The sequence below is a fragment of the Aptenodytes forsteri genome, unplaced genomic scaffold, assembly GCF_000699145.1.
Source record: "Aptenodytes forsteri isolate BGI_AS27 unplaced genomic scaffold, ASM69914v1 Scaffold66, whole genome shotgun sequence".
Classification (NCBI taxonomy): Eukaryota; Metazoa; Chordata; class Aves; order Sphenisciformes; family Spheniscidae; genus Aptenodytes; species Aptenodytes forsteri.
The window spans coordinates 1667196-1789526 of NW_008795131.1; the positions used below are offsets into that span (position 1 = coordinate 1667196).

A 122331-nucleotide genomic window follows, 5' to 3' on the forward strand; every position below is an offset into this window, starting at 1 on the left:
GTATCTTTTCCATTTTTTATAAAACTATTTTTATAACTTTTTCACTGAAGGAATTGTTCTGTATTTTTAGTATTATATTTCAAATGGAAATATATTTCTATATATAATTTCTTATTTATAGAACAATGAAGTTAATAAGATATTATGTTATTCTTTCAGAGTGATTCTAAGGAAACAAAGAACTTGAAAGGTGAGCTCAGAGGACATAGCGAGTTAAACTGCAGTCATTAGTATTTCGTCTATACTGTAAACCTAAATATGCAAGTTTGCAAATTGATGTTTTCTTTCCATATATATTGTACAAAATTATAGAAAATGCAAATTCCTGACAAAAGTTTCTTTCCTATCCTACTCGCACAGGAAAATGTAAGTGACCCTTAATATAAATATTAACTAGTCCCACAGAACTGAAAATCTAGCTTTAATGTACAATGTAGGTTTGCAGACAACCCCTCAGAATTTTGTGAAGAGAAACAACCTTGAAGCGTATTTATGACGTTGTTTTCACACTGAATGTACAGAGAAGATTGCTGACCACTGTAATTTGTTTTATAATTGAAGGCTTTTTAAAGATTTTGTAACATTCCTGTGCTCAGAGCTGTAGTATTTCCAAGCAATCTAGGATTTCAGAGTATGTTTCTAAGGCTGATCAGCTCTCTCTAAAAGCCAGCTATGCAGCAGTTCAAATATGATGCATTCCTGTCTCCACTGCTGGAGTTCCAGAATATTTTGCATTCAATGGCAGAAGACCAACATTTGTCTGATTAAAACAGTTTGATAAGAAAGAAAAAAAAAAAACCCAAAAAACAAAAAACCAAAAAGCCTGCTCTACTTTCAGTATAGTATATTTGATAACCCATGTCGAACTCTTTGTGGTTGTAAATCAGACAAGATCAGATGTGTGGTCTTACAGTCATCTCTTATCTGTGGTAACCTTTCCCTTTCTGTTTCCGTGTCTCATGTTTGAGGTGACACTCATCTCCCAAGAATCGCACGCCCCAGTTTTCATCTAGCACTGCCGTAACTCTGGTAAAGCCATTAAGTGATAATTTTCCTATGTGCAGGAAGCTCTCTGTGCTCAGCATCACTGAGATACAGTTATGGCACAAGCAAGCTTTTTTCACATGCCTGATACAATCCTGAGAATATATTGTGGCACAAAACAGTTAGCAAGTGGAGAAAAAAAGCAGAGATTTTTTTCAGGTTTGAGATTGTTCAGGCTTTAACCATGATTGGAGGAGGAGGAGGCACTAGTTTTAAGCAGAAGTAGTCAGTTCTGCAGTGAGGTGGCTGGGGCAAGCCGTGGGACACTCTGGCTTGCTTTCTCCATTCTGAAATGGGTAAGAGCCATGGGGACAGTAACAAACAGCATGGAGGTAATGGCCTACTAAACTGTTCCAATTCTGGGCATAGTGAATATGTGTCCATCTGTCTCACTTTTGGGATGAAAGCAACCAATCCATTCCCTGCTGTTTCTGGAGAGTAGTCCTAGGCAAAAGGGGACTCATGGCCCCATAAAGTGCTGACTTGTGGTGTTTGTGTCGTTCGTCACAGACTGCCTGCTCATCATGTCTTCCATTCTTGGGAAGATGAAGAAATTTGGCAGTTCTGACATGGAGGAATCTGAAGTGACAGATGAACACATGGATGGGGAGGACTCCATGCTGGAAACGCCTGACAGCCTCCAGGGTACACTCAGCACCAAGGTGCAGCCACCCAAAAGCAACATCTTTGCAAGACGTGGGCGGTTTGTGATGGGGGATAGTGACAAGGATATGGCTCCCATGGACTCCTTTTACCAGATGGATCACCTGATGGCACCTTCTGTCATCAAATTTCATGCCAATTTGGAGAGGAAGAAACTTCACAAGTAAGTTTGCCTTGTAAGATTTGGTTGTAATGAACAGTTTGACAGCTGCAGACTCTGTTTCTTAGAGCAGCATTTATTCTCTCCACATGAGTGTGCCCATTTTTTCAGTTTCACTATTTTCTATGCCAAAATAAGGAGTGTTGCATCTGAAAGTGACAATAGCTGTTGTCTCTTGGCATCTCTGAAAATTCAGTCCATGGATAATTTGCCCAAAATTAGCAGTAAGCCTTAATTCACTTGCTTGAGACTGTTCAGTGAAAGGACATCACTTAGAATGAGAACATGGGATTGCCTGGGTCCCAGGCCTGCAGTTAGACTGCCATACTTCAATGCCTCTTTTAAGTCTTGCTCTCAACTTTTCAGCAACAGATACATAATTTTATCAGGACAGTTGCTTGTGGACTTTGTTGATCTTGTAGACTTTGCAGATCCATAGTGCTTACTAGTTCACACAAACAAATGAAAAACAGTATTCTGGTAGTTTATAAAAAGTCTGCTAAATATCTGATTTTAAATAACTGAAATTTACCCCTGTTAGGCTCCTATCTACAGATTCCATCACAGGCTGCTCAGAAAAAGCTTTCAAATTTTATGACCGCAGAAGGATCTTTGATGCTGTAGCCCAAGGCAACACAAGGGACCTGGATGATCTGCTACTCTATCTTAATAGAACCTTGAAGCATCTCACAGATGATGAGTTCAAAGGTATTCTTTAGTGTCACATACCTTAAGTTGCCCTCTTCTTCTTCCAGTAGTGCTCCTGAGATGAAAACAAAAAAACATAATTGTGTTAAGTGTCTGCAGGAGGTCCTCTAATAGCCAGTACTTCCCTATTGATTGGGCAACCCATTGATTGTAAGGTTACAGGAGAATTCAGAAAAGTTGAAATTTGCTGTGAAACCCTGAATGAGCTTTCTTGTCTTTTGAAAAGAAGCTCATTAATTCCTGCATGCCTGGGAGGTTTTTAATCACTTCTATATAGCTGTGTTTTTTTGTGTTATAGAGCCAGAAACTGGGAAAACCTGCTTACTGAAAGCCATGCTGAATCTACATGATGGGAAAAATGATACCATTCCCTTGCTGCTGGATATTGCAAGGAAAACTGGAACTCTGAAAGAGTTTGTTAATGCAGAGTACACTGACAACTACTATAAGGGTAAGAGAAACAGCTGATACAATGAATACTCTTGGTGATAAGACTGAAGATAGGGTTAGGCAGGGCTCTCAAACAGTCTTCTGCATGAGGCCTTATGCCTGAGGATGCAGCATCCCAAAGTTCCAGTGTGTAACTAACAGTCAGTGCATTTGTGCTAGGGCAGTGTTTTGTTACGTGCAATATTCTGCCATTTTTTATATACAGTGACTTAATAGCAAGTTCAGGGGACTTGCATTTGCTGTCTGTGCCATCTTTTTTTGTTCAATTCTAGAGCTTTTTAGTCTGCAAAGCTCTCAGTTCCACCATCGTACATGGAGCTGAATGAATTGTGGTGCCTGAAAGCTCTCAGTCTGTATTAAATGTTGAAGATTTCTGTCTAATGAGTGTCTCTGTAGGCCAGACTGCACTTCACATCGCCATTGAGAGAAGGAACATGTACCTGGTGAAGCTTTTGGTCCAGAACGGAGCAGATGTTCATGCAAGAGCCTGTGGGGAGTTCTTCAGGAAAATCAAAGGGAAACCTGGCTTTTATTTTGGTAGGGGTGAGCACAGTATGGGCTTTATTGATTGAGTTATCCTAGCATTATCCCAAGTGCAAGCTGTTAAATAATCCTGTTTATGTGGGACTGGAGGCTCAGAAGTACCAGATGGGCTGTTCCACCACTCAGTCCAAATATTTACTCCCAAAGGCTGAGATTTTAAAGAAACACAGTTGGTAGTTGATGGTGTTCAGCGTGAGCTTGGTGTCTGCATCCCTTTGTTTTCTGGGCACTGTATCCTTTGAAAGGTTGTAACCTTCTGCTAGCTCTCCTTTCAGTGCTTTTTTAAGCAGCCATGATTCTGTGATGCAGTTAAACCAAAGAAAATGTGATTCTAATAGCTATCACAAGAATTGGTGCTATATGAGACAGAGAAATACACCTCCTCTTCTCATGATGAAAGATGAAAACAACGTGATCTTTTCTGTTTATGCACATGTAATAATGGGCTTTCTGACCACTCATTCCCATTGCTTGCCTGTAGGGGAGCTGCCTTTGTCCCTGGCTGCCTGCACCAACCAGCTCTGCATTGTGAAATTCCTCCTTGAGAACCCCTACCAGGCAGCCAACATCGCCGCTGAGGACTCCATGGGCAATATGGTCCTGCACACACTGGTGGAGATTGCAGATAATACTAAGGATAATACCAAGTTTGTTACCAAGATGTACAATAACATATTGATCCTTGGTGCCAAAATTAATCCAATCCTGAAGCTAGAAGAACTCACCAACAAGAAAGGGCTGACTCCATTAACTCTGGCAGCCAAAACAGGGAAGATAGGGGTAGGTGAGCAAATATGTTTAACTGTCCCATTACTGTATCAAGTTATACAGAGTACATGCAAAACATTTATGCAGGACAGATTTTATCACTGCTTATTGTTGGGGCCTTTTAGTTAAAAGGAACCGATACTGCAGTTTAACATGCAAAACTGCATAGTCCTTAAAGGCTATGAAGTGTGTGTGTGTGTGTCTGCCCAGCTGGCATTATTCATATACCATTGGTATGCAAGGCAGCCCAAGTGGAAACAGCAAGTGGGTCTCTGCTATCATCTGAACCACTAGAGGCCTTGTACTTTTGACTGGCTGATGTAACTCATCTTCTGGCAGTCCCCATTCAAAATGACTGTATGCTCAGAGATGTGTAACATACATCTTTGCTTTTCTTTTGCAGTTTTGAAACAGATAATGGCAAGTTGTAAGCGGTATTTGTATTTCTCATCTCCCAGCATCCAGTGAGAAAATTATTTGTGTTTACTTCAGACTTTGATCTCTGCAATGCTCCACTGGTTTGACTTCAGCACAGTTAAACTAGGGGGAAATTAGCCATCCTGTCTTGTGGAGATACTGAGGAACTAGAAGTCCATTAGCACTGAAATGTTGGTTGTATTGTTCTTTTGCAATTAGATTTTCGCTTACATCCTCAGACGAGAGATCAAAGATCCTGAGTGCAGACACTTGTCTAGGAAGTTCACTGAATGGGCTTATGGACCTGTCCACTCATCTCTTTATGACCTGTCCTGTATAGACACATGTGAGAAAAATTCAGTGCTTGAGATTATTGCCTACAGTAGTGAAACGCCAGTGAGTATGCACCTCCTTGGCATTTTATTCACAGGCTGGGGGACTGTTGGGGAAGAGATCCATGTTCCACAGTGCATCTTTTGCCTCATTTCCATAAAACAGCAATCTCCCCTCCTGAGTTTAAGTGTACTAGAGGGAATATTTGCTGAAGATTAATATAATTTGCTGTTTTCAAAGCCCAGTACATATTGGTCCCGTCAAGATTCTCCTCTTTCTCCTTCCACTCAGAACCGTCATGAGATGCTGCTGGTGGAACCCCTTAACAGGCTGCTGCAAGACAAGTGGGACCGGTTTGTCAAACACTTATTTTACTTCAACTTCTTTGTCTATACCATGCATATCATCATCCTCACTGCAGCTGCTTACTACAGACCTGTAGAGAAGAAGGAAAAGGTATGTTACTCCTGTCATGTATCACAGGAACGACCCAGTGCATCATATCCCAGATCTGCCTCCCATTTGAATGTGTGCTCCTAACATCAGACTTTTCCTCTTTCCTGAAGGTAGGAGAGAGATTTGGACCCTGCTTGCTTCCCAGTCTTGCTCCCTTGCTGCAACACATTCCGAAACGTAACCTGTTCCCCCAGAAATGTGGTTGCTTTCAGCTGCTGTCAAGGCCAGGTCTTTTCTATCTCCAGTTCTGCTGAACATATCTACCTTCCTGTCTTATACAGCCTCCCTTCACGTTTGGTCACAGCACTGGGGAATATTTTCGAGTGACTGGAGAGATCCTGAGTGTCCTGGGAGGTCTCTATTTCTTTTTCAGAGGGGTAAGATATTTGAAAATTTTCCTTTTTGCTGTTTGGGTAGGTGTAGGAGAGAATCAAACATGCCTTTCCTATTCATTAGCATTGGCCACTAAGATAATCCATGTTTTAGTCAAGAGCTACAAAATCTTTTTCCTTGGCCTGATTAGGAGTTCTCAGGTTACTAATAAGCCCACAGGTGAAGATAATGTTTTATCTGTTGTATAAAAAAAGACTATCCGTAGAAGTCAATGAGCATCTCAGCAGTTAGCCTGGCCAAAGCTTAAGAATGGGCTATCGCAAATAGCCAGGCCTCTATGAAAGATTACCTGTCTTAGCTTAAAGTCCCCCTGCTTCCTCTTGGCAGCCAATGGAGAGTGTACAGTGAATCACAGGTCCTCAAACCAGTGACTGAATAGATTGTTGTCTTCAAAAGAGACACCAGATGTAAGAGAAATCAAGTGTTACTGGAAGAGTCCTCCCTAGATCTTGTGCCACTGTTGGTTTTGAGCTATTCTTGTGAGATGCTTTATAGGTACCAGCTCCCTGGTATAGGTATCAGTGCTTAGTTGATGCATTCACATGGGATACTTAATCCCTCCTTGGTTCCAAACCTGGTCTTCATTCCCATTTTTTTTCAGATACAGTATTTCATGCAGAGGCGCCCGTCATTCAAGACGCTGATAGTTGACAGCTACAGTGAGGTTCTTTTGTAAGCTCCAATATTTTTGATTGCATTTCAGCATGAAACAGATGAGTGTGTGACATCTGTAGCTTTGGTTGAAGCCACTTGTAATAGGTAGATGCTTTGCTATAATTTCCTGGGTCCTTACAAAATACTTGCCAGTCGTTATCATAGCACTTGAACAAGGGGGTCTGGATCAGTAACCTCCTTTGGAGGTAAAGCAAATGAATTGTCTAGAAGATCAGTGATTGTGTCATGCAGCAGAGTTAGGAATAGATCTCCAAGTTGGACTTGCAATTGAGTGTATGCGTTGGATGTGCAAAAATCCTCCCATTCCTAAAGGGAGCTTTGCCTCTCAATAATTTGGGCCCTTTCTCCTCCCAGCTGGAGTGCAGCTCAACAGGGAAATTTCATGGGTCTGTGGAAAGAGAGGGAGTGATGAAGAAATAAGTGTTTTCAAGGACTTTTCTTCCCTCCAGTCACAAGGAAGAGCAGTGATGAGACTACAGAAGTTTGTATGTGGGGAAACTGAGGAGTTTGCAAGAGGTACTGTAGGATTTGAGAAGGGAAAGAATGAAGGGAAGAGAGGAAGTGTCTGCCAGAGCTCCTTTGTGTTTTGGAGAATCCCTCATTCTGCTGTATACCTCATGGGGCTCCCCTGTTCCCACCACCTGTGGTCAACTCAGCACTCTGCATTCAGACCATGCTTGTCTTTCAGCTTTGTTCACTCCTTGCTCCTCCTGAGCTCTGTGGTGCTGTACTTCTGTGGCCAGGAACTGTACGTGGCTTCCATGGTCTTCTCCTTGGCGCTGGGCTGGGCTAACATGCTGTACTACACCCGTGGCTTCCAGCAGATGGGCATTTATTCTGTCATGATTGCCAAGGTCAGTCCAGTGAGTGGGTGATGAGGGCAGCAGAGTGCTCAGATCAGGTCACTGCTGCCAACAGCCCCATTTCCAGGAGAGAAGTCGCCATATCTACCTCCATGATGCCACTGGGAAATCTCATATCACTCTAGTTGGCTGTAATTTTCTGAGTGAAGCGATACAATTTAAGTTATGTAGAAAAACCTCCTGCTCCTTATCCATACATTTTATAGCAGTCTTAATATTATTATTATTACCTACCATGCTTCAAAATAACTACAGTTGGATAGGCATGGATGAAAGTAGACTGAGAACAGTGCAGACTGGTGTGGTCTGAAATGGCACAGCTTTCTACCAGCTGGAAATTTGTTTAGGAATTAGCTAAGAGGCAGTAGCTGGCTAATAAACCTCTATATATGATGTACACAGCTAGCCCAAGAGAGGAAGAAAGATGCAACTGTCTTAATGTGGTTTATACTCACAAAGATGAAACTATTTGGCATGCATATGTCTTGCATATGTGTATAAACTGTTGCATGAATAACAGAGAAAAATGTTTTCTGTGTTAAAGTTTATTACCTCAGCAGGATAAAGAACGGTTTAATGCATGAACAGCCAGTTCACAGCAAATACCTTCTTGAGCTGAAGCAGTATTTTCTACAAGTTTTTGTTGCAGTTTATATTCAAGTTTTAGCAATATAAAAATATTCTGTTTCCATGTTACAGATGATCCTTAGAGATTTATGTCGCTTCATGTTTGTCTATCTAGTATTCCTCTTGGGATTTTCTACAGGTAATATCATACTTGGAGTTACTTTTTGTTACCTTAAAGAATCTCAGAAAATTTTGTTTTTCAAGTGGCTTAGACTTTTTGTTTCCAACTAAAACCTAACAAATTAACCTAATTACAAAAAAAATCTCTTCAGAATAACAATTATGTATAGTAATTTCATACAGCTTTTCATCCCTAGGTCTCAAACTGCTTTGCAAAGCTGAATGGAAAAACAGTCATCCTGTTCTATATAGATAAAACTGAGACAACACCTTCTGAGAGGGTGTCAGTTATGGGGAATATTTTATAGAGCAATTTCACTGGGGACAATGCACCATGAAGATAACATGTCTTACCTTTATGCTCATTTTCATTGCTTGCAATGGAATTATGATCTCAAATGGTATTTTCATCCTGCATATGTGATTCCTCTTTTGCAACAGCTGTGGTGACTTTAATTGAAGATGACAATGAGGGGCAAGACACAAATAGCTCTGAATATGCCCGATGCTGCCATATGAAACGAGGCCGCACATCCTACAATAGTCTGTATTATACATGCTTGGAGCTTTTCAAGTTCACTATTGGGATGGGGGACCTGGAGTTCACAGAGAACTACAGGTTCAAGTCTGTGTTTGTCATCCTTTTGGTTCTCTATGTCATCCTTACATACATCCTCCTGCTCAACATGCTTATTGCACTGATGGGGGAAACTGTGAGCAAAATTGCACAGGAGAGCAAGAGCATCTGGAAACTGCAGGTACATTGGTTCTGTGAGGCTGCTATCCAAGAAAGAGGGTGTGGGGAATCATAAGAGATTTCAGAAAGAATCTTTAGGAGCTGACATGTTTCTAAATAACAGGTCACTGCTTCTTTCTGATTCCCCTGAACAGTTCTGAAAAAAAGTATATTAATTCCTTTTCCATGCATATTTGATGTTTTGCCTAAGCAGATGTTTCCAGTGTTCCACAGATGTTCAGAATTTAAGAAAAGAAGTACTTTTGTAATTAGACAGAATTAGTTGGGCTTTTGATGATGGAAAATCCTGATCAGACTATGAAGACAGGGATTATGCAAGGGGGGAAAAGCAATCTTTACCAGAATCTCAAAGGCACATCAGTTTTTGTTTGAGGTAAGAAAGGAAACTTCATAGTTCTAATCACAGGGCAGTAATTCAGCATTTTTAATGACATATTAACAGAGGGTGATGTTTCAGAGATGGTTACGATGCCTGCTCTAAGATGGTGACAGTGATAAAAGCTCAAGGTTTTTAAAACAAGGGCGGAATTCAGGATTTGTATGACTTTGAAACAGCAGCCTCTCAGTGGTCTGTTTTCTTTTACCTGGTAGAGAGCCATCACAATCTTGGATATTGAAAACAGCTACTTGAACTGTGTGAGGCGCTCGTTCCGGTCTGGGAAGCAAGTCTTGGTGGGGGTCACACCTGATGGCCAAGATGATTACAGATGGTGCTTTAGGTAACCTGTTTGTATGTCAAATGAACAATCTTTTCTAGACAAACAACATTAGGGTATCTGGTAATGGGAAGCAGAACTTTCTCCCTGGCACACCCTGAAAAATAGTGCACTAACACTGTCTACAGTAGTCAGTTTAATCTGTTTTCTGGGTCAGATCTGAGGCTTGAGAGGTGGCAGTTTGTGATACAAACTCATCCTGGAGTTGTCTGGTGATCCTTAGAATAAATATCGGTTTTGTTGTTCTCTCCCCAGGGTTGATGAAGTGAACTGGTCCATGTGGAATACTAATCTTGGCATAATCAACGAAGACCCTGGGTACTCTGGAGACCTCAAACGAAATCCCAGTTACTCTATTAAGCCTGGCAGAGGTGCGGGTTTCAGTGACCTAAATCCTTGTATGGGCTACACACTGGTGATAGAAGCAGCATTGATTAATTGTTAGAGGGCAGTCAGTTTATGCACTTAATGATAATGGCAGTAGCTACGTTAATGGCATTTTCAGTCAGCACAAAATGTAAAGGATTAAGTGGGCTTATTATTCACATAGCAGTTTTATTCTCTGGAATAGAAGCCTCATAGATTCATCATTCTGATTGTAGATTTTTACAAGGCAGATAATATGTGTAAATCCTGAGGAGATGGGATAGTGTATGATGGTAGCCAAGAAGGTGTTTTGGGGGCCCCAAACTCTATAGTTTGGGAGCTCAGCATCCAGCACAGAAGTATTTAACTGTACGATCACTCTGCTGTGCTTGCCAGCAGAAATATGGAAAACTCATGGAACCGTATGGGGAAGAAAACCACAAAGCCCTTTCTTCCTGCTTCTTTCATCAGCTTCCTATTTAAAACACTTGTATATTTTCTTCTGTTTCTGTGGAGGGGAAAAAATTAACCATTCCTTTCCTTTTTAGTTTCAGGGAAAAACTGGAAAACATTGGTTCCGCTTTTAAGAGATGGAAGCAGGAGAGAAGAGACTCAAAAACTACCAGAAGAAGTCAAATTAAAACCTATTTTGGAACCTTATTATGACCCAGAAGATTCTGAGACTTTGAAGGAGTCACTTCCAAAGTCAGTCTAATCTTATTTTATTTTTAAGAAGAAAGTTAATTCTAGTTGCCTATGTTGGTCCTCAGAAGCAGGGCAATTAGAGCACTTCATTCATAAGAACAGGGATTTATGGAAAAAGGTCAGAGGACTCAGGAAATTACTGTGTGCAGGGATTTATTAAGTATGCTAAATAAACTACTTGTTGTTTAAGCTCATGTCTTCATGGTTATTTTTAATATAAATCTGCAAGAAACTGTCTATACTACTTGGTTTATATTTACTTAGTTAAATATTTGCATCTAGGCTGCTCATGAAGTGTTAGAAAAAGTTCCCATAGGAGTTTTTTTGTTTGTTTTGTTTTATAAATACACTGAGAATTTCCCACATTTCAGAGCTGTCTGTAAGGTAGCTAGCCCTTTTTTAGTGCAGATTTTTTTCCAGTTTTCATCCATTTCTTTTACTCTTTGAAAGTGCTGTCATGCATTTCTGAGATCTGAGCTGACATTTGCATTGTTAGCTAACAGGAGCTTCACTAAGTTTTGCAGGTTGGTGCAAGTGGCCAGTGATGGTGGATATTCTGTTGATAATATGAAAATAACAAAAGCGCCTATAGAAAAATTGTTATCACTCGACACCCTGAACACAGTGGATTTCATACTTTCTGTCTGCTTTTAGATTCTCTTTCTTTTAAAAAGTATTTTTGTGAGCAGCTACAGGCCCTGATTTTGTGGCTTCACAGCCTCAAAAACTAACCAAACCATTATGAAACAGAGGAGGACTCATAAAAGAGCAGTAAAAATCACCAAGAGACCAGAGATACGTTCCTGTGAGGAAAGTTTCTTGGAAAGGAGATAAATAAATGGGGACACAGTGAAAGAATACAAAATAATGAATGATCTAGAGATGTTGTTATTCTTTTCCCATAACACAAGAACAAATATGCTCTGTGAAATTTTAAAGGTTGAATAGTCAAAATCAATGAAATAAATGTTTCTCTTACACTGTCTGAGTCAACTCCAGACTTCACAGTTATTGTTACTGAGGCTAAAGGCTTAACAAGATCCCAAATTTGACATTTATTTAGATAACAGATGAACTTTGCACAAAGTAAGAGATAGTGGTTATAGAGAATATATGTTTCAAAGGTCAGATGTATAATAATGTATAACAATAATAATCTTGAAATCAGAAAGTTTTTGTTCTTGACTTTGACAGCAACAACAGGAGGAAAGAAATCTGGTGCTGCAAATCCATCTGGCTGGATTTACAAAGAGAATCAGGAAAAGTATCTGAGAGAGAAAATAGGCAGATGTTCCTAAACTACAGATAGGAGCCCTGGAAAGAGAGGAAAGAATAGGAGGAACTTGGGCATCCTCTTGAAAAGTGGCTGGACAGAAAGGAACTAAGGATAAGAAAGTTTGTCTTATAGACAGCTGGCCCAATATTTCAAGTGCTGGACCTGTGCAGCTGTGTTGGGCAAGAAAAGGTAAATTGTTTTATCTTCTTTCCTTGTTATGTATCACTAAAGCACTTAGACTTAACAGCCTTTAATGCGCAAGTACAACGTGCATATACAAGTATCCTTAAGCCGACAGGGTTTTCAACCATGGGTTTCCATTTGAGCATGTGCACTGCTGCTGTGGTTGCGTTTGAAGTACAGTTGTGTTAAAGTGCTTCTGTGAAATTGGGCCAGAGTGCACAGCCTTTGCCAGGGAAAGTCTGTCATGCTTGGCCTGTGATGCATCCAAAGACTGTGGTCAGAGAACATTCATGAGTCATTGAAGTTGAAAAGTGGTACGCTGGAGGGGTTGGTTGCAAATTATTAGGAAAATTGGAAATCAAAGACATAGAAAATTGAGCCAGCCTTTGAAAGATAATTTTCATCAATACCTATAATTTTTCTGCGTTTAGTAAGATACTGAAACATTCACTATTCTTAAAGAGAAGCAATTAGTATATTTACATACAGACTGCCCTTCGCTGCTAACACTGTTAGATGAAGTTTTGGGTTGTTTGACGTCAGTTCTTTTACTGGGGTCAGGATTTCTCACAGTGCTCCTTTCTCATAGGGTACTACAGCAGTATATTTCAACAAAATCTTCAAGCATCCAGCTGCTTTATTTGAAATAGTAGCACCATCTAGAGGGCTAGTAATTCTTGTTTCTTTTGTTAACATCATTCAGGACAAATGTAGTTTTATTTTCATAGAGTTTGTAGGGTATAACCAGAGAAACTTGCCAAAGGATTTGAAAGAATTGCTTGAAAAAAATCGGAATTTAAACCCAACAAGCTTTGTCTCTGGTGGACTAGGAAAGCACAAAAGATGTTTAAAGTAGGCATGTTTGATTTCATACCATTACAAAGGTGTATCTCTAAACACTTGGTAGCAGTCTCTATAGGTTGCACTCAAGACTTCATTATGCTCCACGCTGGACATGGCAAGAGACAGTCCACATGTAAAACAAGTACAGCTAAGTAAACAAGACAGGCTGAGACAGTGAAAAACTATTAAGAATAAATGTAGAAAGCAGCTGACCAGAAAAACATAGTTGATTGTCTCCATGCCTTTGTGGGCCAGGGCAAATTTATGCTTGAAAGCACACCAGGATCACGATGTAACTGGAAAACATTCATGAAATTTCTGTATTCCCCACGAGGGATCCATTTCTTATAATTATCAGCCTGGGTAGAGACCTAATCCATTGCTTAAATTCCACCTTGATTTACATCAAGTGCTTGTTCAGAAGGGTTGATCAGCTGCCCTGGGTAACCTGAACAGAATATAGACGTCTGCCTTCCTGTCCCTTTCAGCTCCAACAAGATTACAAAGACTGCAAGGGACTTCTTAATAAAAAACTGAAATGCTAGAATTCAGAGTGAAAAGATACATCAGTATAATTGCTGTGGTTGAAAATGTAAATGCCCTGTATTTGTGGGATAGGGTGGTGCTGGTGGGTTTTTCGGTTGCATTTTTTAAATCCCTTAGTCTTCTCTGAGAAGCAAACAAAATTATCGCACTTTTCTAGAGTGAGTTATGACTAACCTCTCAGAATTTCCAGCTGTATCATCACTGAGTTACTGCAATGGGCAGAAATTTGTTTCCCACAGATGGGGAGGTATAGCTTGGCAGTGACTCTAACCAGGTGTCACAAACATTTATTCAGACTTAGCTGGCCAGGGCTCTGTTTGACACAGTTTACTTCCTTCACCTTCATTCCACCTAGGTGCATAGAATTGTTTTTGGAAATCAGGGTGTGTCTCTGTTCAGGCAGAGTGGGTGGGATGCCTACAGGGGACATACTTGTTCTGAATGGACAGAGAGCACAAAGACTCACTCTCACAGTGGAGGGCTGCAACTAACCCCCAGGGAAGAGAGATGGCTTGTCAGGAAGTATTTGTGCTTTAAGAATAGCTTTGCTAGGACCAGCACCTTTCTTTTCCTACTGCTAGACACCTCCACTGGCTGAGGAGGAGCATGGCTTTGCAATAAATTACCTTTACTTGGGTTGTTTTGTGGAGGTTCTGCTCACCTTAGCAGACATATTTTGCATGGTCTTGCAGAATCCATGTCTTGAGCACTTGGGGAGTTTTTTATTTGAAGTTCGCGTAATTATTTCACACTGAACATGGTTAGAAACAGCACATGGTTCCCATGCTATTCCTTGAGGCTTGCAGGTGGTAAAAATCTGTTCTCTCTCAGTTATTAGTCACGTTAATTTGTGTCCACACTAAGTGCTTAATATGAGATGATCAGGTTCAACAACTGTATATATCCACCAGCTCCCAATAACCTCACTGGCTCAAAAGCAAAAGAAATGAAGGGTGTTGATGTGCTCACCTCCTGGCTGTGGGTGACAACTGTAATTAGCAATGACTGCAAATGTGTGTGGGATGGGAGATAGCAAGAAGAGGTGAGCTGGACAAAGGTGAGTTGGGCTACACTTCACTGGGAGTTGAAAATGGGCTTATGAATGTGTGGAAAAGCAAAAACGCGATCTCAGTATTTTACAGCACTGCCATACCTGAGATGCAACTTGTCTAGTCAGCCATGTAAACTGAACTATTATGTCTTTCAAACTCCAATAATTTCTGAATTAGTTGAGAAAAATAGACATCCTACCTGAAAAACTTGGAGCCACACAGCCTGTTGTTTGTGTGCGGTCATTGTGCCCTCTGCAACAGCTGGCATTGGAGTCTGAATAGCCCTTGTCCTAATTACGCATCAGTGTTAATCCCTTCTCAGGCAGCACATCGGTAGTTTTTAGTGGGGTCCACGGAAGACACCAGGGCCCGCAAGAGGGCCTCCAAGCCATGTACAGTGATGCTGCCTAGTCCTTCTGGGGTACCCCGTAACTGACTTGCCCCAGGAAAGCCCCTCTCCCTCTGACGCCACTGTCTTGCTTTGCTGCCTCTGATCAAATTCATTCTGCAGAATCATATTTACCTTTGCCAAATGCCAGCTAATCCTGTCAATCTTCTGTGGCATCTATATCACATTAGCACATTACTCAGCCATTCATCTTTGCTGGAGTCCTCAGTACTCAGAAATCCACAAGGTGTGTGCCCAGCAAGTGCTGCAGTGCTACAAAACACAGGGGGTCCTGCCAACCCCATAGCCTGAAGGGATAAAGCCAGTGGACTCAGGTTCTGATGCTTGAAGTTTTCAGAACCCCATCAATAGGAATTTTGTACAGTGTTTTTGAACAAACTGTTGTCGTAAACCTTCCAAACTCAAAAAAATCTATGTATGTTAAAAATCCCGGATAACCTGACGTTCAGAGCAACCCATTGTCAGCCAGTGTCTTGGATATTTAACACCAGCCTGCATGTTTTGGTGCATTAGAGAGAATCCTCTTGCAGTGAAGGATACTTCTTATAAGTCTTTCTTGCTCCTTTAGGCAACAGGCATGGATTTACTAGGGCCTGGGAGGAGGGGGTCTTAATTGACGCTGCCAGATGCAGCATAGACATCCTGGGTCTTCTTGATGTGGTTATAGGGCTCTGAAGTGCTTTCCATCACCCACACCATGTAGACTGGGATTACTTCTGACTCTGGAATAGTTTCCACAGGGAAAATATGGACCAAATTTCTCCTACATCAGATGTTAAACTGTACAAAGCACTTCAAAATACATGGTGGAGAGTACCCTATTTCTCTGGGAAGGAGGGGAAATCAGCCAAATGACCTCATTGGACTTCTCTCTTTCTGGTGTGTTTGTGATACTGTGGCAGAGCTACATCACTATTAGTAACGCTTCCTGTTTCAATATGCAGGCAATGAGTGGACATGAGGAGACGTGAACATTTACAGAATCACCGAGGTTTTCAGACTTCATCATCATCCAGAACAGTACTTCTCGGTCATTGTTATAATCAGCCTTTACAATCAACATTTTAGTCACCCAAATGTTGATATGAAAACTCATGTCACCGGGAATTGCCATGTCAGCTGGCTGCTCCACAGCCAGCGAGAGCAACTCCCAATTACAGGAACTGGAAGGAAGCGTCCTACTCACTCGGCCAGTAAGAGCAGTTTTAAGTCATGTCACTAAGTCAAAGTCATTTGTTTCCAAGCTGACATAGTAGGTTTAGCCCAGACAGTTCCTCTTATTCCAAAGGAGAATGCGGATAATGAACCACCTAGAGAAAAGGGATTGTGTCCTCAGTTCCTGTTAGTCAGAGAGGGAAAGCCAAGAGTGTTTAATTGGCATAGAGGAAGACACAAGGAAGACAATGTCCCTCATTACCAGAAAGATGAAAAGTGGAGTTTAGGGCTGGAAATAGGTAGAGGGTTCTCAAGAGACTGATTTGCAAGAACAAATGGAAACAGTTAGCTGTATCTTAGCTAAGCACTGAGTTAACAGAAAATTGAAGCGTTGACAAAGAGAGGAGATGATTTGCATAATAAAAGGGGTTTTAATCAGAATAATGGGTTGAAATTGAGACAGGGAAAATGTATCCTGAAAAGATGATCTTTCTGTGGGGCACATACAACGTGCCCAAAGAGCTGCCTTTGGAAACACTGGAAGATTCATTTGGCCGACATAAGCAAATATATCCAGTGCCATCCTGACTGCAGCAATATGGGACCTGCAGGATTTAGCTCTCTTATTTTGGGGAACCAAAGTATCTGAGGGTTTATTTCAGCTGGTGGATGTTCACCTTCAATTCTGCTTCACTTATTTCCCAGAAAGAGCTTGACAAAATGTGGAAGGGGCCTGCAGGGACTTTATTTTGTTATAGTTAGTGAGTGTCTCATATGCTGCTACAGTTGATGCAAAGTTTAGCTCTCAGTTTAAGACCTGACAGTGAGTGAATTTTTGTTCCCCTCATATTTTTTACAGGTCTAACCAGATCTTTGGAGGGGGAAGGGGAAAGAACTATTCCCCGGATTTAGGTGGATGAGACAGATAAAAATCTTTTCCTTTGAAAAAGGGAGGTTTGATGTTCATAAAATCAAATGACTGGACTATTAGTTCAACCTGAAATTATTATAACATTAAGGTTCCTCGCCAGTTTTGGTGATCACCCTCCAAATACTACTTGAGTCAAACAGTGGCAGTATAGACTTGAGCAAAAAAATGTAGCATGTAGGTGGGGCATGCTTTATTCATGGTGTATTCCTTGAGGCATTTTCATATTGCTTAATTCCTCTGTACTGCTAAGCGTTACCAGAAACTATGCACCACAACTGATGATTTACCGAGGGTACAAACTCATGCTGAAATAGTTGGAGAATAACCCTGACCTAGTTGGGACTGTCAGGCTCAAAACAGCCAAGCGAAGTTTGTGCTTTGAAAGACCTCACTGAAGTGTTACACGTTGTTTCACGCAGGAGACATGGCACCCTCCTGGGTGACTGCGCAGTGAGACCCAATAAAAGTAAAAAGTGCCTAGCTCATGGTCTTAAAACTGGTTTTATTTTTTCCTCAAATAGAAGCCTCAAAAGGCTGCATACCCATGTGAGCCTCCCCCACTGACCGTGCATAGCCTGTGACTTACAGCACCAGCAGAAGGCACATGCACACAGGACAGGGACAAGAAGAAGTGCCCAACACCCCACACATTGATGGAGTGATGACTGGCAAAGGTCTTTGTAGGTTTGCACTGTTACTTTTTGCCTTGAGACTGGCAGGGGCCACTAACAGCACAGATACAGGAAAAGAGTGACAGAGTCATTCTTCCCACCTCTTATTATTATCTTGTGCTTATGTAGTCCCCTGTAACTTTGCCAAGAGAAGAGAGAACTATGACCTGAAGTCAAATACTCATGCCGCTTCGATGAAGTTGATTTTTACTGCACTGATTTCAACTCATTCATGACTGAGCCCACCCCTGCGTAGGGAAGTGGCCACAGGTGCAGGAATTAGATTCAGGTGGAAGTGAGCACACTATCGGGCGGAGAAAGTATAAAAAGGGAGGAAGGGAGGTTGCTTTGTTTCTGTGGCAAGGGGGGAGTGGGCTGAAGCTGAGGCATAGGATCAGGCTCAGGCTCATCTCTGTTCTTTTGTTCTCTTAGTGTGTATGTTAGAGTAGCCTTTGTGAGCTCTAGCTGTGGTTCAGCAGGGCACTGCTATGCTAGGTGCTACTCAAATGCAGAGTGTAAATGTTCATGTTCCCAAGCTTAGGTATGGCAAGGAAGACAACAGCAGAGACAGACTGAGGAGTGTCATGAGCAGTGTTACTCATTGTGATAGGCAGGAGTCTCAGGGCATCAATGCTGCAGCTGGAGAAAGCTGCTTGAATTGGGTCCAGAAAATGTAGTTTGGGGGAATAGGAAATAATTAGGGTGCCTGGCTGTTGGGTAATTTTGACAGTCCCAACAATAATGCTGTTCCTTCACACACCAGGCTCATCTCCCTTTGGTTTTTTTGCCTGAGCAAAAGAATAAGCTGCCTGGCGACATAGTTGCAGGGAATATACTTGTGATGGAGGCTTCAGTAACTCTCCTCTATCCTTTTGTGAATGGGACTGTTCTTTTATGGCAGGAATCTCTGGGGAACAAAATCTCCAGGCATGTATGTTACGCAAATGTGCATAACTATTGGTAAAGAGGCTGACCTGTCCCTGCAGTCTGGCCTGTACCAACTGGTAAGTGATATCCCAGTATTTTCCTGGAATCGTTTTCCACAAGGCTGTCTCCTGTTAGATTATAGTCAAACACTTACAGGCTATTTCATTTCTCTGTTCCTCAGCTGCACAAAACAATCTCTTATCTCAGAGTTTATCAGCATAATATTTAAATATTTGCAAGTGCTATTCAGTTGTTTGGAGCAGTGTGAAAAGCTCTTCATACATGTGTAGCAGCACACAGATATGATCCTAGAACAAGTTTAACTTCGGAGGAATGAGGAGAGCATTGTATCAGATAATGTTGCTGAAGCTATATACTTAAAGAGCGGTCAGGAGTATGCTATTTTAATTTTGCAAGCTGCAGTCTCTGAATCTGAAAATGTTTTGTTACTAGTTACTTGGGATATAGCACAGTGTGCGTGTCCAAAAGTGTTAACACAGTTAAAACAAACTCAGTAAAGACTGTTGCTGATTTTCAAAGTCCCTTATTTTTTACCTCTCAGAGTAAGTATAGCTATATAAATAGTGAGAAATAGAAAATGTTGTTTCAGCATAATCTGTAAAACAAGGAACGATTTGGTGAAAAGTCAAGTATAATTATTAAAATGCCTAAATAATTTACAGAACTAACTATACCCATATCTCTAAAATGGGGAAATGCTGACATGCATATTAAAGGAAGATTTTTTATCTGGGATGATACTTGTATTGAAATATTGTGAAAACAGAAAAACAACCTTTAAAAAGCAATGTGCATCTCTTTGAATTCAGATAGAATTCTATGTGATTAGACTTCCATTTTTTTGTAGGGGAGAATGAGAGACAGTAACACTGATCTATTAAGCAATAGTTGTTGCATTATTTTTCCTTTATAAAGTTTGTGTAAAATGCCCTGTGAAGGCAAGTGCTAAGGATTACGGTCAATCTGTTGATTTAAGATGGGATGACATATATCTCTTTTCTGATACAGTATTTTCTGGGAACATAAAGACCTGTTGCAAGGGAAGACAACTGACTGCTTATTGTAACTGACTGAAGAGAAATCAATACCATGAAACCTCTCAATGCTGGGGACTGAATATGTACCAAGAAAATCTGACTCCTAAAATCAAGAGTTCGATATTATTAGCAAGCAAGCCAGTAAGATCAGGAGAGCTTTGCCTTGCTACAGCATCACCCCCTGTGGAATGGCTGCAGCATTTACACTCTCTTAAAACACAAGATTGGCAGCAAAGCAGCCTTTCTGAGCTCTAGTTGGGGTAGCGCTGTGACTATACTGTTGTGACTTTCCCATTCTCTCTGACTTCCTTCCCTCTAGCTGGCTAAAAGTTAGCTGGAAAAACTATAGGAAAATGATAATATCTTATCCATCATACCTTACATAAGTACATCTTCATGTGGTTTTTCAACATAAACTATACTACCAGCATTAAATGCATACACATTCTTTTAAAACCGTAGTCTCTATTGGATATCTTGTGGATTCTTCCCACAACAGATCAACAACTCTGAATCCTTTTCCACAGAAACAGAGAGAATTTAAATGTACTTTTTCCACAGTGAAAAATCATGAAAGACTCTTGTGAATCAATTAAACACTGTGCTCAGGGGAATTGGGCTGCTACTGGTAGTTGGCATGCACAGTGTTTTAATACTTCAGCTGTGGATTATTTTTAAGGAGCTTGGGGAATGGAACGCTGACAAGAAGTAATTTACAATTATCCTCGCTGTTACCTGTTAATGTTAAAAATGCTTTTTAGACAATGGCTTTTCCCCTTAGTGACTCCCTATTGGGGTACTGAAAATCATAGAGTTAAATATAAAATCTGAATAACTTTTAATGGAAGTTTGACTGGGATCATGTCACGTATCAGCAGAACAAAAAATGCAGCTCTGACTTGCTGATGTCAGATGGCAGATCTCCAAATGCTCAATCCCTCCCATCTGGGGTTTCCTTCATCTTGTTCATTTTAGTTTATAGTGAGTCTAGCACTTGCTAGAAAAACAAAATAATGAATGCCAAATAGGGCTTTTGCTGCTTATTCGTACTGTGCAGACTATGCAAAGCTAATGTTTTCAAGTAATTTTTCATAGGAGATGCATGCCTAGTTATTAATGTTCTTGACCTTTGTGGCATCTCTGTTAGTAACTGAAGAAGCTGGTAACTGTTGTAAAACTCTATAAAATGGTCTGCACAGCCATAATACAGCCTATTGCAAAACCCTCCATGGGTTCTGAAAAATGCTAGCCTTGTCAGAAATCTCAAGGTGGAGCAGATCTGGGAACATAAAGGTTAAGCAGGTTAATGATTAAAACTATAAGAAAATGTTTGCACAGATGTGACTTACTGTAGCCTCTCATTTCCTGACTCTTAAGTCTGCCCTTAAAAATAGCTCAGTTCAGGCTGACAACATCTATGCGTAGCACGTGGTAGCATGTTCTTACCTGTTTTCAGGAAGATTAGCTAGAAACAGTCTGGGCTCATGTTTCCTAAATCTGACAATTGCACAGAAAAGGCCACACTTCGGTTTAGCGAGTCAAGGCTGTCCTCATAATGGAACAAGAAGCTGTTAACACAGAACAGGCGGGATTAGAATCATAGAATCATTAAGGTTGGAAAAGACCTCTAAGATCGTAAGTGTAATTCTCATGCATGTGAACTGTTACAGCTCGTACAAGCTTCTACACCTTTTCATAGGCAGGTTTGAAACAAAGCCTCTGGCTCTCTTGCTGTAGCTTGTCCCAGTTTTTCTTTTTGGATAACTGCCACTACATTATAAATAGACCATGCTGCTAGGTCCTATATTCTGCTAAACCACACAGATCTGAGTGCTTTCAGATATGTCTACTTTCTGAGTTCAAAGTACTGCTTGCTGCCAAATTCATTTTCTTTCCTTAGAAAAACATCTTCCTAAGCAGTCTTTTACTGTGGTTTATGAGAGAGTTAAAGCAAGAGTCCTCAAACGCACCTTCACCCAGATTTAATCTAACTTTGCCTATCTTCACATTTCCATGCTCAGAGTGACTTCAATTAAACAGTCTCTCATGGTTTACGTTGAGAACTAAGCTGATGTTCTCTCAGGCAAGAGTAAATGCCAGTGCTCAGTCCTTCTTCCAGGTAATTAGACCAGCACCTAAGAGACCATCAAAGCAGCTGACTCTAGATTGTAGCACATTAGCTTAGGCACAGTCATCTGACAAGGTGTGAACAACCCTTCCTGGTTCAGGGTTTGGAATATCATCATAAATTTGTGTCAGGCGAAGCTGGATGTGTGCTCAGCACATCCAACCAAAGGTCTCCTAATGCCAAATCGAACTGGCTTGCCATGGCCCATTTACCACACTGCTCGTGGGAAGCTGGTTCATTACCCAAAACAGTGTAGTGCTCCTGGTATTTCACACAGTAGATTTAAGGCAAATGTAATACCCAGCAGTCCGGTTTTTAAAGATATCTACTTGATGAACAGGAGGCGTTTACCTGCAGTTTGTAGATATATTTTAAAGCCATATTCTTCAGATTAAAATGTCTCGTTCTAGGTCTTAGTATCCTAAGATATTTTATGTTTTTATGTCCACATTTTCTATCTACCTCCTATCAAAAAACCCCCAAACTTGACTCTTTCTTCCCTTGTCTACAGCTGGAGAAAGACTCCTGTTTTGCTGGCCTGCGTAGTTCCCCTTAAACTCCCATCTGTTAATCAAGTAAAGGAAAGACCAGCAGCTGTAAGTACATCTCTTAGGCCTCACTGCAAAGACATAAAAGTTTTAAACATACTATTTCTGGTGATAATGGAAGGACTCTATAAGGGGAGCAGAAGAACTTATGGGTCACTCTTCTGGCATGTCCCAAAACAGAAGTCTGTATTAACTATTGCTCAACAGCTCAAAACTAGCAAAGCTGAAAAATGTAGCTGTAGCTGGCACAGCAAGAAGTAACATGAGTACTGTTTATGCAAAACGTGTCTGTATTCTCGCAGACCCTAAGGGTACGCATTCATCAAAAACTATTATAGATAGGGAAAGATCTGAACACGCCCACCATGTTTTCACTGACATTATCACTGTGAAAGCGTAAGATTTTCTAAGGCCATTTCTACTTTTTCAAAGTAATAGCAAAAACTTTTGCTTTCTGGAGCACTTAGCATGATTTTTTTTCTCATTTTTGCTTTGTGCTTTCTGAATAATTCCCAAATATATAATAAACTAAGCATGACATAAAGGGATGTCATTTACAATCCAAATGCATGTGCATAACCATTTTCTTTTGAAAACAGTATGTAAACTGCAGAGCAGTGATCGTTTTAGATATTCTAGTGCTGCCATTAAGTCATCCGTGAGCGACTCGGCTTTAGTAATATTTCCGTATATAATTATTGCGTGTGTGTGTGTCATCCCACTTTGGCAGCTATGAAGTAAAGAGTTTGTTGTCTAGCGAGTTTCTCTCTGCTCCCTAATTTCAGATGTAGCAAACCCTGTAAGGCTGCAGTACTCCGGCACTGTACTTATCTGTGCTTTCCAACAGCTGAGCAAACCGGATGACTGAAGAAGGGTGGATTTGCGTTTTTAGGGTAGTTTTGAGCCTGAATATAGTTTTACTCATTTGGCAGATTAGCTTCTTTGGATGTTGTCGCAGCATCAGCGGGCCCCTACTTCGAACTTCATTCGTACAATTCTGAGGCGCCTTGTCTATACCAAAATGCAGGTTTCGTAAGCAGGGTAAGTTCTCTGGGAGCTTCTGTCGGTGTTCGGTGTAGGTGTGGTGCTTTTGTAGAGAGTGAAATCTTCAAGAGACAAAGATTAAACCTATCTTTCAATTGGAGAATCCTTTTCTGTTGTGCTTGTTTCTGTTTTTCTGATTTATAAATTTGTCCTTCTCCGGAGCCATGCCACGCTGACTTACTGGGCATTCAGAAGTGAAGAAAGATAGATCTAATTTTGTTTGTGTTTCAGTCTGATGCACTGTTACACTTCCTAATTTCTGTGCCAAGGGGATCCAAAATATACTATCATACAAACTAAACTTAAATAATATATTAATCTTCCACTGAAAGCTTCAGTTACTGTAGTGACTATTGAAAGTAATACCTAGCTTAGTAGAATAGTTTTTATTTCAACTCCGTAAAATTTCTTCTTTTTATTTAATTCAGAGACAGGCAGGTAAATAATCTTAAAGATTTTCCTCAGGGAAAAATATTGCTTTTCAGAGTCTTTTAAAATTTCTGTTAGGAAAAACCTTCATAGGAAGAACAAATTTCTCACCAAGAAGAAAATGACTTTCTGATAGCACCTGATGTCAACTAATGCCCTTCAAAAGTTTAAAAGTCTTACAGAAAGATGAAACTCTTTCTATCAAGTGTAACTTTCTGCTGATAGGATTCATATACCATAAATAATGCACAAAAGTAAAAATGAAATTTTACCATCTTTCCCCTCGGGGAGGGGACTTTTTTTTATGAGCTAGTAAGAATGAGGTCGTAGGTGCTGGAAAGCGTCGTGGTCTGTGCTGTGGATGTTCGAAAGATCCTGTGAATGAAACGGCTATTGGTAGTCACTTCCACTCCTCTGCCCCTAAGGAAGAAGAGAAGACACTTGACCCGTGATATCACAGCTGAGTGTTTCTTTTGATTTGTAGGATTCTCTCTTTAGCCACTTTGTTTATAATGTTATTGAGCTATAGAAATATAGATATGTATGATTTGTCTTGTTCTCAGATAAGCATGAGGTGAGTCTGTGATAGTGTGTAAAGTGACACTTACTGTAGGAGTGGCAGAGTCCCATTCACCATTACAGATAAACGCCCTTTTCTTATCCCCAGTGCACTGGAGGTGAGATAATAACTCCTCAATGTCCTCAGAATCCCCTTCAAAGTAATTCCTAATACTATAAATCAACGCAGTATTTTTGTCTCACTGCCCACTTCAAATAAGCCACTTCTCTGGTGGCCTGTAAGTAACAATTAACTAGATAATGGGAGTAGAAAATAGTTACAACAAAAGAAGACACTCCATATCAGGTTACGTAAGCGACACTACTTATGATTTGACGTTCTTGAGACTGTTGCACTATTTTTCTCTGTCATAGATTACAGAAAATGATAGTGCACAGGAAGATGATGATGATCATCTAAAGCAGTTAGTCATTAAACTAACAAGACAGAGGAAGGAAAGAAGCTGATAAGCATAAAAAAGCTCCATTACCTCCCATGAGATTTGCGTGGATATAGTTAAAACAAGAAGTGAGCTCCCGTAGGCCATATTGTCAAATGCCCTAGCTTAGTTTTCATCTAAGCACGCAATTAATCGTGATTAAAAATGAGAAACAGACACTACCTCAGCACTGTAGCAAGGTATTTCTACCATTGTGCCTGCAGTTATTTACTTGTGCAGACTGAGATCTCATTTAAAATAGTCTTTGTAGCTGAGACTACACAGTCAAATCTCCCATGTGCTTTTGAAAGTATACAAAAGTATACACGTATACAAAAGTGAATATTTCCTCTTTTTCCTTACCAAATTGTTTCCTTAAATCACAGATGGTTCAGTAGTCCTTCATCATCCAATACAACTTCAATGCTATCTTTCACTATTTTCACCCCTCCTAAACAATGTAGCCTGCTCTCAAGTCATTGCTAAAATCTCTGTGGTGAAAACTGGCTGCAGATGGGGCTTTCGGTTGCTCCCCCCGTAGATGGCCCACGCAGAAACATGCTGCCATATCTGAGCAGCTCCAGCATCGCTCACAAATGAGAGGCTCTTCCCTGCGTCCATTGTGTGCTTTAGATTTTTAACCTTGGTCTTTATTTTTGCCAGCTCTTCCTACCACTCTCTCTGACCCCTCCAACTTCACACACCTACCAGCTGTGCCCCTCTCAACTTGGCAACTCCTTTTGCTGACACACTTTTTGACCTATTAGTCTGTTTCCAACTATTCTCTTCCTTTAAAGTCACCTCTTTTGTGAAGCTATTTAATTCCCATTTCCATCTTGTTCTAATCCCCTTATATTTGATTTATGTCAAATATCACATTTGCCTCTTCCTCTGGATGAGAAATGTCTTTGCTCGTAAACTGCTGTGTATTCTTAAAGTATTTGGTAAGAAGTAAATAGCAGAATTATTTATAAACTAAGCAAGACAAGAGTCATTTGTTTTAGCTGTGTTAAGATTAAATGTTTACCAGTGTATTCACTGATACAACATGTGTCTGAAGACTACATGAATTGCATTTTCAAAGGCATAGACAAAGCCCTTTTTCCTACCTCGAATATGTAATATCCAAGTTCAGTTCTTTTGTGCACTTAACTGCAGCGAAAGCTATGGTGTACTTTGTATGCAAGTGTACAAAGTAAATCATATTTGCCCTTTAAATTATTTCTATGAAAGTTGCGATATGAATTCTTAGGAAACGCATCCAAACTAGGCATATTTCTGAGTTGCACTAGTGTGAACATGTCTACCAATGCTAGAAAACACAATAAAAATTTATTTTCATGCCTGCTTTTTAAGCCAACCTTTTCAAGGTAAGGAGTACTTTCCAATATTTCAGATTTCTTCCCTATTTCGTTCCGTGACAAGAAATTACAGCTGCACTTACGTGTGTTTGGGCCTTGTAAATTCTCAGTTGTCTGTACTTGGGATTGAAAATTTCCCATACTTAAACATTTGCCGTTTATGCATTAATAGATTTTCATTCAAATATCAATGTATTTGATATGCCTGTCTCCTCTCTCATACCAGGTGTCATGTCTTTTCAAACACGCTTCACAATCTGCTTTCTATATCTTGATATTCCCATAATGAAGAAATTCTAGTGCTAAGGCACATTGACAGCACTGTGACAGGAGTAGAAAGTTTGTGTGTACATTTGTCACATTAAGGAAAGTGGAGGTAGGAGAGGAAAAATGTGTAGTTCATTTTGTTCAAACTTGCAGGCAAGGGATTTTTATCATTTGTCCTTGGGTATGGAGGGCACTCCCCTGATTTCCTTGGGAATGGGTCCGTCCTCTCGTAAAACTTACTATTTTTACATTCAGTCAATTTTAAAGTATCCTGAAGTCACCTTCTTGCCTTCAAATTATCCTTGGTGATTTAAAATGATGCCCTTGAGTATTATATTGAGAAATAGGAAGATAGTTATTCATTATTACTTACAGAATTCATGTTGTGGGTGTTTATAAGCAGATAACATGCATTAAGATCCCTTTGTGTCATGTGGTGCTGACCGTTCCCATCCAGTAGAGGCATGATTTTTTCTTTTTTCCCTGAAGAAATGTTGAGAAGTGTCACCAGGACACAAAAGTCCTTGATGTTATCCATGTGATTGTTTGTTTAGCTGAGCTCAGCCTGGGCATCGTATTCAGAGTCTGTCTGTTGCTTCTGCTATTCTAATGCAGTGGAAAGTTTCGGGGCTTTTTATGTGTTCACTACCCTTCATGTCTGAAATGTTCCTTCACACGTTGTATCTGTTGCACAGGTCTTCCTGGAATTTACCACTTTTCTGAAGTTATCTTGGATAAGAGCAGGCTACTTAGATTAACTGTAAATATGCACAAATTTTAGGGCTACTTATAAAAGTCATTGTGCTCTTTTTGTTCCTCTAAATAACATATACTGTCATTGTGATTGACAGACTCCCTTCAGTTTAATTTAGGCACATGCTTGAATTTATGGTTCTCCTAGATTTATGGTATCACTTTTAATGGCACTTTTCTTAGAATGTAATTTAATCAATCATGAATATAACCCTCCAGCCTTGACGCATAAAATGGCGTGTATGTGCTTAATAACTGAAAAATGAAAAACTTTGAAAAAATATCAAGATTTGTGCGCTTGCATGTGAAAAGACTGTAAATAGGCAATTTGGTCACTATACTTTCTTCAAATGAACAGGAGTTAAGTAACTGTGAATCTATCTACTGCAGAAACATGATTAAAGATAACAACGAAATTATTCCACTAATGGGCAAGAAAACAAATCCGTCTGGTATTCCCCCTTCAAACCAGCAAGAGAAAAAGCCAACTGAAAGCACCCCCACAAAGAAAAGGTAGGATTTTAGCTCAGTCTAAAACACTAAAACTCCCTGTTTTATCTCATTTAGTAGATATTTGCACTGAAATATCACTAACATCTTTATTCACGCTGCATATATGAATGACAGAGACCTGGTGAGCACAAGGTGCCTTCAAAAATATATGCTTATGCTGTTTAGAAGTGGAAGAGTATCCTGGTTAGGTAAACGTATGATGTGTTTACCCTAATGGGACAAATATTTAACCTCTATCCTAGAGACACCAGACTCATGCACCAGTCTTAGGTTTGTGTCTCACATCAGCTGGGCTTTCTGCATCTACTATATAACTGTATAAGTTTACACGATTGTGGTCTAATGATGGTTAGTGTTTCAGTAGGGGAAGGTAGAGTGATCTTTTTAAAAAGATCATGTGGCAGGGTACACCAGGTTTTATATAAGAGATGCTGGCCTGAAAAAAGGAGCATTTCAAACTTAGCCTCACATGGGAATGTGACAGATTATAGAGGCGCAGAAGTGAATTAAAAAACAAAGGCTGGGAGAGCAGGAGGTTTGAAAAATCTCATCACAAACAGAAACCTGAATTCACTCTATTTTTCATTATTCTGATTAACAAGACTTTCATTATTTTATAAAATATCATTCATAATTTATGCTAGAGAATTAATACAAGGATTAAGGGTTTGTATTTTGTATGTTCATTATTTTATAAAATATTCACTTTCATTCATAATTTATGCTAGAGAATTAATACAAGGATTAAGGGTTTGTATATAATATGAATGGGGAAATATAAGCAGTAATTAATCCCTGATACTATGCTGTTGAAGTCAACTAAGTTACTGTAGAGTGAGGATGAATTTTCATTCATAAACTTTTCACTCTGTGGCTAGTTACTAGCTATTACAGCAATTTTTGAAACTCTGAAGGCCTAGGCAATTGCGGCTGTTCTGACACTTATAATTCTTATTAATCAGAGGAATCACTTTCCACAGAAACGGTGTCATTAGTTATTTGAGACCCACTGCCTGGGTGGCCCAATTTGTTCTTCTGTCATTAAATTCAAAAAGAGAAGCTCTTTGGTTGTATAAGGGGAGATGGGATGTCTGAACAGCTCACAGTACACCTAGTACTTCAAAAAGGGGCAATTCCATGGAAGATTGAATAGTTACAACAAACACTGGCAAACACTACCCCTCAATTACTTAAGCTCGTATCTCACATTCAGTTTTGTGGCATCAGTAACCTTAGGGGTTTTCCCACCTCTCAACCAAGAGCTCAGGGTGTGGCCAACAACATTCCTGTAATATAAGGAATGAAGATCATATGAGTTTTAATGCAGAGGTTTAACGTGTTCTATTAATTATATGTTTCTATGCTGCTTGTACTTCTGCTGCTTCAAAATGCTTCCTTCTTCTGTGCCACTGAGCAGCTAGTGCACCTCCACGGGTGGCATTTCTCACTTGACAAAACATATTGGCAGTATGCACTTTCTGAAAAGACAATGACTTCCCCTTCTTGAAGGTCCTGGTATTTGGGTGGACTAACAGTATATAATTAAGTACAGGAAAACCGACAGGCAGGCTGGGAGGAGTGCTGCCAACGTTGTCAGAGACTGATTATGCTTGTGGGCAGTGTTCCTGAGAGTGTGCACCATAGCCACGTAAGCACTTGGATATTCGTTGCCAGTTGTCAACCTGCCTTGCATGGTGGCTTTTGGCTTTTTTTCTTCCCCTGTGGTATCCCCAGATAACCCACGTGCCAGGATAGGTTAGGTATGTCAGCCTCCAAAACAAGGCCCACTTCATAGCTGCTGTACATCTATTGGATGCCAAAATCTTCAGCATGAACACACTGTTGTTGGGCCAAGGGCAGGTGATATGGTCCAGCAAAGCCTAGAGTGTGGCACTTCTGGCTTTCTGGAGGTTCAACTGTGATCTCCAACAGCTGTATGCCTGTTGGGACAGCACCTGCACATCATGGTCAGGAAATGCAAAAAAGCAGGATAAACCCATGTTTTTCGCACTCCTCCTTAGTCGCTCTGCCAGTCCAGGCCCCAGTGAAACAACAGTGATTTGCAGCAGCTATGAATCTGGCGAGCCTGGTAGAAGTGATGGCAACGGTCCTGTTTCTGTCCAGGTTTTTCCTGTACTCTGAAAAGCACCCCTTGCTGAAGTAATTTCAGGGACGCTGTCCTGCTAACCAGAAGTGGCATTATACTTGCTGCCTGCTTAGAATATGTTCACAGGCACATCTCAAATGTTAAAAGGTCATATATGTTTAAACAACCACATACAGGGAATTGACACTTGGATCACCAAGCCATGGAAAATGAGATGAACTAGGGCCATTAGATCATCCTATTTTTAGCAGATATCAACAGGTGGTTCAGTAGTGTCCTAATAATATACTGCATTTTAGCATCAGTATGTGTACTTTAATTCAACCGGATTCTTTGGGGAGATGCTGTCCAAAGAAAGAATAAACATCCTATGGACTAAACCATAAATATTAGGTGAATTGGAAACATTTTCCAGGCGACTACTGGATCATTTCAGAAATGTAAGACAGTTTCTGAACAATAGGCCATGTGGGAGTCGCTATAGCCACCACTGAAACTCCTCTCTCTTTGGTGAAATGTAGCAATCTTAATGAGATCTAGTAATACCAAGCCATTGATTTTGCCTCTCAACTCTGCAGGATTTTAAAGGGTGAAATCTTCCTATTCTTCTCATGTTCCCTTTTCTGTGTTGTTTCAAATTTCATTTATTTTCCCTATAAATAGGGAAAAGAAATAGTTAAATGTCATGCACTGACTGGCAAGATTACACGTTCAGTCCTGGATGGTGGAAATGCCTGATGTCATTTAACATGTGACCTTTCAAACTTTCTGACTTAATGATTATCACTGCTGATGGGTTTGAAATGATCCATCCAGATGGCTCCTGGCTGGAGAAATAGGGCCTAGAATGCAGTAGATTAAAAAACATATGCATGTGTGTGTGTATGCATACGTGTATGGCTGTTCAATAAATGTCTGCTGTTGCATTTAGCTATTTGCACAGAAGTTGGATGCAAGGCTGGTTTTAGGCTGCTGGGGTAGCTGCTTAGACATGTCAGGATCTGATGCCATGTATCCTAAAAATATCTTGGGATCTTTTGCCCATCTGCCAGCATGAAGGTGCTGGGCACAGTGTTGGAGGTTGGGATCCCCCCAGGGGAAAGCAGATAAGCCTCTGTTCCAGTGTCCTATTAGGTATAATGCCAAAAAATATAAATTGTCAACCTTGTCCTAGGTATGTACGTGTAGCGCTTTGCTTATTTTATGGTTGAGCTTGCTTTTTTTACTAATATTTTTTTAAATGCACTGTGTTCAACAGTTCACACTTTTTTCTGGAGATTGATGGTTTTGAAAGCAATGCAACTCCAAATAATACGTCTCCCCCTGTGTTTTCAAAACCAATGGATTCAAATATTCGTCCATGGTAAGTTATAGATGCATATGCAATAGTCATACTGCAAATATATCTATTTTCTTTTCAGCAGCTACTCCTTATTTCTCCTTAGACTTCAGAGCTAAAATTTCATATGGCTTTTCTTAGCTTTTGGTCACTTCAAAGACAGAACTCCATTGGAGGTCAGTTGTTGCTAGATGACTTATCTTTGAGTTTATCTACTGCTGTCATTTACACTGAATAAATGAGGCCTCAGATTTGAATAAATTTAAAATCAGTACTGTCTTTTTTTTTCCTTAGCTTCTTATTTATGATACGTTAGGACAAACTCCATGCACCCATTTGTGTATTATCTGCTGCGTGAGGACCACAGCTTAATTTAGCACACCCTATTCCCAGCTGTGTGCTGACATCCTCCCCTTATTGCTCATTAACAATCAAACAACATGAAAATGATGAGTCTGAAATATTTAAAGGCAGCAGTTTATGCTGAATGAATAGAGAAAAATTGAGTGGGAAGAATGCACTTAATTTTTAAAAATGTGTGGGGTACTAACAGCCAATAATTATGACTAAGGAAAAATATGCATCAAATCTAGAATAAGCCCAGAATGGCCAAATGTTTTTGTGTCTGATGGATGTCTGGTCAGCTTTTTGGAATTAGCTGACAGTCTTATTTTGGTTTCAGAGGAGAGGTATCCAAATCTCTCCCTCTCATTCAGGGACAGACCTGCACAAGACACACATATGCTTTGTCACCAGATTCCTCACGGTTTTCTGCAGAGAAGTGATGGACTGAATAAGAATGGACTCTGAGCTACCAGCTTTAGTTCAAAGGGAAGAGAATATCTGCAGAGCAATGCTGAATCCTTGCATTACTGTCCATACATCCGTTTTGTCAACAACTAATAGTTCAGGCTTTCTAAGTTATTAACCTGAGGTAGTTCATCAAATCTGAACCTTATAGAAAACAAAAATACAAGTAAGAAAAATCATAATAAATTAATTTTTAAGTCAGATCTGCTTTTAGGAATGTTTGGAAATGATGTACAGCAGTTACAAAATACCAATGCCATTTAAATCCTTAAATTGATTACCTAAATATGTATTTAGGGCCCAGTCCTCAATTTCTTTTAGCTGAAGCTTCCATTCAAGTCAGCTGCAAAATGCCCTTGAGTTGCCTACAGTGTACTGTGTAGTAAATCTTTAGGTAAATCACTTTCATTGTGTGCTTGCAACCCATGTACTGTTACTGATTTAGCACTTGTTTTGTGGCAGATGACAAATTAAGCATGTGAAAAGGAAGAATGTAAGCTTCAAGCATTCAGGATGATGCATAAAAAGCAGTGAACGTTAAAAAAAATGAAAAAAACGTCCCACAGTTTCAGGATCTGTAATGAAATAACATAGTAAAACACAAAACAGGTTGCTTTGCTAATGATTTTTTAAATATAATAAAATCCTGTGCGTCTCTTCATTTTTACCACTCACTTTAAAATTCATGGGGGAGATAAAATGATAGAATTAAAAAGCACAATGTCAAATTAGACTAATTTCAGCTCTACTGCTTCCTAGTATTGACGGATTCTTCATGCAATTTGCTAAAATGTCTTCCAGTATCTTCCTGACCTAGCACTTATGCTTTTCTGTTTTCTGTAGTGCATCTGGAAATGGGGAAGATATGGATTCCCCACAGTCTCTTCAGGATGATGCGACTGAATATAGCCCTAATGTAGACAGTTGTTGGTGAGTGGAGACACAAAGTATTTCTTAGTACATTTTCAATGGATTAAGTCTATGGTAGGGTAGATATTACCTATTTTGCCTGCCATGTTTTAGAAATAAGTTCATATGTGTGCATGCATTTTTGATTCTTCAGTAATTAAATTTTGAAATAAAAAACTCTAACCTCTGCTTTTCTCAAATCTCATATTTAGTGTGAGGATTCTTCATGTATAATGTCTGTTTCCTAGATGACAACACAGGACCTAAACACCATGCACGACTAGGCATGAGCTAGGAGCATTTGATTGGGGGAAAAATATTAAATCATTCTTATTCCAGAATAATATATGATCAGAGGTTAAAAATTATCTTCTGCTCTGAGTGGGATGGGTGCAGCTGGAGTGCAGCATCAGGGAACTTCAGGCACTGAAGTCAGCGAGTTGTGGACAGATCAGAGAAGTATTTCTTAACCTTTGTTTCAGAAGAATGGATAAACTGGGAAAAAATGCAAAACAAAAATCAGTTGGAAAATGTACATTTTTATTATAAAAACCCTATCACTAGCCACTTATCTGCAAATAAGCAATCTGCAGAAATATTTTGAGATCCATGCCAAGATATATATGGAAGCAGGGCAAGCATATGTAGTCTGGGGCAAGTAATTGTATTTTTTTCCTTTTACATAGAAAATAAAACAAAACACAGTACATTGAATCAATGATTTCATTAATTTTTCTTATAATTCAGTGCCAACCTATCACAAGGACCTGAGCAGACCAGTGCTCGGAAGAAGTTGAAAAGATACATATTTCGGGCAGTATCTGAGGGGAATGTGGAAGAACTGCAATGTCTGCTCGCAGAGCTGAAGGAACGATCAAACGCATGTACAAACATGACTGTGCCAGGTAAGCTGTGCAGTTACCTGGAAGATTGTTAGTTCTTCTGGCAGCATATGTGTAGTCTAAAACTGGGAAATATCTCTATGCAACAGCTACTTGCCTATGAATTTGCAGTCACTTGTTTGCAAAGTAATGTATGTCTTATTTCCTATTTCTAAATGAAAGCTTAAGGTATTCAATCAGCCACCTCCTTGCTGCCTCCGAGACAACACTGGAGAGTATTTGTCTCCTACTTACGATACATGGAGGGTCTATCTGCACTGTGGTCCCATAGCCATACCTAAGCTAGCCTTCTGCAGCACAAGACTCAAAGCTGATGTCTCTCTTCAAACTGCAGTCAAATTGCTGTATAGACAGGGCTTGTGATTTGTGCAGCATGGTAGAACGGGCAGAGAAGTTAGGAAAAGAGTTCTGGGTCCGTCTGGAGTTATCATAGCAGTGGGATGTCCGAAAAAGAAACCCAGTGCATTGGCTACCTGATTAATTAGTACCACATCTCTGAATGCATCATCTCACCAAGTATACGTAGCTCAAATACAAAGTGAATAGGATGAAGTAGTTGTTTGGCAAATAATTTATGTTCATATATATCCCTCAGGTTCCACCCCTAATAAACAAAAGATTAGAATTATTTTCCATCCACTTTAATAAATAATGATGATCTAATCTCAAAATTCACTCTTGTAGATTATCTGATGAAAAATCTGATGTTCTGATTCACTCTTGTAGATTATCTGATGAAAAAATTCACAGCTTCAGATACTGGCAAAACTTGCCTGATGAAAGCTCTGCTGAACATCAACCAAAACACAAATGAGATAGTGAATATGCTACTATCCTTTGCAGAAGAAAATGGCATTTTGGAGAGATTTATCAATGCAGCATACACAGAAGAGGCATATAAAGGTATTGCCATCTGATACCAATTTCAGGTATATGGTTAAATATACCATTCATAAAAGTAATGTCTTCTTCAAACATTCTGATGATGGTTTAAACTCCTAAAACAACTTTCATTCATTATCACTGGTGCTATCCATTGTGAAACATCATTGATGTTTCATAATGTGCTTAAGAGATTCAATGCTAAATACCTGTGTCTGTTGTTTTAGGCCAGACAGCTCTAAATATTGCCATTGAAAGAAGACAATATGAAGTAACTCAGAGCCTTATAGAAAAAGGAGCTGATGTCAATGCTCATGCCCAGGGTATTTTCTTTAATCCCAAACATAAGCATGAAGGCTTTTATTTTGGTAAGTGGAAATGCGATCTCTCTGGAAAAGTTAGGAAGGAATACCCAATGCTGTAAGACAGTACGGAAGACAGGCAAGTGTGAATCATTACTGTACCTAAACCTAGATTAGGAAACTTACATCACAAGATATAAAAATGGCATAGTACCTTCTGTAAAAGTAACTTGCTAGAGTGCAATGTATTATAAACACTCAGAAATAACTGTAAAACATTTACAAAAAAATGGTAAATGCTGAATGGCAAATAAAATGTAACAAATTTGATTTTGAAGATTTTCTCCAAATAACGTTTTCATGCAAATTAAGCTTTTGTAAAGCAAGAGCTAAATTCAATACAATCAATATGTAAATGTCCTTTCATATATTAAGATGCTTAACACAGTCACTCTTTCATAATATGATTTGAATGCTTGTAATAAAACATGAACGCGTTACATTTTATAATTTTGTAGGTGAAACTGCACTGGCGTTAGCTGCATGTACCAATCAACCAGACATAATTCAACTGTTAATGGACAATACCAGGACTAATATTACTTTTCAGGATTCCAGAGGAAACAATATCCTCCATGCATTAGTTACTGTGGCAGAGGACTTTAAAACCCAGAATGACTTTGTAATCAGAATGTATGATATGATTTTGTTGAAAAGTAAAGACAGAAATTTGGAAACAACAAAGAACAAGGAAGGTTTGACACCACTACAACTAGCTGCAAAAACTGGGAAATTAGAGGTGGGTATTATTTCAGTAGCACCTAAGAGAAATTAAGTATGGAGAGAGTCAAGGCCAACTATGTACTCAGACGTTAGTGCTCTGACATGTAGTTTTCCATGCTGGTTATGCTGTACTATGTATCAGTAGTATTTGGTGAGCTAATTTTGTTCAAAATACAAGCAAATATTTCTATTGCAATGTTGTTTCTACCCTTCAAGGTTTCCCTCTAACAACCCCTTCTCTGTACAAAATACACACGCTGTTTAAAAACAGCCTTGCAAACCCTTCTGCTGTACAGAAACTCAGAAATTCTGCATTTACTACAATACTACACTTATACAATACACAGTCTTTGAATGTTTTCAGAAAAACCACTAGAACTGCTCTGTTATGCTGCTGTAGAATTTGGCTCTCATAAATCAACTGTATTGTGGTAAAGAATTGACAATGGGATAATTTAGAAAGTAATTGATTAAGTTAAAGGAAGATATAAAAGAGATATAAAGACATTAGAAAAATGTCTCTGACAGAAAATCTGGAGGCATTAAAAATACTGTATTTATTTCCTAGAGGTCTGTCATCTCTAACACCGCTTACTGAATAACAGAATTACAAATGCATTGAATTGCACTACTGTAGAAACTATGATAGTGAAAAGGTAGGGGTTTTGGCAAGTATGTATGTGTGCTTTCTCCTTTCCCAGGAAGAACGTATCTGCTTACAAATTATTCTGTTAATGTTTTAGATTCTGAAATATATCCTGAGCAGAGAGATAAGAGATAAGCCTAACAGGAGCCTGTCAAGAAAATTCACAGACTGGGCTTATGGTCCTGTTCAATCTTCTCTTTACGATCTGACAGAACTAGATACCACCGCAGACAATTCAGTATTGGAAATTATTGTCTATAATACAAATATTGGTGTAAGTTACCTATTTCTAAAATATATACATATATTCTAGCAGTACACTAATTTCAGATGTGTTAGCCTGTACGTTTGACTGAATGACTTGTAAAACAGTAAACAGTTAATTTTTGGTTCTCAGTTTTGTATCAGGAGCAAGATGAATTTTATACCCCTGTAGATTGTCAACTGTCAGTGAATATGCATTCAGCTCCTGAAACACTGGCTAGGCATTTGGGGGCTGTTTTTTCTAATTTGAAGTGTTAATTTGCCTTGCGTAGGAACATAATTATGGCCCAGCTGGTCAGACCAAAGCTAGAGTCTTGTCTCCGTGGAGCGGCCACTAGCAGCTCCTAAATAGTGCATGAGAACAGGGCAAGCAAACAGAAATACTTTACAAGAATACTCTGCCTAAAGTTCTAAACTTTACTAACAGGTATGTATTTTTGACATTTAGGAAGGACCTTATCACAGAATGTTAGCTTTTCAAAGCCAGAATTTTACACTTGCTAAATTAAAATACTGCCATAAAACTTCTGTAGGAAGCAAGACCAGAAGTTCACAGTACAGTTTTAGCTCAGTCATAATTTACCAGAGTATGGCAGGTTACCCCAGCATGAGTGGGAGTTGTCCCATTGCATCTTGTCAGGTTAGGGTCTGACATATATGATGTGTTAGGGTCTGAGCATAGATGTGTTTCTAGATCAGCAAGGACAGATTCTGAATGAAATACAGAAAATACATGCCTGAAATGATCTCAGTTTCCTTACAGATGGCAAGTTCAAATCTTAATTTTTTTTTTTTCCCTACAGAATCGTCATGAAATGCTGACTTTGGAGCCTCTGAATTCACTCCTGCGAATGAAATGGAAGAAGTTTGCACGACACATGTTTTTTATGTCATGTTGTTTTTATTTCGTATACAACGTAACACTAACGTTAGTTTCCTACCACAGGCCTAATGAAAATGAAGTGAGTACAGCAACTTAATCTCAGCAAATTTTACTGCTTTAAAATGCAATATTATTTCCTGAATTGTATTAAAATGCTAAACCAAAAACAGATATCAGAATATCTGGCTGTAGCGAGACCAGGTTATCTCACATCAGGTCTTTGTATCTGGAAGGAAGAGCAGCAGTAATAGAGGAGATTTGCATTTTGTGAAAGTGACCCAAAATACAAATACATAATACAAAGACAGGTAGTTAAATTTCTAAAAGTGTGGGGAGGGGTTTTTGTTTTTCTTTTAAGGAAGAAACTTCTGGCTTTTCAAATGTACATGTTAGGGGGCAGATTCTGTAAATCCACCGTGAAGAAAACTTTCGGTGAAAGGGAAGAAACTGGGTACCCAGAGAGCTCCATAGGTGAGGCTTCCTGTTACTTTGCCTTTTACCTTCAGGTATGGAACTCAACCTTTCCTTTTGGACCTGTCTTACAGGCTCCACCTTATCCACTCGCTCTAACACATGGTGTGGGATGGCTGCAGTTATCAGGACAGGTGATGGTTATGTTAGGAGCAATATTTTTAGCCATAAAAGAGGTAAGACTTTTTAATAACAAATACGTAACAAAATAGGTAAAGAAATTCTCTAGATTTATGAATACACTGATGATGATCTTGGAAATATGTCTGGAATATCTTTATACGTGTAATGTCTAAAAGTCTTTGGCACAATACATCACTTATTCAGAATGACTGGGAATATATATTTGAATATAACTGTATTGCTCTGTGAAGCAAATATGAGGGTTTTTTCCTTTCAAATTCTCAAGGTAGAGATTTTATATTTGTATAACATGTATAATTTTTTTACCATATACTATAAGTAATTAAAAACAGTAACTAACTTTCAGTTATGCCAGAGATGACAGAAATTTAAACTTTGAAGTTGCAGCCCTACAAAAAGATTTTTAATTTTAGAAGTTATGTTTTACCAGTAGACAGACTTTTTTTAGAAGACCAACTTCAAATAAATTATTTTGAAAAATCAATTTTGAGGCCTGTTTTCTCTTACTACCATTTCTGTATTTTATATATCTGTCTACATAGAGTGTAGCTATCTTTCTGCTTAGGCCCTCAGACCTGCAGTCAATTCTCTCTGATGCGTGGTTCCACTTTGCATTGTAAGTCTGTCATGCGTATATTTTATACTATATATCAAATGCTTATCTATTTCATGGTCACAGAGAATGTAGTCCCATAGCAGATGCTCACTTTTTTTCTAGATTATCAGTTTTTAGAGGGATGGATGTAATCTTACATGCAGCTTTTCTGTAACACACGCTAATGGTTGCACGGGTCGGTAACAATACTGGGGGTTGATGTGTACGGACTGGACTTTTTCCAAAGTACACTACTGTCTTTAGCTTCGTCCTGATGCTGTATCTCTTTAGAGGTGTATATAGAGAAATGTGTTTGAGAAACCTGGTTAATAAACCAGATATCGTTTCACAGTCCTCCTGACTCCCTCAGGAAGGAAAAATAGCAGGAATCTGGTTCAGCTGGCTGATGGGAGTATCCCATCAGCTGGCCTAGATAAAGCACAGATGGTTCTCTCTCACTTCTAGCATATGATTGTAGGATCAATAAAAGAGAGGTGGCTTAACTCTACCTTCTTTCTTCTCCTGCAACCACACTGATATCAGTCTTGTGCTGCTGAGAATCTGGTCTACATACTATCACAGCACATCATACCTTCTACTAGTGTCTTCCTTGTTGATGGAAAATCTGTAATGATTCTAACAATTCATTAAGCTAAAGCTTGAATTAAATGGCTTCGAAGATACTGTTAAGAATTCTTAATGTCTTTGTCAGCAAAATCTGCACTGACCAGCTATTTTGGGGAGAGCAGTTCACTTAAAGTAAGCTTTAATACATATAATCCTAAGTTGTTAATATACTTATACTACCTGTACTCATCTATTTTATTGTTAAACTATAATGGTAATGTTCATAGGGGAGAATAGAATGCAGTATGAAATTAGAATTAAAGCATAAGCAGCAAAGAAGTCTTGTTTTTGTATTTTTCCATTATGTTGTTGGTTTTGTGCTAGTAATTTCCCTTTTACATACATGTGTTTGTTTTTTTAACAGTTTTATACAAGCTTTGCTTGTGATCTTCTCTGTCTTTTTGTACTTGTTTTCCTACAAAGAACACCTTGTGTGTCTTGTTTTGGCAATGGCCCTAGGGTGGGCTAATATGCTCTATTTCACCAGAGGTTTCCAGTCCATGGGCATTTACAGTGTTATGATTCAAAAGGCAAGTTTGTTTTGTTTTGTTTTACCTGCCTTGTTATGATGCTTGCTTATTATGATACAATCCCAATCAAGCATATTCAGCAATTTAGATGTACATTGTAGTTCATACTGAAATTTCTTATTTTCAGTTTATAAGTATTATTTCAGCAGAATACACTATATAACTTCAATGGCAGAAACTAGTTTATATCTTAAGATTTTATTATATTAAATATGTAATTAACTTGTGTTTTTTCAGCTAATGTAGTTCTGCTATTTAATTGCCTCATGCTGTAATGCCTATATTGTACAGAGTTAGTCATCCTTGGAAGTACACAACACACCAGGCTGTCAGTCATGAGATTAAAAAGTCAGACCTAATTCTTCTCTGGGTTTCTGAGACTACAAGCAGTTTGCTTAATGAAAGCAATCTGACACTTTAGTGTGTACCACATCTGTATCCCTGCAGAATTCATAAGCATAAAACTAGTTCTCAATTTGCATTTCTGATAAGTATTTAATTTAATTTTTAGGTCATCCTGCAAGATGTGATAAAATTTTTAGTTGTCTATATCGTGTTTTTGCTGGGATTTGGCGTAGGTAAATATTACTGGAGAAAAGCACTGATGCTCTGTGTGAGTAAAAATTTTAGCATTATTATGAATAAGAACCCTATTGTCATGATGAGAGTTCATGTTGGGGTTTCTTCTGGATATTAAAAAGCCAAGTTTAGAGATTTAAACTGTCTAGAGACTATCTGAACAGATAAGTAATTTGGCTCTTGCTCAATTGCCTGCAATTTCATTTGGACATGGGCTCTTTCTGCTTCCTGGTAATCTGTCATCTAACTGCTGCTGTGCATGTTGCTGGGCAGCTCTAGCTCTTAATATTAAGCAGCGCATTTTGAATTCTTTAGGATAAAATGCCGTGTATACATAAAGCATTATTGTGATTAAAATTTTCTCACGCTTTCTTCTCAGCTCTTGCTGCATTGATTGAGACTTGCCAAGATGGCGGTGAATGCCATTCCAACAGCAGTCTGGGACCTGTTCTGATGGATCTTTTTAAGCTCACCCTAGGACTGGGTGATCTGGAGATCCAGCAAAATTCAAAGTATCCTGTGCTATTTCTCCTGCTCCTCATAACTTATGTTGTGTTGACTTTTGTTCTTCTCTTGAACATGCTGATTGCATTAATGGGAGAAACAGTGGAAGATATTTCTAAAGAGAGCGAGCACATTTGGAAACTCCAGGTTTGTTTGTGAGTTAGTTTGCTTAGTGAAGTATAGACGCATTGGCTAAAATCTTTTGAGCTATGATACCTAAGGTACCTATGGTACCTTATCATGCTGACAGAAGGGGTTAGGTATGAACAATGATAATCCCCATTTGTATACATGTACAAATAATGGAAATAAGTAATTTTAGTATTAGGGTATTGTAATAACTTCAGAATTAACAACTATCCTAAAGGTAATCTTATGGCTCAGATTTTCAACCTCGTGCACTGTCACATACCTTTATGACTTTCATTCCCCTTGGTATGTCAGAAGGAAGGTGCGTTTCATTATCTGCCCAGAAATCTGTAACGCAGCATGCTCGGCTATTCCATCCCTTGAGTTTGAGCAATGCGTGAGTTCATTCCAATTCCTCATACCTTATCCAAGCCTGGTCTTTTACCAAGGCTAGACAGCTCGAAGTCCCAAGCTGTCATTGAGAACACAGTCATAATTAGGATTGGAGTTGCTTTCTGTGGTGGGCAGCATCCCACTACAGGTTATACATATATCCCTGTGGCAGGGTGTTGCGTGAAGGTGTGTTAGCATTAAACCCTAAACACCGAGTCTAGAGTGAGATTTCTTGATTCTTCTCTGAGGACGCCTTCTGCAGTGGGGCTAATTAGAGAAAGCTGTGGACTCCCTCTTTGCACATGCCAAATAATAAGTGCCATACTATTTACTGTTGTTGGAATCGGTGTTGGTTATGGATGATGGATGGAGGCATGACATGTTTTAATGGAACATGGAGCCTGCAAACTGTATATGCTAAGAAAACAGATAATTGTGAATATGGTTAACCATACTCGTGTTACTATTTATTGTTAATAGAGAGCGAGAACTATTTTGGAATTTGAAAAATTCTTACCAAAATGTTTGAGGAAAAAATTCCAACTGGGAGAACGGTGTAAAGTGGCTGAAAATGACACCAGGGTGTGTTTAAGGTAAAGCAAAGCTAGAATACTGTGCTATCAATTCTGCTCTGTATGTTTCTCCTCAAAAGTCTCTTTAAAATATTTCTACATCTCTGCAAATTATATTACGTGTACAAAAACCCAATTTGTTTTTTTCAATTGTAACCAATTGTTTAAAAAAAGGGAAAAATGTATAGGTTTTTTATGTAGACAATTTATTGGTAACAAAACAGATTTTCAACTTCATATGTTTTTAATGTACAAGTATCAAGCCTGCTTGCAGTAAATGTACTTTGTCATAATCTCCTTTGGATGTTCGCTTAAAAGTAATCATATTTAAATTGATCGCCAATTGATGATTACCATATGAAAGAAAATATTACTATGCTGTATGAAAAATACTTAGATATTTAAGGTGGGTTTCAAGACTGCACTCATAATGTGTGAACTTATAAAGTAGTCTTAGTATTATTCTCATCTTCATATAGTAGGTAATGCTGCAAAAGACGTTCAGCCTTTTAGTACTAGCAAAGCAGGTGCTGATGGTCAAGTATGACAATCCCGAGAAGGAATAAAGAAATAAAAGGGGAAGTGCAGCTATGTAGCTGGGAGATAACGCATGCTAATAACACAACTTATATACAATATAAACAGGATTAATGAAGTGAAATGGACCGAGTGGAAAACACATGTTTCATTTATTAACGAAGATCCAGGGCCAACAGGTACTACAGAATTTTACAACACCCTATTTGTGAAATGATTTTTTTCTTAGAAATGCTTTGATACAGTTTTATACCTCTTAAAAATATAAACTGTCATAATCTAGATATTCAACCACACTTTACTGCTAGGGGAACTCATGGCTAATATGGTAGGGGTGTTAAATTCTTTTTAAAGATTTGGAGAGAGTGTTGTTTACAAACTCTCATTATTTACACTTTGGCACCAAAACATGGTGGTTTTACCTTTTCTTTATTTTTCTCTAAGCAGTTGTGCTTGATATAAGTTCTACATTCTCTTATGGCATTTGAATGGTATAAGGCCGGAGAACTTTTTAATAGACAGAAAAAGTTGTCATAAAGTACATTTAGTGCTTAAATAGTTACATACAGGATTGCAAAATTTGGCAAGAAATCGGACTGATTCTACCTGACAATACTGTAGTCCGCTGTTTTTAACCCTGGAACATTCTGTTTATGTTTTGCGATATATATTGGATGACAAACTTGTGAATGTTGACCAGGAAATTCAAGATAACCCATCTGCTGACAGTGTTGGAAGTGTAATAGAGAAATGACCTAACTCTGAGGTGTCAGATGTCCTTCTGGCAGCAGGCGTCAGAGTTTACCATAGGGGCATATGAGGATCTGGGAGACTTGTTCTGAAGTTTGTTCTTGAGACAATTAGCGTTTATATTGCTTAGTAGAATGATCTCAGTAATAATTAAAAGAGGCAGACAGAAAAATTTCTGTGTAAGATATGGTACTAAACTGACACCTTGCTGTTTAAATAAATGCATGGGTTTTTAACAGAAAATAGACGTGCAAAAATTTGATCTTGCACATACAGTTTCTACCATATCCTGTTTTGTTTATAATGCATTTTTTTTCAGATCCAAGCAAAGTTCAAGATAATTCAAGAACTAATAGCAAAAACACCCTGAATACGTTTGAAGAAATGGATGATTTGCCTGAAACTTCTGTTTAGTTGTGCTGTATTTGATATGTGGTCGTTCTGAAGGTTAAAAGCATCAGCAGTGGATGCTGAAAGCTTTGTTGGTATTTTGGACAGCTGTAACCAGCTGGAACACAAACTTTCAGTGACATGGTCTGATGACTTTAACCCATTTAATCAGGGCAGCTAAGCTAAAATAAAATGGACTCTTTCAGTTTTGAGCCTCTTGAAAACCGTTGCTGTCCAAGTTTGTGTGACGCTACTCAAACTTGGCTCCAGGCTTTTTACTGGATAAAAAAGGTCAAATGTGAGATATTTCTATCTTTTGTGGAAAATTAAGATCATTGTGATCCCAGTCCGCTGTCTTTTGGAATCTCTAAGTCATGAGAAACATTTTGTACGCTGAAAAAAGTTAAGTTCTTGTCGTGGAGAAAAGAAAGGCATTTCAGTTCTGAAGACTACTACATGAAGTATGTTATTTTGAAATAACAATGTTCTGGATATATTTGAAGCTTTTGTATTGACTGTCAGTGTTACTGGAGGCTTGATCCCAGAATTTGGAGAAAGCCTCTTCAGGTCTCATTAGCTTTGCCTGATCGGTTTTCCTGTATGTAATCCCTAGGGTATAATGTGGTGTTTACTGCTTTTTATTTATTACTATGTATATATGCTTCCCATAAAATAATAGGGCAGAAACATAATTCATGATGGAGAATATTTCCAAGTTTGTTCCAGTCACAAGGTCTTCTCTCTTCCTACTCAGCTTTTCCATGCTGTTGCGTCTTGCTGCACAAAAAGGAAGTTACCACATCAGAAGTTCTTTGAGTTTAGAAGTAAATTAATTTCTATATTCAACCACTTCAGGAAAATAAGTCGTCAGTATTTCTTCCCAAAATTAACAGAATAAGTTAAATGCAGTGCAATTGCAGACTTTTAAAGCTTTTTTTTTATTCAGAGGACTAAGTAATGCATTTCTGTAGCACTTTTTATTTCACTACCTGTGATGACCTAGTACTATGAATTATATTTTTATTTTTCTATTTTGTGTGTATGTATAAAAAGAAATATTTGTTCTATGTACTTTTAAATTTCAACTAATACATTATGTGTCTTCAGTGTCATGGATTTTCATCATATATATTCATTTGGTGCCTGTTTTAAAGGTGCTATTTAGGAAAGACTCAGGTGAATTCTGTTGTGTGTTTGGATGATGATATGAATTGCACTGGATTCTTACAGCTAAGCTTGCTGTGGGCAAAATGATCCAAAAGACTTTCTTAACACAGAAGAGAGCATGAGGGAACTCTCCAGCGGAAAGGATAGTGCAAAACTATTGGCAGGGATGGTGAACATGGTTCTCGCTACCCAGCCGGTCTTCTATAGATGCCGTATCCTGTGTTTCCTACCATGTATGGCCTGGATGGATGGGGTCAGATTGAAATCTTCAATTCAGTTATGTTTTTACAGGGCACAGGAATTTGAGGGGAAGGACATTTATGTGTATCAATAGATCAATGTAATCTCTGAGCGTTGTTTGGCTGCCATAGGATATGTGAGTATGAGAAAAAAAATTCCTGTGGTCTTGGAATCTTTCATCTTTGCTAGGTAATTTTGCATTGAAACTGCCCACAAAGAATATTGCCTTAGGACTATGCAGTTCCGTCTGGATTCTTCCGAGCACCAGTCTTTGTACCAAAAAAAAATACCTCTTCACATATGCTCAGGAACCAGAATAAACTAGCCTGCGCTGTACTCCGTGTTGCTATGGGTAGACTTGTCACTGACTTGTCACAAGTTCAGGTATCTCTGCGCTGTACTGAGGTCACTCTGTAGGTGTAGCCATAAAACAGGGAAGGCACAAAAAACCGTAAGGAATGTGCTGTGCCAATGTCCAGGTACAAAACTGTATGATAAAACTGAAGGAGAAGCTGGGGGGGTGTTTCTAAAAGTTCTTCGCTGAGAAAACACCCTCCTTTGGTGGCCACAGAGCCCTGCCAGATCACACGTACTGTCTCCTATCTCAAGGCTCTTATCAAGAACACTATGAATAATGACTAGAGCAGATAATTCTGTACTTTTTATACAATGTTTGTTTAAATTAAAGAAATAAAACTTGTAATTCAATAAACATTCTGTCCTGTGTGTTTATTTTATTGCCATAGGAGTTACACAAAGCAAGGAAAAAAGGATTTTGGCTTAGTAGTAAATGAGGAAGACGTCACTTTTCAAAAGATATAATTTGGGGGTTATCTAGACAATGAATCTTTCAGTAAACAGCTAATTATTGTATCCTTATGCAAAGTTCTTAATGTTTTCTCTATCCCCAATTATTGTCCAATATGTGCAAAAACAACTTCAGAAAATTCATTAAATCCCCATTTTCTTCTCTTTTTCAGCTACTATGACAGGCTTTCTCTCTACAAATACAGAACAAGTGTCTCAAAATTGTGAGAAGTCTCCCCATATGGAATTCTTCTTAATTTCCATTCTGAAATACTCAGGTATGGTTTGTGCATTGCTCTTCATCAAAACCTGAGTAATTACCCAATCTTGCCTTCATCGAAAACTTTGGGGGTACAACAGTTGATTTAAATTTTATTTGGAAAATGTTATAAGCAGTAGGTGGATACACCTAAAAAGTTATAAAGCTATAAACTTCTCTTGTCTCCATTGCAATAGAAACTTTCTTCAGAAGTTTCCATGGGATAAGCACATCTTTTTCCTGAATTTGAATATTGCTCCAGCATGTTTCCAACTACTAGATACTTTCTAAATTCAAACTTCGTCTTTAAATTACTGTTAAATCAGAAACAGCTTAAATTAATCTTATAATACTTTAAATTTAAAAAAGCTTTACATTTCACTTTAGTGTATTTTTCTCAGAAATCGTATGTTTTTAGCTTATTTTATATCTTCATAAGTATAAAACCAAAACAAACCCTAAGGCTTCCACTTCAGCGCAGTAGGGGTTAGTCACAAATGCAGATAATACAAAAGAATTCTAACATACCCTCCGTTTCTCTCTCCCTAGCTTTTCCTTTGTCTCCTATTTTGTATGTTTATCTGAGGAACTAGTTTCAAGGACCACCTCACTTAAACAAGTGTTGGTTATTGGAGGTTTGGGGTTAGAAAGTAGAAGTGCTGTAATTTTTTTATATACTGTAGTTTTGTGGATGAACATCTTTCTATATGATGCTGGTTATAAGCTTTATAGCCACTAACCCGTATGTGGTACATTGTTTAATCGTTTTATATAGTGTGAACTAACAAACTTCATAAAAATAGTATTTATTCTTTGCATCTATAGTAATGTATTAGAACAAGTAAACAATCATAATTAGCACGATGATAGTATGTTTCCTCTTAAAAGTGCTCAGCAATGTTAATTAAATTAAAATTTAAAATTAGATTCTGCATTTATTTATTCCATGAATTACTACTGAATGACACTGGATTTCAGAGAAGAAATCCACTTTTTGTATTGAAGATCTGTAATAAGCTTTTAAGAAGTGTTCTGGTCTAAGACTGAGGCTCTGATGTGTTTTGCAGTGAGTTTCATTTTTACTGTTTTTACAAAAGCTTGTTTCTTTTCATAATATGCAGCTTCGTTAATAAATGTTGGGTAGACTGTACAGGCCCCTTTATATACAATTACTTCTCCATCAAGAGTCAAAAATAGAGGATCACCATTGTTCAGTGGCTGCCAGTCTTGATCCTTAGAGAGAAAAAATAAATAGAATATATTTACTTTCAAGTTTTTGTATATGTCATGTGATTTCTGAGTTTATGCTCAAAAATTATATTCTCTCCAGTTTTTGGCAAAAGCTTTTAAAAGAATTCCTTTTAATTTTCAGTATGTAATTTCAGGTTTCTGGCCCTCATTTTCAGGCTTGTATAGAATTCACTGGTAAAGGTGAACTAGAAGGAAACTGCGTATGCTCACAATTGATTAAAAACAGACCCTCATTTTAGAATTCAAAATTAAATTTGTATTTTAGAATATAAGGTATCCTATTGCCTTTTTTCCAGTTTTAGGTTCAAAAGTGATGTTAGATTCAGTGATTCTCAAGTCAGTTACTGAAATACTGTATGACCTTAGTGACAGAACTTACTATAGGGAAGGCCGAAAGTATTCAATAAACCCATTGGCAATATTGTAATTTTAAATATTTACTATTAAAATATACCACAATGTAGCAGAAGCAACACAGGAGTACTTATAAAATGTCACAAATGGAAACTATTTTAGAATTTACCTGCAGTTTAGGGTGAATAATAGCAATAACTTCATCATTCTTATTCCTGGGATAATCTACTTTCTCCATTATTTTAAAAACCTCAATTGTACATGGTGGAAATTCCTTTCCTAGAAAGAATAAATGTAATTTAATGTCAGAATGAACAACTGCCTGTTAGAAAGAACAATGCATTATTTATTCTCTTTAGAATGGCTTAAATCATTAGGCTGTACCTGATCAAAGTTTACACACTAGTGATTAGCTCATATATCGTAAAGATGTCTAGCTCCAGATTTTTTCTCCCCTCAAAGCCAAGCTGCAGAAAGATTGTCCAGTCATGTACTGTAGTGTAGGAAGCCCAGATCTAAATTTGGTGCTGAAATGTGACTTTTCACTGTATACTTAAAAAGATGTATTTTGTAGATGAAGAAATCAATGAAAGGCCTGTGTTTGAAAGTGCTGCACAACACAGAATGGTATCAGTGCTGTTTAATCTTTACCATTCCAGCACAATAATGGAGATTCTGACACGCACAACTATATTCTTTTCCTTCTACTTCCAAAAAAAGCCCACTGACAAAATGTACTCTAAAAGAATTTGAAACACCTATTTTTGTCAGTATGTATTTTAGATGGTACACAGGTATAACAAAATCTTACAAAACTTATTGACTTAAATTTTAGATAACAATGCATAGAAGGTATGTAAATTAAACACTTCTTTCGTGGTATTAATTTATGTATGTTCTCCATGTACATACTACTATACAAATATTGTTAGCTAGTATTTCAGATTCTCAAAGCAACTGTAAGATTAAGATCAAGTATACTTATTGAATCTTCAGAAAGAGGAAATATCCTTAAAGCTACCCAAAGGAGCTATACAGGAATTCTGACTTTCTGATGCCACAACTTGGGTGGTCTAGACAACAATCCTCCCCGCCCCACCTTTTCCCTGTTTAACTGTAAAATGTTGTAGCCCAACCTATTTTTTTAAAAAAATATTCTCCTGAAATAGTCCACTGATATGACACAGGATGCTGTATTCTCTCATTACTTACTCTACCTTCATTAAAAAGTTGTACAAAATCAAGGCCATGTTTGACAATCTTCCTCATTTTGTCCAAAGTATCAGCTCTAACAACGCCTTGTGGCTGGGGACCCACCTCCACACCTGTTTGCAGATGAGGGAGATTATTAATATAGACATAAATAGCCATAATGTATCACATGCTTAGATTACACAGCAAAAACAGATGTCTGATTGGGTCTGTGTTTTATGTTTAAGAGGAATTGTAAAGTAGAGAGTTACGTGATTTTTAAGGCAAGCAGAAAATTTAGCTCACCAGTCAGGATCAGTTTAAAGAACCACATATACATTTTTGAGTGTGCTACCAGGGTAAGAGAAAGGGTCACTATATATATTGGTTTCTCTTATTCTTTTCCTCATCCTATCTTTCCATGCTGCATTTTAGAGAACTCATTGTCTAATATGAAAAGCAAACTATTGATTTTATTTTTCTACGGTTATGGTTTTGATTCCATAAATGAAAGTTAACCACTTCCATGCAGAGCATCATTTCCCCCTTTCCTTTATCACATCTTCTCTTTTCCTCTTCTTGGCTAACAACCAGCGTTTCAGCCAAGGCTTATTTAGAAGACATAAACATTTCTTTTCTGAAGCTGTTTACTTCTTCCTTATCCTCATATATTACACATTTTCTGCAAACAGTGAGTTAACTGAGTTTAAGAATTTCCATCTGGCTTCTGTATTTTGTAAGCCAAGTATAAATCAGAACTCTTCAGCAGAAGAGATAATCATATACATTCGATTCGGTAAATATATTGTCAAACAAATAGCTACTGGTGATCAGAGCACTCTACAAAGTAATGAAATGAACAGATCTGGAAACAGGCATATTTTAAAATAATTCATGGTGGGTTAAAATAGCCTTTATATTTCATATTTACCAACAGGATGTTTTGCTACAGATCGAGTTGTTGCATATTTCAAGCTAGGATGTTCAATCAGCAAAACAGGACAGCGTTCTGGAGCCAAAGCGTTCTGTGGAGATTGTTTTAAAAATTTCTTTGTTATGCAAATATTTTAAAATGTTGTTCCACAAAAGATTACTGATGCAGAAGTGATTTACACAATGTCTTCAATATGTTGCCTTTATTTCATGGCCCTCAAAGAAGTAGGACATCTTTAGAAAACGTACAAAGCTGTATTTGTTGGTCTCCTTTCCAGTAACTCATGCCAGGCATGCTCCACTGAACTTTGCTGTCTCCTAATATAACTGAACACAGTTCTAGTCTTAAATTGCTAACAGGAAGAAAAATCTACTCATCAGTGTTCCAAAACTTGGAATCAAAATACTATAAAGCAGATTTCAAGTATTTTTTGTGTTAGACTTGGATTCTTTTATGGGGACATAGATTGTGAATTAAGCCTTATTTTAACCTTTTTTTTGACATAGAAACCTATTTCAGGCCTCTTTCCTGATGTCTGCCTACCATTGCTCTTCATATAATTTTAGTCATAAGCTTTCTAGGTCTTCAAATATTTTATAAATATTTAAATGGGATGCATGTAATAAGAAAAAAATCAAATGTTAAAATATACCTTGTTTCTAAGGAAAAAAAAAAATTAAAATTCCACACCGTTGGCCTAACCTCGATTTCATCAGTCATTGTCTAGGTCGCTAGTACTTCAGCCAGATTGCACAAAAGCCAGCGCTTTTGCAAACCTCACTCTACCAATACTTATCAGCTTCAGGAACAGCAGAATCAAACAGCTTCTAAAGACATACCACTATTCCTATAAATACTGCTGAAGGGAACATTTGTCATTACCTAGTTCCATTATTTTCTCCATGTCTTTATTTCATAAATTTGATGTTTAACTATTTAGCACGTGTGACCCAAATTTATCCAAGTTCCTGACAGATCAGTGTGAAAGCAGATTAAATTACATTCATTTTCATAGATGTTATTCTAAGCATTCCTCTTTGCCCATCAGTCTGACTAACACTCATTTTAATACATGAAGATTATGATGAGTTCAAATCTGAATTACCTGATATTATAATCAAATTATTAATTAGCTCTGATTAAAAAAAACCATCCTACGAGTGATTAAATATTTTAAAGTTTTGCAGAATAAAAAATAGTATATTTAAAGAAACTACAAAATAATATATAGTAATACAACATTACAACTAATAATCTATTTTAATAGTTCATTTAAATTAGTTTTACCTTGATATAATGAAACATTTGAATTGTAAAGTCATCCCTGGAGTTTTCAAGAATAAGGGTACCACCCATGTTAGAAGTGGTGTTGTGAAGGTCAAAAATAAGGTCATACGCATCATCACTACCTTTTGGACCAAATATATGATTGATTTCCTGAGCCCTTCTCACTTCATATGGAATATCTTCCACCACTGGCCTGCTGTTAATATCAGTACAAAGAAATTAGTAAACTCATTCCATGGCTTTACAGTCAACAAAATACGTATACCCTTTTCTTTTTACTTTAATTCCATAATTGCTGGAGTTGAAATCACCTATTTAATTACCAAACTGGTAAAACTTAATGAATTTGTGCTTGAAAAAAGCAAGTATGATTGTTAAACATGTCTTACTATTATGTATCTTGTGCAGAAGGGTAGTAAGAATTTTTCAATCTGATTTTAGCTGAAGACTATTTACTTCTCTCTTATTTCTTTACATCCCAAAATTTCCCCCTATGCAGAAAACTAACTCAAAATTTATCAACTTAAACCACTTCCAAGACTGGATCCACCTCCTACTGAAGATGGTATTCAGACATCGGTCCATGCCCTTTTACCTTGGACATCAGTCACAAAGTCTTTTGTAACTTGCTTTACTTCTTGTCTTCTCATATTCTGATCAGACTTCTACAGTCTGTTGTTTTGAGCCCTCCTGACCCTCAAAGCTCACAGAAGATTTTGCTACCTCAAATCTATTCCTCCAAAGTTTTAATACTTGTAATCTCAGGTGACTATGTCTGTACTACACTTTTAAAAAATGGTCTTAGCCTAAGGAAAGGTCTGAGATCTGCTTCCTTTCTGTATAAGGGCTCTATAGGAAACTGATGTATGACACAAAGACATCTGTCTTGCATATTAACAGTGTACAAAGCTGCTGTAGGTTCAGGCTTGTTCCACATAGACAGCAAATCTGGTTTTGATGACAGGCTTGGGATACTACCCAAGTACAATATAGACACACCTAATATCTTCTGTGCTAAATTCAGTTTTCTTTCTCAATACAGCTCAAGCTTTGTAATATTTTAAATTTGTAAGAAATGCTGGTATTAAGTTGCATAAAGAAAGTTTTGTTAAATACTAACAAAACACCTTACTAACTGCATGGATATTTAAGCATCAGAAGAGGTTGCTGAGGAAAATTATGGGATCACCATTGCTGGAGTATTAGAAATGGCAAGACATAATCTATTAGGAATGTCTACATGCAGTTGATCTTCTGGTGGGATGTGAGGTGGATTAGAATTTTTACGTAAGCCCCTCAAGCTCCTTTTTCTATTTTTATGATTCTGTATATCACATAATCTACCTTTGTATTCTTTAGTTCTGTCTTTGAAATTCAAGGTTTCTTCACATAAGACTTAAATTAATACTTCTTATCGAAGCCAATGGGACTTCCACCATTACTTTCAGCAGTATCAGGATTTCACTCTCCTTTTTCTTATTTTGTAAAATCATTTGTAATCCTGAAGGGTCTACGCTCAAAGGGATCAGGTGAAGGTATTCCAAACAGTCAGTAGTGTTGTAATAGGACTGGGCAACTTAATAGGATCTACTGAGGAGTATTAGTTAAAAAATGAAGACAACCTGCAGGTGTCTTAACCTGCTATTTTTTCAAGTGTTCTATGTTCAAAGCAGCTGAAAACAAACAAAACCACTTTTTTTTTTTCATATGTTTGTCCTAAGTAAGCAATTAAAAGAATAGCCTCAACACTTACGTGTTAAAATGTCTGTTTATCTTATATATAATAATCAACAACAAAATTCTAACATGAAAAGCCAGATGAAAAGACGTGCAGGGTAAGAATAACCATGCTTACAAAATATGAGATACGTATTTCTTTCAGTGATATTCACCCTTACCATTAAGACCTTTCTGAAACATAATTACCTGTTTAGCATGTAACTATACTGAGCATAAGAATGTTTATACAGCAAAGTACACCTCTGGAATAGATGTCTCAGAAGCAGAGAAACATAAAATCCCATTAAAAATGTAAAATCAATTACTGTTTTACAGTAATTATAGTTTGTATTTCTTCTAAAATAATGAGTCAGTTAAATTATTGAGACTTTTTGGCTATCATTTTGCCACAGAATACATTATTTCTAACTTAGCTAATTTCAAGTTTTCATCTCTTACTGTATATAACTGAAATTAAATACACTTCCATCATTTGTATGCCATTCTTTCAGATACTCAGATGTCTACCTTTAAATTGCTTTTATCTGCTATCTTCCTGCAAATATAATTGTATTCAGAAGAGCTCCAAAGCTGAATGCACAAGAAGACATGTGAGAAATAATGACTTTGCAACTCAGAAGAGCAATACTTAAGTTTACACAAATACAGCTAATCTAATACTAATTTAAAATGCAGTGTTTAAGATTATGTGTTGGTTTGAGACTCATCCTACTAGCAATAGTTTTAAAATGAATCTGTTAACACTCATGCAATTTGTTCTTTTTGGGTTAAAGGTCAGTAATTTCAGTTATGTGACTGCACGGTTAAAATAGTAGTGGAACTTGTGTTAACATTTTAATCTGGAAAGGAAGCTCCTTACAATTCTAAAAACCAGAAAAGTAAAACAACAGAAAGTACAACTATTCTTACCCAAGATTATCAGGGTCAAAAACACGGTTCAGATCACAGTCAATGTATCTAGTACACTTCTTCACAGCTCTTGGGTTGGTAAGAAATGGTTTCACTTCCATTCCTGTTCTTTGAATCTCAGCTCCATTCTCTTGCCAGTGCTTGACCAAAAATACCCCTGATAACTCATTGCCATGAGTTCCCCCGAAGATAGCAACCCGTCTTACCGGAGGTTTATCAACAACAGAGGAGGAAGTCATGCTTTTCAGCAGCTCTAAGAATTGCTGAAAGCAAAACAGAAAATAATGATAAAGTAAAACTTTTGTCTCAGAAAAAAAATAATCTTTTTACTCTTTTAAATAGGAAATTCTTTAAGCCTGTTTAGGTCAGATGTGAATGAAAGTGAATTAACATTTGTCTAACAGTTTTAGACTCCTGTTGCGAGGCGGGGAGTTGCTAACCTGACACTCCTCCCTCCCGAGGAGCCCTCCCCTTCATTTACCATATTTAGTAATATCTCCAAGTCTGTTAATGGTACTGTTACACAGTTCAAAAGTTAACTTCTCCAGGCAATCTCTATTAATATATGATATATAGGTAAATCTTGTACTAATGACAGTATGAAAAGCCTTTTAAATGTAAACTTTAATAATGCACTTAAATATCTCTGACATTTTTGCATTGCAAACTAGGTGTAACAAGTATACTCATGTATGTTTGAAGTTACATAAAGATTACAGTATACAAGGGCAGAATGATTTAAAGTGAGCAAAAACAGTAAAATATGAATCATATCTTGGCTCTAGATCAACACAATGCTGAAACATCAAGTACTTTCATCTAAAAAAACAAGAACAGCTGAGTTCCTCAAAGCACGTTGTTGCTTGTATGACCTTTTTTGTTTTATAATATCTGAAGAACAGTGATTAGAAGGACCACTAGCTGAAATTAAAGTGCAATTTATCCACGACTGACTTGCCTAGTATTCCTGGCTCTAGTTCTATCTCGGGATCTGCTAACACAGACCTCTAACACATTGAAACAACTTTGCCAGTGACGACCCTTCTAACTTCTGCAATCTCTTATTAAAAAGGAAACAGATATAGACCACAATGGGACAATAGTTGTGTTCTCCCCCAGAAAAAACCTTAGTCAACAACTTGACTGCTTCCATTTCCAAAAGCATTCAGACAGGCTTCTGAAACTTAAGTCAAAGAGCAGCCATAACTTCCATCATGAGGATCAAAATATTTAGAATAAAAGGTCTTAATAACAGAAAATAAGTTTTACTGCTGTAAATGACAGAAGTATTTGCAATTAGTATCCGACACATGATGGAAATGTAAAAAATGTTACATTGCAAGGGAATAAAGAATGTTTATTGAACAATCCCTTTTTATTAAGATTATACTCTAGTGACTGAGAGAGTATTTGGCTTCTGCCTGGGAGAGGCTTTATAACCCAGGCTGATAGACTGTAGGTATACGAAAAGAAAGCTAAACATAGGACTTATCTAGACAAGTTTGCCAGGAATATATTTCCTGCAAAAGTTGCTCCCTATGTTTCAGCTTATGCATACAGATTTGCTGAAACTCACAGCAAGTTAATACAGAGAGACTGTTTACTTAAACACTCAACTGTATTACTCCTATACTTAGAAGCTGTCAGCTATTTAATCATAGTAAGTAATTTATTAAACAAAGCAGTAAAGTTGTATTTTACAGCACTGGACAGTCTGTACTGTCCTTTGACCCCAGTCTCTTCAGCGGTGGTGCCAAAACAGCTATTTACACGCTGCCTGAAAAAATGACTCATACTCTGAATCTTGGTTTGCTGAATTTAACCACCACAGAAGTTTCAAGAGTAAATGGCAAAATGCAAACATGCACTGCTAGTACGTATAGTTTATCCTCTATTGCTGGTGGTACTGTAATGGTTGTAATTCCTTGCAAAACGCTGAATGAAATACAGAGATCGTTTGTGCACTTACCTCATTTAACATGCAAGAAGTTTGTCTCCTAAGAAGAGCTTTCTTAGGACAGTTACAGTGCATTTCCAAACATGAGTTTAGGAACTAAAGCCATGGAGGCTTCTTTTATACCCTTAGAGCACGTTAACTTCCAAGCAGCTTTTAACTCCTGGTCTCCCGGGAGGTTACAAGCACCCGCGAATTTGTGGCATAAATGCAGACCCTTGAAAAGCTTTCACTCTTCTGAACTAAACACCGGGACCAATCCCTTATTCCTGTGCTTTGCCAATACTTACACTTAGAAAAAATATGGAGAATCGTATTTAGTTTATTAAGAATTCAGATTGTTTTTATGTACTACATACAAACACCTGGTAGTGCATCTGAAAGCTTAGAATGTGTGCCACGAGCTGAAAAACATACGCAGTAATAAAACGTAAATAAAATGAAGTCTAGCTGTCAAAGCCACGAAGGTATATATGTAAGAAGTGTAACGTGGCTCTCCAGAGCCTTCCAAGGCACGGGCTGAAGCAAAAATTGGGGTTACAAAAAAAGGACAGGCTCCAACCCTGCTGAGCGCTAAGATTTTACACAGGAACCAGTCAGAAGTTACACGGTTGAGAACAACCACGTGTAACACCCAGAATAGTGGCTGAAGAGAAAAACAGCGTGCAGAACGCGGAGAGTGTTATTTATATCCATGTTTGTGTTCACACATTGGTGGGTATTCAGCTCCTGCGCCAGGTTCTCCAAGTGCTGAACATGGCACCACGTGGGCCAGTTCCAGGGGTACGGAGATAATTAATTAAATCCTACAGAAGACCAATTTAATCGTTCCCGCGAGCTGCCCTCCCCGCCGCGCTCTCCCCAGCTTGGGACAGACAGCTTCCAACCACGCCGGGGCCGGGGCAGGGACCGGGGCCCCGCGGCGCCAGGCGCCCCCTCACTGAGGGCCTCCCGCGGCCAACGGCGCCTGCGCCAGCGGCGCTGCTCTGCCGCCTTTGAAAGGAGAGCGCGGTCGGCCCCTTCCCGCCCTTTTCTCAGTCAGGCGCGAGAGCGTGGCCGTTTCGTCCGTTATTTTTGGCGGGCTTCACCTCAGCCCTTTTCTTCCGACTCCGGAAGGACTTCAGACTCCTTTTTTTAGCCTGTGACTGGTACTGCTCTTGTGTGAAGTACTGCGGAGGCTTACCCTGGTATCTCCTGTTCTCCATCCTTAGCTTACTTTTTTCTACAGCTTTAGCGCTGGGTTTTGGTTGCTTATCTTCAAGAGAGGACAGAAAGCAAGACAATACAGTCTAAAATGCTGTGCAACACCAAAATGGGCTTCATAAACAGAAGTGTTGAGTTTATGGGGTTTCATTTTACAAGTATGTCACTTACTGGTGGCCATTAGGCTTCTTAGTGCTAGCAATACAGTTTAAATTGTGTAACAGCAATGAACTAGAAGCTGCTTTAATGTCACACATGTAATGATGTACCTCACAGAAATAAAGAGTGAATTGATCTGTTAGTCTAGCTGTGGTAGATACTTGTGCTTCATTCCTATCAACATCTTTAAGAGCTGCATATGGTTAACTGCCAGATCAAAATAAATGTAATGTCTTATTTGTACACACAAGTATGCAGTATTTTCATATGCCACTAAAGGCAATATGCACTAGTAACTAACTTTGACAGAATAGCAATTAATGCTACACAACAGTCTGTGTAGTATCCTCAATGCATACAGTAATACATAGACATTTACTATAGAAGTAGATTAATCAGAAAACAAATATGGCAAACTACGTATACCTAATATGCTAATATATACTTTTTCTGTTCATAATATTTGGCTGATAATAATGGTTTTTTTGGCTTGTGAAGTATTTTATATGTGAGGAAATAGGCTAAAGGTTTTAGGTCTGTACCATAAAGTACAGAAAAGAAGTTTATTCTTTGGAGCGTGATGCTATTTTTCCCAGAATAGTTAAATCTTTTTTTTTACTTAAAGCCATGTACCTTGCCATCACACTTTGCAGCAAAGTATAGGTATGCATTTTCTATTTGTATTCTATTTTCAGGAGTTAAAAAATATTCCTTGTATTTGAATGTATATGTACTTTTAAATTCAGAAATGAATTCAGAATTTTTACAGCATTTTAAAAGAGAATACAACTTTTACTTCAAAAATATAATCGTTTGGGCCCTTAATCTGCAAAGAGCAATTGCATGTTACTTGTGTACCCGTGGATCTTCTAAATTCAGTACAACTGCTCGCACGTTTTAGGCTTGTGTCTGAAGTGATGCATGTCACCCGGTGTACAGGGAGTTAAGAGAAACTGCCATAAAATCACATAAAATTTGGATGTGTTTACAACATGAATTACTTTACTTTGTCTGCTTATCTAACTTCCATACAGCAAATTTGGAGTAATCAATACATTGTTGCCTATTAAGATACAGCAAAGAAATGAAAAGGAGTCTAGCTGACACTTCAACTCGCAGCACAGCAGGTACCATCCATTCTTTTGTGCTTTATCATTCATACCTCATTATGCATATATACACACACACACAGACACACATGCAGTATTCATACAGGATATACACTGTTCAGTCCTAGACCCCCATTTCCTGAGTGCACTTGCATGGGTTATCTGTTTTATTGCAGCACAGGGCAAGATTTTGAGTGGAGTGAGGGGACTGGTCACTAAGGAAAATGTTTCATTCACAGGATTATGTGCAGAACAGAGGGCTGGGAATATAAATTATGGCTGGTCTGTTATGTGTTTATGAAATGTAATTCCTATGAATGATGTAAAATAATTGTTAAGTAATTTTATTTACATATTTTAAGTGTTGATTGTGTATCCTTTTGTTATTGTATAGTATTATTACTTGAATTTTAATTTTAGGTTGTCTGCCTGTACCTCTGTTCAATCAGAAAAAAAGAAATAGACAGCCCCTCACTTCAAATCCACTTAAAAATGAGCCAGGTACCAGTTCTGGGACTCGTACTTACGACTTTTCTCCCACATCATTCGGTAAATAAGATATGTTTTATTTTTTTAATGGCTCTAAATCCAAATAAACGTTAACTTTATGATTGTATTTTATTAAATTAGACATTGTATTTATGAAGATTTATCAAGAACTATATGCATCCTTTATGTTTATTTCTGAAAAGTTCATTATGTAAAAAATGTCCTCCAGGAAATTTCTTTCTCCTCTATACAATTGAGCTTTTTATACTTTGTGCCTAGAGGGAGTTTGACTCTTTGTGTGTTAGAGAATGAAGTAGCACTGGCATTTAAATAGAGTCTCTTGAAACTCTGACCTTTTGTTTTCAGTTGATTTCAATCAACATTCAAGTCCTGTGTTACAAGAAGAAACATTTATAAGATGTCTTTCTTGTAATTCAGAAGAGAATTTCTGTTCTTCAAATTCTGCTTGGAAAGAATGATGCAGAATTCTGCCTTTAGTACTTTCTTTATGTTTTACTTAAAGTGAAAAAGTTTATTTATAATAAAGTCTCTGTGCTAATAAGTCTAATGTCTGTAACTTAACCATTGTCTAGAGAAGCAACCTACTTGTTAGCAGTTGCCTTATAATTACAGATATCAAAGGATCACGTTCCCTTCCCCCCCCTTCTCCTTCCTGTGTGAGACTATTTGTGGAACATTAAGCAGATAAAGAGTAGGAGCCCTAAGTAGACCTATTACCTTTCAATCTTTTCAGTTTGTATCCATGTTCAATGCTTTGTCTTTTGAGAATTAGGCTGGGGAACTGCAAACCCAGAAGTGGCTGAACTACAGAAAGCAGCAAACAATGGGTATGTAAAAGTAGATTATTTGTTGCTTATTGATTTTTATTTGGGTACTCATTGTTTCACAAACTATGATCCATATGTCTGTCTTACAATAAAGCTGCTACTACTGTCACTGATACTTTAAACTTACCTTTGAAAGCCAAACAGAACATCAGATGGCTCCTTCCCTTATGAAACCACCAAATGCATCAAAGTCTAATTTAGCAAATGCTCGAAGAAACTTGTATGCCTACAGGTTGGTGAAGTCTTTAATTTTTACTATCCTTCCTTAGCCAAAATTATTCTCATGTGAAAATATAACTTAAATTTTCCATATTCTTCTAGCATTCAGAGAGACTCTCTTAATTCTCAGATCATCACTGATCATAATCCCATTGTGCTTATGAGCCAAAACCCGCTGAAATGATTTTGCCAGCGTACCTAATGAGGCCTATTAATTAGACCTAGTATCTAGCCTTATTATCAGGCCAAAAATTCAGTCTCACCATAAAGGTTGATTGAATTTTCCTGGTCTTAGAATGTAATTTTTTGAGATTCCCTTTTACTTGAAGTTTTGCCCACTTTCAAACCAAATTTTTCAATAGACTCAAATAAGTTTCTATCAGTGTACATTAAGGCAACTGTATATCGAAACATTTAATCAAAACTGAATACAGTTGTGAACTCTGTGCTTTTATAAACCAAGGAAAAGCTTACAGATTCAGATGCCTAGAGCTGGCAGGAAAACTTCCAGCAGTGTTGTCCTTTTTCTCTCTTCCCTTCATCCTATTCCTTTCCAATGGCAAAAAGAGAGTGAATGTTTCAGACAAGTGCCTTCAAAGGCAAAATGGAATGGAGGTGGAAGGAATTTCTGAGCCGCCTTTATAAAATGAAGGGTGTTAGAAATAATAAGGTCAGCACTGGAGTTTGTTGTAAAATTATTTCTTCCATGATGGTGGTAGAAGAATTTGGAAATACCACTGTCAGAAGAAACTTTGCTTATTTTATTTTAGAGTTATGGAAAAGATGTGAATCTTAAGTCAGGAAGGATCCCTCATACAGGGCAGGACAATGATTAAGCAAGCTTTTAAGGCCTATTGAGTTCAGCTGGATTTAAGCACAGATGTGGTCACTGCCCTGTATATGGATAAATTTAAGTTTATAAAGTGCTTTGAGTCTGAATATTTAACAGATGTTTTTAAAGCTAAAACAACAATACATCGATTGCTTTTATATACTTTAATTATGTCTCTGAGTATTCAGAATAGATACGGTAAATCTGAACTATGTCTTACGTTGTACTGCAGGGCAGAAGAGAAGACTCCCAGTACTAAAGTTTGGAACAGAAATGAGTATGCTCCTTTAAGAAACACAACAGATTCGAGATCTGATAGTGGAATTATTCGAAAGTTTGAGAGCCTTTCAAATAGTTTGAAAACTGTCCAGCAGCAAAAAAACCCTGATAACCGTAATTCATCTCAGCATATCAAAACAACCGAAACCAGCCAAACATATACATCTAAAGGACAATGGCCAGTGAAACCTAAAACTGTTTCAAAAAGTCTGCAGGATCATAGTGTGGCATACAAGTTTAACCACAATATTCAGCAAAATAAAATGAATGAAAACCAATTTGATTGTGTTCCAGAAGACAAAAGTCAGGTAAACTTATGGAGAGGGTTAATAGGAAGATACAATGAAGAAAATAGTAAAGAAGAAGAAAATAGTGGAAAGATGAGGCTCTCATCAGTCCTAGCTGCCTTAGTAAACCCTTAGGTTTCTGAAAATTTAGAAATGAGATTTTCATACTATAATAACCTACAATACTCAGCATGATCATATAAATATGTTTGTATAGTCTGACAAATACTCTAATTTGACTGTAAATATTGGATATTTAATATATAGATATGTTTGTATAGTCTGACAAATACTCTAATTTGACTGTAAATATTGGATATAATATATAAATGTCTATGTGCCTTTTAAAATTGTGTGTATCTAACTGGAGTTTTCATCTTCCTCTGAAAGGAGGTTTCATCATCTCAATTAAAAATTAAAGAAAAAAAGAATTCTTTGCGAATCGTATCTGCAGTCATTGAAAGTATGAGGCACTGGAGTCAATATGCTTATAAAACTGCACTATTATTTGAAGTTTTAGGTAAGCATAATGTCTATGTGCCTTTTAAAATTGTGTGTATCTAACTGGAGTTTTCATCTTCCTCTGAAAGGAGGTTTCATCATCTCAATTAAAAATTAAAGAAAAAAAGAATTCTTTGCGAATCGTATCTGCAGTCATTGAAAGTATGAGGCACTGGAGTCAATATGCTTATAAAACTGCACTATTATTTGAAGTTTTAGGTAAGCATGGTAGATTGTGCTGTAACTGACAATAATGGTAGGATAACAGCCAAGAGAATATGTTATTAACTATAGGTACAATAGCTGTAATACTTAAAAACACAAATTACTGTCATGAGCACCATCTAATTTTCCTGCTGGGAGATCCATTCAGCTATCAAATCTGACTAAATAGGTGCAAAATTAATAATACAATTATCCTCCAACACTTAAGCTCTTTCTATCCTGTTTCTTTTTTTTTCCTTGTTTTTAGAATACAATACACTTTCCTATTAAAAAGGAACCTTCTGTAGGGAGGTACAGTTTTACAGTAATTTTTAATGCAATTAATCTGGGAATAAATTCAAGTCTGGCGTACTTCTAAACATATATGACAGTGTGTTTCACTTTGCGTTTTAATTGACGTTATCTGAGAAATGAACATGACAAAAGACTGAAATGACTAAACTTTAAATCAAGGTGAATAAGCATATACAATGTAATTGCATCTCAGAAAACTATTTTGACAACGTTGCAAATATTTAAAGTTGATTTGCATATCAATACCAATAAAACTTAGAGAATTGTGTTGTGCTCTGCTTAACAAGGGAATAACCTGTTTACGATGACAGCTATGAAAACCACATTTGGTTACTCAGTTTAGAGAGACATCATATACAATTTTGCTATGTAAAGTAAAGACTATGTAAAGGCTGTAATTTTTATTGGAGCTTCCAGTGCTGTCAGCACAAATTCTGATGCTGACTTGATATATCTTAGCACTTTTGTGTAGTAAATGCTGTCATGGTATCTTTGTAGACCATAATTAGTACTGCTCCGATGTTTACCTCACAATTTATTTTTGCTAAATGGTATAGGCACACTTGATTCTGCAGTCACACCTGGAGCCTACGGGGCAAAGAATTTTCTTCTGAGAGATGGAAAGGAGAGTCTGCCTTGTGTATTTTACGAAATTGTAAGTATTCCTGTGTACAATTCCTATGTTGTACATAACACAGATGCCACTAGCTATAATTCCTTTTATGAAGCTAATAATACGTTGTTCTGATAAAACAGAAAATTTCTGTGTAAAAGGAAAGCTGGATGCTCATTCCATATTGTTCCCAAACTGGTCTAGAGCCAGTCACTGTTTAGGCATCCTCAGACTTCTGTTTCAGCAAAAAAGGTGGGATATTCAGTTCAGCTTCTAAGTAGTTAATAATAGCAAAACAGCTGATGTAAATTCCTTCTGTGTTTGATGTAGTCTTCAGAAATCCACTAATATCTAACAACTGGACATTTTGAAAGCTTTTATGTTAGAAAGGTGATAAAATTTTTTTGTTTATTATGCTTTTGATGAAGGACCGGGAGCTTCCAAGACTAATTAGAGGTCGAGTGCACAGGTGCATGGGAAACTATGACACAAAAAGGAACATTTTCAAGTGCGTCTCTGTAAGACCAGCAACTATTCAAGAACAAAACACTTTCCAAGAATTTGTTAAAATTGCAGATGTTGAGATGACAGCATATGTAAAAACAATGAATGAAATTTAAAAGTCGAAATGGTTGTCCAAAACTGATTTTCACTCATCATTACCCATAAAGGCTGGATATTTACCAAAACTAATACTGAAAATCTGATTAAATAATTGAAAATATCACTATGCTATGTTATCCAACAAATGTTAGTAACAATGTTTTGTTTCCACTATTACTTTTCATAGCTTATCTTTCCCAGTTAAATACGCAATAACAGGGTTTTGTTACATAGTAGATTAGATTTTACTGGAGAAATTCTGAATTAAAATGTTTAAGTTTTGCAGTAGTGCAAGTGTCTTAAAAAAAGATCATCAATACTAATTCAGATTGCCATTGCTTTTCATTATCTTCAATTTCTAGAAATTGAATTCCTTCAATACCTATTTCAAAATGTTGACTATATACTTCTTTTGAGGAGCATTTGGTCAAAGTTTAATAGCTAACAAACATCAACAAAGTTCTGTTTGGCTCTGTATATTGCATTAAAACTGCTCTTTGGTAGAAAGTAAGGAGGTAGTCTTTATTCCACTTAATTCCAACTAACAGGTTCCCTTTCCTTTGCTGGGTTACAAGAACATGTGTAAAAGCTTTTCTAGAAATGAACATGATAGATACTACAGAAAGATTTCACAGGATGCAGCTGTATATATTAGGTTCCCATCATATGGTTCCCATTGATATGTTATCTGATTCATGTTTTTTAAAAAAATAAATAATCAGTAGAACACCTGTATAAAATAGCAACAGACCCTGCAGCTGTAGGAAGATTGCTCAAGGACACAGAGGAAGATGGAGAGAAATAATTATTTGAACACAGAACTTCCTTGCCTTTGCCATAGAAACATCTTTCAGGAGGGATGGACCATGTACATGTTTATGTGTCTTTGCCTTCAAACATTAACTTTCATAGATTATTCCTGCTGCTTCTATTTCCTTTTCCCCTTAGCTAGTTCCCCTACTTCAATAGCTTTGTACCAGATCTGTTGGGAATTGTAAAACAAAAGTGTTGTCAAGAAAATAGTGAACAGTGTGATTTTTTTTTTTTTATTTTATTATACAGTGTTGGCAATTGGAAATTTCACATTTAAAATAATTGAAATATTGTATCCAACAAGTCAAATACAGAAAACAGTTAATATTCTAAAAAGGAGCCAGCTAGTCCACGCAGAAACACATTAATGGAAAATACAGCTTTTAGTTACACTTAAAAAATTATATATTTAGAATAAAACTTGAACCTGGTCCAGTAAATCATTTGACTTGTAACAGGAAAACGCTTTTACACAGTTTAACGTGCAGACAGTTTTCATTTAAAAAAGTGATCTGTCAGTGTTAGCACATGTATTGTTGACAACACCCCCCTTAATGTTCCAGTTGAGGATCTAAAGTATATGCTTTACTAACTGTTGTAAGAATCACTTGCATTATTGTCTCTACCTTCTGTGCTAAGCTGGTTCTGAGCGTGGATGTTTCAAGGAGAGTTTCGTCTATGCAGTTGTAGAGGTCATATAAGTATATTTGATTTCCTTTATATATTATAAGATATGAAAGCAAGTTCCAAATGGAAGCATTAGCTTAACTCATAAAAGGTGCAGAATATTACCAGACGTAGAGCTTGACGATGTTCATAACGGTTGTTAGTTGAGTTTTAAGAAGTAAAGGATTTGGTACAGCGGTGTTGTAAATTGTAAGACTCCGTTGTAACAGTAGATTAAAACTATGAAGGAAGCTTGAACTATGGGACCAGACCTGCAAGCATCTGTGCGTGTCATCAACATCGCACAGATGTTGTAGTCCTACTGATTTCAGTTGAATGATAGATAGATGGTTCCAGTTCTGCACACATAAAAGTTATGTTAATAACTAGTGACAGGAATAGGTCATTTGTGTCTACTAGGTATGTTACGGCTGTTAATAAAAATCTAAAATAATTTTACTTTCAGTAAGTGTTTAGATCTTTGCAAAAAAGTTTTCTACTTTACACTAACAAATCACTTTTTCTAGTGAAACATTAAGTGAACAGTCGTAAACATTACACAAAACAGAAAAAACCCTACGTAGTACAGTTTATACACATTACTCAACATTTTTCAGTTGTTGCTTGTTTTGCTTTTTTTTTTTTAACCATATTGATCCTGTCTTGTATAATAGTTCTAATGTAAAGGCACAGGTTGGTTAGGAAAGAAAAGCCTGCATCTCTGTCTCTCTGCTTCGTGGTGATGATTTTCTTTTTACATGTTGTTTGTTATTCCTCACTTTTCTGACTCTCATGAAAATTATCAATTTCAGCCATTCATTAAAAAAAGTGTAAGACATTACTGAAAAGTACATTACTATACAGAAGTGACTGAAATTCTTCTTACTTTAGAGGCATTCCTTCAACCTATTTTGTTAAATATTTGGAAGATTTAATTCCTTAGTCACTGTGAGCAAAAACGCATAGCACGGGCTCTCTCTCTCTTTCTCAGTGTACTTAATTCTACATTGAAATCTGTATTTTCAAAGATTAGTAATGGAACTTGCTAAGTTTATGTGCAGAATTTGCTTTTAGAATGCTTGAAAATGTAACAACAGACAATTATTCTGGAAAACAGCGCAATGTTCCATTGAAGTTTAGAAGGGTGAGGAATGTAAACAAGACTGCAGAAGTCTTTGACATTTATTAAAATAACACAGTGATTGTTCTATCTGTTTGCATTTTCTTATACCCCCTCAACATGTCTCTGTCTGTCCCTTCGTGTACACGTTCCATTAAAAAAAAAAAAAAAAAACAATTCAGGAATCAGTTGGACTCAGCTAAGTGAAGAATAATAAATTTGATCAATTGGTTTGTGCCAAAATAGAAAACTAAGAAGTACAGCTCTGAATTAAATATAATCTATGTGATTATTTCTTTTTTAATAAATAATAGAAAATAAAAGATGAGAATAGAATTAGAATTCAATTTTTATTTTAAATGAAAAACATAACAGTGGGGTGAGATTAGAACCCAATGTTTCTTTTGCTTAAGGCAATCAAGTGCACTTATTTCAATGCTTGATAGTAATGAATTCGGTGCTATTGTGGAAATCAGACTTCACAAATTTCACATACAAACCCATGAAATATGGCCATTTGCTAGTTCTGACACAGCATCAGATTATTCTTATTAGTCGTGTCCAGTAGCATTTTACTTCACTTTTTTGGTTTTGGTTTTGGTTTTTTTTTTACAATAATGGGCTTTTAATAGGAATGGAAATATCGGAATCTAGTTCATTCTGGCTTGTGTTATCACTACATACAAGGGCCATTGGGCACAGACATTTTTGTAAACAGAGATTTTTCTTTTCGGCCTTAAAAAACAAACAACAAAACCCAAAATCTAAAGTTGTAATAGCTCAAATAATTTTGTAAAAGTCCACCTAAAATTATAATTTAAGAAATACCAAAAACAAATTCAAAGTTTTTCTAAATTTTATGCAAGTCTTTATGAAGGTGACTGTAAATCTTGAAGATTAGATCAGTATTAAAGTGTGCCGACAACTTACAATATGCAGGTACTATGAATACGTATAGATTAAAAAGAAACTTTTTTCTTGTATGCAATTCTTTTTAGATATCAAGCTTAATTTTAGGCCGTGGCTACTAGTAGGTGCTTTTTCACTAATCAAAATAATTGTAACAAAATATCACTATTGATTTTAAAACTATTGGGTTAATATCACTATTGATTTTAAAATTTGGGTTCATAAAAGTTTTTACATCTAATAATATATAAAAAGTGAATTGAAGCTTTTAAAAGACTTACGATTTTGAAACACAAAAGAAACTGGGAGGTAGACAGATGTTTTGAGGATAAACAGATTTTTTTTGTCTAAGGCATTATGCCACTATATGTTTAGAGCAGTATAAAGGCTGCTGATTAATCTTATTTCAATTCCAGAGTGTTCACTGCTCATACTTACGGAAGACTATCAAAAAGTGAATTGAAGCTTTTAAAAGACTTACGATTTTGAAACACAAAAGAAACTGGGAGGTAGACAGATGTTTTGAGGATAAACAGATTTTTTTTGTCTAAGGCATTATGCCACTATATGTTTAGAGCAGTATAAAGGCTGCTGATTAATCTTATTTCAATTCCAGAGTGTTCACTGCTCATACTTACGGAAGACTATCAATGCACTTTTGGTCTTCGTGAATCTGACCTTCTCTTCCCCATCTCCTTTTTTTTCTCTCTTTAGCAATACAGCTAAATGGAAGTGCTATAATAATTTCTGCCCATTGCCTGTAGACAGGAATGTTCTGTTCTTAAACAGTAATAAAATACTATAAAATAGTAGGTATTGGAGTTGGAGATATGTGCTCTTTTGGTGCATATTTTGCAAAGAATGGTAAAAAGACAGACAACATGACCCCAACAATTGCTAGCATATACCCCCATCCAATCTGGCAGTCTCCTGCATAGTAGATGTCTGAATTCTCACAGAATCTCTTCACAGTAGCAGAGTTGAAACCAAAAGGGTAAACCAAAAGCCCAGAAGCCATTATGAACACTAGAGAGGAGGAAAAAAACACACCAATTATTATTGTAGCAGAGTAAACCAGAGGGGTAAACCAAAAGCCCAGAAGCCATTATGAACACTAGAGAGGAGGAAAAAAAAATCTTTTAGAAAGGCAAATATATGTTATATTAAAATCAATGGAAAAAGGCATGCATTAAAAATCCTTCTTTTAGAAAGGCAAATATATGTTATATTAAAATCAATGGGAAAAGGCATAGCTTAAAAAAAAACCCCTTATGACTGGCAGATTATCTTCCTTTTCGTAATTGCCTCTTACAGACAGCAGTGTCATAACATGGTAGCAAGTTGGCATTGGGATTTTTTTCATGAGAACTGTTGCCCATTACATAGCTTCAGAAACATTGTAATCCAAATTATGTAGCCATTTAAAAAGTAAGATGATTCAGATATAATGGAATCCAGAGGAGGAGAATTCCCAAGTTTGCAGATTCCAAACCAGCTTGATTTTCTTCTCAATAGCATTTTTGTACTCGAGACAAAAAATTACTTTGTTCTGCCAAATAAAAACTTTCAATGAAAGAGTTTAAATGTAGTTTTTCAGATTCTGCTGATTAGGTTCTGATAATGTAAGCACTTTCTCATTGTTCTCATTATTCCAAACTCAAATTGTTTAAAAAATCCTGCATTTGACCCAAAGATTGTGAGATGAAAAACAATACAATCTGTCTTCTTTTTATTTAGCTTTTAGCGTTGGAGTCTTTCAGTATATTTTTTTTAATTCTCTCTGTAAACTTAAGGATTAGAAAAATTTTTGACCTAAGTTTGAGACCTAAAATATTAAGACCTAAAGTTCCTATATTACCGAATTTTGACAGCTTGGGCTTTAAAAACACACAATAAATATAACAGGACATGCTGTAGAAATCTAAAGGTTCAGTACGTAAAGGCACAGAGTTAAAGCAGCAGGAAATCTCTCCCAGTGAGTCGCCTTTTACTCCTTCTAGCCAAATACACTAGCAGATTAAGCCAGTGCATAATGAAGAAATATGTCTAAAAGACAAAGCTTAAGCCACCTCTTGATGTTGGAAAGCCAGACTTGCCTCCTGCAATTACACTGTCTGTATTATCTGTTAGCTTTTAACAGAACTTCGCAGATTTTGCAGGCTGTAATGAATACACGTTATATTTAAATATCATGGCTTATGCAATTAATTTAATGAACAGCAGAACTACTTTTCCAGCTTTGAAAATAAGACTGCCCAAGGTATAAATCATGATTATGATAACGATGCATTAAAATACTCCAGGTACAGTCCCCAGAGCCTGTTTCTGCCCACCTTGGAAGTCAAGAGGGCCTGAGCCAGGCTGCTGTGAGGGGTTACACCATCCCAGCCATTGCGTATACCCCTTGTTTGAGAGAACACTGAGGAACCAGTTTTTCTTTTCTAGCCTTTCTGCTGATGAATAACCACTGTATTTAAAATCTATAGTCTATTTTAAAAGGCTTTATTTTAGGTACTAAAAAGATACCACGAAGCAGTCCCTTTTCCTACCTTCCCATTCTTCCAGGATTTGTTCAAATTCAGGGTGGATTGTTAGTGGCTCAAGAGTAGTGGTAATCAGAATTAACTTATGTTTGAGCTGATAGATAATTCATAACCAGCAAACATCTAATGAAACATTAAGATTATAAAACAAATGCTACATGCTATTCTCTGTATTTGTAATTGTCTTTCAGGTAGGGCATGTGCATATTACTCTAATTACAATATTGGAGAGGCTTAATCTTAAAAGTATCCACTAAAATAGGGCAGTCACTCATTAATCTTTTTTAATTAAAAAAACCCAACACTTTAATAAGCTTGAGGGCTACATGAAGTCAAAAAGTTTAACAGACTCAGTCCCTGAATAATTTGAATTAAACCTTTCCTTCTAGTCTAAATGCAACCGCTGAGTTAATCCCTTGTAAAAAACCAGTAAGACCAAGAAAACAGAAATTAAAAGGAGAGAAACTGGAACAGAAGCAACCTTGCAAGTCTGTTCCCCTCTAGGGTAACTCATGTATGGGTACAAAGAGAAACTGCCTGCCAGTAAGTGGGGCTCTCTGACAGCAAGGTGCTTTTACCTGCCCTTGCTCCCACAACCACTCTCTCTTCCTTTAAGCCTTTACGAATGACAAGTTTTCAGTGATTCCCGAGGAAAGAACACTGTGGCCTTCCCCTCTTTCCAGGCTCAAGGTGTGTGAAGCTGATGCTGCAGGAGCCAGTTAAGGGAAAGGTCCTCCCCAGCGCAGGCAAGGTCTTGAGCACATCTCACACTCCCTGATATGGAACCAGCTGCACCTGCAGAGTTTCCAGGACAGGAGGGAGCTCACAAAGCTCAGCACTGAATTCTTAGTGGCTGTGCCTGCGCATTTAGGCTCTACCATTAAGCAAACATATAGAAGTTGAAGCTAAATAAAGAAGTAAGTTGTATTACGCAGATCTCCCTTAACTACACACATATGACACCACTAAAAACAATACAAAATTAAAATATGATAAAATAAAAATGAAGCTAAACTAGACACACACACACAAACAACTTGTCTAGCAAAGGTCACTGAGCTTTCTTCCCAAAAGAAGAAAAAGAGCTAAGGGCCAGAACGCTTCTTTTGTTCAGTAGCACAGCCTGAAAGTTGTGTGACACTCTTGCACGCCCAGGAGAATTCCCTGAGCACCACCTCTGTAGGCAGAAACATGGGAAGCAACCTTGGAGAACAACCAGAAAAGAGGGAGACTTCTCCTACTGCTATTGTAACGTTTGAGAGTGTTAAACCGCTAAGCTGAGCAACAAGCTAAACCATGTTAATCCATAGACCTATGTAGGCTGTAGCATTCACTCGTGGGCTAATACAGCTAGGAAGTGGAACAACGTCCTACCTAAGAGACTGTGACGTGAAGTGGATACACCGCGTAGCCCCACTCAAAACCCAGGCTGCTCGACTGCATGAAGAATCTTGAAATAGCCCCATGGTGCAAAACCTTCTGTAAAATGTTGGGCCCATTTGCAAAGGAAAGTGAGCCAGTTTTAAGAGAAACAGCAACTGCTCTAAGCAAGAAGCAGGTCTAAAATTAAAATTTCAGTTTGTTCATCTTTTCAAAGCCAAAATAGTCCATGCATCTCATTCGGCAAAAGAAAACATTGTGCAGAATTGGAAGCAATCTTTTTATCATAAAATCCTTTTAAACTTTGCTAACTGTTACAATTTGCTGTTTTTCTGACACTATCTCAGCCCCTTGCTCTACTTCACGTATCTGTCCATATATGTTTTCTTTTTGACTGGGCCACACAGAATTATTTTGAAGGTTGTGCTTTACAGTGCCACCAGTGTTTTGATTGCCACTTGGTGCTGACGTTGTATGGTGTGATTTAATGGAAGAAGCTTTTTTTTTTTGAAGGCTAGAAATAATCTGTCACAGTCGAATGTAATGTGTTCACATATCAAACGGGCTAAAAAGTTACCCATGGTTTCATATCCTCAGGCATGTCATAGAATGACCTCATTCTCATTTAGGTGCCCTCTTTCTTACAAAGGCTCAAAATATTGAATAGCCTGTTATTATCAGCAGAAGCCAAGCTTTCAGACATGGTGCTAATGACTGCTTAATAGTGCTGTCTATCAGCAGTGCAGTTAGCTGGGAGAGCACACAAAGAAACAGTGGGGCTCCATTTAGGCTCCTCATATAACACTTAGGCCTCTGCACGGTTTTCCAACAACAAACATTGCTTTAAAAGCTGTCAGAATACAGTAGTGAGTGCATCTTACCATTATGTGTAGTGTAATCCCGCTGTCATGCAAGATGATGAGGCGGCTAGACAACGTATTTGGGTCTGTTGTATAGCATGAAGCATAGGGAGAGTGGAGGGGACTTGCTGGTAAAATGGATAGCTGGAGTTCTTTTTTTAACATGGCTTGACCGATCATTTGATTCATCTCCCATCAGCTATTGGGTCTTGTTAAAAACATGCATTTTTTAATTTTAATATCTGACACACAGTGTTTGTTATTGCTAGGTCCTCATCCCCTGAGCTCTCGCCAGTAAGTCGCAGCCACTGCTGACTGCAAGGCTGTTTAAAGTCAAGTCCACGCGCACTGGCTAAACTGTAAGTCACTTTTTATTTCTACTTTCTAATCTTCTGCCCTCCTAAACAGTTACAGTCTCACCCTCATCCTCTTGCATCCTCTTTACTTCACTGGTGTCCTACAGCCGGACAATAAATGGCAGTTTCTCCTCTGAAGGTCCTAGCCAAGGCAGGACCTCTGTGCCGTGCTCTTGCTCCCTGTGCAGGCCCAAGGCTTAAAAAAAATGGTTTACCTATTTTTTTAAAAAAACTAGATTCCCAAATTTGTCGATTTGTAAATAAAAAAACTTTAATTAACAGGTATAAGATACTATTAGAAAGGAGGACACTTCTTTTTAGGGAAAGCAGGGCATTTTGTAGAAAAAGTTGTAAATTGTTGGTGATAATACTGAATCAATGACACTTCTACTCAGGGAAAATAACATTTTCTGCTATTTTAAAATCTAATAAACTATAACTATTTGTCATTGCAATGGTTCATTCATTTCATTAAGCTCCTGAAATACTGTTTAATTATTTAAATGTATCACACACCGTTTTCAAGTTTATTTTAAACCAGACAAACCAAAGTAATGCAGTTCTCTAGAGTGTGTGTAGAGGGCACCAATGTACAACTCTCTTAAATACCATGCACAAAAAATGGCTATTTCCATTTCCACTTCTTTTGGCAAGACTGATGGTTTTCAATGTATGAAACAATAATTGAATAGTTTTCTGTATTGTGAAGCAGGAATGTGAAAACTTGGCTAAGCTTATGTGTATCCTTCCATAGTAATGTTGAAAGGGATGGAAATCCAGAGGTGGACTGCAAGTATTATAGAGAACAGAAGAAGCTATTTTATTTTATTGTGTTTGTTACTCTGTTTAGATGATGTGTAGTAGCAGTACTGATCACCAGTAGTAAAATACGGTGTATGCATGTATTATCTTCCTGAAATTACTTGCTGTAAGAAGATTAGTTTGTCTTAGAAGTTTAATTTGCTTGTTTTAGGAATACATTATATTCCTGATACTTGTGACAGTGACGGATTAATTGCAAGATTGTGGGACATATCAGACAATCGTTAGAATTAGATCTGAATCGTAGGGCAGCAAGCGTATTATTCCAACCCTATTACAGATTATCACGGTCTTATCTCTTCTTGGAACATTTTTATTGATAGAGCTTAATCTACCAAAGCAGTTTTCACTCATCTCATCAAGAAGTTTCCTCTCACATATAATCCATTACCTCCCTTGTTAAAGCTGGCAGTTCTTCTTATGCACAATCAGTTGACTTTGAATAACACATTTCCTCTCAGGTTTATACATTTTATTAATCTACTAATTTTATTAGCTCCTCTTAAGCTTTTCTTTATGTTTATGTGATTTTACTTACATCATTTAAATGAGAAAGCAGATGCTGATCCAAAGCCACAGACACCCTAACACAAAGCCAGAAATACAGCTAACATCTGAGCGGCAATGAGAAAACGTTTCAACCAGTAACACAGCCAGACATCTTCAAAAACATCCTCTCTTGTCCTACTGCACTGGCTGGCCTACACTCAATACTTTCCAGCAGTCTTCCCAAGGAAATATTTTTGTAGCATGTCTGAAGGGTCACTACATTTAGGATATTTTGGACGTAGGTGGTGCAAGATCCCTTGTACAAAAAGGAGATACCTGTATGTCTCTTCCAGCAATTGGAAACCTAAAGACAATGCTAAATAAGATCCAAGGTCACACTTCTTGTTGTCCATCGTAATAGCTGCGCATGAGCATACAAACAGAAACAAGATGGAATTTTGGGCTATCCACAAATTAGGAATTTCCTTTTGGCTACTTCGTAAAAGGAGGAATTACCTAGAGTAATTTTGGTGAGAGCTGAAATACATCTAAAATCAGCAGGCATCATTTTAAATGCCAATTAAGTATAAATAAAATGAACAGGAAACTGACCTGTCAAAGATAAAACAAACCAAACAAAATCCTACCGTTACAGAAGCAAAACTTTCGAGGGGCGAGGCAAATAGGGACCATAAATGCCATTCTACTCTGCTGAACTCCTGGCAGGTGCATGTCAGGTACCTATAGTTCAAACTCTTGAAAGCAGCCCTAGCAATTATTCTCTCCAAGGAAAGCAAAATGGAGAGCAGGGAAAAGGGATAATAACACCCATATACTGGTACCAAATGTAGCTATCTTCCTTTGTAACTGAACAAAGAGCTGGGACTTGTAATAACGATACAGCCACTTCTAACATATTACAGTTTAGCTCTTCTCCTTTGTAAAGAATTATTCCATTGGCTTCATTTCAGTCAAACATGTTGTGATTTGAAGAGCATGTATCAGTGCTGGACTGTTGCCAAATAAGTAGACTAGACCAGTTCCTTCTCTAAATGGCACAACTCACAAGTTAGCACTTAGCAGCTATAATACAAGTGTGGTTATAACGAAAGCTATGTAGCTTGTCAAACCCCTTTGTTAGCTAACAAAGGAAATGTATTAGTTTGTACAATATCTCCAAACTATGTTTAAATAAACGCTAAGTATGTGACTACAGCTCACAAGCTAAGGAACTGCATCGGATATAGTAACTTGTATTTTTTTATATGTATATATTTGCAAAACTACTGGGAAATATATGTATATAAAAACCTGGACAATGTTTTCCATTTCAGTTTATTTGGATTTAGCTGAGGTGGAATAGGAACAGGTTATTTTAAATAAAACTAGCACTGAAATAAGAGTGCCCCTGCACCTTTTTTCGCACACATCTTTTTAGTACCACTTAAATACCCGATTCAAGTTCTGTTGGCACAACTTCCTCATTCAGACAGGCCCTTATTGCACAAATAGCCTGTTTCAGAAATGTCTAACAATTGTACGAATAGCTGAATCTACCTCACTTTTTAACTGAAGGGAGTGGAATCTAACTATCCAGACTTCAGAAAAGAAATTCTCTGAAGCCAGCATAGAGGTAATTTGGCTTGGTAATTGCTGCATTAGCTGCAAGTTTATTAAGGGCCACAAAAGGAAACGCCATCCTGGTGACCTTTGAGGTTGCATTTCACAGCATGTTTTCTACATGAGAACAAATGATGAAACTTCACTATTTCTGCCAAGTGAGTGGTAGCTATGGCGAAGATTTATCGATGTAATCTGGTAATCTATGGGCCTAATCATGCAGTTATAGAGTTGCGTGTCATTTACTCAAAAAGGCTGAAATGATCTAGCACTGTGTGGACTATGGTGAAGGAGTGCATTTTGTCATCTGCAAGGTTAGAAGATATACAGCCTATTTAGCAGACTGTAAAAGGGAGAGACAAGAGCTAATGTTTCTCAAAATAGCAGAGTGTTACACAAAATTTTACAAGACTCAGCTAAGAAATGGGGACTGTCAGATGCACTCTAATTTGGAAGCCATTATGATTTTCCTTTTTTGTATTGCTTCAATAATTACATAGATTTTCTATTTAATTTTTTGAAAATTATGTAAGTCATGCTCACTTCATCTCTTTCAGAACAGCAAACACAGAAGCAGACTAATAGTATAATATTGACATATTTAAGTGTTGGATTCTTTAGATGAGAGCAGCACATTCAGAATGTATTGTGCCTGTAATGTGCCTGTATTCCCTTATCTCTCTGTTACATTTCATTTGACAGTTAAGAAGTGCTAATAAAAAGTGCATATTTCAGTTGTTCTATTTTAGGTAAACATAATATGGTACACATTTTCTAAGCAATGCACATTGGTTAACTGCTGAACTCCATTTCTACAAATAGAAATAAAGGTGGCAAATGCTTTGCTTCTCTTCCTAATTAACCTATCCATGCCAGAACCAGTATGTTCTCCAGCACAGGCAGGGAATGAAATTGATGACTGAAAATTTAAATTAATATTTCTTCTTGTGATCTTTTGGCCAACAACAAGTGCAGCTTCAACTCACCATCTGATGCATTCCCTAGCAAGGAACAGTATCAGCCTGGGTCCACATGCAGCTGGACATAGCGAGGGAGCAGACACGTTTCCTTGCAGCATATTGCCTCTCCTTTGGAGCCAGCTCTCCTGGGAAGGGGAGATGCTGCCCAGCCTACAGCAGGTCTTGGCTCCTGCTCTGGCTGTCAATTCCAAGTTCTTAAATAGCTATTTAGAGCAGGGGCTGAGGTCCAAAAGATGAGCAGTGATGTGTAGATCACCTGAAATGTCATGATTCAACATGACACATTTGCTCCCTTCTCTTCCCCACCTGCTCACCTCACAGGTCTGTTTTAAATCAATCTTTTCACCTCTCGCAAGACTCACAATTTAAGCAGAGCAGATGCTCATGAAAACAGATTTACAATGAAGCTGGTGGCCATTAAATACTAGCCTTACATCAGAGGTGACCTTATTGTAAAGCGTTGTACGGCAAATGTATTTTGACTTTGCACAGTCTGTACCTTGTCTCCCACATCGTGGAGACGCACAATGTGGCAGCCGAGTCAGTGGTGGCGGGAGGCCTGATGACTGAGAATAATGCCCACATCTCACTTCGTTACAGTTGCACTTCACATCCCAACAGTCTTCAAGCCTCAGGGATATCGCATTCATTACCTCTTTCAGAGACAGGTATTTTACATAAATGGCTGAAAGGTGATTAGACTCCCTGACAGAACAGCATTTTATCTGGAATGCAACCATGAAAAATATGTGCCTAAAACAAAAAAGGCACCCTACATGCTTCCTCTAATTGATTTAAGCTACAAAGACCAGCTTCAGTTTTCCCAGGGCACAGGAACTACCAGGAAGACACAAATTGCATGTTTTCATATCTCCAAATAAAAACTCCTTGACAGGGGGTTGAAACTGGAGTTTTCTATTTCTCAGATGTCCTAGTCCTGTGAATGTCATTACTCAGCAGAAGCACACATACTGCCACCTGCTCATAAAAAACAGTTCTGTAACAACCCTCATTTCACGGTACTGATTCCAGCCCACCATAAATCAGCAACACCACAAGTAATGTTGGAAATAATTGTCTGTTCCCGAGCTCCTCTCTGTGTGGCCCAGGTGCCACACAGCTGTAGCCATATGGTAGACTAAGTCCTACTGAAGTGGGTCATAGCAGCACCTCCAACAGTAAATACTACCTGAGTACTTGGAAGCTTTTTAATGCTGCAAACTGGAAAAGTGCAGCTTGTAGTCATGCAATGGTTTTCCTAACCTTTAAAAATGTTATAAAAGAAATCAGCTCTGGCTTAAACCAGATGCTATGCAGATAGGAAATGGGATAGCAACTGCTAATTCACTGAAAGCTGCCTGGTAGTGCCACAGGTGATCCCAGGGCTGATCCTCAGACAGCTCTGCCGGCATGCTGCACTCTGACCTGTCCTCCCTCGCTCAGTGCACCCTCTTTCTACCATCCACCTTTTTTTTTTTTCCCCGAGCAGAGGTTGCTCATACTGATTCCCGTCTGTGCAAATGAATTAGTGCAGCACAGCTGACATTTTTACTTCAGCCACGTTTGACCCCTATGTGCCTTAGCCAAGTCTTACACAGCAGTTTTCAGGAACGTGTCCTGTTAAAGCACGTGGTCAAAACAGTACCAGGCTGGTCGTGCTGGTCAAGCCACACACTCAGTTAGCAGCAGACAGGTCTACTTTCAAGAACCACCAGCCACGTCTCACACAAGAGGTTGATTTAGTCCAAGGCTGCTGGAAGAAAAGAGCCGAAACTCACCTGGCATCTTATTACTGAGCACACCGTCAGCCTGCCAGCGGGAAGGACCGGGTGTGCTCCTCACCTCCCACTGCGGACAACGTTTATAGGTACCTGAGCAAGGTATTGCTTGCAGTGGCCCCTGTCAACTGCAACAGTTTGCCATCCTAGTGCACTTCAAAAGGCAGGTTTTGGCTCATGTCCCTTCTCTGCTGGATGGGGCAAGAAACTCATCGACTGATGTGCTTCAGCTCCCAACTTGTAAACATACAAATGTAACTTCAGGCCATAGTGAAACAAAAGAAGTAATTGAGTTCTGAGGCAGAGCTACTTAGGTTTTAAAAATAATATAGAAATCCAGAGTAGTGATAGAAATGCCCAAAATTACTAGCTAAAGAAAAGTGATTTGGGATACCTGATCATTTTTATCAGGTTGGGCTGGCTGCACAATTTCCCATCTCCAATTATACCAAAAGGCCCACACTTCCTCCTTCATTAATGCATTTGAAGGATTTAATGAGTTACTTCATCAGGTTAATAAATCCCTTCAATAACTTTATTACACTTTGATACAATTATTCAAGTGGTGCAGCTAAGAAATAATCATCATTTATATTTCTTGACAGAATAACTTAGTTAATATATTTGGACCGTGAAATACAAAATCCATAAATAAACTATGGGGATGATTGAACATCTTCGTGGGGGAGGGTTTTTTTCTATCTCCAGTTAAGGTAGCATTGGAAATCCTCTGTTTCTTGTGTAAGTAACTTCAGGCAAGTGCTAAGGAGAACTGCAGGAGGTTGGTGCCTCCTAGCAATGTTCTGCTTCCCACCAAGTGCTTAGGAAGGAGGCGAGCTGCTGCAGGACATGTACCACTGCCTGTAGGGAGATGTCTTAAAATGCATCAGAAGGGACATAACCCATATTTATTTGTTCCAGCACTTTATCACATTTAAAATCCAGCTTCATAAAGGCTGTTCCATTTCTTGAGGTTAAGATCTTTGGCTAATTTTGACACGGTGCAGTGACACCATCAGAAAATAACATTTTATTCTGGAAATTATTTTAAAACTAAATTGAATTGGTTGCCATGCCATTTGTTTTTCCTGTGGCATCATAGTAAATGACATCATCAACAGAATAACCTTAGGGGCAAGGGTGTTTTCAGAATCTTAACCTTCCAATGGCCAGCAGTATTACAGCTTCCTATTACCAGAGTAATAATATTTATGGTAGGTAGACTGCAAGAATGGAATCATACCGTTTATTTACTTATACTTGATAGCCACCTCTGGCAAGAACATTTCCCATTAATCACCACCTTATCTCTCTAAGAAACAGTTGCTCTCAAGGACATCTATGTTATTCCCTTTGTTTTCTTAATACAGGGAATAGCGCTGCTATGGATCTTTTGACACTGAACTTTATTTATTTTCTAGATTTTCTTTTTAAAGGGGAGCTGAAATGCTTAAATAAAATAAAAATTGATCTTTCTTAATAAACAAACTACTTAAGACCCCAACCATAGTGAGGGACATGTGCATTGGAAATGTCTCTGAATATATTTTTATGTAAAGAAACTACAAATCAGTCTCTCTCTCTTTTTTTTATCTGCTGTAACTCCAGTTATGAATTCTGAGTTTCTCCTGGGAGTGCAGATGACCATGTTAACATGTGAGAGTGCCAGAAAAGCAGTGCCCTCCAGTCCAGGGTGTCAGGGAAGTGAAGCCAGTTTCTAAGCTCAGATCTTGTAATAAAAAATGCATATTTCTCTTCCCTTTCACCTAGTCTTTAAGCTAGCATTTTAAAAGTTACATATTATATTGAGCTCCAGGCTGATTTGTTTTTCTAATTTTTCAAGAGCACTGCATCATATATTTTCATCTTTAAAAAAGAAATCGGTATAGGCCCAGCAGGGGACAATATCAGACAGCCAAATTCTCGTTCATGTGAGAAAAGCATGAGTGGAAAGACTTCCACAAGCTGAAATTTGTGGAAGTTTCTCCCAGTCAGTGGGTTTGGTTCTGTTCAGTTTCCTAAACCAAAAGACGGTCACAGATAAGCACAGGTCTCGGGTCAGCTTGGAAGGACTAGGGCGCTTCCCGCTAGCAGCAGACTAACTTCTGTGCAATCTGCTTTGAAATAACGGAGCCGCAGTTTCCATTTCCTTTCATTTTGGCTCCAAGTGCCACGCAGAGCTCAGGGCGGCAGGGCCACTACAGCCCTGTGATTGCAGAGGAGACGCAAGCAGCATTTAATGGCTGCTTTCCCCTGCAGCCACCTCTCAGCTCTGTCTCTGTGAGCGATAACTGTTGGCAGTGGGATCTGGTGACGCTCGTGTGTTTTAGATAGAGCAAAGCAAAAGGCTTTGCCACCAGCCAGCCCTGTGCCCCCTCTCTCTCCATCTGTCTCAGCCCAGGACACAGAAGACAGCCTCCACATTGCCCATCCTGATCAGCGCCTGCTGAAATGCTCCTGTCCACCCTGCAGGCCTGAGTGTCCTTTCCATGGAAACCAGAGCCTGAAGATGGAGGAAAGGAAAGGAAGAAGAGAACCAGTCCATGCCCTCTATGGCACGATGGCCCCTCTTCAGAAGTGGCCAAGTGCTTGGCAGGAAGGAGATATGCCCTGTTGCCCGAAAGCAAATAATTTATCTTGCAATAGCGCAAGCCTTATGCAGTACCAGAATTAGGTGGTTATGCTAGTGGAAGGGGGACCTATTAATTTTCATTTGCTGTTTAATTAGGTGTCCAATACCATACAATAGTGAGATGCTTGCTTGGATGGGATGAGCCACCTAATTGTCAGGTGAACACGCAGTCATGCCTGCCTCCTAAACTCAAGCACTGCTCACACAGCAATTACTCTGGAGTCTGTCTAATGCGATTTAACCAGTAATTTGCTTGCAAAGTAAAAGCTGCACTTTCAAATATAGTAAAGGACTCTCTCCTCTGTCCTGCCCCTGTGCCACTGCTTGGTCCAAGCTATGCTGGTCCTGCCAAGGACACTGCCCCGCACAACTGTCCAGTGTGAGATGTCAGGTGTGGGTAGGGTTGGCTGAGCCAGGAGAGCAGAGGGAGCCTGGCAAACCCTCCAGTGAACCTGTGCTGGTTTGGCAGGTTACAGCGACCCAGTGGATCGGTGTATGTCAGTGGGGGTGTAAGGATGCTGTTGGGAGGAACGCCAGCCATGCAGCTGGGTTTCTCTGACTCCAGTGGGTGAGCAGAGCCCAGCCTCAGGCACCTCTGCTCAGCTGTGCCTGCCCAGCTCCCCACCACCCTGCTGAGAGCTGGGACCCCCCCTTTGCTGCAGGCACCGGCACTGAGACTGCCCACCCCACAACACAGCAGCAAGAAACGCCCCAGGCAGGTGCTGCGTTAGGGCTGGTTAGTCCGTGACAGGGGCTTCCTTCAGGGATGACAAAAATAACCCCACAGCATTTCCATCTTCCTGCATTTAAATGTTTGAGTTAATAACATTTATGGGGCAGCACAGAAAAATGAACTTAAATACATCATTTGTCACCTCAGGATACCGAATTACACTGTTACTGAAAGAGATATAGAGAAATGTGTCTAATAAACATAGTATATTTTGTGCAATTTACTTTGCATTTTCCATATCCTGCAACAAGCACAGGATAGCAAGGCTTCTTAATGATCATAATATATGTGCAGAAAGAGCAGTTCCCTGAGGACAACTGATTAATCAGGGAAATACTCATTTGTTCTGGCAGAAGTGATGTGCATCTAGGCAGGGCAAATTATGAACCCTAAGTGCATACAGCAGCCATCAGGGGCCAAAAGTTTCCATTCATTTAACTAATTTTCCCTCTCAGAAAAGAACACGTTTCAGCACAGCACCAGGACATAGCAGCACTTGTTCTCCGTTCTAATTCCTTTAGGGTTTTGTCTGACAAAGGCATGAAGAGGCCCCACGTTCATTTTAGAGACTATAAATGCACGAGAGTCAGCTTCCAAACTAAGACACCCCTGCTGCTTTCTTAGATACACTGTTCAGGGGAGGACATAAGGTCTCAGCTGCAATATCTGATTACTGTGCGAGGGACTTGGGAACAAGTCAGAAGATTTAAAGGATTTTTTATCAGCTGATCTAAATCCCTGCCTTGGTTTTTAGTACCCGAGAAACACTGCATGCCCACTGATTGCAGTCCTTCCTACACTCCATCATAGTCATATTAATTTTGTGATTTGGCACAGTTATTTGCCACCTAGAAGTGTGCAACCCGGTGTCTGCTAGTAATGATGTGCAATCGCTGTGCTGTACACGTATTTCTGTAGTGTTCATTTTCAAATTAGCCGCAGAAAGGACAAACTAAAAGCAGATGTGTCATACTTTTCTCTGTATATTTGGAAGCTCAGTCATGGAAATATCTTTGTCAGATAAATGAATTCCAGGTCACTGGGATAAATAGATGCAATAAAATACTTGCACGTAGAAGAAACACGTACAAAAATGTGATCCAACAACTCTTCAAGGAAATTGCCGTGTAAGAGATCCAACTTTGAGGCTTACCTCAGGCTTTTGCATAACATGACAGTTAGTACTTTAAATTGGAGAAAATGTGATGGGTTCTTTTGATTTTTTTCCACTTGCTTTTTCAATTTCATGGGATCAGCAGAAAGTGAAGGGAACCAAAGCTGAACTAATGCTGTGCTTCTGACTCCACCACTGCCTGAACACACAGCAGGGATCGTTTGGTGGAGAAAGGAGTATGTGTTACCCCTTTTATGGGCATCCCAAAATTGCCAGAAAATGTGGATTTTTGAGTTGTTTTCAACATAGCATGAGAAAGAGGAAAAACAAATAAATGGGAAGGCTGAAAAATAATTGGAAAACAGTAGTTATTTAGTTTGGCTACCAGTTTATTAAGGCATTATAGTTATGCACTCAGGAATAAACCCTCACTTAAAAATGTTCTTCAACTTTAGCAGGTATTATTTACAGGAAGTAAATACAGTTAAAGAATGAGAATGAAATCCTGCCCATACTGAGGCAACAGAAATGTTGCCACTGACCTCATTAGGCCAGGTTTTGCCCCCAGATATCTACAAAGAACCACAATTCTCTTGCAGTATGACTAGCAGATTAATATTCGACAACACCAGTTTATCTTTCCCTACAGAATCCTTCATTTTTATGCAGCTGGCCTAAAAACTTTGCTCCACAAGTTTGCGTTTCAGTGCAAGACAGACACTGACCCGTGCTCCTTTTTAGCCTGTTTGCCCAACATGGCCACGCCTGCTTGACTTAAGCACCTTCTGAAATTATTATTTTTGCCTCCATGTTCCTTACTAGAATTTTTTTCCTCTGAGGTATCTGCTTTCTCAGCAGGAACTTTAAGGCATTTCAGGCTACTGAAGAACTATAAAATTAACACTGTGCTCATATGTATCATAAAGAACACGCTCCTTTAACCCTGTCCTTCAAAAACCCATAAGCATTTGCTGTACTTCAGCAATTTGCCATATGCTTTTGCAAAGGAACATTTTTGCACCTGCCACCACAATACAGGAAAAATGCCAGCTTTGCAGGAGAAAACATTAACTAATTTACACAAAGCCTTAGGTGGTCTATTAGCCCTGCGTAAAAACAAGAACATGTAATTACTGGATCCACAGACAGAATTAAATTTGATTGACTACAAAGAAGGAATGAGCGGAGCAATTAACAACAAAGCCCAAGTAAACTCCTCTGATCGGGGACCCATGGCCTGGCTGAATGATGCTGACAGCACAGTATCTACCTCTACTGTTCCGAGAGACGTGTCCACACCAAAACTTTAACTCAATGCAGTTAACTTGCTGTCCTCAACACTGTTCAGCTATCATCTGCTGAACTACTGCGGATTGTGTAAGATACAAACCAATAACCGTATAACCAATTCAGCACAGTACTAGTCTTCTAGCACCATTAATTTTGTCAAATCATTCTTTCTCCTGTGTTTCTGGACATGGATAGCAGCCACCTGAGGTGGTTGCTCCTCTGTGGCAGATGCCATTTTGGGGAGGATACAGTGTCGCTCACTGGAATAGCATGTGCCCAATGGGGCAGCGCAGCAGATGCTGTCCTGCAAGCGTGATGGAATAGTTGCTCCATAGGCTTAAGTTCATTAAGATAATCGCAACTGGTCAGAGACACAAGTGCATGGTTAAACTTGGGATGGCAAAACCCATCCAAAAGAAACGCAGCTCCCCAGCCCCACGCAGGTTAATTGAAAGTATTTTGCCAGCACCTGTGGTAAGGCAAGGCGGGAAGCTGGGGTGTTTCTGTCACAGCTTCCGTCCGCAATTTGATTTAATGCCCTCTGTGAGCAATTGCATCTCAGTGCTTGTAAGAAGAAAATGTCATGAAGGTACCTGCTGCCTGGTCCAACATCTTTTGGCTTTGACAGTTCAAATTTACAGCTTTAATTCAGGAGTCTGGAAGCCTGGTGTTCTGTACACACTTAGTGAAAGGCTGAAGGAGCAATATTTTATAAAATGTTCACCTGTGTTCAGTGACCCTTGGAGGATAGAACCCCTCAGACCTTGCGGAATGACTTGCAGACAAATTCATAGTCCAGATTGTCCAGTGGCAAATTACAAAGTTCTAGTTAAACCCCTGCGTGCCTGGATGTCCTGACTTGAATGTTTTGCCTCCATACAGTAAAGAGCTGAAATTTCAGCAGCTTAATTGAAAAAGTGCTCAGCTGGGTTTTCTCAGCCTTTTATAAGATCCTCTCAAGCTTGATTTCTCGATCATGTATACAACAAGCTGCATTTCAAAATTGTATCCTGTTCTTACATTTCTACAACTTTTTTCCTAACGGAATTATTTTGCTGAGGAATGGTGTAGCTGAAATACACAATTATCAATGAATTCACCACCAGCACCTGAATTGCTCTTGCTGCTTTTTGGGCAACTTCAGAGCAGGATGACCAAGCACATGAACCACCGAGGCTCTTCCATGGCCACGAGATGTGGGTGATGCACAGGGCAGCTGCACCTATGCCATGTGCTTGGGTGCCATGGGCTGAGGGTCTGCCACAGCTCCAGGTGTGTGTGGCATCCTCATTAAAGCCTCAACCTGCCACTGAGTCAGAAAAATTAGCTTCCTCTCTCCAGACTAAAATCAGTAGGATTTAGGGGTTTAAATTCTGACCTCTGTTGCCTGCCCCTTGCAACGTTTCCCTTATTGGCACTGGCACAAGCCCTTTTTCCAGGGGGTTCTGCCTATTTCAGTGAGCCAGAATATGGGTGGCTCTGGGGCCGGGGCCGGGGCCAGGGCCAGGACAGCTTGCATGCTGAGAGCAGGTCAGATTTGATATGCAAGAAAGACAGCTGGTTTTATCAGTTTCTGTAGCAATGGTGATTTGATTTTCCAGGTATTTGTGTTCTCTGAAATGGTTTATAAAATACTGTGGAGGTGTTACTGTGCTGAGCACTATTATAGATGTATAAGGCTTGTACAGTAAGCCTAACACAACCCTGGATTTCTACAGACTGAAAGAGACTGTCGAGGAGAAATGTATATATAATGTCACCAATTTCAGGAAAGATCAGATCCTTTCTCTCAGTTCTACAAAGTCTCAGGACATAACGTTTAGAGAGTAGCATCAATCAAGACATTATGTGCCCTGAATTTATTGGCACAAGACTGGCTTGGAGCATGGGGCAAGCCAGAGAAGTCATAGCCCAGCCCGCACCTTGATCAGGGAGGAAGAAGCCAGGAAGGAGGTGGGACATGCCATGAGCATCCACAGCAGAGGGAGGCAAGTGCCCTTCAGAGCAAGTGTGATCTTCCTAGTCCTGATAACCAGGTGAACCAGGCAGTTCATTACATGGATGCAGTGAAGGCAGACACAGAGTGCATCCTTGCAGGCAGGGTCTGTGGCTTGCTTTCTGCAGGAGTCACAATATATTTCACAAAAACGCCACAACTGAAACACAGAGCTAAGCGCGCCCGTATGAAATGCGCTGACACACACACACCACTTGGGAGACTCTGGACAAAACAGCTATGGGATTTCCTTTAGGAAGAGACGACCTGCGCGTGTGGCTGTCATGCACAGGACAATGTCACCCTGCTGAGCACAGCGGGTTGGCAGGAACTGAGTAACGAAGCGTTAAGCAGAGGTGAAGGGAGGCAGCACCACAGCCATTGCCCAGTCTGCTCCCCCATCACGGGAGGAGGCCAGCTTTGACACTCCTGCTCCTTTTGCAATCCAATTTAAGTCCCACGTCTCTGTTACTGCTGTGTTCCCAGGGGTCACGTTTGGGGCTGTTATAAAATGCAGGCACGCTAGCATTGCAAACGTCCCCAATCTGTGCCATATATGCAGCTGTTTAATGAGGCCTGCTGTCATTACCGCAAAATGACTCAAGGACTTTCTTAAAAAAGCCTCTTATTTATAGTATCATAGATTACCTTAATGTCTTTTTACTGGGAGGTGCTTTGAAATACTGTGCAAACACTACAAGATGGTCCTGAAATAATGTGAATTTAAACAGAATCTAACAAGGAAAACATAAATATCAGATGGAGGAGAAAGCATTTGTTGAAATTTGCTGAAATCTTCAGCAAAGGAGTATTTTCATGAAAAGTATGCACTTCTGAGCTGGAGTTTTACAGTGTAAAATGGGCGTCAGTGCAAGTGTGTACTCTGGCACAAATTCCTGATGGAGAGATCTATGTGTGAAGTGTAAAGATTAGTAAGAATTGTCTCCTACCAGAAAAACTACCTGAAAAACAACGTTCTCAAAGGAATGTTGCTATTCACCCATAATATTCAGAAAGCAAGAGTTACTTTTCCAGGCAGTGTCTCAGTTTTCGAAGAGAATGTAAAAAACCAGTATTGATATCTAGTCCTCTTCAAAGCTTTACATAACCCTGTCTATAATTTAATCTTTCACCTATGCCATCTCACTCTGAAGTTTTCCTTCTCACTGAGTTTCATGTGTTTTCTCTCTGCTCTCAGTTTTATACCTGCTGCTATCCCATGACTTACCCAGAATTATCTCTGACTTCTACTGGCACATCAAACTCCTTCCATCCTTTCCATCTCATTTTAATGACATCCTCACTTTTTTGTAAAATACGGACTAAACTTTTGTATTGTGTCTGTTTTTTCTTTTATGGCATTAGTTTTAGTTTGTGCTTTAATCTGTAGGGGAGAGATGGAAAATTTTATTTGTACCTCTGTGTGCATTAGTGCAGGCTTTCTCTTGCCAGATAAACACAGCCTAGATGAGCCCTCCATGAACTATAGCTATGCGTCCCTGTTTGAACAAGAAAAATATTTGAAGTACCTATCTATCTGGTGAATAAAGGAGATATCTGCGGCGTGCTGATTTAAACCTGGCCAGGTCCTCATGTTCCTACAGTGGGTAATTTCAGGTGGAATCTTAAATGGAAGTGTATTAATCAGAGTAGGATCTGCTGCCAGTGCCCTTCCCATCAAAACTCAAACAGCAGCAAGGAAATGAAGCAGTAATGACAGGGCTTCCATTTAGCCTCTAAATCTTTTTTTTCTTAGGTATCTATATTTTAATGAAATTTATATGCTTTTTAATGTAGGAGACATTTTGATGATCTTAAATACAGTCTCTAATTAAACACTCTGTAATTAAACTTCTTGGTTTATCTATGTAAAATGCCAAGGAATTAGAGCAAGCCTTATTCCTCCAGGTTAAGCCCTATTTTAACTCAAAGACATGCAGGGAAGACAGTGTCTAACACCAGATTTTATAAAGGAGTCATGGGAGCAGAAGGATGTCCCTATACCAGAGGGCCCCCGTGGAGCAGAGCAAAGGAAAGCCCATGCCGTTTGTGCCATGTCAAGGCCGATGGGCTGGATGCAGCCCATGCACCTCTTGGCCTGGCTCAGTTGGAAACTCTCACCTCTCTTGACTATTTACTCATTTACTTTTTCCCCAACCTTTGATGAGATTCCCATATGGGATGTGGCATTTGTGAGCCATAGATTACTTTAATCTGAAAGGAACATTTTGGAAAACGTGCAGAAGACACAAGTATACTGGGTTTTGAATGTCTTCATTCTCACGTGCCAATGTATAACATTGCATCCCAGAAAAACACATTTTAAATAATAATTTTAATTAATTTGTGGAGGGTCTGGCCTCTGTCTTGCAGACAGATCTATGCCATACTCGCCTTTGTTTGCTACATCTGTGAAACATCCATCATTTTTCCATGGTGTAAATGATCTCATTTCTGTTGCTTTCCCTGCAACAGAGTGCTATGTTCATTCCTCCTTCGAAAATTTCAGAAAGAGAAGCAATTTGTAAGAATGACAAGAAAATGGCTTCTCATTTGTGTACAGCACAGCAATCTGACACACAGAAAGAGGCTCTGGTGAGATTCACAAATCCTAATTCCCACTGAGTTTCAAGCAGTCCAGATTAAAAAAAAAAAATCACGTCGACCAATTTGATCATAAAGATTCTAATTCAGCCCAGGTTAATTGAGAAGTCAGATTTCCTGCTATCACTTCTGGAGAGGAGGGAGATAAGCGAACACAATGACTCTTTATCAACAATATGGGGACTTCATTTAAAGAGAGAGCATTAGGTTACAGGCTAGAAGATTAGTAGCAATCAGACTGCTCTCAGAAAAGAAAATGCACTGGGTAATAAAGATAGAAGGCGTGAAGCTGGATGCATAGAAATGAGGTTTGATGCCAAATATTACAGGTCAAATCTGAGCTATCTGTCAAGTTGGCACTGATCATTGCCGATGCACAATTATTATTATTCACCTGTGATCAGGTCATTTACCACTATCAAGTCAATGGCTCCTCCCACCCATTCCATTTATTAATGGCATTTGAATGAAAAAAAAAGTCCATCTATTATCTCTTTGAGATCACTAACCATTGTATTATAGTACCTAGTATATGAAATACATTTACTTTTTCCCAATCACCCATAAAAAGATATCAGCTGTTATTCTGTTCCTTAGCCACAACCCCATAAATCTGAGTGCAGTTCTGCATTTAAACATGGCAGGCTTATTTTTCCTTTTTCTTTGTGTGCCATGTGTTTTCCATACCAAAAAGTGCCTGGTTTGTTGCAAGTGACAGAAGGAGGATTTAAAGGGATGCTAGAGGATCATAAAGACTCCCCTCTACCCAATCCCAAGCATGCATTCACCTTATTGTTCTGCTGACTAAAGAATTAGAAACTATTAATATTGTCTCTGCTGGCAGGTCAGAAAAATACTTATTCTGTAGTCGAGTAGATTAATCCGAAGGGGGAAATAACCCTGCAAAGCCCTGCAAAAGCTGGCTGTCTAACCAATCCATTTTCTAAACCCAGATGTTTTCGATCTGTTGAGTGTTAATCTCATACTTCCTTTTATGCCTAGTGAAATGATTTCAACGTGTATTGAGCTATTAGAGAATTCATATAATTAGTGCAGTTATTATTCTTTATGAAGGAGCCTTTTGAACAAAACCCTATCTGTGAGTTTGTTGGTCATATGCTCACATTAATTATCGAGGCATGGTAGGACCTCTTGCCATTAGCTTTTTTGATGGGCTCTGGATACTGCTCAACTTCGGCTACTCTTTTCAAAGAAACATATAGTGAAATCAGAGGCAGTATAATACTAGGTAAGTTATAAATTAAATGCTGGCATTCTTCTGTGATGGGAGCCTGAATAAACTGAGATTTAGGCTTCAAAGAAGACAATTGAAGGGTTTGGTCTAGGAAAGACATGGAGCACTTGTCCCCTTTGCACAAGGGCAGGGAATTTCTGACGCTCGGCACCCTCCCTTGAGAGGCGATCTGAGTGGAAGAGTTAAACTACAAAGCAGTTATCACAACATTACACCCGATGACTAATTGAGGTTCCTGGGCAGATCAGGAGGAGTGGGCAGAGGCTGAGGTCAGAGGTACTGTTTTGCAGAGCCCATGATGAGTATGTAGAATAGGTTTGCAAATGAAGGCACTGAATCTAGCCTTTTAGATTTACTCCAGCAAAAACTGGGTAACTCTATGAAATGTAGTTATATTTAGCCGTTTTTCCTGAAAACTGGAGAGGTTTTTTTCCTTCTTACACACACCCCTCTTACGTCTTTTCTTGGCATGACTTTGGTCTCCTCTGATAAAGAGCTGGTTTGAAATACGACAGCTAGACTGTGAGTTTTAAGCTGAGACCTCTTCCATGACAGGTGCTGATGGGCTCTGCTATCTGGGCTCACTGCATGAAGAATAATGGCTTGTGAAAGGAAGGTTACAAATAAGGTCATGAAGCAGCTCAGGAAGCCTTGCATTTCATGTCAAGGATCTTAAAGGTTATAGGAGGGCTGCAAAAACTTTCCTCTGGGGCTGCTGACTGACAGATCAGTGTCATGATTATAACCTGATTTTGATAAATCATGTTGATCTACCATTTGCAAAAGGCTTTAAGAGCCCTGTTGGTGAGTCATGCGTTCCAGTGAAATACTAGATCAAATCCATACAAAAAAAAACCCCAGCTTATGCCTTCCTATATGTCCTGCTGGCATACATACTGCATGGTAGCTGTCCCGTGCCATCCGAGAGCAGGACCTCCACCCCGGGGAGCTGCCCAGCCTTAAAGTGCAGCACTCGGGGAGATTCTTCCAGTTTTGTGAATCTCCATAGACATCCCAGATGCCGTAAGGGCCATTTAGCCCCTGAATCCTTAAGCAAAGTCCCTTCACGTAACAAGCAGCCATTAGATTTTGTCTGTGGGAAGTGGCTGGCAGAGAATACGTGCAGTTGCAGATGGCTGTGTTTAACCACACAGGCTGAGGGGTTTATCGTGGGGCTTAAGGATGCTTCTTTTATAAGTTTGGTACGAGACAAGGGAGAGGAATCAGTTTTAAATTAAAATGAGGATTTTTCAACTTGTCCTTAATATTTATAAGGCTCTTTTTGCCTTACAGAAAAATCCTCAAAGAGAAGATGGAAAGCTGCTCATCCTTATTTCTTGTGCCTTTAGTTCAGCTTCTCATTGTTTATACTACTCTAAGCAAAATAACTGTTCTGGAAATGCAGTCATTTACAAAATCCAGCCTACTAAGCCTTAAACAGCAGAGACATGTCCTGCTATGTTTGTTCCTTTGTTGTTGCTATGGCATTACCACACATTTTTCCATGTAGGAAAGGAAATCCCATGGAGACCAGATAATAAATGCTTGAATTTCCAGGGCACAGTGTCCGTCCCGCCTCTTGACCTGTTTGACACCCTCTTTCACCAAACCTGCATTCACGGAATCCAAATAAACAGCCAGCCATCAAAGGAAATATCTTAAAAGGATTGCTCATGGTTAGCCTTGATGAAATATACATTGGAAAACCTGCATTTTAATCACGTTTGGAGTTCTGCATTTCAAAAATGGTTTTGTTTAACTACATCAGACTTGTCATTCAGGAAAGTTTCCTTCCGTAGGATGCCTGCATTTAAAAGTCAAGTTAACCAAACCCAAACAAATTTCCCAGGAGGCTGTAACAAACCAGATAAGTGTCTCACGCTCGGCTTCTGACCTCTGCGCTGTACCAGGTGTATCTGCCCTGCTATCTGCAAGAGTCCGAGATGCTGCATGTTTATACAACATCACCAATTCACAACAGGGTGTCATGAGCTTTCATCAAAATATCATCACTGCATGTTGCTTGTTGGGACAACCTTGGCTTAGGCTCTCCACTTGGCTCGACACTAGTTTACAAAGATTGTGTCCTAGCCAGTTTGCTCTGCCTAAAGCCCCTGGTCATTCTGGGTTGCACAGAATCATTGTGCCTTGTTTTATCTTAGAAATAGCTATTTCATGGTGTTACCTGAAATTATCCTTTGCATATGTGTTAAAATTGATGCATTAATACAAGTTTGTAAAATGCTCTGGGACATTAATCCTATGTGATTTTTCATTCAGGCCAATATACAAGGTAGTTGTCATACTCGGTACCATCGATCTTCAACTTCCACTTATTTTAATGTGTATCTAGTTACAATTTAAGTAAGTGTCATCTGTTGATGTTGTTATTAGGGAAGAATGTACAGTTCAGAACTGACTAAAGAGCAAAAGTCTCAGACTCAGAATTGTTCTGATGCAAAATGGCACGGTGTATTTTGGGCCAAACTTCATGGGCTTCATTTGTTGTCTGTCTTCCACTGCTGTCATTTTTGTGTAACATAATTCAAAGGCACTGGCCTAGCCTTCCAGGCATATTAAAAGTGCCTTGTATCCTCTCATCTTTCAAAATCACGTATCCATATTGCATATAGGATATTGCAGCCAGAAGACATAGCCAGCCAGCACAGGCTAATCTGCCACAGGCAACATACAGCTTGTGGCCTTCCAAATTCTTCAGACAACACAGGAAAACAAACAGCAGCCTTACAGACTTAATGGACTTTTAATGGGTTTGATGGATTCTGCATCAGCAGTTTCTAATGGAACATCTAAAGAGGAAAAATTTCCTTCCCATAGAGATTCCTAGGAGAACGTGAACTGACAGTGCAAAGACTCCTATTTGCAACGCTTTGATGCTGTGCAAGAGAACTCAATGGCAAGACTCAAAGTCTTCATCTTTTCTGAAAAGTCATTGAGTTTTCAGGGGATAGTAACTGAGCTGTGTCCGTGCCATAGGCTTGTCACATACCACAGCAGTCAATAGTGGCAAAAGGCACCAGTAAACCCCATGAAGTCCGTGACCTCCTTGATCAGGGCCATTTAACTCAACTCCCCAGAGCTGGTGAAGAGGAGACACAGAAACTGGGACTAGAAGTCTGCTCCCATGCCCAGAGGGAGGCTGTGGTTTTAGATGGGGAGTTGTTCTGCAGTTATCAAAAAGAAGACAAAGCCTAAAATTCCTTTGTTGAACCCAGATAGGCAGCAGTGGTAATACATTCCTCCTAGTCACATATCCTTGACTTTGTTATTTTTGCATAATCTTTTAACTTCAACTATTGATAAATAAATTGGTTTACAAACCAGAGAGTAAATCACTATTCACTGCTGAGCTACTATTGTGCCTCTCATTTGTAAGGCAGCTTTCAAGCTTGTTTTTTAATCAGTTTGGCTTGACATTTTGTTTTCCTACTGTTATTTATGAGCTGTATCTTATGAATGGATTATGTAAAATAGTTTAATTCCAGTTGTTGCAATTTCTCAGATGCCATCACACAAAAGCTTGCTTCAAGTAGAACACTCAGGTCCAGATTTTGATCTCAGTTGTGCTGATACAAATTAGACCATCATCCACTGAGATCAAAAGGGCTTTCCTCAGATTTACAACTGTTATGAGCACTTAGGAAAAAATCCAAGCAATGTTCTTCTCAAAGTAAGCAAAGGCACATCACTACGTCTCAGCAGCATTTTGCAGATGGGGTTAACCCACTTATCCAGTGTCCTCAGCTCAGTAACTGAACCTGGTGATTCTTGTTGCAAGGAATTATCAACTACATTCAGCTGTGACTTGACTGCTTTTGTTAGAATATGTCAGAAACATGGATGGGTGGATTTTATAACATTTGTTTTCTAAGATTTTGGATGCATTCAGTCACTTTCAAGCAACTAAAACCTCGGTGGCTAATTAAAGCAAGTGCCTTAGTCCCCTTTTGATGGCAGGTGTTAGCTCTTTTCTGTGAGAGAGCAGGCTACTACTGTAGCAAACCAACAGCTCGTAAGCCTTTGCATGTAAAAACTACCTCCAGATGCCAAAAATCTTGCCTATTATTACTCTCCATTTCACAGGTTTCTTCGATCTCTCAGCGTCTGACTTCACACCTGAGTGTGGAACAGAGAACGTGTAAAAATAAGAGCTTTGTTGCTAAGGAGCATTTGGTATGTATTTTTGCTATTTATTTCCCTATACTAAATGATAGTTCATTTCTCAGGATGAAGTATGCGATGTGGCCTGCAGCAGTTGTAGATAAGGTGCAGTATCATGCAAAGGAGAGAGAAAGAACAGTAACTACAAATTTCGGCTTCGTGTTGGCTTGCTCAGGTTATTGCTCTGTGGTTGCCTGGACTCAGGTCACTCAGTCAAGTGCCCAGTTCCTGCACTCACCCAGTGTTTTGTCAGAGCCCAACCTGGTGTCAGAGTGACAGCTGGCCCGTGGGAAGCTTCGCAGGGAGGCAGCCTGTGCTCTGCCACTTGCAAGCCAAACTGGTTACATTTTTCATCTCAGCACATGGAAATAGGTATGGTTAATTTGTATGATATCGTTGTGACAACACAGAGCCGTGAAGATGATGGATGTCACAAAAGCCATTACAGGGCAGTTTTTCAAAGATGACTGCAAACACAGTGCAAGGCAAAAGGCACACAGTTTTGTGTGTGTAAATGAGGCAATTATAACCAGAGGCATGCAGACTGCACGTTTGCAGAACTATAGCTCCCTTGTTTGAAGAAGTGTCTCTCAGCTGAGTTACGCAGGGCTTCCCAGGCTTGCCTGGCTTTGCATTCAGGCAAGGAGAGCAGGCGGGACCTGCGTGGCCCAAACTGATGCCTGAGGCCTCACACTGCATGGCCAACGAGTTTTGCTGGTGCTCTGCTGGACCCCGCACAACTCCTCCCTGTTTGAACTAGAAAGGTCCCAAAGACCAGCCTTTCCGGGGAGCAGGGAGTAATCCTGCATAAGGCCTTCAAGAGTAATTTATCCTTATTTAGAAAGGCATGTTATTCTAATGGCATACCATGCTAGGCATGATACAGTTTAAATGTTCTTCACTGGTTACAAATGTGACCTTCATTAACTCGTCTTTGTGCGCCTAGATCTACAGGAACAGCTCACTGCATTTTCAATTTAATTTAATTTGAATGATAATTTAAAAGTTGTTTGATGCAAATGTGACCATCTGCATCCTTGCAGCTGACACAGTTTTTAAAGATGAGTTTGTCGGCAGAGGCGGGGGGGGGGTGGGGGGGGATAAGAACCACAGGCTCAAATGTGACCATCTGCATCCTTGCAGCTGACACAGTTTTTAAAGATGAGTTTGTCGGCAGAGGTGGGGGGAGCTTGGTGGAGAATAAGAGCCACAGGCTTTGCAAGGTGGTTTACTGTGGGGTGTGGAGCCCCCCAGGAGCAAGCTGTGAGTGCCTGGGGGCTGAGTGAGAAAGGGGAGAGAAGCTGAGCCAAGCAATTGCTTGTTATCAAAGTTATACGTGACCATTTAAGTATGGAGTGGTGATTGCAAGTCATCAGACCATCCCAGCTCATGGTACTACTTGTTGTCTGAGCCACGGTAACTGCCCCCGTGTATGTGCTACCCAGACCTGCTGTGACGCAAAATATGTGGTAGCTTAAACTGCCAGGAGGAGCTGAGCCAGGTTCTCTGCTGCCTTGTGCATGGCACTCCAGTGCCTAGCAAAGACACTGGCTGTGGCTTTTGTTATGGTTTTAATTACTGTCAGTAACAATGCTGTCCTCAAACTAAGAGCTCACGGTGACTTTGACTCGGGGGGGGGGGGGGGGGGGGGTGGGGAAAAATTGCTTTGCTGACTAAATCTAAGCTGTAGGTTTCTGGGAGCAAGTGCCTGCCTATTCCTCCCCTCTGCTGTGCACCACGTAGTACTGGACACCTGAGGACAGAAAATAATAATAACAACAGTGCAAATGGGTGTTTGTTCACAGTCACTGCTTGGCTGCCAAACTTTTAATAACTTGATAAAACTGAAACCCTGAAATGTTGCACTGACTTTTCTAGAACTTGGTCTGGGTTGACTCCTGACTTCCATTTTATCAAATTACTTTAGGAGGGCTCTGTGTCCAATTCAAGCTCTTGAAAAGGAGCCAGAGGAACCATTTTGCCCCTAATGCTTCCCTCCTGGCAGCCTTGGTTAGGTAGGATGGAAGGGGAGCTCCTTGCCAAGCCCTCACTCTGCAGCAACAGTGTTTCTACCCTGTACCCCAGAGAGTCATGTGTGGAGACTAGCATCCCATGTGGCTCCAACAAAACCTACATGAACTCTACTGAAAGGGCTAGCAAAGGGAAGGGAGCCGGGGAAGGAATTAAAACAAATAACTTTCTGTCCTGTACCCTGAAAATCTTCCGTATTTTAAATAATGCTTTTTTTGGCACCTGTGTGTAACAGCCATTGCGCTGGTGCTCATGGGAATGTGGTTGAAAGCTTTTAGCTAAATTTGCAAGCACTATGTCCCTTGCCATTGCAAATCTGGATGAGGGAAATGAGAAAAATGACCCTTTCTAATAAGGAGGGGTAGTTGGGTCAGCATTGTCTGTGGCTCAGGAGACCTGGTTTTAATTCTTAGTACAACCCTACGCTCCTGAGAGGCTGAATTCTCTCTTCTGATTTCTAGTGAAACTCAAGCATTACCACTCCCGCAAGAGCAGACCATGCCCATCTTTGCTCTATTCTGGGGGTAGCATTGTGTGCTGCTGTCTTCTCAAAAGCAAAAAATAAGCGTGTGGTACTTCAGCACAGTGGACTACTGAGGAAGACACATCCCTTATATAAAATGAGCATGCACATTATAAACTGTAGGGTTTATTCTCTTAAACCCAGGAACTGGATGAAATAGTTGGAAAAACATCACAGCAGCTTTCTGTTGTAGAGACTTAACTACTGATGCATTTATGTAACGTTTTTCTTGCCCTTCATTTAAAAACATGTTTTCTGCTATTTCTCTTGTGCTCCCTAAATTGGGACATGAGAGATGATGACATCTTTCACAGCAAGAGCAATTGCCTAGAACTCCCCATACGGCTCAGTTGTCTTATTGTGTCGTGTTGCAGGTGCCTCTGAGAGCTGCGCTAGCAGTCACTCAGGAATACCAAAGCTTGGAGATACTTCTATGGCTGCATCTTAGGTAGCAAGATGCACAAATGACTCTGTTAAAACTTGGTCCCATTTGAAGTTCAGCTTACAAGTAGTCTGTCAGCATCCCTGGCTCTATCTGACAGTAGAAAACTAAATGTAGCAACCTGGTTTCTAATGGATGGCTCTTACTCTGCAAATTATATTTTAACTCTATTTATGGGCATTAAAAAATGTTATTTAAGTCAGCTTTTGGAAACAAGCAAGAGAGGTCCCTGGTTTTCTTATGAGAGATCAGACTGAGTGAATGAGGTGAACAGAGAAGCTGAGAAGTTGGTTGGGAACAGAAGCTTTAAATTGCGACTGTAAGGCTGATTTCTGATCCTTCTGCTGTGTGTCAGTACTGCTTCCCACTGAACCCATTAGAGAAACACTTAACAGAAAAAGGCAATCCCCCCTGGGAGAGCCTTCCACCTCCTGTAGAGATTTGGAAGAAAGCTTACATCTACCCATTAGAAAAAAAGTACTTTTAGCTTTTAAGTTCAAATTACAGATCCAAACAACATATGCTGGAACTGAACACAGTCTTGCTGGGAGGGGATTTGCCAAATTGAAGGCTGCTCTAGCAATAAATAATAAACCTAATTAGGCTCCTTCCCTCTGGAGCACCCAATTTTGTGATAGTGATACAACAGGACATCAGAGCCTCTCATCTTAACAGATATTCAGAACAACATTGAAATGTTTAAAAAAACAAAACACTTTTCTTGAGAACAGCCAGTTATAGACAGTCACATTATTTGTGGTTGTATTTTCCTACCACTGTACATCAGCCACTTCTGGGGAAAAAAAAAAAAAAACTAAACAGCAGCTGGTCTGACTACTGTGCATTGCTACACAAGACAGGGAAAGCAGCTATTTTATATGAATACTGATTGCAATGTGAGAAAACTATGGACACTCTTTATTTTTCTCACAATACTTAGTTTCCTGGTATCAATCATCTCTTTGATAGAAACCTGATAGTTTGGCTTTCAAGAGGCAAAAATCACTTTAACTGGTGTGTTAGAAGGACTGCAGATTTCATCTGTCACTGAAAATCCTTCCGTGCTTCCTCTACAAACACACAAACATCAGCTTGGAGCTCTTCCAAGGCTGCCAGCTCAAATATCTTTTTCTGGCCTGGAAGATGCTTAAAATGGGAAGTTTTAGAAACAGAGATGAGAGGCCTCATGTTTCACCTTCTTCATGCTTGCTGCAAAAACTCCCACTATGTGCATTGCCCCTTGCTGGTAGTTAAGCTGCAAGGCTGGGAATTGACCTATCTTTTCCCTCTGGATCTCTAAGCTTTGGCTCTTCCCTCCGCGTAAACCTTGAAACCAGTCAGGGGAAATGAACGGTGCTTTTCCACCAGCAGTTCTGCCAAGCCCAGTTGGCAAGCCGTGGCTGACGTGCCATTTAGTCCTGTGAACAGCCAGCAATACTGGTGCAAGGGGGGCTGTTAGTGCCTTTGTTGTGGGATAAGAATTTTTGCACTACTGGGGTAGGAACCCCCCAACAGCTTGGTAGCTGAGCCCTTTCCCCCTCGTGTCCTCATAAATTAAACATAATGGCTGCTGCCCGCTCCTGTAGACAGACATATTCTAATAAATCATGTAAATAGAGTCTTGGAGATTCACTGCCCTTTATTTCACTTGAGTCCCGTAACTCAGCTGTTAATTGGATCTGAGATAAAATCTATTTTACCGCATGTTCCCTAAGCAGGATTCTGAAAAGTCCTCTCCAGAATAATAGCCTGTAGCATTGCCCTCTTTGTTTTGCTCCTCTCCTGCACCATGGAGGAGAGCTGTAAGGCAGCATGGCCAAGCTCAAGAGAAATTTACTTCCTCGTGGCCCTCCCAGGCTGCTCCTGTTTGGCCGTCGGCTCCGAGCTGCTGGCGTTCTGGTGAAGATTCATGCTGTTTTTTGCAATGGCAACACAGCTGCCAACTCAGGGCTGCTTCTGCCTCCAGTCCCAAAGCAGTGGTTTCCAAGAGGCCTGGCAAAGCGTAACCCCTTTGGAGCAATTATACGAGGCTGTTCTAACCAGTAAATATTTTATCCTAACAGTAAGCTTGTTTTTCAGAAATATCTTAGAAAGTTCTGGTGGTTTAATTGGTGTAATGCACCTTTTTAGCTGGGAATTTCGTCGATGAAACAAGCATGTGGTGTACGACCAAAAAGGTGTTTGGAATTTTGGGGTTTTTTTCCCTTGGGGAAGGGGAACCCAAAATCTTCTGTTTGCTTCTTGCTTTCTACTAACTGCAACACAGAAGACATTTTAGCCCTTTTTAGGATAGCTGTTTAAAGAGATGAATAAAATTTGCACCTATGGAACAGAGGAAAGGCAAGCTTTTTTTCAGTATTTTCTGTCAAAACTGAAGTCCTAAAAACTTTAGCAAGAAGATTTGCTACAAGGTCTCTTGTCTAGAAATTGTCACCTCCCTGGTCCTGTCCTGTGCGGAGTGGGAGGCATCAGCTCGGGATGTAGCCCCTATTCCCTGCAAAGCACCTGGCCCATGCCTTGTTGTGCACAGAAAGCATCAAGAGCAAAGAGATTCCTTCAGCTGGTGCCGTACAGAGCTGCAGCCTTGCACAGGTCACATCAGCTAAGCTACAGCAGCTTGGCTACTGGTTTTATTGTTTATAGACCTAACCAGAACCAGTATCTAGGAGCAACAGCAACATAATTAGCTTTGGCAATTAACACTGCTTAACTGAAGCTGCTGCAGGACCGAAGGCACTTTTTTAGACTGCAGAAGCAGCAATTAGCGTTTCATTAAAGTAACAAGCCTAGCTAGACTTCTGAGCCTGCCTGGGTCTGCTGATCTAATTTTGGGATCCATCAATAAACCCTAGGGGCATTAAAGTGAGATGCATAGTGTCTTTCACCACCATGTTTGAAAAGCCTGACTGGAAAGTGACAGGAAGATTTTTGTCTTTTCTTGGTTGGTTAATGGTCATCTCAGTGTACATGTGAGGTATCATTGGGCAGCACCAACTGCAAAAAATGCAGATAGGTGCAATTGGGTCTGTACACCCCAAAGATTGAAATTCGGGCCTTGCTGGACCCTGGAAAGCAGAGGTGGTTCAGGGAGGCTCTTCTACCTCCAGCTTTCAGGTTCTACCTCCAATCTAGTAATAAAGAAAACATAAATAATTTCCTGTCTTATCTGTACCCCCAAGCGAACATCCTTTTCATTAGTCTTCTGAAGGAGAATATATTTCTGTGCCAGTTTCACATTCTGTTCTTTGGCTGGTTTCTGTTTGAAAAATAATGCATGTGTTGGGAAACGTACTTTTTTTTTTTTTTTTTTTGGAAGTCTTGCCTGCAGCTGTGGCTTGGTGGTTCATTCACCTTAAATCTGAGGTCAGTTCTGGCTGGAGGGGAAGGGGCTGACACCACTCAGCCAAGTGTTAGTGCTCAGGGTCAGAGTGACCAGGTTAGTCCCTGCTGTACCACTGTTGGGTATCAGGGAGTTAGGATGGTAGAGATGCGTTACGTGCACATACAGCTTTCAAGTGCCAGGTTTCAAAAACCATTAGCTATAATATAGTGATTCACATCTCATGAAATCATCTTTTGGATGCTTTCATTATTTTACATCCACGAGATGAGTTAGTGACCTTCAACAATTTGTTAAAGTTGTTCCAGATCCTACAGAGAAGGCAGTCTCATTTTCTTAATTGACGGCTACTTTTCCTTATCTTTCTTGCTTGAAATACCCAAAACATGAGAAGCACAATATGATTTATTTTTTGCAGTGATTCTCATGATGAAAATCATAATGCAGCAGTGTATTGGGTTTTCCCTGAGAGAGTCTTTAGTGCCCCACATTTTATATGGTGTTTAGGATGGTGTTCATGCCTTGGTAGCCTCAGTTTGTGAAAACCACTTTGTCCTTCGGCATATTGATATATTTAAAACCAGACTGGATAAATAAATGCACTAAAAAAATGCTGAACAACATAGTATTCCACTGGCAGGGGAATGAGAGATATCTTTATAGGTATTCCTGGTTTTGAAGGTCTGGGATAAAAATTTGCAGTGCATATCCCTCCCTACCATCATTCATGCATATTAAACTCCAGCTAACATACCAAACAGTATTTAGTGGTTTTGCTAGGAAATACCACTATAGAATCAGCAGAACATACCTTTATTTTGACTGTTCTTTGGCATAACACAGGGGAAAAAAAATCCTGCTATGAAGCTTTCTGATATCCTAAGGGTTATTACCAAACACAGCTGTTAATATAGCCTCTTTTTCTTGCAACCTGCTTTGCTGTTTTCTGTGCTTTACTATAACCAGTAATTTCCAGTAACCTGGAAGCTTGCTAAAAAAATAGGCACAGAGCCATACTTCTGCAAAAGAGACAGATATGATAAAGTCAGGAACTTTCTAAATATCAGTTTTATTGGAAAGCGTTTCTGTTGCAGCCAGCAACAAGGAGGGCTGTGGTGTCTCTCTTCTGAATCAATGCTGTTGGGGTTTGAAGAAACACTCCTCTGGGATATGCACTTTGCATTTCCTTAAGGACTTTCTCAAAAGAGCCTATTTCTGGATATGCCAGAAAAATAGGAATGCTTTCCTGTTTCCTGAAGACAAAAACTTATTAAGGAGGAGAAAGTGTTTACTTTGATTACGTGGGAAGTTTTTATTTATGGCTGTGTATCAGGCTTGGAGTTTTCAGAAGGGAAGAATAAGACAGAAGTCTCTGATCTGGTTTCCATGAAGTTTCTGCCACTGAGCTGCGTGGAGGGGAAGGAGCTTGGCAATGGGACACCCATTCGCAAGCTGGGGACAGGCTCCCTCCCCATGACGTTGGTGTTCAACGCCCACTAAAACTCTTTGACCCCAGCACTGGTCACCATCGGCAGCATTTGTCACAGCTCATTACACAGAAGGAATGTGGAAGCCCAGTGACCTTTCCCAGGGGGACAGGCAGAAAAGCAACAACACAAAAGAGGGAACAAAATGTTGTACACTTTAGAAGAGAAATAATTGAATGTTATTGTGATGGAAAACACTGGGCTGACAACAGGCAGGGACAAAGATTTTCCTTTTAGGGTGTTGGTTGTGGGACATGTGGGATTTGGACATATATTCGTTCAGCTGGGTTCAGCTTCCCTTCCTGGCCCCCCCCTTGGCTACCAGGGAATTTCAGCAGGCTGGGGAACGGCTCTCAGGTCCCAGTGACGCTGGGGGACCTGGGCACTTTAGTGATGCACTGGAGCAAGGATCAGAGGTGGGAGAGCTGGGGCCACCTTGCGTGGCCTCCTTCAGCCAGGCAAGGGAAGCAAGAGGCCTAAACGTGACATTTCTAAACCTATTAAAGAAGTCAAGGCAAACTTTCAACCTTTCTCCCCAAAGCTCCCTGGCTTCTGTAGTGGGGGACCAGAGTCCCTGGGACTCCTCCCACCTGTGACTCCAGAGTTTCTCCTTTAAATAGGTCCAGGTTTCCAACCACCTTGTTCCCCCCTCCATTTCACTTCCAGTTTTTATTTAATCTGGCTTCTCCAGCCTCCTGAGACAAAATGATTAATTCTTTTCCCCTTCGTAGTCCCCTGAGTCTCTTGTTCAATCTTTCCCGCCTCAGCGAGATCTTAATAAATGCTGCCTGTGGCTGGAAGTGGGATTGGGTCTCAGAACTGTAATTAATTCCTTACTTCCTCCATTGCTTCAATATGCTATTTACAGCCGTCAGCCCGTGCAGAAGCAGAGGTTTGCAGACTGCCCTCAACTTTTGCCTCTGATTGATGTGTTGTATCCACCCTTCTTTCTCCTTGCTCTCTCGCATTTCGTGGTTTGCCTTGTATCCAGTTTACTGTTGACATAGGAAAACACTGATGGACTTCCAGTTAAAATGTAATCCCAGAGGCAACAATTGCCAGGCTTTTCTCTTTGCTCACGCTCTGTTATTTGAAAGCCTCTTAGTCTGGGCTGGCTGCTCGTGACAGGACATCCAGACCCACTGCAGCAGCATGACCATGGTCTGTCTATAATCCCCCTAATTGCTTTCTGTAGTCTCCTTTCCAGTAGCAGCTTGCAGGATTTTAACTCCAGCACACTGTCAGCCCAGGGAGGCATTGCACAGGAGGAGGAGGAGGATGTAAGCAACTTGGAGGGAGGTGGGTGAGACACAGCAGAAGTGACTAGGAGCATCAGAAGGTCTGAATGAGTAAAAACTATTTAAAGGGTTTGTGGTTGTTGGCAGGTCAGTAGAGGGGAGGACAGTGAATACTTGAAGCCTGCAAACACTACAGAATTATGTAGGGTGATACCATGGAATATAAATAGAAGTGGATTGAAATTAATCTAGAGGTAATTGGGTTGAGTAGGGGAGCTGCTCCTCGCTGGCCATGGGAGCCTCCTCCGGCAGGGATGGAAGTCCCTGGTGCTGGCCCTGTTTTATACTGAGGGAAGTGCCTCAGCCTTCTGCCTGGGCCCTGCTCAGCGTTTCAGCAGTGAACTGGAAAGCTGCATTCAATATGCCAGCGAGGGAGCGAATGCAAATTTCCTCCTTCTCTCTCTTTTGGGTGAGATTTATGCCACCTCCACATGCACAGCCTCCTGGCAGCAATAAATCACAGAGGGGGAGGGAATGCTGCAAGGAAACGGTTACCCTGCAGTTTCTGTGCGAGGGGCAGGGAAATGAGATGTGTGGGGATCAGCGAGCCGCTCCCAGGCACATAGCTCCAGCATCGCAAACCTGGTCCAGCACACACTCCAACTTCTTCCCACCATTACACCAGAGACCATCCCCCTGAGCACCTGGGGAAACAGAGACAGGATTTGCTTTTTAGTCATCTGCCTTCCCTTCCCTCCTGTGCAAGAGTTGCATGTGTGCCCAGGTACTGGAGACTCGGATGGAGCTGTCAACCTCATCTCAGCAGACAGGTTTATTACAGAGATCAGCACTTTGCCTGCTCTGTGCCAAAGTCCTCCCCAGCATGTGATGAGCTGAGCATCCCCCAGCCCCCCAGGCATGGGCTGCATCGGAGACCTACAGCTAGTGCATCAGCAGTTGCCTCACCCATTGGGGCATGTCAAAAATACATGTGGGATGGATGGCCTGGTTCAGCCTGAATCATGGCAGAGCACAGCTCTGCCAGCAACTGGTACAGGTGGGAAGCACTCTGCCCCCTAGCAATGGGCATCAACTCTGCTCGCCCTGCAGGTCCAGCACAGCCTCCTTGACCTCTCTGTCATCTGATAAGAGGTGTCTGGGTTCAGCCCAGGGAAAGCAGAAGAGCCACAGGAAACAGCAGGGACATGAAGCAAAATAAGCAAATGTGCCCTAAGAGTCTCTCTCATTTGGGGACTGGAGAAGCTCCAGCAGACCCCTCTCCTTGGGCACTGTCAGCATTGCTGTCAGGTGTCTTTACCTCTGCACTGCAAAGCAGAAATGGAGGCAGGGCAAGGCCATGGGCAGGCACTGCAGGAAAGCTCTCAGTACCCATACCAACCCTGTGAGGCAGCAGCTGAGTGCTCTGCTCCGTTTTGCCAGTCCCTGGCAAAAATGCCCAGCTGACCTCTGATAAAACCTTCTTGTCTTTTCCTGGTAGCCTCAGCCACCTCCTAGCCTTACCTTGCAGCCCCCCTTCTCCTGGGACTCTGGCTGGGCAGCTGTCAGAACTGGAGACACAGGAGATGCCGAGTCCCCTTCACGCTGGCCACAAGCACCAAGCACGAGAAGGCACAATGGGGACAAGTTCCCTCCAGTGTGTCATGCCGAGCCCGACACGCTCTGCTCCCCACCACCCCTGCAGCTTGGCAGGGCTCGGCCAGGGGAATGAGCCCTGCTCCAGGGGATCTGGGTTCAACCTCCGGGAAAGGCATTTGGCTGCTGCCTGTAAGCACCTGACTGCGGTTTAATCCACTTTCAGTGCAGAGCTCTGACAAGCCCCCAGCAGAACTAGGACAGCTAAAAATACTCAGTGCACAAAGTAGTAATTTGGGTAGGACTGAACCGAAGTGATTTATCTCAAATCAAAAGGTTCAAAAGGTCATCTCATCAGGTCAAGCATCAGAAAAGGAGCAAAGATGTGAACTAGTCACAGGGCTTAAGAAAAGCAGCAAAATCTGAAGATTTTGCTAAACTTCACAGCAAGAGCAGCAGAGCCTGTACCAGCAATGCAGGGAGGTGCCTACTCATTTCCTCACCGTACGCTGACTTTACCTTTACTGTCAGTCTAAATTCTGCCAATTACTAAATTATCCAACTTGCAGCAGGAACGCAGTTAGATGTGATCCAAATGGTGTCACTACAATTATGGTAATTATCTGAAAACAAGCCAATTACTTCCCTCCTCTTTGTGCCAGTTGGTACCAAGATAGCAGCTGTTCGAGGCAAATTTTTTATCGCGTTACTGTACATTTGTTAAAGGTTGAGGTTATAGATTCTAGCCTTCTTTTAAATATTAAAAATGCTATAAAGTCATGGAGTGTATAACTTATTAGGATTTTTTTAAATGTCAGGAAGGGAGAAATTTCTTTTATATGCCAAGAGAACCAGTGGGAAAGTGCTTTACTAATGATTGCTAGCTGGAAATGTGTACTTTGCAATCAGTGTACAACTGAGCTATAAATTAAACTGTGTCAGCTTGTTACTGCTACCCATGTAAAATGAACTCAGAGCAGTAGTTTTCTGGGGATCTTTTACATTTCTCCTTCTTCAGTTTTGGCATTTGGGATGCTTAACGCATCAGGAAGCATCTTGCAGGATTGGCCCCTCCACTGGATTCACTTTCAGCAGCTCGTTCAGTTTGTCAAGTGCTTTGGCTCATTTAATCGTGTGAGAAGCAGCAACACTCACTTACGGAGAGTGAATGCAAAAGATGGCTCAGCTTTGCCTGCAGCCCTGTGAGCACTGCCCCAGGCAAAGCAAGTTGGGCCGACATTGGGCAGAGCTATGGGAAACATGAAGAGGCCCACATGAAGAGACTCCTGAAAAGTCATGTTATTAAGGCATCTTTTACTTTTAAACCCGTTCATATTAAGGACAGCCTTGCTTAAATTGCTGAAGGTGTCACAACATACAAAGCCCACCACTTGCAGCTAGTGTCAGAGGTGCAAATGAAGTGCCCTCGGACCACAGATCAGCGTGACCTCTCGTTTTGCACAGACCTTCCTTGTGGAAACTAGAGTCTTTCATCTCATGTTTGCTACCATAGCCTCCCTTGGATTGACCTTAATTTTTTTTTTCATGTGACGTTTTGAAATCTTTGGCTTTGATGTGCATAAAACACTTCTTTCAATAAATGTCAAGAGCAGATTAAAGAAAACTAAACGGCGGAAAGAAGAGATACTACCTTTTGGCTTGAATAGCGTTTTCACGACAACTGAATGAATCAGCTATGAAAAATGTGTGTTTCCCTCTCTGTGCTCAAGGTACATGCCGTAGGATCTGTTTATATCTGTGGGCTTAAGGTACACCCCCGTGCATCCGTAATTCCCTGCAGCTTGTGTGCAGCTACACAGCCAAGGCACAGGGCAGAGCTCAGTTCCCAGGAGCAGGTTAGTGGCATTAGCCTGCTGCTTTGCTTGAAATAATTAGCCTTGCTCACAGATGACCTTCACAGCAAGCCCTAAAGGCTGACAGATTTGGGTTATATTGGAGCAACAGAGAGAAGCACATTTCAGAGTGCTCCTCCTGGAGAAATCCCTGCTGCTCACTCCACCGTCAGCCCCCAGGAACTGGAGCTGGGCATCGTGGCACCCACACCCCTGCAGCAAGGGGGTTTCTCACTCCCGCAGACCACAGGGGATGGATGCAGCCACTGGGCTCCACCACCTCCCTGGACATCCCTGGTACCTTCCTGCTATTCTTAACTGATACCATCTGCTTTCCATTTTCCTTTCCCAGAAAGTCCCCATTGCTGTGAGAGCGACACGCCAGGACTCTTTCCTTTCTGCATTTGGGGTTGTGTCCAGTTCCTACTAACTTGGCAATATGTGAAATACCACCTCGCACAGGAGAGTGTAGGTATGCTATTCCTTACTGATTGCCACTCAATTCTTCCTTATTATCATTTAAGATTTACTTATTACCTTTATCCTTTTGCTTCACATGAAGTTATTTTCACGTTTGTTACCCATTGAAACTGCCCAGTTCAGATTTCTCCCTGTTAAGCAGCAACAAGACATTCAGCCACATGGATTACATTTGACAGCATTAAAAAAAAAAAAAAAAAAAAAAAAAATCCAGGACAACCCCTGCCCAGTTGTAGCATTAGATATGAGTAAGTGTGTAAACAGGTTTCTGCTTATCAGTCCTGCTGCTATCGGCTGCATACAAACTGCTCAGTCCTGCTAAATCCAATTTCCAAGACCTTAGAGGAGGGAACTGTTTGCAGAAACACCAGCATACAAATCTCCAAAGCCACAGCCCTCATTACGCTGATGTTGAAGGGAGAAACGCCGCTTGACTCCTTCTGGCACCCAAAGGTGACATTTACTTTTGTGACTTTGATTAGAATCAGCCCAGCTTCGCCACAGGATTGTTTCCTCCTATTTTCCACTGCTTGTGCGGTGGGTCAGCGAAAGCGGCTGAGCCCCCACTGCGGCCAGTGTACCTGGAGCAGCTGCTGGGCATGGGGGGTCTGCAGCGCACCCTGGCCCTGTGGCACAACCATCACCTTATGTTTCCCCAAAGAGCTTGGAAAGTCGACTTGGAAACACCAGTCACGCACTGGCAGGAGAGACAGGAACACAGCCTGCTGCCTCCCGTGGAGTGCCTTGCACCAGGCATAGAGCGAAAGGGCAAGGTCCTGCGTTCAAGGCTACGCTGTTTTGAGCTTTTGCCCAAGGCCTGTATGTGGACAGATGCTGCAGCTCCATCCTGGAGGAGCTGAGCCCTCCAAGGGCCCTCTAGCATTGGGGAGGAAGGAACACAGCACCAGGGATGCCAAGGGCTGGACACTCTGACCCGGCTGCAGTATCCAGTGGGAAGGATACAGCAGCATCCAGTGGCAGCAAAGCTGTGAGGTGCAAAAGGCAAACATGCCTCAGCCCCTGACACAGGCATGCGCTCTTTATTTACTCCCAGATAGAGCGATCAGGCAGCCTACCTCTGCTCCCGACACCTCCTGTAAAGGGCTGTTGCCCAGAAGTTCACAGCATCAGTAAAAATGCAAACTGTAAGCTGATTAGATATTCATAGATACTCTTTCTTGATTAGCTCACCATTAATATTTCAATGTCAGAACTGGATGCACACTGCCTCCCTGCTCTCTTCCTTCCTGCTTAATTAATTTTGACCATCACTGACAACAGTCTCCGACAGATAGCAGAAATTAAAGTGGGCTGTTCTGTGACTTTTCTTGCTGTAAACAGCTATTTGCTATTCCTTTTCATACATCACTCACTCGCGACAAAGAGATCACAGTAGCAGAAAATGAGTCTCCCTCGTAAGGACTTCAGCGCTCCAAAAGAACATTTGCTTATTTGATAAAAATAATCAAAAAAGACAATGCAGTAGGCACAACTCAGCAACACGATTTGTGTCTCACCTAGTAGTCAGCTGGCTGTTACGCCAGTAAAAAAAAAAGAAAGGGAGAGAATTGTTAATTTATCTTTAAAAGAAAGGGCCTTTGATTTAGGGTAGCTCATAAAAGCCATAGTATCACCCAGCTGTGAGGGGATGTGATAATTGCTGCAACCCCAGCAGTCGAATGAGCAGCTCACTTCATAAAATGCAGGCTGCATGGATGCCTAATGCACAGCACACACATCCACAGCTGATAACATGACGTGCTGCTAACAGTCTGTTTGATTTTATTGACATGCTCAAGATATATGGGGGCAGGAGGAGCAGCAAGGCAGAAATTACACGGCGATGTTCGTTCCACCCCAGCCCAGGGGACCGTGTCCTCCTCCGGGCCCGGAGGGATGGGGAGTTCTCCTGCATGACAGGAGGGCAGTTTGCCACCTCCCAGGTCCATGGGATCCTGACACAACACACACTGGGATTGCTATCACAATGTGCCTACCTGGGACCAAAGCAGCACTGGGTTTGCAGAAACAAAATTTTTGCCTTTCTTTGCTGCCACCTGAGCTGCATGCTGCTGCTGCAAAACAAGCCCTCTGCTACTGGACGTGCTCTGCATCTCCATCCATTGCTGCAAACCATCCTGCCCCATCCTCCAGCCTCTGCTTTCCCAGGGAATACACCATGATGGTGGCCCAAGGCAAGCGGAAAGGCAGGAGCAGCATGTTGCAGCCTCGCTCAGCTCCATCCCCTCCACACAGTAACGCAGTAACGCAGGCTGTTAAACGCCTGGCCAGAGCTCGCCATCTGCTTCCAGATGATGGTGGCCCAAGGCAAGCGGAAAGGCAGGAGCAGCATGTTGCAGCCTCGCTCAGATCCACCCCCTCCACACAGTAACTCAGGCTGTTAAATGCCTGGCCAGAGCTCGCCATCTGCTTCCAGTCTTCTAGGAATACCACTGCGTAATTCAATCAAAAAGGAGAAGATCCTTGTTTCACTGAATCATAAGTCACTCTTCAAGTAATTATATTTTTATACCCCTATCAGGAACAACAGGGTCTGTTCATTTTATGGGCTTTAGCAGCCAGAGCTGTGCTTCTGCCAAGGTTACGGCTGGGAGGGGAACACGATTTAACATTTTCTCAGCCACCCAAGGCTTATCCATATTTTTAGCTTTTTGGTTAGGCAAGTGAATAAAGCCCTGCAGGACCAGGGCCTTTGTCCAGGAGTGCTTTTATTGTGGCACATAGAAAATGCTCTGGCTTGGACCAGGAGAGCTGACCAAACCATCAGCATGAAGCCGATTCCCAGTGGCGTGAACATGCCAGATCTGCTTCTGCCCTTCCAGGGCAATGCACAGAGCAGCTTCTGCAGCACAGCGATTGCTGCCTAACCAGGGAGCAAAATCCAGCAGCTGGAGGAGACACAGGGCTGGATCCCTCACGTGCTGCCTTAGAAAGGTCAGATGAGATTAGTACAGGGGAAAAGCCTACCAACTTGCTCCATCTAAAGTGCTTGGGATGCAACTCAGAAGACCCAAAAAATAAAGGAGCCTTTAAAAGATCCAAAAAGGTAATCTTGCTGGAGCCTTCTGCCGGTCTTTGGGGTAATTTCCCCACTTTGGACGCTTCATTATCCTACAGTTTGTGCCCTCTCCCCAGACAACCATCTCTTAGCACCACTGTCCTTTCTTGGGTTAGTTCTCCACCTGCTCTTTCACTGCCCCAGATGTTCAGTCTTTCAAACAGATTTATTCCCTTGATTTTGAAAAGGGCTTCACCATGTTTCCATCTGTGTTTACACTTGGTGCGGGGTAAATTTCTCCTCCTAGCAGATCTGTTCCTTACCAGCAAAGAAATACAACTCAGCATAGATTCAGACAGGAAGGCAGAGCAAAACATTTCCGAACCAGCACTCACTTGGGAGCTGTGCTACGTGCCCACACAAGGACGGAGACCTCCGCCAGACTACCTGCATTATCAGACTGTGCAAAAAGGAAGCGGGACCTGGCCCAGAGCCACTGCTCACATGTCCGCTCTCAGGGCTGGCTCCCCAGCTCACCCAGCAGCCCAGATCACACAGCACCGCCTGCCAGTTATTCAGGATGCTGAAGCCAAATGTTTGCTCATCTAGAGCAAGCAAAGCAGGACTGAAACACCCTGCATCCCACCAAAGGGTCTGACCCAGGCAGCCGGGACCCTGCTGGTCAGCCAGGGCTGTAGGTGTTGGAAAGACCCATTCTGTCAGACCTTCATAGCTCCTTTCTCAGGGAAACCCTATCTCTGTGCATGCCTTCTCTTAAAGCAGGACTGGCTGATGCATGAACACAGCCGTTTTTAACTGCCTGGGCAATTTGCGACACAAAGGACAGAGAACAGCTGCAGCCCAGATTTATCACCTTGCTTGCCAAGGCTAGGCCAACACATCTCCGCTGCACAACAGCAGCAAGGCCCTGTAATGACTTCCCAGGCGGATCTACAGATAGCGTGAGCTTCATCTAATCTCAGGAAAACAGATTTTGAGGCATTTGGGTGCTCACTGCTTCACCCTAAACTGATATCAACCTTCAGGTTTCAGGGCAGCATGTTGTTGCTGGCAGGTGGGTGTACGTGCTGCTCTCATTGCTATGTACTGTTCTGCTCTGTGTCTTGACAGGTCCTTGTCCCCACGTTCAGATGCCTTTTAAATTACAGCCAGGATCCAACAAGTCCAGCAAACATTTATGTCTGACACCAAGGCCAGAGACTGTCTTCCGTGCTGCTAATATTGCTTTAGCACATCATAACAGGCCAAAAACTTCCAACATTGACAGAAAGAGAGGGCTGGACACTGGGGTTGACCAATTTCCCTGAAGTGCACGCATCCTTCTCTTGAGCAGACTGAACAGCAAACTGCCCATGACAGTCCTGAGCTCCCTGTTAGCATCAGAGAGGATGGGGAAGTTTTTTTTCTCTCTGTGTTACACACTACACACTCAGTCCAGATGGATGCGTCAGTAAAGATGATGCGACCTCTATACAATTGCTTCAGGATGCTTGAAATTCAGGTAGGAGCTCCATTCCCCACAGCAAGGGAGGATATTCAGGTGGCCCTGGAGGGGGTTTGCAAGGGTCTGTCTCCATCTTCCCAGCAACAGGAGATACAAACATGAGCCAAGCCAGGGGGGAAAAAGGGAAAAGTCAAACCGTTTATGAAGAGAAACGTCAGCCGAAGCACATAATCACATAGCAAGGAGATAAGGAGACATGCTGCTTCGCAGCACTGTGGGCATGCAACAAGCAGGCTGGGCAGCCACTAGTGACAGCTATTAAATGATAGATGCTCTGAAGCTTTGCAGGATCCTGTTTATGATGTCCCGGCTGTGCTACCAGCAACCTGAACTTGCAAGGGAAGAAGGACCCTCTCATGCAGTGGTTGTCTCCTGCAACAACCAACAAGCACGGTTAAGCTCCATGAAAGGTGGACCATAATCAAAGCCATCCCTCCCCAAAAACTCATGTGAGGGAGCCTGCTTGGAAAGGTATGGCTTGAAGAGCCCTCCGATAACACACTTGAGCCCCACACTGGTACCTTGAAAATGTTAGAATGAGAGTAAACATCCTGTGTCATAGAAGAAGGAACAACTGCCTGCAAACTGAACGGAGAGTCACAGGCAAAGGAAAACAAATTCCCTCTAAAACTGAAGTATGGGTTTTCCCATCTAAAACACGTGGCTCTGGCATGGTGCTGGGGTCCTTGGGGCTGGCTGGTATTTCCTCGGAGGCAGCAGCTTTGGAGCCCCAGTGGCACTTGTTATTTGTTGTTCCCATTTATTACAAAGCACTGTTATTATTTGCAAAATATACTTTTTATGGACTGTTACTGCATCCAAGTGCAATAACTAGTCTAAACTCAAATCCCTAGGAGAACTGTTGAAAGAGAAGCAATTCAGCCACATATTAATACAACAAGGATTTCCCCAGGTTTAAGGGAACAGAAAATATGTTTTGTACAAGTGACCTAGTTCTTTCTTGCAGCATAAAACTGCTCTTTTCCAATGATAGCAATGAAAGGATATTGCTTCTGTCACTGATGCCACTGGAAATGTATTGCCCCTCTCCAAGAAACCAATGAAAGGACATGGCTGGTTTATTCTCTAAATGAGGCTACTGAGAAATATGCTGCTCCCGGCATTAGCCCAGGCACACTGCTACTGCCGTGTCCCCGGCCTGAAGGGAGGGCAAAGCCACCAAGTCAGCAGGTTTGTGCCAAACGGCAAAACTGTACCTGGAGAAAATCAAACCATAGTTTGAGAACTAAGCAGAAGAAAGAAAACTTTCAGATGGAAATTAATCCCTAGCTTCCCTCACCGAGGCTGAAGCGTGGCTCAGCTGCTGTACAGTGCAGCCAGGATCTGGCCCCTTCTCCTTCAGCAGCTCTGCACCTTGTATGAAATGAGCTTAAACCCTGGGGAAGGCTAATCTACGCTTAACCTGTGGCAGGAAGCCTGGCCGTTAGGAAAGCTGCCAGCCCCTCTCCCTTTTACTGCTAAGTTTAATGGTCTGGCTCTCCGCTGAAGATTTTAGGTTTTGGAAGTAAAATCACAAAATGGCTCTCGAACCAAGATGATCTGTCACTTGAATGTATGCACTGAAGTGAGCATGGAGAAATTACTGTTTCAGCAGAAGTAAAAATTTCCTCCGGTGAAAGGCTGAAGTTGAGTCGATGTTTGTTGTTCCACTTTCATGCCTGTCGATCTGTGGATCTGGCAAGTTCATTTTGCTCCCCTGCTACATCCTCCCAGGTGACACCTCCCAGTTGGAAAGTAGACGGAAAAGAAGTCAATTATTGGTTTTAACATGGGAGTTCATCAAATTCTTAAACATGCGGAGACTGGTGATATAACATCATCTGGGCTTTGGCGCTGATGCCCAGCATCTCCGCAGGGTTCAGAGCAGTCCCTGCTCCAAGACACACCAGCCCAAGGCCCAGGATGATGACGGCTTTCACTGAGCTGAATTCTGGAGCAGATTGGCAAAAAATGCAGCAAAAGAGGATTTGCATCAGTGTGAGTGAAAAAAATGAGAGCACACGTAAGTCAGGCGTAAGCAATATTGGCGCTGGAGCGAAGCACCTCTCGGTCTGGGCTGCAACAGAGCCCCCTCTCCAGCGCCCTGGCAGCGGGCTCCTACCATCAGATATTTATTAGTTGTGTCAGGAATTAGTGAGAGTTCACTGACTGAATAATAATGTGCCAAAGGCAGTTTTTCAACTTTGCTAATGTAATTAAAGAAAGCAGGGGGAAAAAGCCTTGCACTGGGGAAGGAACAAGGGCTTCCAACATTGTTGGTTGCTGTCTCTATTGCAAGGATGAGATGTGAAATGTGGAGGGGAGGGGGGTGAAGATGGCAATGAGGACCTGAGCAGTGGCGAGGATCATGCAATTACTCCCAGCTGTGATGGGAGCATTGCTCTTTCCAGAGAAAGACAAGGGGAAAACAGAAGAGCTGCCCTTGCGACTCAGGAGCTGGACCCATCTCCGGGCTCATGAAGATGGCTGAGGACCTGAGCAGTGGCGAGGATCATGCAATTACTCCCAGCTGTGATGGGAGCATTGCTCTTTCCAGAGAAAGACAAGGGGAAAACAGAAGAGCTGCCCTTGCGACTCAGGAGCTGGACCCATCTCCGGGCTCAGGTTTTATGCTGCTGTTTTTTACTTTCATGCCCCAGCACCTTGCATCAACGCTGGATTTTGCTTTATTTTTGGCACTTCTCCTCTTGCTTAGCCAAATCTTCCAGTTTTGGGGGACCTTTTGTGAATGGCTGGAAACAGCTTTATGGCAACATTTTTTTAGTGCTGCTCTGGTGATCGAACACAGCCAGCAATGTCACTGCATCAGGTCTGAGCACATTTTTCAAGCCCCACAAGAGGAGAGACCACATGGGCTCTGCAATAAAAGCCAAGACGCTATTTTTAAAACAGGGATGGGGGAAGCTTTGGGTAATTTTAAATCAAATCAATGCCTGGACAACAGGGCACTGGTCCCCCCCTGCCGCTGCTGCCAAGTTCCTCTTCCAAATCCCAGGGCTGCCTTCTGACAAACAACCCTCGGTGTCAACAGGATGGGGCTCCCGGGCGCGGCGGCCATGAAAACGCCCATCAGGAAACCGGCTGCGGGTCAGCCCCCGGCCTGGGCTGTGTGGAGGGGGTGGGAAAGGCTGCACGGTCTGGGACTGGCTCAGACCCTCGTCTCCTCAGCTGGCCCTGAACATTTTTAGCATCAGTCACAGCATTGGCCACCCAACCCCAAACTGTCCCCTGCCTTGGGCAGATATCTGCTCCATTTATGTCTCCTCAAAGAGGTGCTGCAGGAGCTGTGCTGTGACACTGCCCACACCCCACAAGCAGTAGGCATGTCCCCACTGTCCAGTGGCCCCTGCAACGTCCTCGGACATGGCTCCCCAGCATCCCCAACAGCTGCCGGTGCCACAAGTCCTTTAGTGCATTGGAAGGTGTTATTTGGCAGAGTGCCTTCCCCAGGCCATTATTTCAACCATGATTTCTTAGGGGCAGGACAGGAGGGATCCAAGACCTCACAGGCAACTGCTGCGGATGCAGACTGGCGATGCGCACTGACATATGCGAAGCTCTGTCAGCTCACAGCATCTTTTGGCCCTAAAAATGCAGCACTTGAGCTACAGAGCAAAACACAGGGAGGCAGGAGGAGCAGCTCTTTCCTGATTCGTGGCAACAGCTCCACTGGTGCCCTGTCATCAGAGACCCCGTCAGGCAGCACTCCAAAACCACCTCGCACAGTAGTGATGGCAGCAGGGAAGGGGAGACTTTCACAGTGGTTTTAATAGCACATCAGCAATTACCAGGCAGCTACGACCCCTCTGTTTGCTGCCACCATGGAGATGCTAGCAAAGGTCTGAGTACCCAGGCAGCTTGGTTGTACACCCTCTTGGTGCTATTTTCATGTAAGTTACTAATTACACATCACCTATATGTCACCAGGCTAATCAATATTAGTCTGAGGAATCAATGCAGATGTGGATGATGGTGCTGTTTGCCATTCAGAGCCTGCGCAAGCTGGGAGAAACAGGGCACCATCGATCCCAAACGTGGGCTGAGATGCAGGGCAGGATGGGAGGCACAATGGGGGCAGTGACCACACGCTGCCTTTCTAAATAACACTGTGACACAGGCACTGGGCCAGCCTCCTGGCCAGGGACCTGCCGCCTCCGTGCTGCCCCCCAGCATGTGCCTGCATCTCAAGGCTGGGGCAAACCTCCCACCCGTCCTGCAGCACTCCCAGGGGAATGGCACAGCCCATTTTAACCTGGGTTGCTTTTCAGTCCTTGGGATGTGATGCATTTAAAAGATTCACACTGATCTGAAAAGGAACGATTCTCCCTCTTTATGTGTTCTTACCTGATGATCAGTGTCTTAAGTAGTCACAGGGTACTTAAAAAAGCACAAGGTCTCCTGCATTTTGCTTTGCTGCTTAACTAACCAAAAGCTGAGACCAGCTCTGTAATGCCACCGTGCTGCTTCTGCCAGCAAGAGGGACCTTGGCTGCAGAATGCAATCAAATTTTGCAGGAAGAAGCTCTTGGGACTACCATGAAACTTGGGATTAAAGTGCGGCTAAGTAAGGGAATTGCATAACTGGGGGTTTCTGCCTGTCTTGCTGGAGTCTTATGACTGTTCTGATTCTGTCGTAGCGACGCTGGGAAATTGCTCTTTGAAACCAAAAGAGCCTTAGAAAGGCACAGGCAGGTCAGGATCATTTGCCCTCAGCACTGGGCTTGTCTTCAGCTGTCTTCAGAGTTGATGGTGGTAGGATTAGACAGAGAGCAGCGTGGGGTGAAAGCAAACCTCTCCCCGAAGGCTTCCCTCACGCTTGACTGTGCCTGTGCCCTCGCTGAGGTGCAAAGCTCTGCAGCCTCCTCCTGCCAGGCCGTTTCGCAGGCGCGTCTTGGAGACCAGGGAAAGGACCAGCAGCCATGGGCGGCTGGGGGTGCATCCAGTTACTAACCACCAATGGATCGGCCAGCACTCGCCTGCAAAGCAAGAGCCCTTTGCCTGAAAAGGGCATGGTGAAAAGCTTCCAAAAAGCAACACAGTCCTGGTTTTTATTGAGGCTTTTAGGGTAGCAAAAGGAGCTGTGGAGGGAAGCTGCTAGTCCCTGCTGCCCGCCTACGAAGACTTGTTGCTTTTCCTAAGCAGCAGATGCAATCTGCTTTGGTGCCAGAGCGCGGTTGCCAGCAGCTTAATCCAACAGCAGACCCATAATCCTTCCCTTAGTCCCACAAGCCCCAAAAGCAGAAAGCTGCCCAGATTTGCTGTTTGATGGGGTTTACTCAGCCTCGGCTCAAATCTCAGTTTCCACCGGTAGCGAGCCTCACTCCCTTGGAAAGGCCATTCCCATGGGAGAGCAGATGCTCTCGGGCCGGGGAGCAGACACAGTCCATGCTGGAAACCCAGCAGAGGCTGCTTTGGCGCTTGGCACCCCTGGCCTTCAGGACACTCCCCTAATGCAGTGGCACTGCTGGGGACTGTGTGGGCTGCAACAGCTCGGAGCGGGGCCTCGGGGCTCCCCAGGGCATCACTGACTGGTAAGCCGGTGCCTGAGACACTGTGGTGGCCCCATGCTCCTTCCAGCAGCTTCACCACTGGCAGTTGCTCAAAAACTGGTCTGAGAGCTTTGCAGAGGCAATCTGTAATGTCCAGCTATAAACCCCAGCCCCCTGCCACAGCACCTGGAAGCCACCAGAGAGGTTGTACAGGCACAGCCAGCCCTGAAGAACATCCCCTGCCCTTCCCCCACAGCCCCATACGGCAGGAGACATTTCTCCCCAGAATTAACTCCTATCTTTAAAATGCCAGCAAAGAGACTTTTGCTGAAAAATGACTGTGGCAGGATTTCAGCTGTGCACCCATTTGCACTCCCCTGTTCCTGGGGTTAGCCCCAGGGCCCCTCTCCATCAGCAGCGATGGGCTGCAGCTGGGGGTTGGGGCCGCCCTGCTGAGCCACACATAAATGGGGCCAGCTTGGCTATCCTAGCCTCTCTGGTGGTGCTGCTATGCAGGCTTGGGAGGAGGTATCATAGCAGATATTTAATTTTAGTGAGCTGGCACTACGCTTAGGGAGTGAGCCCCATCTCTAATCTTTCTGGGGCAGCTTTGACTTTGCTTGTAGGGTGTAAGAGCTGAGCAAATGTTCTGTCTTTTATCCTTCCTCCTTTCCCTGTTGCTCTGCTGCTCATTTACCCTTTCATTAGGGATCATCCTCTTGTCATTTGTGTGGATATGTTGTCTTTTTTCTAAGGGGTGGATGCCAGGCATCAGGAATCATGTGTTCCAATGTATGGTGGCAATTAGCCCAGCTCTGAACCCTGATGGCATGTCTGTGTCTGCAATTAAAGCTCTGCTCTATCTGCATGAGACTTCTAATTTCCTTCCTTCTGGGGCTCAAAAAGACACAGCTTGGATCTCTAAAAAATAGCAGGAAAGTGTTAAAGACATAGCTTGAGCCTGACTGCCCCTTGCTGTGGGGCTGCTCTCAGGATTGGGTCTTGTGTGGTTCAGTTTGGCCTCTGCACCTGGATTTATGTGAGTGTCAGGGCATGTCTGATATGGTGCAGAGCCTGTGGGGGTTGATTCTGGCTCTGCCAGTGCCTCTGCTCATGCACTTTATGGCATGTTTCATGCTCCTGGCTGAATGCACCTGGCTCTTTATTAGGAAATTAGATTGCCTGATTCAATGTTTTATAGTATTAAGCATATTTACTTGTGCCTTTGGTGCTCTGCAGAATACCTCAAGTTGTTTTTGTGGGATGGGAAAATGGGAGCAAAATTCTGATTTCAGGGGGAAAATGTCAGGACAGGCAGAAGGAAGGTGCCTGTGGGACCTGCTGTGCTTCAGGGAAACCTGGGGTTTGGGAGAAACATGGCCCCCTCGTCCCTCTCATGGCTCTGCCACCTTCTCGTGGTGGTTTTCTAGGGGTTCCCCTGACAGAGCTGCACCCCCTCCCCATCAGAAAGCTGCTCTACCAAACCTCATGGGCTTGCTCTGCTTTCTTTCTCTCCCATATAAATTCATCTACCTTGAAATCCCTGCTTTTCTCTGAGATAATGTGATTTTGGGGGAGGAGTTTCTCTTACTGTCACCTGCTGCAGCTGATGCCTAATGAAGAGCTTCCTCCTGGGGAAGGGGGGGAACAGGGAGAGAAATTAGGGGAGGGCAGCATTTCTGAATCCAAATACATTAAACCATTTAATTCTGTTGACTCAGGGCTGCCTTGCTCTGAATGGGAATTAATCCACGGCGAACCAAAATTAAAAAGCGCGATACAAAATGCTTAGCAAGGCACTGCCAGGGTTTAAAGCAACCCATTAGCTTGCTTGAACGTACCCAGTAAATTTTCATTTGTCAATAACGCTTAAAGCCTACAATTTATTTACAGCCTGTTCAATATTACCAAAACCCCTCAGAGCGCCTCATTTGTATTTATCTGCCACAGTCAGTTTCCTTTCCAGGGACTCTTCCTAATCCCTTGCTTTGTACCTGCTTGTCTCTCGTTGCAAAGCCAGACGCAGCAGGGATGTGCCACCCCCCTGGGCAAAGGTAACGCAGCGTTACCCCTTTCCATCCCATTTATCCCCTGCATGGGAGACCACCTGCAAGGCCACCCTGAGCCGCCCCCCAGTGACCCACGCCATCCCCAGGCTGGGGCTGAGACCTGCTGGCATGGGGCTCCTCCAGCCTCTGTCCTGCACCCAGGGGACCCATTGGCCGCAGCCACCAGCCGGCATAGAGGGGTGATGGGAATCTCCAAATTGTGGACTCCAAGTGATGCGTCAGCCACTAGCAATGGGGCACGGGAGCATGCAGCTGCCTGTGCCTACAGCCACAGTCAGTTTCCTTTCCAGGGACTCTTCCTAATCCCTTGCTTTGTACCTGCTTGTCTCTCGTTGCAAAGCCAGACGCAGCAGGGATGTGCCACCCCCCTGGGCAAAGGTAACGCAGCGTTACCCCTTTCCATCCCATTTATCCCCTGCATGGGAGACCACCTGCAAGGCCACCCTGAGCCGCCCCCCACGGTGCCCCCCCATCCCCAGGCTGGGGCTGAGACCTGCTGGCATGGGGCTCCTCCAGCCTCTGTCCTGCACCCAGGGGACCCATTGGCCGCAGCCACCAGCCGGCATAGAGGGGTGATGGGAATCTCCAAATTGTGGACTCCAAGTGATGCGTCAGCCACTAGCAATGGGGCACGGGAGCATGCAGCTGCCTGTGCCTACCCACAGCCTGGCTGAGCTGGAGCAGTCGTGGCTAATAGGCCAGACCCCTCCATCTGTTCCCAAATCGGCTCCCGTGGGATGAGCCCTGGTGAGGAGAGCGCATAACAGGATTTCCCCCAAAAGCCCCTTGAATGCTGCCAGGCAGATAACGAAGCCTGGCTGGCCCTAAGGATTTCTCTAAGGAAAGGAGTTTATTCTTGGGCACAGACATGAATGGGCGGTTTAATCTCCTGTCACAGCTCGTGTCCAGTTGGAGTTTAGTCTAACGCTTCAGCTCCCGGAGACATGGCTCCCTGTAGTAGAGACCGGTCTCAGGTGGGGTTTGTCCCTCCACAGGGAGCACAGGATGGGGACAGACTTTCCCCAGCTGCCTGCCTCCTCCCCTCTGCATTAGCACTTCTCAAAGGCAGAAGTATAAGCAATTGCAATGGAAATATAAGCGAATGCAGCATCAAGCAGGGTGCCCAGGGAGGCCAGGGGGAGATGCGGGACAGGGTGGGCCTGTCTCAGGTGTAAAGCTCAGTGAGGGAAATCCCTCCAGGGGCTTAACCGCAAAGATGGCCCAAATGGGAATGCAAACTTCACAGGAGGCACCTACTAGAACCCAGGAGGTGCAGCAGCACCCTGCCAGCAGGCAGCCTGGTCTCCACTGTTTGCCACGGCCCCCTGCCCTACACGAGCCTGAGCAGGGGGCAGTGAGCGGGACCTGCAGCCCAGGCTCTCTGCCACAGACCTGCGTATTTGGGCAGAGGGGATTTTTAATAGATTTTATAAGCATGGATACAGGAGGCAATTGCTAAAGCAGAGGGCTGCTCTCTTTTCTCCCAGCGTTGGTTAGGGTTTGCAAGTGCCTCTTGTTGCTGAGATCCAGGATGCTGTGGCCAAGCAGCACCCTGGGGAAACCCCATCTTTCCACCCCAAAGAGCAAAGTCCCTGTCACTTGCCTGCCGCTGTCTGCATGTAGCCAGCCAGGGTGCAGACTCGCCTCTCGCAGGCTCCGCCAGGCAGCAGGATGGCGACGATGGCCAGCAGCGAGCTGAGGGCCAGCAGGGCACAGCCGCCCGCACACAGCACGGCGCTCGTCTGAAAGGACACACAGGGCTGTCAGCGAGGTGGTCCCCCACCACCGTCCCCGCCACACCTCCCCACAACTTCCCCCTCTTGAAGTGAGAAGTGGGGCCCCGTCATGGGCGGCTTCTCCCACCCCTTCCCTTCTACCTTCTGCTGCTTAAATTGACTGTTAAGTCTTGAGCCCATGGTTCACCCGTCACCTGGTCCCAGGGGTTATTAGTATTCGGGCTGTGGTGATAATAGTAAATGTATTACATGCATGGAGGACTACATCACTAATACAAGTGCCATTAGATGCCTGCGACGTGTGTCAGTGCCTCCACTGAGAGCTGAAACATATCTCGTGAGGGCGCCCTCCCCTGCAAGCTTGGCAATTAGAAGGTATTTTGCCAATGATGCTCCACAGCAGGGAACCCGCTGCTGCAAAGGTTTCATTGCAGCCAGCCTCTGCCAACACGGCAGGCTGCTCCCACCCCCTAGCCCAGCTCACCTCCAGCAGCCCCACCGGCTTTTCCCTGCAGCGGCCATGTCTTTGATTTAGCCTCTTTTGCAACAAAACTGGGTCATTTGGAGCTGCTACTCAAACCCACCTCACGCTGTGGGATGATGCTTTGGGGTGCCAGAGACTGTAGGAGTGCCTGGTGGGCAGCATTTTCCCCGGGGGCTGGCGCAGTGCAGAGGGGCAATGAATGGGGAGGCCAGCACAGCAGCCTGTCCCCCTGCCATCACCTGGCCGGGGTGGAAGCAGTTTTGCTATTTAATATTCTGGCCGAAGGTGCAAACTGCATCAGCATCTAAAACTGGGAAAAGTGTTAATTTATGGCAAAACAGCTTGCCCTTGGGTATGGGTATGCGATTGCTGCACTGTTGCTGTTTCTGTCCTCATTGCAGGTGGCATTTCCACCTCTGCCAACGGGATAGTACTGGCAGTGAGGTGGTCCCTGTACCGGTGGGGACATGTGCCAACCCAGCCAGGGGCACGGTGTGGCCAGGGGCGGTGAGGGGACCCATGATGGGTGCCTTCTCCTCCAGCACACAGCTCCTGGCAGCCTTCAAACAGCGTGAGGGCACCTCCGTCCTGGCATTGCAGCAGCCACATCAAGTCCTGTCATTTCACGGCAAATTCTGCGAAACGCTCCTGGCTTTGGTGAGTCACCCTGCAGTAATGTCAGTGTCTTGGCTCCCTAAAGCAGTACAGCTGTAAGACAGGTCTCAGCCCCATTCTCCTAATAACCTGTGCGGGAGCTGCCATAAGGAGCTCAGGTCCCACCTTCACCCGCCCTTGTCCAGCCTTCTTGCCCTACTGAGATGTTCTGGTTAGAAATGCACAATTTCCCTTTTTTACTTTTCCCCCTACATTTGAGCTTTTGGGCAACCACAGTTACTATAGGAACAAACCCAATACATGTTTCCCTTTGCTCCCCCTCACCAAAGAGGTTACAAATCAGGAGTAAATAGTCTGCTAAATGCAAGTTACGCTGCAGGAACCACAGGCAGGCTGAGTGGGGGAAGAGGAATTGGGTTTACCCTGTGATGGCTACGGGGGGTCCAAGCAGCTAAAAAACCCCTCCCGACCCTCCAGCACTAGTGGTGCTGCCCCACGGGTCTGGCACTGCCCTACATCTACCTGCATTATTTACTGCAGCTGGACTGGCTGCAGCCCCGGGGCGCAGGCCGCCCACCGCCGCGGCA

General features: G+C 41.0%; 5 protein-coding genes across 6 annotated transcripts; 3 read left to right on the forward strand and 2 right to left on the reverse strand.

Annotated features, from left to right (window-relative positions):
- Positions 1–1561: 1561 nt before the first annotated feature.
- On the forward strand, positions 1562–10912 carry LOC103898004 (transient receptor potential cation channel subfamily V member 1). The gene is made up of 15 exons (XM_009278189.2): positions 1562–1870; positions 2409–2575; positions 2874–3026; positions 3422–3562; positions 4050–4348; positions 4973–5149; positions 5378–5542; positions 5824–5919; positions 6537–6607; positions 7299–7464; positions 8173–8239; positions 8662–8978; positions 9569–9696; positions 9949–10064; positions 10608–10912. Exons 1-15 carry the CDS (start codon positions 1569–1571, stop codon positions 10772–10774), a joined length of 2532 nt encoding a protein of 843 aa, XP_009276464.1. The 5' UTR covers positions 1562–1568; the 3' UTR covers positions 10775–10912.
- Positions 10913–27737: 16825 nt separating this feature from the next.
- On the forward strand, positions 27738–45920 carry TRPV3 (transient receptor potential cation channel subfamily V member 3). The gene is made up of 17 exons (XM_009278186.1): positions 27738–27856; positions 31222–31326; positions 32956–33042; positions 33769–33926; positions 34650–34826; positions 35033–35173; positions 35626–35906; positions 36634–36810; positions 37604–37762; positions 38229–38330; positions 38841–38914; positions 39885–40050; positions 40562–40628; positions 41009–41280; positions 42136–42248; positions 42873–42943; positions 43834–45920. The coding sequence occupies exons 1-17, from the start codon at positions 27738–27740 to the stop codon at positions 43926–43928; spliced, it is 2364 nt and encodes a 787-aa protein (XP_009276461.1). The 3' UTR covers positions 43929–45920.
- Positions 33200–54486, reverse strand: ASPA (aspartoacylase). Of its 2 annotated transcripts, none has more exons than XM_019471811.1 (6): positions 54044–54486; positions 51395–51590; positions 50105–50198; positions 49200–49307; positions 48152–48261; positions 33200–33516 (listed from the first exon to the last, which is right to left on the reverse strand). In XM_019471811.1, the coding sequence occupies exons 1-6, from the start codon at positions 54280–54282 to the stop codon at positions 33454–33456; spliced, it is 810 nt and encodes a 269-aa protein (XP_019327356.1). In that variant the 5' UTR covers positions 54283–54486; the 3' UTR covers positions 33200–33453. The 2 variants fall into 2 exon arrangements, with proteins under 2 accessions (XP_019327356.1, XP_009276460.1); XM_009278185.2 differs by lacking the exon at positions 33200–33516 and adding an exon at positions 46020–47610.
- Positions 54487–58443: 3957 nt separating this feature from the next.
- On the forward strand, positions 58444–63675 carry SPATA22 (spermatogenesis associated 22). The gene is made up of 8 exons (XM_009278192.2): positions 58444–58486; positions 58889–59017; positions 59751–59805; positions 59942–60037; positions 61089–61443; positions 61813–61942; positions 63000–63097; positions 63484–63675. The coding sequence occupies exons 1-8, from the start codon at positions 58444–58446 to the stop codon at positions 63673–63675; spliced, it is 1098 nt and encodes a 365-aa protein (XP_009276467.2).
- Positions 63676–67649: 3974 nt separating this feature from the next.
- TMEM211 (transmembrane protein 211) lies at positions 67650–121598 on the reverse strand. The gene is made up of 3 exons (XM_019471772.1): positions 121476–121598; positions 120513–120669; positions 67650–68192 (listed from the first exon to the last, which is right to left on the reverse strand). The coding sequence occupies exons 1-3, from the start codon at positions 121596–121598 to the stop codon at positions 67966–67968; spliced, it is 507 nt and encodes a 168-aa protein (XP_019327317.1). The 3' UTR covers positions 67650–67965.
- Between the last annotated feature and the right edge of the window lie 733 nt (positions 121599–122331).

Coding starts and splice junctions, on each gene's coding strand:
- LOC103898004 (XM_009278189.2), top strand. CDS start 1,569: ATGTCTTCCATTCTTGGGAAGATGAAGAAATTTGGCAGTTCTGACATG. Junction 8,979..9,568: donor AGAGCATCTGGAAACTGCAG/GTACATTGGTTC, acceptor TTTACCTGGTAG/AGAGCCATCACAATCTTGGA. Junction 9,697..9,948: donor GATTACAGATGGTGCTTTAG/GTAACCTGTTTG, acceptor TTCTCTCCCCAG/GGTTGATGAAGTGAACTGGT.
- TRPV3 (XM_009278186.1), top strand. CDS start 27,738: ATGATTAAAGATAACAACGAAATTATTCCACTAATGGGCAAGAAAACA. Junction 33,043..33,768: donor CCTAATGTAGACAGTTGTTG/GTGAGTGGAGAC, acceptor CTTATAATTCAG/TGCCAACCTATCACAAGGAC. Junction 37,763..38,228: donor ACAGGCCTAATGAAAATGAA/GTGAGTACAGCA, acceptor CCTGTCTTACAG/GCTCCACCTTATCCACTCGC.
- ASPA (XM_009278185.2), bottom strand. CDS start 54,282: ATGACTTCCTCCTCTGTTGTTGATAAACCTCCGGTAAGACGGGTTGCT. Junction 51,591..54,043: donor TTTGACCCTGATAATCTTGG/GTAAGAATAGTT, acceptor TGATATTAACAG/CAGGCCAGTGGTGGAAGATA. Junction 48,262..49,199: donor TGTACAACTTTTTAATGAAG/GTAGAGTAAGTA, acceptor TATTCTTTCTAG/GAAAGGAATTTCCACCATGT.
- SPATA22 (XM_009278192.2), top strand. CDS start 58,444: ATGAAAAGGAGTCTAGCTGACACTTCAACTCGCAGCACAGCAG. Junction 60,038..61,088: donor AGAAACTTGTATGCCTACAG/GTTGGTGAAGTC, acceptor GTTGTACTGCAG/GGCAGAAGAGAAGACTCCCA. Junction 61,943..62,999: donor ACTATTATTTGAAGTTTTAG/GTAAGCATAATG, acceptor TAAATGGTATAG/GCACACTTGATTCTGCAGTC.
- TMEM211 (XM_019471772.1), bottom strand. CDS start 121,598: ATGTCCCCACCGGTACAGGGACCACCTCACTGCCAGTACTATCCCGTT. Junction 120,670..121,475: donor TCGCATACCCATACCCAAGG/GCAAGCTGTTTT, acceptor CCTCGCTGACAG/CCCTGTGTGTCCTTTCAGAC. Junction 68,193..120,512: donor CTACATGCAGACAGCGGCAG/GCAAGTGACAGG, acceptor CCTCCTCTCTAG/TGTTCATAATGGCTTCTGGG.